Raw genomic sequence first — 144,179 nt, forward strand, 5'->3', positions numbered from 1 at the left:
AGGGAAGACTCGAGAAGGGTCTCCAATACATTTCCTCAACATAGATACATGGAATACCGAGTGGACAAATTCCAATTCGGATGGCAATTCTAACTCATAAGCAACCTGTCCAATCCGTCGAAGAATTTTATACGGCCTGATATACCTTGGACTCAGCTTACCTTTCTTCCCAAAACGCATAATACCTTTCATTGGTGAGATCCTCAGGAAAACCCAATCACCAACCTCAAACTCCAGATCATGACGTCGGACATCGGAATAAGATTTTTGCCTGCTTTGTGCCGTCCTCAATCGCTCCTGTATCACTTTCACCTTCTCAATAGCTTGGTGAATCAAGTATGGCCCATATAATTCTGTTTCACTGATTTCGAACCATCCAACTGGTGATCTACATCTTCTCCCGTATAGTGCCTCGTATGGGGCCATTTTTATACTGGAATGGTAGCTATTATTGTAGGCGAATTCTATGAGTGGAAGATGGTCATCCCAATTTCCCTTAAAATCTAGAACACATGCTCGTAGCATATCTTCCAGTGTCTGAATAGTACGTTCGGCCTGTCCGTCAGTCTGCGGATGAAATGCAGTACTGAGATTCACTTGTGTGCCTAAACCCTTCTGAAAAGACCTCCAAAAGTTAGCTGTAAATTGAGCTCCTCGGTATGATATAATAGATACTGGCACACCATGAAGCCTAACAATCTCCTTGATATACAACTTCGCATAATCTTCAGCCGTGTAAGTTGTCTTAACTGGCAGAAAATGGGCACATTTTGTAAGTCGATCAATTATCACCCAGATGGAGTCAAACTTATGATAAGAGCGAGGTAATCCAATAATGAAGTCCATATTAATCACCTCCCATTTCCAGGTCGGAATCTCTATATTCTGAAGCAATCCACCGGGTTTCTGATGTTCTATCTTTACTTGTTGACAATTGGGACACTGGGCTACAAATTCTGCAATAGACTTCTTCATGTTATCCCACCAATACTGCTCCTTGACATCATGATACATCTTTGTCGAGCCGGGATGGATGGAATATCGGGATTGATGAATCTCATTCATAATCTTCTCTCGCAACCCTGCCACATTAGGCACACATAATTGGCCCTGGTATCTCAGTGCCCCATCTGTTCCGATCTCAAAAGCCATACTTTTACCCTTCTGAATGCTCTCTCTTAATCATACTAAGATAGGATCTTCATATTGTCGTGCTTTTACCTCGGCTACCAAAGATGATTCTGATGTATTTTGTACAGTAACACCTCCATCATCAGAGTCTAACAATCTGATTCTCATATTGGCTAGCTGATGAAGCTCTTTAATCAACCCCCATCTACCTGCCTCAATATGTACTAAGCTTCCCATTGATTTACGGCTGAGAGCATCTGCCACAACATTGGCTTTACCGGGATGATACAATATCTCGACGTCGTAGTCTTTCAATAATTCAAGCCACCTACGCTGCCTCAAATTCAACTCTTTCTGCTTGAAGATGTATTGTAAACTCTTGTGATCTGTGTAGATGTCAACATGGACGCCGTATAAGTAGTGCCGCCATATCTTCAAAGCATATATTACTGCAGCCAATTCCAAATCATGGGTTGGATAATTCTTTTCATGCTTCTTCAATTGTCTTGATGCATAAGCAATCACCTTCCCACGCTGCATCAATACGCACCCCAAACCTATACCTGAGGCATCACAATATACCACATAACCTTCTATTCCTTCAGGAAGAGTGAGCACTGGTGCGGATGTCAATCGATTCTTCAGCTCCTGAAAACTACGTTCACAAGTGTCAGACCACTGGAACTTGGTAGCTTTCTGTGTTAACTTAGTCAATGGTGATGATATAGAGGAAAACCCTTCCACAAACCGCCTATAATATCCTGCTAGCCCTAGGAAGCTGCGGACTTCTGATGGTGTTGTAGGTCTCGGCCAATTCTTTACTGCATCGATCTTCTGAGTGTCGACACTAATACCCTCGTCAGATATCACATGGCCAAGGAACGCTACTGAGTTCAGCCAAAATTCACATTTGGAGAGCTTAGCATATAACTTACGATCCTGAAGCGTCTGTAATACTATCCGCAAGTGGCCCGCATGTTCCGCCTCCGAACGAGAATATACTAGAATGTCATCAATGAATACAATCACGAACACATCAAGATAGGGCCTGAATATAGTATTCATGAGATCCATAAAAGCTGCTGGGGCATTTGTTAGCCCGAACGACATCACCAAGAACTCAAAGTGCCCATATCTTGTCCGGAAGGCCGTCTTTGGAATATCCTTCTCCCTAACCCTCACCTGATGATACCCTGAACGTAAATCAATCTTGGAGAAATACTTGGCACCCTGGAGTTGGTCAAACAGGTCATCAATTCTTGGAAGTGGATACTTGTTCTTTATAGTAGACTTATTCAACTGTCGATAGTCGATACACATCCGTAACGACCCGTCTTTCTTCCGCACGAATAGGACTGGTGCACCCCAAGGTGAAGTGCTAGGCCTAATAAAGCCCTTATCCAGCAAGTCCTTCAACTGCACCTTCAACTCTCGCAACTCTGCCGGGGCCATTCTGTATGGAGGAATAGAGATCGGTTGAGTGTCAGGCAACACATCAATGCTAAACTCAATCTCCCTTTCAGGAGGAAGGCCTGGGAGTTCATCTGGGAAAACATCTGGGAATTCGTTGACCACAGGGATTGATTGTAAAGTAGGCGGTTTCGCCTCCGCATCCCTAACGCGAACGAGATGATAAATGTAACCTTTTGAGATCATTTTCCTTGCCTTAAGATAGGAAATAAACCTACCTTTCGGTGTAGCAATGTTCCCTTTCCATTCAATGACGGGTTCACCCGGAAATTGGAACCTAACCATCTTCGTACGACAGTCAACATTTGCATAGCATGAGGCCAACCAGTCCATTCCCATTATCACATCAAAATCAACCATTTCTAACTCAAATAAATTTGCCGAGGTTTGACGACTACAAATCATCACAGTGCAACCTCTATATACCCTTCTAGCAATCACAGAATCTCCTATCGGAGTAGATACCGCGAGGGGTTTACTTATCAATTCAGGTTCAATGCCAAACTTATTAGCCACAAAGGGTGTAACATATGATAATGTAGATCCCGGATCAATCAACGCATATACATCATAAGAAAACACAGATATAATACCTGTAACAACATCTGGAGACGACTCGAGATCCTGTCGACCTACTAGAGCATAGGTTCGATTTTGAGCACCACTCGAACTCGGCACTGCACCTCTACCCCTACCACGACCTGTCGACTGCTGAAAACCCCGTGCTGGAGGTCGAACTGATGAGGAAGAACCAGACACAGATCCAGTCGGCTGAGCCATACCATCACCTCCTCTATTAGGACAATCCCGCATCATATGGCCAGGCTGCCCGCACGAATAGCATGCATCAGAACCTCGACGACACAGTCCAAAGTGGGCCTTGCCGCACTGATCACAATGTGGTGTTGGGGGTCTCATCTGACTAGTATCCCTGTGATGTTGCGAGCCAGATGCCCGCGAACTCTGACCTGGACCAGAATAGGATCGATCATATCGAGGCCTCTGAAACTGTGGAGGAGCACTAGCTACAGGTGGCGCCGAACTCCTCGAAAACTGTGGCCTGATGCGGCCTCTGAAGTCATCAGAATACCCTGCAAATCTCGCCCTCTTATGCTGGCCCCTATCCTGCTCCCTAACTGCCCTCTGCTGGCGCTTACGATCCTCTAGGGTCTGGGCATAAGCTTGAATACGGGAAATATCCATGCCCTCCACCAAGGAGGCTGTCGTACACTCATTTATCAGATGTGGTCCCAACCCATTCACGAACATATGCACCCTATCACTCATCTCGGCCACCATATGGGGAGCATACCTTGCTAAAGAATCGAACTGCATACTGTACTCTCGCACACTCATATTACCTTGTCTAAGATTCAAGAACTTATCAGCTCTAGCTCGTCGTATCTCAACTGGCAAGTAGTGACGAAGAAAGGCCTCAGAAAATTCCTTCCACACAGCTGGAGGAGCGTTCGAACCCTTGGATCTCTCCCAACTATCATACTAGAGAACCGCTAAATCCCGTAGCTGATAAGAAGCCAACTCTACTGCCTTTGTATCACTAACATGCATAACCCGAAGTGTACGATGAACCTGGTCAATAACTACCAAGCTAGTCAATAACTGCAAAGCACTCCGCATATCCTGGTCTGTAGTGCTAGACGGAGGAACTGGAGGTGCTGGATGCCTCCTAATATCCTCTGGAGGAGACGGGGTAGATGAGGTATGAGATGGCATCTCACTCTGAGCCTCACTTTGGCCTGCTCTGGCTTGGGGCACCTGACTGGTACCCTCTCTCGTAGTTGTATCAAGCCGTCTACTAATTGTTTGCTTTCTAGTCGAAGGCATCGCTGAAAGAAAACAAGGTGAATATTAGAGACAAACACCTACGACTCATCTATACGCACGATCTAGATTCAGGAAGAAGGTAACAACCCTAGATGTCATGTAGCCTCCTGATTATAAATGTGGCGCGCTACACATCCATAATCAAGACTCTACTAGACACGGCTCATAGACAATCCCTAGGATAGACTTGCTCTGATACCAAGTTTGTCACGACCCAAACTGGAGGGCCATGACTAGCACCGGACCATACTTGCCGAGCACCAATGTACATTTCATCTAACCTTCTTTATTATCTTTTAGGGATGACGAGATCAATATAAATGGTAGACCTAGATTATGGACAACAAGCAATAAAATATGATGGCATGAACATACATAGCAGGGGATGACCAGACAATCAAGAAACTACATATAAGGTATGAGCTACCATGCTACCATGAAAGACTATACAACAAAAACCAGCTGACAAGGCATACCAAACTATACATGAGTCGACACTTGTCTATGAGCCTCTAAATGAACATAAGTGCTGCAACATAGCCGGAACAGGGCCCCAACATACCCATAATGTCTATAACAGAAATGCATACCAAGACCACGGCAAGTCCGGAGAAGGGATCTCGCCAATCACCGTTGAACTGGACAGCCTACTGTGGTGGGGGAGCTGCACCTGCCTGTCTATCAGGACCTGCAGCACGACATGCAGCGTCCACAAACAAAAGGACGTCAGTACGAATAAAGTACTGAGTATGTAAGGCAGGGAACCATAAATACGAACAGTAATGTAAGCAGGGATAGAGAATATACAATCTGGAAAATCTGAGTACCTCTGAGGGCTACTGACATGCAATGCATGATACATATGTATGTATACATAAACTTTTATAACATACGCCTCTGTGGGCATCATCATCATCATATCGTACCCGACCACAATAGGCTTGGAAAAAATATACCCGGCCATCATAAGGCTCAGTAGAATCATACCTGGCCACGTGGAGCTCGGTAAAACCCAATTGATTAGTGGTTGCACAATAGGTATCGTACCCGGCCGACTATAGCGCAGCTCGGTAGAGTAAAATAGATACATATATATAATGCATTCTCGACTCATGGAATCACATTCTAAACCTTTCGGAGTGACGTAAGGTCGGTATCCTCTGTACACGTTATTAGGACCAACTCTTCATTACGAACCTTATAAGAATTAGGAAGTACCAACAACATTGATAACATAAGAATAAGAGAAGCAACATTAACATCAATCGTTCCATAAGAGGGAAAGCAATGTAAGTACTGCTAGTTTCTAAGAGTAGAGTATCTTTGGAAGCACGTTCATTACATTATGTACAATCGGAGTCGTGCAAAAGAAGAAAAGGGATAGCCTTACATACCTTGTATATACTGCCCCAATCACAAGCTATGCAATTGTCACAACTCCTTAGTCTACAATAAGATAAACGATACTATCGTTATCATTTAAGCGTCATAACTATTATGTATCGACCACAACCTATTTTACGTTGAAACGGGCAGCACCTCCCCTATATATATGACTTCACACCATTCCAAACAATCACCAAACAGCCCAAACAACATCAATAATAAACATATTGAGCCTCCCAAGACAGTCCATGCACAACCTTATTACATCATACATACGACGACCACCGTAGTCGTGTCAAACGACCCGGAAATATTACGAATCACTATCGGCCCACAACCCTACATATATATGGTGTTCCTCCACACCCTTACACCTCCAAAACTCCACAAAATAGTAGTAAAACACGCAGCCCAATAGCAACACAAAACAGTCCACAAAACAGTCCGCTACAAGTGAATAACTCGAACTCACGGCTTCCGATCACCGTCCCGTGAGTTCTTACATGTATAGAACGAATTACCATGAATTCACAGCAGAGAAAAATGTATGAAAGATGGCAGTAACTTACCTTACTTGTTGGATAACTCAGCCCTTCCCTTGGTTCTTCAAACTCTAGGTTTTACCTTCAAATAGAACTTGAAAGAGAGGGAAAATCGATTAGGGTTTGTGTGGGATTTTTGGGGAGGAGTTGCAGGGGTTAACTTTGGTTTTGAGGGTCTGAAATATGGATGAAATAACTGAGTTCATAACCCCTTAAAAGTCCTCTCTTGGCCGACTTAGGTCTTTTAATTTTGTCCTATCATTTTGGCAAGTAGGTGATGCACCTACTTGTCATCTACCAATCTGCGCAGGCTTGCGAAAATATGAATATCTCTATACTCCGAGATCGTATTGACAAATGGTTTAATGCGTTGGAAACTAGACTCGTAGATATTTAATTTTGTGGGTAGATCATCCCGTAATTCCTTGTAAATTAGGAGAAAAGCTTAGAAACATTTAACCTAATGTTTAGTAAAATTATGAACCTAAGTTGCGACAACGTTTCTCGACTTTTGTTTCATAACTCGTTTGACTTCAAGACTTATGATACGGATATTATATGATTCAAACACCTTAATACATGACCTTGAGTGTATTAAGAACCTCTAGGTTTACCTGAAAATATGAGTTACCACATCCTTGATTCGTTTAACTTCTAATACTTGTTAATCACCCTTATACACCCTTGTATCACTTAAGACCAATAGGATTAACTTCTTATCATCTCAAAGGTAATTCCTTCTTGAATTTATGTTAACTAATATATGGCATGAACTAACGCATGTGGATATGGGTTGTAACAATACAATGGTTAAACGATGGTGGTGCAAACACCAAATTTTTCCACATGTCTACTTTACAGAGACGTAGACGTAATCGCATAAATGCCTTAAAAGATAGTGTAGGAAATTGGACTAGTGATCCAATAGAAATACAAGACGTCGTTTATCAATACTACACTAACCTATTCCAAACACAATACTCTTTCACTAATAGAACAACTAACGACTTCACAATGGCTAATTCCTTAACTACTCTGATCAACAACATCTGGATCAACCATTGCAATTGGTTGAAATAAAGCAAGCCCTCTTCTCCTTTCAACCTTTTAAGGCACTCGGGTCGGATGGACTTCATCCATATTTTTTCCAAAAATATTGACAACAAGTGAGCCAATCAATTATCAAATGTTGTGACATTGCTTCCAAGGAAAGCAAAATTCCAGAAGAAATTAATAAAACCTATCTGTGCCTAATTCCAAAAATAAAAAATGCAGTAGCCATCACTCAATATCGACCCATAAGTCTATGCAACACAACCTACAAATTAATTACAAAAATTATTGTAAACAGACTAAAACCTTTCTTATAAAAAATAATTGGTCCCTCACAATCCAGTTTCCAACAGGGAAAAAGAGCCTTAGATAACGCTATCATTGTACAAGAAATACTTCAACACTTAAAAAAATATGAAAAAGGGCGAACATGCCACATGTTGAAATTAGTCTTGGAAAAGGCTTTTGATAAACTTGAATGGTTATTCATACACAATACACTTCACTATTTCAACTTACCACACAATCTCATATTACTCATCATGGCTGGCATTACGACATCTTCCATTTCCATATTGATAAACGGATCACGTACAAATTTTTTCCAGCCAACTAGGGGAATAAGTCAAGGAGACTCTTTATCTCCTTATAAATTTATCATGTGCTTAGAACGCCTATCAAGGAATATATTCCAATTAGTAGATTACCTATTATGGAAACTCATACAAATTTTACAAAATGGACCACAACTATCGCATCTCATTTTCGCAGGCGACATTATCCTCCTATCTAAAGTAACTGATACTAGTTGCAACACAATCATTGATACCCTCAACACCTTTACTAAACTATCTGGACAAACCATAAACTTCAACAAATCCAGAATTTTTTCTCAACTAACTGTGACACTCAAGCAAAAACTAATATCATATCCAGCTTTAGTATGAATGAAGGGCAACAATTTAGAAAATAGTTAGATTTTCCAATGTTTCAAAATAGACCTCAGAAATCAGACTTCCAATATTTATTAGATAACTTCAAGGCTAGACTGGCAGGATGGAAAGCTAACTTTCTATCACTCCCGGGGAGAATCACCCTAATTAAGTCAACTCTATCAAGTTTAGCCACCCACATAATGCAATACATTGCAATTCCTAAATATATTATTCACAAAATAGAACAATACATGTGCAATTTCCTATGGGGAACTACTCAACAAAAAAGGAATATTCATTTGATAAATTGAAAAAAAATTACCATGCCCAAAAATGTAGGAGGTCTAGCTATACAAAGGCTTCCATTAAAAAATGAGGCACCAGTGGCAGGATTAGCATGGCGCCTATTCCACTCTCCTAATACATTATGGGCATCCATTCTTACTCACAAATATAAAGACAGATATACCCTACAAAATTTATCACATATTTGGAAAAATATTATGTTAGGTTGGGAAAAATGCCAAATTGGCATTCAATGGCAGGTAGGGAAAAATTCAAACATAAATTTCTGGATGGAGCCATGGATTGCTCCTAATACCACAATAAGGTACCTTTGGAACATACTACAAGGAATAGTAATGCTTACAGACATCATAATACTTGGAATTGGGCAGAAATACCCTTTAACGTTACAAACGATTTTAAAGCAAAATTCAATAGGAATAATAGACCCATCTACACAACCAAAGTGGACACTATCTCATGGGGACTATCCAACAATGGAAAATTTACTGTCCAATCAATGTATTCACAATTGCTCCAACATGACTTAAATTTTGCAGCAACAACCAACCACTTATAATTGGATTTGGAAACTTCAAATATGTAACGACCCGGCCGGTTGTTTCATGAGTTACCACTTAGTTTCGCACATTTCTGCTTCTTATTGCCTTGTTCAGCAGTATTATATGTTATCGGATTGGTTGGCTCGAGTTCGGAGAGGTTTTGGTAAGGTATGAGACACTTAGTTTCTTTTGAGTAAGCTTAAGTTGGAAAAGTCAACCAGATGTTGACTTATGTGATAGGGATCGAATGTGAGTTCTGATGGTTTGGATAGCTTCGGGAGGTGATTTGGGACTTAGGAGCGTGACCAAAATGTGTTTTGGAGGTCCGGAGTAGATTTAGGCTTGAATTGGCAAAATTGAAATTTTGGCATTTCCCGGTTGATAGGTGAGATTTTGATATATGGGTCGGAAAGGGATTCTGAAAGTTGAAGAAGGTCCGTGTTGTCATTTTTTATGTATGTGCAAAATTTCAGGTCATTCGGGCGTGGTTTGATAGACTTTTTGATCGAAAACAGAAGTTGGAAGTTTTTGGAATTCTTAGGCTTGAATCCGATGCAAATTTGGTGTTTTGGTGTTTTTTTGAGCGTTCCGAAGGTTGGAACAAGTTTGAATGATGTTATGGGATATGTTGGCATATTTGGTTGAGGTCTCGAGGGCCTCGGGTGAGTTTCGGGTGGTTAAACGGATCATTTTATGTTGAAAAGATTACAGAAAAATCTGCTCTTGATGTTGGAGATAGTTGTGCTTCGCGTTCGCGAGTAGACCCTTGCGTTCGTGAAGAGTTAGTATGGGAGGCTGTGAAGTTGGACTTCATGTTCTTGAAGGTGGTACCGCGATCGCGATGGGTAGAGATCAATGGTCATCGCATTCGCGAGGTTCTTGCCGCGTTCGCATAGAGGAAAGGCGAGAAACTGGGTCCAGGTCAGATTAGTCTTCACGTTCGCGAGTGGGTGGCCACGTTCGCGGTGAATTGTGAAGATAAAGGTTCACATTCGCGTGCATTTGGTCGCGTTCGTGATGAAGGGAAAATGGTCAACTTAAGTTTGTGCTTCGCGAACGCGAGGCGTTGACCGCGTCCGCGAAGAAGGATTTTGAATAGCTGGGCAGAATGATTTAAAAGGCCATATCTGTGATTTTTTGTCCAAGTTTCACCATTGTTGGGCGATTTTAGAGCTTTTTGAGGAAGATTGAAGAGGGAATCAAGGGGAAACACTTGGAGGTGAGAATTTTGGACTTAATACTCAATCTTAATGTGATTTCTACCTAATTAATCATGGAATTTGTGGAATTTAAGCCTAATAAAATGGAGGTTAGGGCTTGGAAATTAGAGACCTAAATCAAGGGATTTGAGGGGTCATTTGTAGTCGGATTTTGATGTATTTGATATGTATGAACTCGTGAGAGTGTAAGGATTCTAGTTTTGTGATTTTTATCGGAATCCAAGATGTGGGCCCGGAGGTCGGGTTTGGCCAATTTCGGGATAAGTGTTGTAATTTGATTACTTTCGAGTGGGCTTTGTTCCCTTAGCATATTTTGATGGTTATGTACTGATTTTGGTTAGATTTGGAGCATCTAGAGGCCGATTAGAGAGGCAAAGGTATCGCGGGCTAGAGTTTGGACTGGATAGAGGTGAGTAATGATTGTAAATGTTGTCCTGAGGGTATGAAACCCCGGATTTCACATCGTTGTGCTATTTTAAGGTGACGCACATGCTAGATGACAAGCGTGGGGTCGTGCACCGTTGGGGATTGTGACTTAGTCCATCCCGTATGACTGTTTAACTGCGTATTTGATTGAAAATTTTTTGCTATCATCATGTCTTGGGTTGAATGCCATATTTGGGCTTCGTGTCAACTATTTTGGGCCCTTAGGGGATTTTTACTACTATTCCTTACTGTTTTAACATTATAATTGTACTCAGTCATGCTTTATTCTATTGTTTTCATAACTCAGCTATGTTTACTCTGTTTTGACATCTTAAAAGATATTTTGAGCTGCGCATCATATTTTACTGTGCTCGATTGGCTTTTAGAGATTTTTGACTGAGTAGGGCCGAGGGCCTGTGTTGTGAGGTTATTGTGGGATTGGGTTGTGTGCCGCAGCGATATTGTGTTGATTCATGATTATGAGGTCAAGGTCCTGAGTTGTACGCCACGAGGTGGCTTGATATGAGGCCGAGAGCCTGTCTGATTATGCCACGAGATGGTTTATTATTACGCTTGGGTCGTAAGGGGCCCCTACCGGAGTCTATGCACCCCTAGTGAGCATGGGTACCCAGTGTGATATGTGATATAGCCCGAGGGGCTGATGTTGTTCCATGTTATTGCTCGAGGGGCTGATTTCTGTTGATATTTTACCTGAGGGGCTGCTTTATGTATCTATCTTTTTTCCATGTTTTCATTTACTCGTTTGAACTATTAAAAGATGTTTTAAAAGAGGTTTTTGCTGAACTAAGGTGTTTTTATAAGTTTTCACTATTTTATTTCATTGTGTTGGCTTTATACTACCTCTTTGTAGCATTTTGCTGTGTTTTATGTGTTTTCTTATCGCTCAGCTGCCTTTACTTTTATTACTCACGGAGTTGGCGTACTCACATTACTCCTTGCACCCTGTGTGTAGATTCAGGAGCCTCGGGTCCCGCTAACGAGGGTTGATTGCTTCCAGTAGGTTGTTCGGAGTTCAGTAGGTAGCTGCTCGGCGTTCGCAGCCCAGTGTTTCTCCCTCTTATCATACTTTCCTTTGTTCTAGTTTTGTGATAGACTGTGTAGTCTTTTCATACTCTTAGACAGATGTTTAAATGCTCATGACTGGTGACACCCTGATGTGGGGCTATGTTTATTCCCGTATTTGTTATATTTCACTTTATTTTGGGATTTATCACCTATTAATGACTTAAATTGAATTATTATAATTGTTTAAATGGATTGGGAGTTTGTGTCGGCTAGCCTTGTTTCATGATAGGTGTCATCACGACCGGTCCGATTTAGGGTCGTGACAAGTTGGTATCAGAGCCTAGGTTACATAGGTCTCACGAGTCATGAGCAGGTTTAGTATAGTCTCACAGATCGGTACGGAAACATCTGTATTTATCCTCGGGAGGCTGCAGAACCTTTAGGAAAAACTTCATATTCTTGAAATTCTTGTCGTGCAAATCTGTTGATCCGAGTACTAAACTTCTGTTATTCTATTCTCTCACAGATGGTGAGGACACGTGCTATCGGTCAGGATGGATGACCACCAGTACCACTAGCTGTTACCACTAGAGGCCGAGGATGCGGTCGAGGCCGTGGAAGGGGCAGGGGTGTAGCCTACACAGTAGCTAGGGCAGCACTTGCAGATCCACCAGCTGCCCCAATTCAGGATCACGTCCTTGTTGTGGATGCTCCAGTAGCACCAGCTCAGGCACCAACTGTGACCATTGTGATTTTGGGTCTTCAGGAGGCCCTAGATTAGATTATATTAGTATGCACTGGCCTAGCTTAGGCGGTCTCAGTTACTACAACCGCAACTACTTCTCAGGTCGGGAGAGGCACTCAAACTCCTACCATTTGCACACCTGAGCAGGTCGTGCAGGGACTTCAAACACCGGGGGCACCTCCAGCCTAGTTGGTTGTAGCTATTCAGGACTATGTAGCTCCTGCTATGCCAGAGGACGAGAAGCGCAGATTGGAGAGGTTTGGTAGACTTTAGCCTCCGACTTTCAGCGGTGCAGAGGGCGAGGGTGCCTAGGGTTTCTTGGAGAAGTGTTAGAGAATTCTTCGTACAGCGAGTATTCTGGAGACCAGTGGGGTTGCTTTCACTACTTTTCAGTTTTCTGGAGCTGCCTTCACTTGGTGGGAGGCTTATGAGAGGCGTAGGCATGTTGGTGCAGCACCCCTTACTTGACAGCAGTTCTTCGTTCTCTTTTGGAGAAGTATGTGCCACAGTCTCGCAGAGAGGAGCTGCGTAGGCAGTTCGAGTGGTTGCGTCAGGGAAGGATGACTGTGAAATAGTATGAGATGAGGTTCTCGAAGTTAGGTCATCATGCTTTTTGGTTGGTTCGTATAAAGAGAGAGAGGATTAGGAGGTTTTTTTATGGCCTCACGTATCAGCTTCATATTCTCATGACCAGGGAGAGGGTGTCTGGTGCTACTTTTGAGGAGGTTGTTAACATTGCTTGTGATATTGAGTCAGTTCGTCGCCAAGAGGTAGATGAGAGGGAGGCCAAGAGGCCTCGGGGATCTGGTAGCTATGGTGGTGCTCCTTCGAGAGGTTAGTTTCAGCACGGTAGAGGCCGTCCATTCAGACATGCTCAGTCAGCTCGCCCAAGTCATCGTGGGGTGTCATCGGGTCATGGTTCTCACAGTTCTCATCAGGGCCAGTCATCACTCAGTGCCCTTCCAGCCTAGAGTTTGTCCCGTGCTCCGTCAGTATAGGGCTCTGCTATGCCAGGTTCATCTACTAGTCATTCCAATGTTAGGGGTTCCCTTCAGTCCCCGTCTCCAGCACCAGAGAGTTGCTATGAGTGTGGAGAGTTGGGTCATATGTGGAGGCAGTGTCCTCATCATCTTGGGGGTTCTTCTCAGTAGAGGAGTCAGCCATTAGCTTCAGTGCCAGTCATTTCACCACTACCCACCCACCCAGCTAGGGGTGGAGGTCAATCAGCTAGGGGTCGCCCTAGAGGGGGAGGTCGATCAGGTGGCGGTCAGGCCCATTTCTATGCACTCCCAGCTAGACCCAATGTTATTTCTTCAGATGTTGTGATCACAGGTATTGTCTTAGTCTACCACAGAGATGCCTCTGTATTATTTGATCCCGGCTCCACTTATTCTTATGTGTCATCATACTTTGCTCGTTATTTGGATATGACCTGTGAGTCTATTGTTTCGTCTGTTCGTGTATCTACTCTGGTAGGCAATACTATTATTGTAGACCGTGTGTACCGGTCATGTGTGGTGACTATTGGGGGTCTGGAGACCCGAATGGATCTTTTATTATTATGTATGGTAGACTTTAATGTTATATTGGCATGGATTGGCTATCTCCGTGTCATGCTATTTTGGATTGTCATGCTAAGATAGTGACATTGGCTATGCCGGGTGTACCACGGATTGAGTGGCGAGGTTCAACTAATTATGTTCCCAGTAGGGTAATTTCATTCTTGAAGGCCTAGCGTATAGTTGGGAAGGGTTGTCTTTCTTACTTAGCCTTTGTGAGGGATGTCGGTGGAGAGACTCCTAGTATTGATTCTGTTCTTGTTGTGAGAGATTTTCCCAATGTGTTTCCTGCAGACCTGCTGGGCATGCCACCGGACAGGGATATTGATTTTGGTATTAATCTGGTGTCGGGAACTCAGCCCATTTCTATTCCACCATATCATATGGCACAAGCGGAGTTGAAGGAGTTAAAGGAGTAGCTTCAGGAGCTCCTTGATAAGGGGTTCATTCGGCCTAGTGTGTCGCCTTGGGGTGCGCCTGTTCTATTTGTGAAGAAAAAGAATGCACTATGGGGATGTGCATTGATTATAAGCAGTTGAACAATGTTACAATTAAGAACAGGTATCCTTTTCCTCGTATTAATGATTTATTTGACCAGCTTCAGGGAGCGAGGGTGTTCTCCGAGATTGATCTCCATTTAGGTTATCACTAGTTGAATATCAGGGACTTGGATATTCTTAAGACGGATTTCAGGACTCGATATGGTCATTATGAGTTCTTGGCGATGTTTTTTGGGCTGACCAATGCCCCAACAACGTTCATGCATAAATAACGTGTTTCGGCCTCGACTCATTTGTCATAGTTTTTATTGATGATATTTAGGTATACTCGCGTAGTCAGGAGGAACATGCGGAGCATTTGAGAGTTGTGTTGCAGAGATTGAGGGTGGAGAAGCTTTATGCAAAGTTCTCCAAGTGTGAGTTTTGGCTCAGTTCAGTGGCTTTCTTAGGGCATGTGGTGTCCAGTGAGTTTATTCAGGTTGATTCAAAGAAGATAGAGGCGGTTCAGAGTTGGCACATACCGTCCTCAACCATAGATATCCATAGCTTTCTTGGTTTGGCGGGTTATTACCGCCGGTTTGTTCTGTGATTTTCATCTATTACATCGCCCTTGACCAAGTTGACTCAAAAGGGTGCTCCATTCAGGTGGTCGGATGAGTGTGAGGAGAGCTTTTAGAAGCTCAAGATTGCCTTGACCACAACTCTAGTGTTAGTTTTGCCATCAGCTTCAGGTTCATATACTGTGTATTATGATGCTTCAAGAGTTGGTATTAGTTGTGTATTGATGTAAGAGGGTAGAGCTATTGCTTATGCTTCTCGTCAGTTGAAGCCCCATGAGAAGAACTATCATGTTCATGATTTGGAGTTAGCTGCCATTGTTCATGCGTTGAAGATTTGGAGGCATTATTTGTATGGTGTGTCTTGTGAGGTGTTTACTAATCATCGTAGCCTCTAGCACTTGTACAAGCAGAAGGATCTCAATTTGAGGCAGCAAAGATGGTTGGAGTTGCTAAAGGATTATGATATTACTATCTTGTACCATACGGGGAAGGCCAATATAGTGGCAGATTCTTTGAGCTAGAAGGCGGTGAGTATGGGGAGTTTGGCATATATTCCAGCTGGGGAGAGACCTCTTGCAGTCGATGTTCAGGCCTTGGCCAATTGGTTTGTGAGGTTAGATATTTTGGAGCCCAGTCAGGTATTAGCTTGTGTGATTTCTAGGACTTCCTTATTTGATCGCATCAGAGAGCGCCAGTATGATGATCCTTATTTGCTTATCCTTAAGGACAAAGTTCATCACGATGATGCCAGAGATGTGACTATTGGTGATGATGGGGTGTTGAGGATACACGCTGGATATGTGTGCCCAATGTAGATGGGCTTCGGGAGTTGATTCTGGAGGAGGCCCATAGCTTGCGGTATTCCATTCATCCAAGTGCCACGAAGATGTATCAAGATCTGAGACAGTATTATTGGTAGAGAAGAATGAAGAAGGACATTGTGGGATTTGTAGCTTAGTGTCTCAATTGTCAGCAGGTGAAATATGAGCATCAGAGACCGGGTGGCTTGCTTCAGCAAATGGATATTCCGGAGTAAAAGTGGGAGCAGATCACCATGGAATTTGTAGTTGGGCTCCCATGGACTTTGAAGAAGTTCGATGCTATTTGGGTGATTGTGGATCGGCTGACCAAGTTCGCGCACTTCATTCCTATGTGTACTACTTATTCTTCAGAGCGGTTGGCAGAGATCTATATTCGGAAGATTGTTCGTTTGCATGGTGTCCCAGTTTCTATCATTTCAGATAGGGGTACCTAGTTTACTTCATAGTTTTGGAGGTCTGTGCGGTGAGAGTTGGGTACTTAGGTTGAGTTGAGCATAGTTTTTCACCCTCAGACAGACGGGCAGTCCGAGTGCACTATTCAGATATTGGAGGACATGTTGCGCATGTGTCATTGATTTTAGAGGGTCATGGGATCAGTTCCTACCACTCGCAGAGTTTGCTTATAACAATAGTTATCAGTTGAGTATTCAAATGGCTTCATATGAGGCTATGTATGGGAGGCGGTGTAGATCTCCAGTTGGTTGGTTTGAGTCGGGTGAACTAGGCTATTGGGTACAGACTTGGTGCAGGATGCTTTAGACAATGTGAAGGTGATTCAGGAGAGGCCAGTCAAGACAAAAGTGTTATGTTGATAGGAAGGTTGGGGAGAAGTTCCTGTTGAAGGTTTCACACATGAAGGGTGTTATGAGATTTGGTAAGAGGGGTAAACTGAGTCCTCAATTCATTGGGGATTTTAATGTGCTTCGGAGGATTGGGGAGGTGGCTTATGAGCTTGCTTTTCCACCCAGCTTATCGAGTGTGCATCCGGTGTTTCATGTTTCTATGCTCCAGAAGTATATTGGCGATTCTTATGACATGGAGCCAATGGCTATTTTGGAGCGTCAAGTTTGAAAGTTGAGGTCAAAGGATATAGTTATAGTGAAAGTACAGTGGAGAGGTCGGCCAGTAGAGAAGGCTACCTGGGAGACCGAGCGGGAGATATGGAGCAGATATCCTCACCTATTTGAGGCTTTAGGTAAGTTTCTTGACTCGTTCGAGGACGAACGTTTGTTTAAGAAGGGGAGGATGTAACGACCCGGCCGGTTGTTTCATGAGTTACCGCTCCGTTTCCCCCATTTTTGCTTCTTATTTCCTTTTTCAGTGGTATTATGTGTTATCGGGTTGGTTGGCTCGGGTTCGGAGAGGTTTTGGTAAGGTTTGAGACACTTAGTCTCTTTTGAGTAAGCTTAAGTTGGAAAAGTCAACCGGATGTTGACTTATGTGATAAAGGGCTCGGATGTGAGTTTCAATGGTTCGGATAGCTTTGGGAGGTGATTTGGGACTTAGGAGCATGATCAGAATGTGTTTTGGAGGTCCAGAGTAGATTTAGGCTTGAATTGACGAAATTGGAATTTTGGCGTTTCCCGGTTGATATGTGAGATTTTGATATAGGGGTTGGAATAGAAATCTGAAAGTTGGAGTAGGTCTGTGGTGTCACTTGTGACAAATGTGCAAAATTTTAGGTCATTCGGACGAGGTTTGATAGACTTTTTGATCGAAAGCGTATTTTGAGAGTTTTTAAGTTCTTAGGCTTGGATCCGATGCTAAATTGGTGTTTTGATGTTGTTTTGAGCGTTCCGAAGGTTGGAACAAATTTTAATGATGTTATGGGATATGTTGGCATGTTTTTTTGAGGTCCCGAGGGCCTCGGGTGCGTTTCGGGTGGTTAAACAGATTATTTCAAGTTGAAACGATTGCAGAAAAATCTGTTGTTGATGTTGTAGACAGTTGTGCTTCGCGTTCGCGAGTGGACCCTCACATTCGTGAAGGGTTAGGATGGGAGGCAGTGAAGTTGATCATCGCGTTCGCGAAGGTGTTACCACAATCGCGAAGGGGCGAGATCAGTAGTCATCGCGTTCGTGAGGTTCTTGTCGTGTTCGCATAGAGGAAAGGCGAGCAGCTGGGTCCAGGTAAGATTAGTCTTCGCGTTCGCTAGTGGGTGGCCGCGTTCGCGGTGAGTTGTGAAGCTATAGGTTCACGTGCACGTGCATTTGGTCGCATTCGCGATGAAGGGAAAATGGTCAACTTAAGTTTGTGCTTCGCGAATGCGAGGCGTTGACCGCGTTCGCGAAGAAGGATTTTGAATAGCTGGGCAGAATGATTTAAAAGGCCATATCCGTGATTTTTAGTGCAAGTTTCACCATTGTTGGGCGATTTTAGAGCTTTTTGAGGAAGATTGAAGAGGGAATCAAGGGGAAACACTTGGAGGTAAGAATTTTGGACTTAATACTCAATCCTAATGTGATTTCTACCTCATTAATCATGGAATTTGTGGAATTTAAGCCTAAAAAAATTGGAGGTTAGGGCTTGAAAATTGGAGACCTAAATCTAGGATTTGAGGGGTCATTTGTGGTCGGATTTTGATGTATTTGATATATATGAACTCGTGAGAGTGTAAGGATTCTAGTTTTGTGATTTTTATCGGAATCCAAGATGTGGGCCCAGGGGTCGGGTTTGGCCAATTTCGGGATTTGTGTTGTAATTTGATTAATTTCGAGTGGGCTTTGTTCCTTTAGCATATTTTGATGGTTATGTAATGATTTTGGTTAGATTTGGAGCATTTCGAGATCGATTCAAGAGGCAAAGGCATCGCGGGCTAGAGTTTGGACCGGATAGAGGTGAGTAATGATTGTAAATGTTGTCCTGAGGGTCTGAAACCCCGAATTTTACATCGTTGTATTATTTTAAGGTGACGTACATGCTAGATGACAAGCATGGGGTCGTGCACCGTTAGGGATTGTGACTTAGTCCATCCCGTATGACTGGTTAACTACGTATTTGATTGAAAACTGTTTGCTATCATCATGTCGTGGGTTGAATGCCGTATTTGGGCTTCGTGCCAACTATTTTGGGCCCTTAGGAGATTTTTACTACTATTCCTCACTGTTTTGACTTTATAATTGTACTCAGTCATGCTATATGCTACCGTTTTCATAACTCAGCCATGTTTACTCTATTTTGACATCTTAAAAGATATTTTGAGCTGAGCATCATATTTTACTATGCTTGAGTGGCTTTTAGAGATTTCTGACTTAGTAAGGTCGAGGGCCTGCATGGGATTAGGTTGTGCACCGTAGCGATATTGTGTTGATTCATGATTATGAGGTCGAGGGCCTGAGTTGTACACCACGAGGTGGCTTGATATGAGGCCGAGAGCCTATCTAATTATGCCACGAGATGGCTTATTATTGTGCTTGGTTCGTATGGGGTCCCTCCCAGAGTTTGTACACCCCCAGTGAGTATGGCTACCCAGTGTGATATGTGATATAGCCCGAGGGGCTGATGTTGTTCCATGTTAATGCCCGAGGGGCTGATTTCTGTTGATATTTTGCCCAAGGGGCTGATTTATATATCTATCTTTTCTCCATGTTTTCATTTACTCGTTTGAACTATTAAAAGATATTTTAAAAGAGGTTTTTGCTGAACTAAGGTGTTTGTATAAGTTTTCACTGTTTTATTTTATTGTATTGGCTTTATACTAGCATTTTACTGTGTTTTACGTGTTTTCTTATCGCTCAGCTGCCTTTACTTTTATTACTCACTGAGTTGGCGAACTCTCATTACTCCCTGCACTCTGTGTGCAGATTCAGGAGCCTCGGGTCCCGCTAGCGAGGGTTGATTGCTTCTAGTAGGCTGTTCGGAGTTCACTAGGTATCTGTTCGACATTCGCAACCCAGTGTTCCTCCCTCTTATCTTACTTTCCTTTGTACTAGTTTTGTGATAAACTGTGGAGTCTCTTTCATACTCTTAGATAGATGTTTAGATGCTCATGACTGGTGACACCTCGATGTTGGGCCGTGTTTATTTCCGCGTTTGTTCTATTTCACTTTATTTTGGGATTTATCACCTATTAGTGACTTAAATTGAATTATTATAACTATTTAAATGGATTGGGAGTTTGTGTCGGCTGGCCTTGTTTCACGATAGGCGCCATCACGACCGGGTCCGATTTAGGGTCGTTACAAAATACCTCCAAAGATAAAAACTTTCCTATGGCTCATGATGCATAACAGGTTGCCAACAAAAACATATCTATATCATATAGGCATTAGACTAGACGACCAATGCCAAATTTGTCACACAGCTCCGGAAACTATCATTCATATATTTCTTGATTGTACTAACATAAAAAAATATATGGAACGCATTAGGAATAACAAACTGTATGGGCGAAATCAGATGGCTTAATTTCTTGCTATCAAGCCATTTCGGGAGAATGTCTCGAGATCCCGAGGACGTGGAGTTGCAACCGAGTCCCCTCCCTCGGGGCTCGTCGAGGCCCGACTCAAAGAAGATGAAGATCGAGGCTAGAACAAAAAGGGAAATTCCGAAGGCACGCGGCTAAGTCTGGTAGAGCCGGCCTACCAAGAGCCTGTGTCGAGGCATCACGTCTAGCCGTCCTATCTCCATGCTTTTACAATTAATGTATGTTGTACCATAATCGAATTCCCCTCCTATATAAAGGGAACCCACACTACTTTGTAAGGGGCGGCTGTGACTCCAACTATTCTACACAAGATCAATAATATCTCTCTCTCTCTTTCTTCTGTCTAACTTGTTAGCTCTCACTCACTCGAGGCTACTCTTTGCATTCATTGCTTTCATAATTGTTCTTCGTTTATTGCTTGGTATTGGCCATAAAGAGCCTTATTTGATCATATTTTAATTGTTATCCCTTTCCCTGATTACCCCCTATAGCTCGAGCCCGAGCCGGATATCGACCCCGAGGTCCTTCATCGACTAGTTTGAAGCCCGGGAAGTAAGCCCCTCGGTTTGATTATTGCCTCGTTTTGGCTTGTATCTCATCATTAAACTTCATACTCCTAGCATAAAAATAGATCACATATTTTTAGAGTCCCATTTACAAATTTAATTGTTGTTACCATTTTCACGGTAAACAGTTTTGTGCCCACCGTGCGGCTAAAAATAATAGTGATTATTTTCTTGCTAGTTTCATTGCACAAACGCAAGTTATCTTTCACACTTTTTCTTGGCCAAGATATCTTGATTTCAGGTCAAAATGTGTGGCTCGGTAAACAGGGTCGAGAACGACTACCTCAAAAATCACGGCAAAAACGATGTGGTTGTTACAGTCATTAGCGCGCCACCGCAAAACCCTAATAATGCACCTGGACCGTTTCCAGTGGATGCGGGTTCGCAAGATGCGCAGCAGGTCGACAAAACCTCAGACACCGACAGAAGCATACAGTATGGCCACCAACTAGAAGCCCAAAAGACCACGACTAGGGAAGTACAGGAAGTTAGACTTCACGATATTTTTGAAATTTTGCAGGCACAGCAGTTGGCTATCACTCAGTTGCAAAGCCACCAGAAGACTCCCAGCACAACAGCGCTGGAAATAGCTCCCCTGGCCGAACAGGTACCCGGGAGATCGAGCAATAACGGATTGGTAGTCGATTCCTCCATTGTGAAAATACTGGAGGACCTCACTAGAAGGATCGAGTCAGGTGAGAAAATAATAGCAGCTAGCTATAAGAAGGTCGAAACTTATAAGTTCAGAATCGACCAAATCCCGGGCGCGCCCCCGGTCCTGAAGGGTGTAGATTCGTGGAAGTTCATGCAGCAGTCGTTCCCCGAGGAAGCGGCCCCGAAACCCATTCCAAAGAAGTTCAGAACACCGGAACTTCCTAAGCACAACGGGACCTCAGATCCCAACGAGCACATCACTGCCTATATGTGCGCGGCAAAATGCAACGACCCAAAAGATGATAAGATCGAGTATGTCTTATTGAAGAGGTTCAGGGAAACACTCTCAAAAAGGACCATGATGGGGCATCATAACCTAGAGCCCAACCCCATAAACTCATTTACTATACCGGCAGATTCCTTCATAAAGGTACACGCCGATGCTATCAAAGCAACGACAAGAAAGCCCGACACATCCAGGGCCGAACAAAGGGAGAGTGAAATGCTGTGAGAATTTGCGTCTCATTCCCAGATGGAACGAACGGGATTACCCCCAGTCTCGGATCACTGGTCGGTATAGGCCTTCACCCAAAGCCTAAATGAACCAAAATCGACGATTTCAAGGCAGTTAACACAAAACTTAATCGGGTACCCAGCCAAGATCTGGTCGGATGTCCATATTCGGTACTGTTCGCAAACCAGGGTTGTGGATGACCATCCAGGAGCCCCCTCAGGCTTAGTATACCCAAGCAGGATTCTAGCAGAGAAACCAATGTCAAATAGAGAAAGGTATCGCTTGTACGCCGCAAATAGGAGGAACGCCCCGAGATGCAATCTACCTCGCAACGATCAGAGAATGGATCGAGGACAATATCCTCGAGGATCATTAATAGAGCCAGATTCGACAGGGACACAAGTCCAGTGAAGGCGTCTCGCTCATCAAGATACAATTTCAACATCGTTGTATCAGACATCGCGTTCACCGTCAGCGAAACCATGGACACCAGGTGGCCCAGGCCTATTCAGCAGAATCCCTCTTAGAGGAATCAAACTGTATAACACGCGCAGCCACGGGGCCAAAAATGGCCACCATCCAGGAGGAAAATAGTCGAGCTACTTAATAAAAATCACCACCGAGAACTGTTGAGCGATCAGGCTCGAGTTCAGTTCCGAGTAAGGAAGGCAGCCAAGAAGAGCGAAGCAAATGAGCCACGACGTATTGCCACCATAGCCGAGGGGCAGCGACACCTTCCAAGGACTTATAAAAAGGAGAGTAAAAGTGCTTGTCACTAGGGAAAAATAGATACGGGGATACATTCCTGAGGACGCCCTCAAATTCAGCAAAAAGGACACCGAGACCTTGTCCCGGCCTCATACTGACGCATTGGTAACCTTCTTCCTCATTTGATCCATTTCAAATAAAACATATGCTCATAAATTCAGGTGGTTCGATCAACTTTGTCGGACCGAGGTTTATAGGGCAGCTCAGACCGTCGGACCAAACCACGCCCGCGTCTCGAATCTTTGACAGATTCCACACGGCAATCGAGACAACAAGAAGAAAGACCATTCTCTTAATCAGCGTAGCTAGCGCAGACTAGAACGCCAAGTCACGTATTATCAAAGGAGGCGCAAGGCATGAACGCCTTATTCAGACGGTCGCGGACACGCCGCATGAAAACGGTACCTTCCCCTATTTGCCAAAGAATGAAACCCCCAATGAAGGACGGAATTAAAATTGTCTGCAAGGAATTACGCACAGCAAGGAAAGTGTTTGTGTTATGGAATGTGGCGTCGGCACCGATACCTCCATTCTCAAAAGACTCAAAGGATAGGCAAACCACTTCTTCAGCTAAGCCCGATTAAACACAGCGGAGGGCTGTACTAGAGTTTTCGCTCCAAAACAGCAGGGACATATCGAACCTTAGAACATCTCCTGCGCATCCCGCGATAAAGTAAAACTACCTCCCTCCTTCGTTATTTTACACTAACCTTTATGCAAATACCCGGCCAGGGCATTCGGAAGTGCTAACTCATCCCAAAGATCCAAAAGCCTTAATGTCACCCGTCACGCTTTTTCCCCTCGACCGAACTTCTGCCTCGAAGAGGATCTCGCCAGCAAGGTTCTTAGCAGAGCAACATGCCTTCTAAGGAGGATCCGACAAGCTCGCAGGACTTTTTTTGCAATCAACCCCGAACGATGGAGGGCACCCCCTTAAAGGCACCGTCCGCTCGGAAGGGCTGGGGAACGACAGACTAGGTTCCAATAAGGAATCATGTACCGGACCAAACGGTCAAAAGAGTCGTGCCCGTGCAGGTTGAGCTCACGACAACGAAACAACATGTATTTATGCCGAGCAATTGAAGAATATCTTTCAGTATCTCGTAATACTCGGAGACTTAACGTCAACAATTTGGCACCCGCACGACCCCAGGGTCGGAACTCCGGGCTCATAAGGCCTCAACGAGGAAATTCTGAGCTCACAAATAATGGCCTTCGAGCCTAAGCAAACTCGATGACTCAGAGACTGTCGTCAATAGCCATACACTAGAAAACCCGAGGCCGTAAGATCCCAAGTGAGCAGACTCGGTCTAGCCAGATCTATCTTACATAGCATGACAAAACTGTAAGACCTCAACAGGCATGACAAACTTTAAGACTTCAATAGGCATGAAAATTTTGTAAGACCTTACTATAGGCATAAAACTCAAAATCCCGAAGTTTAGGCTATACGTCGCATTTGTAAGAATCACGAAAGGGCATACCCTCGGTGTAGATGCCTAAACTATCAATCGAGATCGAAAATAGGCTACAGCCAAATGCATATGACTATGGTCAAAACGACTGATCCAGCCAAATTAATGCGACTCGGGGATGCCCGACCGTTGCTAACAAAATCATAGGCCATTACTTCGAATCTACTTCGAAAAGAACCAGTTAAAATAGGCTCCCCTCAATAGGCAAACGAGCTTTGATCATGTCAACTCCAAATCACAAGGCTTAGAGCTACTCAGCCTATGAGCTAAAAACCTTCTGAGGTGCTCAAACATCGCCGATAACGACTTGAAATCGAGGTTCTTCCCGAACTGGCGACGGGTCAGGCAAAATTATTTCGAAAAGCCCTTAACGAGAGGAAAACAAAGCCTACACATGCCCACGGGCAAAAGCGTAAGAGCCATTGTCGCCAGCCAAATGAGCCTTAGGGCCACACACTAAAAGGTCTCAATGACCAAAAGCGTAAGAGCCACTGCCGCTAGCTAAAAAAATTAAAACTTGAGGATTAAAATGAGCTCGAGTCGTAACCTGATTCGGAGACCGGATCCAAAATACTTAACTATACATGCCTAAGGGCACAGTGTAAGAGACACCATCGCCAGCTTCATGAGCCTTAGGGCCGCACACCTAGAAGGTCGCTTCGACCCAAGGCATATAAAAGCCATTTTCATCTGCCCATGCAGGCACAAAAAACTTGAGGGTCAGTTAAACTCGAGTCGCAGCACGACTCAGAGACTGAACCCAAAATAGTTAAAATACAAATGCCCAAGGGCAAGGAATAAGAATCGTTATCATCCGCCTATGCAGGCATAGGAGATTGAAGGTCAGGTAAGCTCGAGTCAAAGCTTGACTCAGAGACTAAACCCAAAACAGTTGGGCAAAGCACAAAAACTTTAACGCCAACTCGTGTTAAAAATCGCACTTGACCGAGCATGAAAGAGCCTCCAGGCCTATCTAATGAGCTTTGGATCCATAGGACTCCCGCCAAACACTGAAACTAGCCTGCCTAGTCGAAAGCAATGCGGAAAGAGATACAAAAGAGATAAATCTTCAAGTTTTCTCTTATTTACATACGCAAAAGGTGTGTTCTCCATCTACAAACATGCTCTACGAATGTCAAATACAAAATGGCAACATGGTGGAATCTATGCTCCGCTCCAGAAGGCTACGGCCTACCAGCCCCAGCTTCACTCTCCGTGACATTGGCAAGAAGTGACCGAGAATCACGCTCATCCGCCCTCGCACGAGCCAGCTCCTCCGAGAGAACAAAACCCCTGGCACCGATCTCTTCGAGTACCTCTCTTCGGGATCTGCAACAAACATATTCCCTGATCCTCTTTTCATGATCGAGGTCCTGCTTCAACTCGGCTTGGGCATCAGTAGAGTCCTTCAAATGAATCGCTATCTCCTGATCAGCCTTAGTCCGGCTCAACGCTACTACATCCCGATCATCGATTATCTCAGCCCTGACTTTCGAGAGATCGGATTTGAGCTTCGCGATCATATCCACTTTAACTGAAGCATTGCCATGAGCTAAGAGGAGTTGGGCCTCGAAGGCGGGAACTTTAGCCAAGGCACCCTTCTCCTCTAAAGCTTGAGCCTGCACCTGAGCCCTCAGTTCACCACAAGCATTCCTAACTCGGTCGGCTTTGCCCCTAAGGTACTCCAAAGCCTCCGTCTTTTTCTGCAACTAAGAGAGGCAAAAGGATTAACCTTAAGGGTCAAAAGGCTAAACACGTACTACGATAGGTTACCTACTCCATCAAATAGCTCTCGTAGTTCGAGCTCCAGAACGCCTCATATCACTAGTGCATCAACTCAACTTTCTTCTCCTTGTTGAGGAGCCTAAGGGACTCGCCCTCATCCAGAGCTTTCCGAAGCCTAGCCCTATGACGGAGCAGCTCAGACCTGAGCCTATCAAAGGCCTGCAGAATAAAAACTTGATAAGAAAAGGAAGACGTGAAATGCAGAAGGACTACGCCAAAACTCACTGCAAAGTGAAGTCGGCAGACTTCCTCGAAGATCGAGCACACTCCTGTCAGTCCAGCCCCTTCGACCCTGGAAGAGCCAACCTCGGTCGAGGCATAATCATTCAGAGAAACCACCACTCTAGAACCAAAGACTTCGGGAATAGCAGGCTCGGGCGATGCTCTCTCCTCGAAAATACGGGCCCATTTAGCCCCACTAAAAGTTCCATCGCACTACAAGTGTAAGTCCCTTTTACCTCCATCGTCCCTTGGCTCGGAGGAACACAGCCTCGTCCCAAGGAACCGCCCGATACCTGCGACGGAATAGCCAGTACAAAAGAAAGGGGAAAATGTCATCTCAAATATACGAAGACCGAGGTTAAAGCAGCGTACGTGCATACCTTGGTATTTCACTTCCCATCTACTACGGGACACAGCTTGCCACCTACGCTCGTTGTAAGTCGAATGGGTCGCCAACCTCCGGACCCAGCCGGGCAGATCGGGAACTTTGCCTGTCATCCATGAAGTTGCTGCAGAAAAGAAGGAAACATAATTACTCAACTGGTTTTCACTATGAGCAAATCTAAGAAAGCATGAGACACTCCACTCACGTGCGTAATTCCATCCCTCGGGAAATGGCATGAGCTCCATGGGGACAATGTCAGTTGTCCGAACCCGGACGAATCGACTGACCCACTCTTGATCCTCATCTTCCTCATCATCAACAATAAAGGGCATGGACGAATGGCACCGCAAGGTTAGCAGGCCTCGATGATGAAAGGGTCGGTACAGCCTGACAATGTGGCTAAGCGTGAATTCAAGCCCAGCCTTCTCCTCAAAGAACCTCATCATCAATACCACTCGCCAAAATGACGGATGTATCTGTGCCAAAGTAACCCGATACTTCAGGCAAAAATCAAGTACGACCCTATCAAGGAGGCCTAATGCAAAAGGTTATAAGTATACATTCAAGAATCCATCAACAGAGTCCGTAATACTCTTGTCCGGGGAAAGCGCCTGCAGTGCTACCCCCTCGCCACGTTCGCAGTCTCTCCTCACCATCTCCAGATGTTCCTCTCTTATCAAGGACGTAGTCTCCAGAGCAAACTCTTGCGGATCCTAAGCACTGGGAGTAGAACTCTCCCCTCCCTGCCAGACAGGCCCTGAAATAGTAGCCATAACTATGGTGGAATTGACAAACTAAAGCAGGGATGTGCACCAACACTTTTGCGCTTAAGGTAACGAAGGACTCGATGCCAAGGCGGAAGGATAGCTATCTAAATGGGATCTTCCAAAGAAGCAAGAGCCACCCCACATATATGTGGGAAACAGCAACGATTCGCCTATCCAGGGTAAGTCTCGGGAGGCTAACGACCTAGGAACGGATCCCGAAGTGGTGCCTGACCCCGGAGATCCTCCATCAACAAGAAGTTAGCTCCAAGGAGCCAACTATGTTATCTCCAATCCCGAGGTGGTGCCCGACCTCGAGGACCTCTATTAAAAAGAAATCAGGCTTCGGAAAGCCTTCAACGCCATCATATAGCTCGAGGCGGTACCCAATCTCGTGGTTTTCTTTTCTAAAAATAAAGGTAAGCACTTAAAACTCTGCCCATGGAAGCTCAAGAAGGGCTCAAGGCATCACCTAAAAATAGGCAACCCCTCAATGGAAGCCTACAACACCTCAAAAGGTTATCTACGCCAAACTCAAAGTAAAAGCTTCGAGCGCCCGAAGTCGACTTTCACTTCGATGCTCTATCTCCATGGGGCTCAAGGGCCCCGATGATCAAGGTTTATCGGACCACTCCGAGCTTGATTATGGGAACAGCGATGGGCTTGGAAAGGAGCCATTTCTGTCGACCAAAGACCAGAAAAATATTGGTAATCGTCATCAAAGGCATACATTCAAAATCTCCGCAAACGCACAAGAGTATACGAGAACACGACAAAAATCAAAAGCAGAAGTAAAGGAAACATCTTCATATTTGGTAAGTATTAGCTATAATGGCCCTCGAAGGGTCCTTACATACAATTATAAAAGCCCGCAAGGGGTTCTTACACAGAAAGGAAGAGACAAAAGGGTGCACACGCGTGATAAAAGCCTAGAAACTGGTCTACTCTCGAGGGTCCATCTCCTGCAATAAGCGCCTCCGGGCACTTATCATCAGAAGCCTCATCCCGGCCTTCCACGCTGATATCCCCAAGAGATAGGGAGAGAAGCAGGGAGGGATGAAAAAAAATGCCATAACTAGTCGAAGGTCAAGGACCCTCGCTGGCCAAGAGAACCTCAGAGAGACAATGGACCGGGTGAGCCTCGGCCTCGCTTACACGGCTACACAGAATCCACTTCTTGGAACACTTAGCCATGCAAGCTATCAACTCGGGGCAGAGTGCCACGTCGAGCCGAGGTATGAAGGTGAGCAGCGGTGTATAATCCGAGCCCCCTTTTGAGCAACGATATATAATCTGAAGCGCTTTTCGCGAAAAAGGAAATTTGACCCATGTATGTCATCATCTCGAGCAAACAAGGGCAGCGACAGTAGACATAACAGCAACCACAGCAGCAATAGGACGGCGTGATCGTGCTCAATAAGGGGAAGCTCCGGCAAGAGGCCGCAACATAACCTACGGGAGCTCCGCCAAACGGCCTTGAGGCCACAAACCCCAAACATGATGTTCAACGATAAAGGAAGATGATAAGAAGAAATGGGTGAATGAGCAGATGAAGGTACTTGGATAAGAAAAACAACACCAGAGCACCCCCATTTATAAGGGGTAATGACACGGTCGTCGAGGCTTTTGGAAGATTGACCAGCGGACGCAATTACTGCGTTCATGAAGAACCGAATCGATGGCGGTACTTTCACCTTGGAGAACGGGAGTCGACAATGCATTGAATGATGTCAAAAACACGAGCCCATGGGACATCCCATAGGTTGCATCATCGGTATGATGTCACCATAAGAAGCTCGTAGAGTCAGGTATCAGAATCATTTCCCATCGCTTCGTTCTAGGAAACGCGGAGATTATCTGTATGCGGCAAAATCAGATGGCTTAATTTCTTGCTATCAAGCCATTTCGGGAGAATTTCTCGAAACTCCGAGGACGTGGAGTTGTGATCGAGTCCCCTCCCTCGGGACTCGTCGAGGCCCGACTCAAAAAAGATGAAGATCGAGGCTGAACAAAAAGGGGAATTCCCAAGGCACGCGGCTAAGTCTGACAGAGCCGGCCTACGCAGAGCCTGTGTCGAGGCGTCACGTCTAGCCGTACCATCTCCATGTGTTTACAATTAATGTATGTTATACCATAACCGGAATCCCCTCCTATATAAAGGGAACCCACACTACTTTGTAAGGGGCGGCTGTGACTCCAACTATTCTACACAAGATCAATAATATATCTCTCTCTCTTTCTTCTCTCTAACTTGTTCGCTCTCACTCACTCGAGGCTACTCTTTGCATTCAATGCTTTCATACTTGTTCTTCGTTTATTGCTTGGTATTTGCCATAAAGAGCCTTCTTTGATCATATTTTAACTGTTATCCCTTTCCCTGACTACCCCCGATAGCTCGAGCCCGAGCCGGATATCGACCCTGAGGTCCTTCATCGTCTAGTCCGAAGCCCGGGCAGCAAGCCCCTTGGTTTGATTATTGCTCCGTTTTGACTTGTATCTCATCGTTAAACTTTATACTCCTACCATCAACTGCTCTGACAACTAGCATAAAAATAGATCGCGTATTTTTAGAGTCCCATTTACAAATTTAATTATTGTTACCATTTTCACGGTAAACACAAACTTTATCAACAACATAAATCAATACTCTCAATCATCAGTTTGTTTAATCAAACTCATTAACACTAAGTACAGCAACATGCCTTACCGTATAAATAGTAAAACTTTCATCACATACACATTATGGGACATTTGGCTTAGTCGTAACAATCACAACTTCAATAATACACTACACAGCCTTTCTTTTAAACAAGTTACTAATCATGCACTGGATTTCACCTATTTAGCTGCAAAGGTAGCAACACCAAAACTCACCATAGTGCAACCTATTAAATGGATACCCCTTAAACCAAACTACTACAAATTAAATACGGATGGGGCTGTAGCAACGTTAACTCAGAAAGAAGGAATAGGAGGAACCATACGCGACTCAAATGGAAATTGGGTTATAGGTTTTGCAGGCAACTTGGACAATGCCACCATCGTCCAGGCAGAACTAAAGGCTCTATTCTATGGACTGGAATTAGCAAACACCTACCATTTGGTTCCACTAGAAATAAACATTGATGCATCAGAGGTACTTACAATGTTAGAAAAAGACAACCTCTTTTATACTAATATACTCCATGATTGCAGGCACCTCCTAGACCAACTGCATAGTGCTACTATTGCACATACCTACATTGATAGGAACGAGGTGGCTGATGGCTTAGCAAAGGCAGGGTGCAACATGAATTATACTACAACTCTATCCATTTTTGCAGAACCACCGTATTTTGTCAGAATCTTTTTGCAACGGGATCAAGCAGGGGCAACTCGTCTAAGGAAGAAAACATGCACATAACAGCTACAAGGGGAGGACATGCATCGCAAACTATGCACATGAACGACAACTCGATGCTCCCAATAGGGACACTATGATGGATAACAATGTTAGAATAGATAGTACTAGCCCTTGTCATGATCAAACAAACAACAACTATCATATTGATGCACCAGCATCAACTTCTCTGTAGTAACTTTATTTATGTTTAATGCAATTTTATCTTTCGCACCAAAAAAAATATTATTGCTACTTCATATCCATATTTTTTTGTTAGACTTCCTTTGTTTTAAAATATTTGAAAACAAGAAATATTTGCTTACTTTTTTCTTAAATTCACTTTACAACTTTAACAAGTGAAGTGTTAATTAAGTGACAACCTTTTCAAAACATATCATATATATGAACTATCTTAAGTATTTATATTTTGTTTTATTTACATGGTTAATGCATGTCTAAAGATAAAATTTGAAATAATAATTAATTCTCTCTTGATTTGCTAGCATAGGAAAATATATTTTTTAATATATGAACTATGAGAGTAATAGACTACTAGTGATAGCAAGGGGATAGAGAGGATGCATTTATTGAGGTTATGGGGTCCATAATTCTTTGATGTGAACTTTTCTTTCCCTAGCGAAGCCTGCTTGCTTATCTTTGCTTTGGAAGTGTATGAGGAGGATGAGGGGGTATCATTTGATAGGAAGGACACTTTCTGGAGTCGGAACCAAAGTGTTGTCTTTTTGGACTCAAATCACAAAATAGGTGAAAAAATTAACTAATGACCTATTTATATATCGCATGGGTTGAATGTGCTATACCTTAATGGCACGTTTATCCGTTAAGACATGCGTTATGCTTGAATTTTACTGACACGCCAATAATTGAGTGTATAACGCATGCATTTTGTTACATATATAGCATGTATAATGAATGCACTATACCCTCAATTATTATATCCCCGCATTGGTTTTTTGCTTATTTAAGGAGTTTTATTGTTTCGTTAAAAATCCATTCAGGATCCTCCACATCTTTTGCATCCTTTTTTATTTCTTTTACTCATTCTGAAATATTTGTTTGCTTAACTTTTTTTTTTGCATTTTGTCATAATGTCTGAAGAGTAAAAAAAGTAGGGTTGCATTATATTGGGGGTGAGGGAAGGGCGGGGGGAGTTGAGGTTGTCGTAGAGAATAACTCAGCACTATAATTGTTCTCCACGGTGTATTATTAAGTTGCCACTTATAATGAAGTATGATAGATTGATTTCGTTGTTATGAAAAAAAATGAGTGTGAGGAAACGTTCGGTTAATATTAAAGTAATCGAGAAATATCCGTATTTTGTTACTCCGCAAGAGATTGCTTGTTATGCTAAGTTTAACATTGAAGATGATGAAACTTTGACATTTTTTTTGAGGACTCCAGATGAACACTGGAAACTTCTTGTGATAAAAATGTTTGAAATGTATGCCAAGTTTGAAGACATTCGCAACATCGAAGTTGTCACGACCCAAACTCAATTGTTGTGATGACGCCTATCGTGGAACTAGGACAGCCTCAACTCAACAAAACTCAACACAACAGCGATGAGTTTGAAAATATTAACGGAAGCATTTAACATTTTAAGAAAACTGTTGAAACATAAGAAAATCCCAATGTGATACAATCCATCCCAAAACTAGAATGTCACTGAGTACATGAGTGTCTAGATTAGAAAATACAGTCTACTATAGTATCTGAAGATATAATCTGAAAGTATGACAAGAATAAAGGAGGTTCAAGGCCTGCGAACGTCATGCAGCTACCTCGACAATCTCCAAACTCTAGAACCTCGATCAATAACCGCCACTACGACCGATATCACCTGTATCTGCACACGAGGTGCAGGGAGTAACGTGAGTACACCAAGTCAGTAAGTAACAAATCCAAACTTTGGACTAAAAGGTAGTGACGAACTCAACTTCAACAGGTATAACAGAAATAAATGTGCAGAAACGTAGGCATGTTTTCAAGTCAAATATACAGTTCAAAACAGTAAAGGCGATACAGATATGAACAATGTAAGGAATACAACTCAGCTATCTCTATATGCAAATGCACAGACTGTGTGAATCGCACCATATATTCTCAAGTGCTCAACCACTCAGTACTGTATATGGTCATCCGACCCAAGGAAATCCATCCTAGAACATATACAACACTGACAATAAGTCACTAGTACCAAGGAAAAAGGGCAATGCTACCTTGTGGAGAAATCCATCTCTAGGTATCAAGTACATCGGACAAATCCATGTCTAGGGAAATCCATCCCTCAATAATATCATCCACGCTCACCGAGGGTGTGTTACAGACTCTGGTGGGGCTCCTAGAGCCCAAGCGCTATCATAATCATCAATATAACTGCTGGGGCGTGCAGCCCGATCCTATATTGTCACTCATAACCAGGCTCTCGGCCTCACTCAGCCATCAACCTCTCTAGTCTCACCATGGTCTCACATTGTCATGAAAATAAGCCGGAAAAATGATATGATGAATCAATAAATAACTAAAACTGAGATATGATATAAAAATGCATGACCATGACTGAGTATGGAATATTAAACGAAATTAGTGAGATGAACGCAAGAAACAACCGCTAAGGGTCCAAACAATACCGGCACAAAGCCTAAACAGGATATCTAGCATGATTTACAGCTCAACTACTTTATCACACGATGAAAACATGGATATCAACAGGATAGAGTCACTAAATGGTGTCATGGAATCACCCAGGTCACAATCCTCACGGTGCACGCCTGCACGCCTGCCACTTGGCATGTGCGTCACCTCAATACTAATCACATAACACATAGTTCGGGCTTCGAACCCTCAGAACCAAGTTTGAAAGGGTTACTTACCTCAAACCAAGCAAAAATCCTACTCCGCGATACCCTTGCCTCTTAAATCGGCCTCCAAATGCCCCGAATCTAGCCACAAGCAATCAATACAATACGATCAATATAGGCTAAAGGAACCAATTCCACAAGAAAATACTAATTTATAGCCAAAAATCCGAAATCGGCTCAAACACGGATCCTCAGGCCCACGTCTCAAAATCTGAATCAAAATCCGACCTCATTTGGTCACTCAAATCTCCAAAATCCACTATCCAATTCTCAAGCCCTAGACTCCCAAATTTCTAGCTCAAATCCCAAATTAGATGATGAATAAAGCCATGGATTCACGAAATTTATACCATTATGGGTTAGAATTACTTACCCCAAAGTTTTCCCTTGAAATCCTTCGAAAAATCGCCTCTCTCCCGAGTTCCTCAAGTCCAAAATTGAAATTGGAGAACAAAACCTGGAGCTGGGGTTTTCTACCCAGCAAAACCGCACCTACGGTCCTGGTTCCGCACCTGCGGAACCGCATCTGCGAACAGGGCTCCGCTTCTACGGAAATTCATTAAAAGACTAAAACCTATCAAACCATGTCTGAATGACTTCAAATTTTGCATACAAGTTAGAATTGACACCGCAACCTACTCCATCTTCCGGAACTCCAATCCGACCTAGATATCAAAATTTTCATTGTCGGCTAAATCGCCTAAATTCTAACTTTTGCCAATTCAAGCCTAATTCTACCACGGGCCTTCAAATCACATTTTGGATGCTCTCCCAAGTCCAAAATCACCTAACGGAGTTAACGGAGTTAACGGAACTATCAAAATTCAAATCCGAGGTCATTTACACATAAGTCAACTTCTGGTCAACTTTTCCAACTTACTTTCAATTAAGAGACTATGTGTCTCAATTCATTCTAAACTAAGGGTGTCTAACGGGCCGGGTTGACCCATAACTGGATCGGCCCAGATAGGAAAAAATCGGAACCGGACTGGCCTGGTACATAGGGGCCGGGTGGGGCTAGGTAGGAGGGGTAGAGGAGGTTGGTTCGTTTATTTTTTTTTAATGGTTAACCGGACCGGTCAAACCCGGTCCACGTGAACAGTACCGTGTACCGGTTTAACCAACCCAGACCGGACCGGTACAACGGCTAAATCTTTTTTTTTTGTTTTTTTTATTTTTGAAATTTGTGGGGCCCACTAACCGTTGGCAACGGTCACCCCTGGCAGGGATCCGTTGCTTAACACCCTTAATTGCATTAATAGCCTCTTTTTTCTTTAAAGTTTAACCTTTTTTCAATTTACAAAATTAACCTTCTCTAAAACTATAAATACCCCCTCCTCTTCCTCATTTCTTCACTCATCTCTCAATTCTCATTTCTCAATCTCAATTCTCAAATCTCAATTCAAGTTAAATCATGCATCGTACTTCTAGAGTGCGCTCATATGCTTGGCAACACTTTGAGGTGGTAGAAGAAAATGAAGAAGGTCAGAAAGTAAAGTGCAAGAACTGTGGTCAAGTCTTAAATCTTCGTTCAGGGTCTGGCACAGGCAGTTTAAGGAGGCATATAAAGTATTGTCTTAGCGTCCTCCGGAAATTCGTATTTAAGATTTTAAGACAATTTGTATTATTTTAAAATTATTAGACGTATTTATGCTTAATGTTTTAGTTTGTTAGATTTATATGAAGTATTATTAATTTATTATGCATGAAAATTTAGTTTTACTATTTTTTTGTTAATTTTACTTTTTAAATGCAAACTTTAATTTTGTAATTTTGAAATAAATGTAGCACTTGCAATTTATAAGTGCAATTTTTTTCCATATTCCTTGTATTCTTTATGTTAATACTTTGTATTAATATAACTTACAATAGTTATACAAAATACAAAAAAATTTAAAAAATACACTAAATCCGGCCCGGCCCGGCCCGGCCCCCTCAACCCGTAACCCTTACGGTTCAATTTTTACCCGGATGAACCCGAACCCATTAAACCCGGTAAGACCCAACCCGTAACCATCCCGGACCATAACCCGTACGAGCCCAAAAAATCCCAACCCAGCCCGGCCCGGCCCACCCGTTTAACACCCTTACTCTGAACCCAAACCAAGTAACCCCAGTATATCATAATGTAGCTGAAGAACACAAAAGAAGCAGGAAATGGGGGAGAAGGGCTATAACTCTCGAAATGACTGGCCGGGTCATTACATCCTACCCCTCTTTAACAAACGTCCGTCCTCAAACGGGTCTAGAAACATACCTGGAGCCTCAAACAAGTGTAGGTATCTGCTTCGCATCTCCCGCTCGGTCTTCCAAGTAACCTCCTCCACGGGCTGACCTCTCCACTGCACCTTCACTGAAGCTATATCCTTCAACCACAACTTTCGAACCTGATGCCCCAAAATAGCCATCGGCCCCACATCATAAGTCAAATTACCATCCAACTGTACCGTGCTGAAATCTAAAACATGATATGGATCGTCGATATACTTTCAAAGAATAGAAACATGAAATATTGGATGCACACTCGATAAGATAGGTGGCAAATCAAGCTCATAGGCCATTTCCCCAATCCTCTGAAGCACCTCAAACGGCCCAATAAACCGAGGGCTCAACTTGCCCCTCTTTTCAAATCTCATAACACCTTTCATGGGTGAAATCTTCAGCAAAACCTTCTCCCCAACCATGTAAGACACATCACGAACTTTTTTATCGGCATAACTCTTTTGTCTCGACTTCGCCGTGCGAAGCCACTTCTGAATCAATTTCACCTTGTCTAACGCATTCTGAACCAAGTCTGTACCCAAAAGCCTAGCCTCACTCAACTAACCAACCCACTGGAGATCTACACCGCTTCCCATATAAAGCCTCATACGGAGCCATCTGAATACTCGACTGATAATTATTGTTGTAAGCAAACTCCACGAGTGGCAGAAACTGGTCCCATGAACCCCCAAAATCAATGACACAAGCGCATAGAATGTCCTCCAATATCAGAATAGTGCGCTCGGACTGTCCATCCGTTGAGGGTAAAATGTTGGGCTCAACTCAACCTGAGTGCCCAACTCTCGCTACACGGCCCTCCAAAACCTCAATGTAAACTGTGTGCCTCTGTCTGAAATGATGGAAACTGGCACCCCATGGAGGCAAACAATCTCTGTGATGTAAATATCAGCCAACCGCTCTGAGGAATATGTAGTACTCACAGGAATGAAGTGTGCGGACTTGGTCAGCCGATCCACAATCACCCAAATAGCATCAAACTTCCTCGAAGTCTGTGGGAGTCCAACTATGAAATTCATTGTGATCCTCTCCCACTTCCACACTGGAATCTCTATCTTCTAAAGCAAGCCACCCGGTCTCTGATGCTCATATTTCACCTGCTGACAGTTGAGACACCAAGCTACAAACCCAACTATATCTTTTTTCATCCTCCTCCACCAATAGTGTTGTCTCAAATCCTGATACATCTTCACGGCACCCGAATGGATAGAATACCGCAAACTATTGGCCTCCTCAAGAATCAACTCCCGTAGCCCATCCACATTGGGCACACATATCCGACCTTGAATCCTCAATACCCCATCATTACTAATAGTCACATTTTTTGGCATCACCATGTTGAACCCTGTCCTTGAGGACAAGCAAATGGGGATCATCATATTGGCGCTCTCTAATGCGATCAAACAAGGAAAATCGAGAAACTACACAATCTAGGACCCGACTGGGCTCCGAAATATCCAATCTCACAAATCGGTTGGCCAAGGCCTAAACATCAACTGCAAGGGGTCTCTCACCAACAGGAAGGAATGCAAGACTGCCCATACTTATTGCTTTTCCACTCAAGGCATCAACCACCACATTGGCCTTTCTCGGATGGTATAAAATGGTAATATCATAGTCTTTTAGAAACTCCAACCATCTCCGCTACCTCAAATATAGATCCTTCTGCTTGAACAAGTGTTGGAGGATACGATGATCGGTAAACACCTCACAAGACACACCATAGAGATAGTGCCTCTAAATCTTCAACACGTGAACAATGGCAGACAACTCCAAATCATGAACAAGGTAGTTCCTCTCATGGGGATTCAATTGATGCGAAGCATAAGCAATCACTCTACTCTTCTGCATCAAAACACACCTAATGTCGACCCGAGAAGGATCACAATATACGGTATAAGAACCAGAAGTTGATGGCAGAACTAACACTGGAGATGTGGTCAAGGCAGTCTTGAACTTCTAAAAGCTCGCCTTACACTCATCCGACCACCTGAAGGAGCACCTTTTTGGGTCAATTTTGTCAAGGGCAATTCAATTGATGAGAAACCCTAAATGACCCGACGGTAATAACCATCCAAACCAAGAAATCTCTAAGTCTTTGTGGTTGAGGACAGTCTGGGCCAACTCTGAACTGCCTCTATCTTCTTTGGATCAATCTGAATACCCTCACTGGACACCATGTGCCCTATGAATGCCACTGAACTAAGCCAAAACTCACACTTGGAGAACTTGTCATAAAGCCTCTCCTCCCTCAACCGCTGCAACACAATCCGCAAATGTTGGGTATGTTCCTCCTAGCTACGAGAGTACACAAGGATATCATCAATGAATACAATAACAAATGAGTCGAGATAAGGCTAAAACACATTGTTCATCAAATGCATGAACGTTGCTAGGGCATTGGTCAGCCCAAAAGACATCACAAGGAACTCATAATGACCATATGGGGTCCTGAAAGCTGTCTAAAGAATGTCTGAGTCCCTAATCTTCACCTGGTGTTACCTTGACCTCAAGTCGATCTTGGAGAACACCCTCGCTCCCTGAAGCTGGTCAAATAAATCATCAATACAATGAAAAGGATACTTGTTCTTGATGGTGACTTTGTTCAACTGCCTGTAATCAATGCACATTCTCATAGTGCCATCCTTCTTCTTCAAAAAAAGAACTGGTGCACCCCCAGGTGACACACTAGGCCGAATAAACCCCTTATCGAGGAGCTCCTGAAGCTGCTCCTTCAATTTCTTTAACTCCATCGGTGCCATACGATATGGTGGAATATTAGTGGGTTGAGTGCCCGGCACCAAATCAATATCGAAGTCAATATCCATGTCCGGCGACATGCCCGGTAGGTCTACAGGAAACACATCCAGAAAATCTCACACCACCGGAACTGAATCAATAGTAAGAGTCTTTTCACTGACATCCCTCACAAAGGCCAAATAAGAAAGAGAACCCTTCCCAACCATCTGCTGGGCCTTCAAGAATAAAATCACTCTACTGGGAACATAATCCAATGAACCTCACCACTCAATCCGTGGCAACCCCGACATAGCCAACATCACTGTCTTAGCGTGACAGTTTAGAATAGCATGACACGGAGACAACCAATCCATGCCCAATATCACATCAAAGTCAACCATACTAAGCAGCAACAGATCAAATCTAGTCTCTAATCCCCCAATAGTCATTACACATAATCGGTATACATGGTCCACAATAATAGTATCGCCCACTTGTGTAGATACACGAACAGATAAAACTAGATACTCATGGGGCTTGTCCAGATAATGAGCAAAATATGACGACACATATGAATAGGGGAACCAGGGTCAAATAATATAGAAGCATCTCGATGACATATGGAGATAATACATGCGATCATTGTGTTTGAAGGAATGGCATCTATTTTGGCAAGGAATGCATAGAAATGGGCCTGACCACCACCTGATCGGCCTCCGCCTCTAGGGCGACCCCTAGCTGACTACCCTCCACCTCGAGTTGGCTGGGCGGGTGGTGAAGTAGTTGGTGTTGAAGTTAAAGGCTGACTCCTCTATTGAGATGAATCTCCCATAAGGCGGGGACATAACCTCTTGACATGACCCAAATCTCCACACTTAAAGCAACCTCGGTACTGGACTAAAGGGAGCGCCAAGCACTGGAATACCCGCTAGAAGGCCCCAACATAGATGAACCCTGAGATGATGGTGCATGAGACGAACTTTGAGCTGGAAGGGCACTGATAGATGAGTGGCCCTGTTGAGAACCATGGCCAGATGTTGCACCACGGTGAACTGGGCGGGCCGTCTGAGCATGCATGTAAGGACAACCTCTGTCGTGATGAAATTGACCCCCAGAAGGAATACCACCAAAGCTACCTGAACTACGAGACCTTTTTGCATCCCTCTCAACCCGCTCTCGACCATGGACCGACTCTATATCCCGAGCAATGTCAACAGTCTCCCCAAAAGTAGCACCAGACATCCTCTCTCTAGTCATAAATATCCGCAGATAGTATGTGAGGCCATCAACAAACCTCCTAATCCTCTCCCTGTTTGTGGGAACCAACCAAACAGCATGGCGGGCCAACTCAGAAAATCTCATCTCGTATTGCGTCACTATTATACCATCCTAACTCAACTGCTCGAACTGTCTGTGCAGCTCCTGTCTACAAGACCGCGGCACATACTTCTCTAAGAAGAGAACAGAAAACTCATGCCATGTAAGTGGTGTTGCACCAACCAGCCTACGCCTCTCATAAGCCTCCCACCAAGTGAAGACAGCTCCAGTGAATTGAAAAGTAGTGAACGAGATCCCCTGGTCTCTAGAATACCTGTTGTATAGAGAATCCTCTAGCACTTGTCCAAGAAATCTTAGGTATCCTCACCTTCTGCACCACTAAAATTCGGAGGCTAAAGCCTCCCAAACCTCTCGAATCTACGCTGCTCATCATCCGGCGTGACTGGAACCACATAATCCTGAGCAGGTGCAACTGGTTAGGCTGGTGGTGCCCCCGATATCTAGAGTCCCTGTACAACCTGCTCTAGAGTATAGGTGGCGAGAGTTTGAATGCCTCCCCCGGCTTGGGAAGTGGCTTCTATAGTAGAAATAGAGACCGTCTGAGAAAGACTGGTGCACACAGTCAGAATCTGAGCTAAGGTCTCCTAAAGACCTGGGATCATGAAGGGCACAACTGGTGCCTGAGCTGGTCCCGCTGGTGCATCCACAACTGGGACCTGATTCTAAATTAGGGCAACAGGTGCATTTGCAGGTGCTGCCCTAGCTGCTATGGGGGCTACACCTCTGCCCCTACCACGGCCTTGACCGCGACCTCGGCCTCTCATGGCCCTGACTGGCGGCACTGATGGTTGTCTATCCTGCCTAGTAGCGCGTGTTATCACCATCTATGAGATAATAGAATAATATAAGTTTAATTACCAGTATCAATAGATTCGCATGATAAGAATTCAAGAATGTGAAATTTCCTAAGAGTTCTGCAGCCTCCCGAAGATAAGTACAGACATCTCTGTACCAATCCGAAAGACTCTACTAAACCCGCTCATGACTCATGAGACCTATGTAACCTAGGCTTTGATACCAACTTATCACGACACAAACTCAACCGTCGTGATGGAACCTATCGTGGAACTAGGCCAGCCTCAACTTAATAAACCTCAACACAACAACAATAAGTTTGAAAACATTAACGAAAGCATTTAACATTTAAAGAAAACTGTTGAAACATAAGAAAAATCCCAAAGTGATACAATCCAGCCTAAAACCAGGGTGTCACTGAATACATGAGCGTCTAGATCAGAAAATACAGTCTACTACAGTATCTAAAGATATAAACTAAAAGTACGATAGGAATAAAGAAGGAGGGTCAAGGCCCACGAATGCCATGCAGCTACCTCAACAATCTCCAAACTCTAGAACCTCGATCAGCAACCATCGCTATGACCGATATCAATTGGATCTGAACACGGGGTGCAAGGAGTAACGTGAGTACACCAATTCAGTAAGTAATAAGTCCAAACTTTGGACTGAAAGGTAGTGACGATTTCAACCTCAACAAGTATAATAGAAATAAATGCACGAAAATGTAGGCATGTTTTCAAGTCAAATATACAGTTCAAAACAGTAAAGGCGATACATATATGAACAGTGTAAGGAATACAACTAAGCTATCGCTACATGCCAATGCACAGACTATCTAAATCGCACCATATATTATCACTCTCAAGTGCTCAACCACTCGTTACTGTATATGGCCATCCGGCCCAGGGAAATCCATCCCCGAAACATATACAACATTGATAATAAGTCACCCGATACCGAGAAAAAGGGGAAATCCTACCTTGTGGAGAAATCCATCTCTAGGTATCAAGTACATCGGACAAATCCATGTCCAAGGAAATCCATCCCTCAATAATGTCATCCACACTCACTGGGAGTGTGTTACAAACTCTGGAGGGGCTCCTGCAGCCCAAGCGCTATCATAATCATCAATATAACCGTTGCGGTGTGCATCCTGATCCTATACTATCACTCATAACCAGTCTCTCGGCCTCACTTAGTCATCAACCTCTCTAGACTCACCATAGGCTCACAATGTCATGAAAACAACCCGGAATAATGATATGATGAATCAATAAATAACTGAGATCGAGATATGATATAAAAATGCATGATCATGACTGAGTATGGAATATTAAACGAAACTAGTGAGATGATAGCAATAAACGACCGCTAAGGGTCCAAACAATACTGGCACAAAGCCTAAACAGGATATCTAGAATGATTTACAGCTCAACTACTTTATCACACGATGAAAACATGATATCAACAGGATAGAGTCACTAAACGGTGCCATGGAATCACCCAGGTCACAATCCTCACGGTGGACGCCCGCACATCCCTCACTTGGTATGTGTGTCACCTCAATACTAATCACAAAACACATAGTTTGGGGTTTTAAACCCTCATAACCAAGTTTGGAAGCATTACTTACCTCAGACCAAGCAAAAAACCTACTCTGCGATGCCTTTGCCTTTCAAATCGACCTCCAAATGACCCGAATCTAGCCACAAGCAATCAATACAATACGATCAATATAAGCTAAAGGAACCAAGAAAATACTAATTTATAGCCAAAAATCCAAAATCGGCTCAAACTCAGCCCCTAGGACCAAGTCTCGAAATCCGACAATAATCACAAAACCCGAAAGCCCATTCACTCACGAATCTAACCGTACCAAATTTATCAAAATCCGACCTTATTTGGTCACTCAAATCCCCAAAATCTACTCTCCAATTCTCAAGCCCAATACTCCCAAATTTCTAGCTCAAATCCCAAATTAGATGATGAATGAAGCCATGGATTCACGAAATTTATACCATTATGTTAGAATTACATACCCCAAAGTTTTCTCTTGAAATCCTTCAAAAAATTGCCTCTCCTGAATTCCTCAAGTCCAAAATTGAAAATGGAGAACAAAACCTTGAGCTGGGGTTTTCTGCCCAGCAAAAACCACACATGTAGTCGTAATTCCGAACCTACCGAACCGTATCAACGAATAGGGCCCCGCTTCTGCAGAAATTCATTAAAAGGCTGGATCCGCTCCTGCGATCACCTGATTTCCTCTGCGTCCATTGCAGATATGGGAACCAAGCTGCACCTGCGATCCAACTATGCATCTGTGCCTCTCAAAATGCTTCTGTGACCACCGCAGATGAGGAATTTCATCGCACCTACAGTTTGAGCCCAGGCTACCACGGGCCTCCAAATCGCATTCTGGATGCGCTCCTAAGTTCAAAATCACCTAACTGAGCTAACAGAACCATCAAAATTCAAATCCAAGGTCATTTACATATAAGTCAACTTTCGGTCAACTTTTCCAACTTAAGCTTTCAATTAAGAGACTATGTGTCTAAATTCACTCCGAAACCACTCCGAACATGAACCAACTAACCCAGTATATCATAATGTAGCTGAAGAACACAAAAGAAGCACGAAATAGGGGAGCGAGGTTGTAACTCTCAAAATAATCAACTAAGTCGTTATAGAGGTTCCGCAAAATAGGGATAACCCTCAATTATCGGGTATTTTTTTGGAGCAGTTTTATCCGAACAGGTTCCGTTTGAAAGAGTTTGTCCATATCTAAACTTATCTCTACGGGTGAATGAGGAGCGATGACATAATTTCTCCCCAAGTTTACATAATTCGCATGCCGAGTGGTAAATTTTAATTTTTCTTTGTATTACTATGTTTTTTTATGTATTATATTTGTATTAACACTCACATATTCCAAAGAGGGGTACCGGCCATATATGAATTTTACAAGTTATGAACCAACGGACAGTTGGAATATACCCAGTTTTGGTATTTTAGATCATGGTGGTCTATCCAGTGGAATTGGCTATGCAGTGAAAACGAGCAACTTGAAGGTCCTGTCCAGTGGAAGAGGTAGGATTTATACTGAGGGGGTTCAAAAAAAAGTTAAAAAAGATTGTAGGTAGTGGAAATTGAACCAGTGACCTTACAAAGGTTTTGAACCCCCTTGACCACTAATCTATATTGGTTCATGTCAAGGGGATTCAAAATATAATATATAGAGATAAAAAATAGATTTTGCCTTATATATACAGTGTAACCTTTCGGCGAAGGGGGTTCGGGTGAACCCCCTTCCGCCCCCTAAATCCGCCCTGGTCCGGTCCTTACTCAATTGCCCGAAGACGATATATTTAATCAGGATCTGGCAGATACATAGGGTCAGGAAGATGATAATGATTATGACAACAATGCTAATGAGTCTGGAGATGACACACCCTTCCCTGATGAGCGTGATGATGATGAGAATGAAAATGATCAACCCGATTTGCTGAGGGAGCATGATGCCACCAACGAGAATGCTCCATATATGCAGACTCCACCTCCCGTTAGACCTAGAGTGTATGAGTCACATGTGCCCTTTCATTCAAAGGGGATTCTGTACCTTGATCAGTTTCCCAGTATGCCAGATGTGGATTCCCTCACAAGGGATCTTGATGACATTCGAACAGCAATATGGGATGAATCTAGACCAACGGTGTTGTAAAAGAATATGTTTTTTGCTGATAAAGTGTGCCTAAGCAGGGCGGTGAGAATGTACAACATAAAAGAGTGTCGTGAGATCGAGGTTCATGAGTCATCTTTGGAAGTATACAAGGTTATTTGTCGTAGATGGTTTTAAGGTTGTACATGGATGTTGCGTGCAAGCAAGTTGAAAACAAATATGTGTATTATGAGGAAATACCCACACTTGTGATATGGACACATTTAGTGGGAATCATTTTAACTTGAATGTTTACTTGATTTCTCTTGTCTTGATTCCACACATTGAATCATCCATAAGGTACAAGATCAAAGTGTGTATAACATTTGTCCACCAGGTATATGGATGTACCATTACCAAAATAATGGCATTTCTCGGGCGTAAACGTGTGTTTGAGATTGTTTATGGTAGTTGGGATAAGTCCTTTTCAGCTCTACCCAGGTACATGGCTACATTGCAACACTTTAACCCTGGGACTGTTATTGAATGGAAGCTTGAGCAGATCCGGGAATACAAGAATTCATATTCAGATATGTGTTCTGGGCATTTAAACCAGCCATTGATGGTTTAGTGCATTGTCGGTCGGTAATATCCATAGACGGCACTCATGTCTAGGGAAAGTATAATATTAAGTTGTTGATCGCCATTGCAGTAGATGCTAATGGAAGCATATTTCCCCCTCACATGTGTTATGTGTGCCAATAAAAGCCAAGAGACTTGAATATTGTTTTTGAACCACTTGAAGAAACACGTTGTCAGACAGCATTTAGGTATTTGTCTAATATCTTATCAGCATGGTGGTATTTTAAGTTTTGTACAGAATTTGCGTTCATGGCAGGAACCATATGCCTATCACCGTTACTGTGTTAGGCACTTGAAAGCCAACTTCCAGAGAGCTCATCCGAACAAGAACTTACATGATTTAATGTGAATGGATGCAACAGATCTCCAAAAGTGTAAATTCAGGAGGCGAATGAACTTGATTAGGCAGGAAGACCCAAAAACCTATCATTGGTAGATGCGACATGAGCTTGACAAGTGGAATTTGCATAAGGATGGTGGTAGAAGAGGGGGAATTTTGACTACAAACGTGTCAAAGTCTTTCAACGGGTTGTTGAACTGCACGTGGATTTTCTATCACTACCATGGGACGGATGTCATTCAAGTAGATGGTGGAGAGGTTTGTTGAAAGATCCAAAAGTGCATCGTCATTGATGGAAATGGGTGTTGAATTTATGCCACAGCCGATGAAACGATTTGAGAAATATAGGAAATGAGCACAATGGCATACATGTTTGCAATATTGCAGCGAGCAAAATATTTTTGAAGTTCGCACTAGTCTGCATCAAAACTGCGGTAATAATACCCACACTATCAATGAATCTAGAAGATTATGTTCGTGTGGGAAATGGTCGATCTATCACTTGTCATGCTTACATGCCATGAAGTGCTTTCAACATACAGGTTTTGCAGCGATGAGGTACGTTGATAAAGAATATAGTATTGTTGCATATGTAAACACCTATAGTGGCTACCTCTAATCAGTGGGTGTTGAGCATTATTGGCCGCCAGAACCATTTAAAATGGTATGTAACAAGGATTATGTTCGAAGGTCAGGTTTATGCCCCCCTCCATTGTTGTACTATTTGTTGTTATATATGAAAATCAGCCCTAGGCACAATTCCTAATGGATTTATTAAAAAAATAAGAATTATGTGCGTCAACGGAAAGTGCAAAAAAGAACGCGGATACAGAACCAAATAGATGTTGGTGATATCGTTTATGCACGTAAATGTGGCATATGTTCCCAAACAGGACACGATCGCCGTAAATGTCCTTCAGTTGGTTTGGGAAGCGGTGGTAATTCATCTCCCGGTGGTAGTTCATCAATTGTGCCCAATTATCAAGGATAAACTTAGTGTTTTGTTGCAATATTTTTGTTGTACTAAATTTCACTAAAGGTTCAGTTTGTAATATTACTGAAATAAAATTATGTCTCCAATAGGGTTAAATCTAATTGACATTTAGCATTGAAGATTCAATACAACAATTTAAGTCATTCCACAAGATATAAATAACAATTTTCATTCGCCATTATCATCACTGTCTGGCATTATTTCATTGTCATTGTCTTCATCTTCTTCGTCAACATCTTGTACGCATCTGTTGGGACCAAGGGCATCGTAATCTAGGCCCTAGTTGACACATATTTCTCGTATTTCATCGCTATCATCAATAAGACCACTTGCTTGATTTTTACAATAATATGGGACTCCTACGTCCAACGTCTATGGTAGAAACTTAGGTAGTCCCTCCCACTCGACAATTGTTGGAAAAATAGGATAATCAATGTCTCTATGCAATTTTTCATTTTTTAATAAATCTCAATACTGATCCTCCGTTCCTTATAGGTAGTTAAGATCATCCAATGCATGATGAATGGCTAGTGCCTTTTCCATCTTTAAAATCTTCTTCATCAAATGTCGAATCACTTCTAGTTCATCTTTGTATGTGTTTGTTTGGAGGGTTGCAGAAAGTGCTTGTGGTACAAATAGCCCATGCCAGTGGCATAGTACTTCATAATCACACTTTTTTGAGTAAAAGGGAACCCATTGTAGTTTTTCGCCCCAAATTCGCATACCTTCAGGCTTTGTAGAATACGTTTCACCCTCAATAATGTGCCCTACATCTTTGAGATCAGTGTGTATATTGATAGGCTTATTTTCCAAGGGATGTAGAACCCTATTCTACTTGTCATCAACCAAATCAGTATAACAACCTAGCATATTTTTTTCAAGGTAGGGATCGATTGTGTTATGACGTGTTCCATATGGATCCGTTGAACTACCTTTACCTTTTTGCCTCTTCTTAAACCACTTATTAAATGTTAGTGACATTTCTGAAAGGATGTTGTAATAGGTCTTGAAATGGTTTTTGAATACTGGAATATTGGTTCAACTTAAGAAGAACTAAACTGCACGAACTTGTATGTTAAACGTAGCACATCACCAATATGCATTATGTGTATTGTCATGTCGACCTGAAAAGTTGTACCCACATTTACCCTAAAGAATCATTAGTACGCAAAACGTAGTGCATCACCAATATGTGTTATGTGTATTATCATGTCGACCTGAAAAAGTTGTCGACCTGAAAAGTTGTACCCACGTGTACCCTAAAGAATCATTAGCACGTGAAACGTAGCACATCACCAATATGCGTTGTGTATTATCATGTCGACGTGAAAAAGTCGTCGACCTGAAAAGTTGCACCCACTTATACCCTAAAGAAGAATTAGCACACGAAAGAATCATTAGCATACGATATGTAACACATCACCCATATGCGTTATGTAACATAAAATCATTTTTAGCTGCCTATAAAACTCCACGCATTTTGCATGATTATTTGCGTTGTCACCAAATGAAGAAAACAACTTTCCATTAATTTTTTATTTTCGAGCATTGCGACATGTCTGAACACAATGACTTACCAAGGTGTTAATGTGGGAAACTGAGATTTTGAAGCCATGTTAGTCAAATTACAATCTAAGGCGCAGACGTTGGATGTGTACACAAGTTGTAAGCTATTATTATTGAAAGTTATGTTGGTTAATAGTTGTTATATAACATATTAATTAATAGTCTTTTATTATCATCCCTATAGGTAGGACAAAAATCAATGTGGTTTTGAAGAATGGTATGATGAAACTATTAACCAAGAATACTACAAATCATGTTTGCTAAATATTTGGAATCTGACCAATGAGTACGAACTCCAGATCTTGAAACTGCAAGAACAACTTACGACAGTGAAGAAGAAACTGAAAGAGGCAGAGGAAGAAAATAATCGGTTGGAAGGAAAATTTAAGAGCTTGAAGCATAGAATAATGGGCAATAGTGATTTAAAAAACATGGATGCGTTTAGTATTGTTTTTTATTTTTATGGTGTACGTGTGATGACGTCCACAACACACCTCAATAAGAGATATGATACGGTCGTATGCAATAATAATCACCCAACTATGAGTCGGGGTCGAATCCACTAGGAGTTATGAGGAGCGATAGGAGTATATATTTGAAGCAAGCAAATGGGTTATCTAAGATTGCACTTCAACAGTAAGGTTTTATTTTCTACTTCTACTGTTACCCTAATGAATGCAAGCTAAAGAAAATAGATTATAGATAAATATTTTGATGTTTTCCCAAATGGGTTAAAGGCCTAGGGATGTGATATTAACCTAGGTGTTTGCCTAATGGGATAAAGACTTTAATGCTTGTTTGTTGATTGGGGTATATTATAGCTCTCAACTCTATCTACTCAATACCTCTTGGTTAGAGAGTGATTTTGCCCAATTTGGCTTTTTCAAGTCCAAATGGGTATCAACCAAAACAGTTGATAAGAGCTCAAGTCGGGTTCTTACTATCTCTAGTTTGAACCCTTTAATTAGGTAAATCAATCTCTTAGTTAACCCAATTCCTTGTTAGCTAAGTTATCCTAGACTAGGTCCCTCTTTCTCAAGTAGAGACTAAGTCAAATAGGCATGAATCAATGTTTGCAGTCATTAATTCTAAAATTGAAGCATGAACTAAGCTAAATAATCAACACTCATAAACAAGCACTAAATTAAATACCCATAAGGTTTACACACTAGGGTTGGGTCACAATCCTAGTAAAAATCTAGCTACTCATAAGGGAAATTGCAGAAAATAAAGATGAAAGCTAATTAAACTCATAACGGAAGATCAAAATGATGAAATATAATGTTAAAATACCAAAATAATGTAAAACTTCCTAAAGCAGTAAAGAGAAATGGCTACAACAACTTTTTTTTGTTCAAACTTTACTTAAATTATGAAACTCGTCTATTTATGCAGGGCCAAAAATCGCGAACAAAAATGCCCCTCGGGAGGCTCTGCTGCTGCACAATTCCATGTGCGGTCCGCAGATTTCTTCAGTTGGCAAGAAGGAGGAGTTCTGCGGCTGCACAATTCTGGACTGCGGTCGCGAGGCAACTTATGCGGTGGCATAATTCTTGTGCGGTCCGCACTTCACAAAGGCTTCAGGACTTGGTCTTTTTGCATACTCTCTATACTTTGAATCTTTGTTAGTGAAAGCCCAGTTCTGCGGCCGTACAATTTATGTGCGGTCCGCACATTACTGAAAATCATATTGGGTTTTGCTTCTGGGTCTGTGGCCACAGATGGAATTCATCGGTCCGCAATTTCTTCTGCGGCCGCAGAACTCCTTCTGCAGATTGCACATTTTTGCTTTTGTGCCCTTTTGTTTTTTTGCTTCAGAACACTCCTTTTTTAGTCGAATTTCATCTTGAGAGACCAAACTTCTAGCATTCCTACAATTTGCACAATTTTATTAGTTTCGAGGACACAATTCAATATTTTCGGACTAAAACAAAAGCTAAAAGGTGCTAATAAGCAGTCAAAATCCCCACTTATCAACTCCCTCAAACTTAAGTCTTTGTTTGTCCTCAAGCAAATAAATTAGTTCCTACCTCCAAAAGTTAAGGATCTTTCCCGCGAGTCAAAGGTGAGCCATTCACACATCAGTTGGGACCAACAATTACCTACACTACTCATGCATTATCAACAAGGCGACACGTTAAGCATTCATGCACATATAGTTTTGTTGTGATATTTGAGCTTCAAGAATTGACTTTACTCATCATGGACTCTTGCTCAATCATGTAGGCCATGGTGAAGTCCATAATCTTCTTCCTTTACTCTCCATTTGCAAAGCTCACTTAAGAAATTTAGCACTCAATCCAAAGATTTATGAAAAGTTCACTCATCTCTCTCAAGAGAATGTCACAAGTACGGCTTCAAGTACCATAGGCTTGCTCCTCATGTAGATCGTCACTAATGTAAGCTCACTCCACTTGAAATCAAGTAGGACTTTTTTCGGGATGTAATGAAGGCTTTTGGGTTAGGGTAGGATACCGTATAGGCAAGTGGTTACGCCTTTCCTTAAGCACTCCATCTTTCATTTCCTGGCTCACACTTTGCTAATTCTTAGAGGCACTTTCTTTTCATTGGGGACTAGTGCCTATGCCTATTGTCCCACTCTCTACTGTGAGTCTCCCAGACATTAGCGAGTCTCAACAACTGGATGCAGACAGCTACTGTAAAGCTGTCTGACTTGCCCAGTACTGTTACAGCATAGTTTACTGCTCAGGCACCTCAGCTTCCCCCAACCATTAAAGAGACACTGAAGAAGCTACTGGAAAACCAGAAGACAGAACACCTTCGTACAGCACGGGGGAGAGGAAGTAAAGAAGATGAGGAAGTCCCAGGCTAGCAAGAAGTCAGTAGATAAGCTCCGGAAAGAGATGAAAAGAATTGCTACAGCCGGAGACCTTCCATTTGACTTGTTACTTGATCCGCACCATTCCGCCGCAGATCCATATGCACAGGTGGCACCAGCTGGCCAGTCTGAAGAGCCAGATTTTGCTGCCGAGGCAGTGCGTCAGATGTTCGCCAACCCAATCACACCTAGAGGCGAGGATGATGAGATCTAGTTGGCTGAGTTGGAGCGCGAGGAAATTGCTGGGGACACAGAGATGCCCAAGGAGCCATAGGGAGTTTTCTTCACTCTTCCCTCTTTTACTCTTATTTTGCCAAGCATTGGGGACAACGCTTACTTTTATTCGGGGAAGGGAGCGGGAGTTTATTTGACACATTTGATACATTCCGAGATAATTGGCCTATAATAACTTGATAATATTCTCTTTTCTTATTTGTATGTATATATTTTCTCTCTCTTATTGTGCATATTCATTCTATCTTTAGTAGTTTTGCTCATTAGCTTCTTTATCTTTGTTTTTGCTTATTAACTTTTTTTAATGTTTTAGTAGCATAGTAGTTCTTGTTTTGTTTAGCAGTTTCTTTTTATGTTTTAGTAGATAATAAACCTTTGGTTTTCTTAATGTTACGGTTCTTTCCAAAGGTAGTTTTTGTGTGAATAGGGTGACTTGTCTCAACGATGGATGGCGTGATAACCTTCTTAAGGGAATGAGCACGTTTCTGTGTTTTAGGCAATAATAATAGTAGTAATGAATAAAAAAACCTAATTAAGTCATGCTCGAAGAGTCAACCATGTTGCAATTGGCACCAACACACTTAACTACGTGCTTATGGTTAGAGACAAGGTTTTTGAAAGAAATAGCTCTAGTTAGTGACTTTGTAACTCTTGTGATGACTTTGGCAATCATCGAGTGGTTTAATTTGACCCTTGTGATCTTTAAACTTGAATGTGGTCGTTGACTCTGTCCTGTTTTACAATCGGGTTGTGTAAGGAGTGAGATGAATTGTTGCTAGTCCAAGTATCCGTGTGAAGGGTCTAGAACTTGCCCCGAATGTGTTTCAAGGCGAAATTCTAAGTTTTGCTTGGTTTGAGAAGTGATTGTACTCTCCTTGGCCCGTTTGAATTTTCTATTGCCAACCAATGTCATTATCCCTAGTCAACCCTTTTGAGCCTTTAGCCTTTTCTCATTTAATAACCATGTTACAAGTCTTTACCTATTTTATCGTTGACCCTCTCTTGGCACCCGATCTTCCATTAACATTTTCGTGAAACAAATGGCTTAAAACGTAAGTTTGAGGGAGAGATGAGAAATTTGAAAAAGGTATCAAGGCACAAAAAGAAAAAAAGATAATCTCTATGACGAGAAGGCAAGAAAAAGAAACGAACAAAAAGAAAAATGCAAAAGGTGAATAAGCAGAAGGGTTTGAATGGATCCAATAAGAGGTAATAATTCCAAGCATTGAAAATCAAAAAGGGAGAAAAAGAATGAAAAGAATAAGAAAGAGTGATGTTAAGTCTCTCTAAGCCACGAGCGCAGGAGCATACTACAAGCAAGGACCAAATAAAAAAATAAATAGGCATACAGCATACTACGACAATAGGCAATCAAGCTCCTCAAGAACAACTGTTCGACACCACAAACATCATGTGCAAATGACTTAACTGACACGAATTAAACAATTGAAATTTCATGACCCAATTTGTGCAAGACTTCAAAACAATAGCCGGATATCACACACACACATCACGGTAAAGCCAAGCCAAGGTGTGATAAATAAAAGAATTTTCAAAAGAAAAAAGATCTTGCCATTTAAGTGACAATCATGACTCCTAGCAAGTCAACCAATATCCACATCATATAGCCCGGTTTAGCGAGGAACTTCTCTAACAATAAAACATAACCCTCTTGACATTTTCCTTGAGAGCAGGAAGGGGCCTTACAGCAGCACCAGCACCTGGTGCTCGCGTGCTCCTTCCCATAGCTCCTACACCTCCTCTGTTTGAAGCAGCTGCGCTTGTGACTGATCCACTGTCAGATGTCTCTGGCTCCATGTAAAACCGAGCACGGAAAGCTGCCAAATGTGCATAATATGCTGGTGGAACTGCAAACAGCATCAATGAACTTGAGTTAGTAACATGCTACGATGAACAGGCTATACGTGGAAAAATTCCAAACAAAAAAAGGATGAGGGGGAGGGGGGTTGAGACTGAGAAATAAAAATAGATGCTGAAGAAAAGCCACTAACAAGTGCAGTGTACATACCAATGGAGACAGAACGAGTACACCTAGCATATCTGAAATTAAGGAGTAACAGTTAAGCCACCAGAATTAGAATGCTGGAAAATTTCAAGAACTATGGCAGCTCAAAAGTAAACTTACGTATAGCAGAGATTGTTAGTCAAAGACTGCAGGGCGTCAGCAGTAAAATTGTTCTCATCCCACAGAACATGATAATGAGCTGGGCGGCTAGTACCCTGCAGTATCACAAAATCCAGTAACTTGCAACAGAGTCCTTAGTACATGACTATCATATGTTTGTAGAATACCAATCTTATTACCTGTATGCCGGCATGGCTACAGAGATAGAAATCAAATTCAGTAGGGTGGCATATCTTTGAATCTACAACGGTACCTTCACAATTACATTATAAAAAGGTTTTAGAATTCATTTGCAGCTAAGCTAGTATAGAATCACTAGAGATACAGAGACTAATACTCACCAGGCAAAATGTTCCCACTCCGATCAACTGCATTTCTGTCGTGGTGGTTATTGGCAAACAACCTAGTATGATGACGTTTCTGGACCACAACAAATGTAACTGGGGGCTGATAGTTGGGTTCTAAAGATGCACATGCCTGAATTGGGTTCAAGTCAGTTCATACCTTCTAACAAATAAAAAGGGCAAGCTTGTTTTCTACCCATCTTCATGGTCCAAAAAATAGAGAGAAATCCAGAGTTTAAAGTAAGCAGGCAGAGTAAGGTATAACAGAAGAGAAAATACCTTGCGGATTGCATCAAGTTCAAAAAGAAGAACTTGATAAAATTGTCCTTCACTAACACCATCTCTGAAGGGAAAAGGATAATCCATTTCAGACAAAAAAGGAACAGAAATTTCTATAATGCAGGTATAGAAGTGTTATTAACAATACCTGTAGAATATAATTCTCTGAGGCTTCTGTCCAGTTGCTCGACGGAAGGAAATAAGCAATTCCCTGAGTTATAAGTGAGATAGACCATCAGTCAGAAGCAAAATTAAGTCCATTAGCTTGAAACTTGAAAATCAAGACATGTTCCTTGAAAATAAGGAAAGAAAAAGGCAGAATACTTTATCATGCCACCAGTCACGGGTCCTCTAACTGGATCTTGCCAAGTCTTGTACAGATCTTGTATAAGCTCTTGCCTATGCGCTTGAGCAGAAACCAAACCAGCATACTTTGTAATCTCAGGCCAATCTTGAGAAGCAACCACCTGAAAGATATGAAAAGTCAGCACTTCTTTGCTTCAGATATATAGATGAAAGGAGTGGATTCATGAAACCAAAAGAATGAAGTCTACAGCAATTACCGCAGCAATTGACGGGCTAGAATCCTCCCCAGGGTGGGGATGGGTGACATCTGCACCAAAAATGATAGTTGGGCGGTCGCTGACAAGGGGAATTCGTCTAGAGAGCGCATCAACCAGCACAGTATTTCTTCCTCCAACCTTCACATTTATCTTCAGGGATACATTGGCTAAATACTGCTTGCTCATCTTAAATACATGTTTTGTCAAGCAGCATTGCGAGACAATTCCAAGTTCAGTTTCACAAATCCGTTTTAGATCACCTAGGAAAAGAAGTAAAAATTTCAGCTGTAGCATATTCCAGGAGTTTGCAAAAGCACCATATGAATTTCACCATTCTAGGCTTGTACCATAAAGAGAGCCGTTATTGTCTGGTAATATCACAATCAAAAGATCTAGCTCTCTCCCATTTGGCTGCAACTTTGTCATAGCATCATGAAATCGAGTTTTTAAGACTCTCTCAACTTGATCAGGGCGAGCACTCACTGGTGGTAGAACGGGATTGGGATTGAAGTTCTACAAAGACAAAAGTATCTTAAACTGTTATATCTCAGGATTATCAAATAAATACAGGGAGAAAAGGGGGAAAACTGGAACTTCTGAATTACCATTCCGGATATCATGCACATTTGTGCAAGCTCGGAACAAAACCCACGTGCAACTGTGTCTTGCACATTGCGAGAAAAGTTTACACAGATCCAGTTGTTCACTGTTCCTCCATTAACCATTTTCTGTCAACAATAATAAAGCGAAGAGTAAATAATTAAAGCATCCAACACTGTCCGAAAATCCAAACAGAGTAGACAATAGACATGGCAACCCTCTGGCTGTTTCATTGATTACTACGCCATTTCAATGTCTTTGGGTGCCAAGATAGCAACATAGGTTTTTCCTTGTTTGAACACCACTATTCACTTTTAAGGCTATATCATCCTAAGGTGCAGCTAAAGTAGATGGATCGATGCCCATGATAAATCATACTCCCTCCGGTTCATAATAAGTGACAAGTTTCCTTTTAGCACGCCCATTAAGAAAATGCTAAATCCTATACAAAAATACCTAGTATGACCAAACTACCCTTATTAAATATTGGTCACATAGTTATACTGAGTGAGAAAACTTTTTAGGGATATGCACATAAGGGTAAAAGAGTAAAAACAAATTGAATTTTTTCTTGATTACCTAACTGGACACTTATTTTGAACCGAAATAAAAAAGTAAACTGGTCACTTATTGTGAACCGGAGGGAGTATGACTGAACCACTGGAATCAGAAAAAATGGAGTCTATCTCTCATCAGCTAAGGGGGCAATATTAAATGCATGGTCTTGAATTTGTCACAAAAAGTAGCCAAACTACTTTTTGACCACCAACATAATGATGAGTTGTATTGCTCTAGGATATTTACAAGATCAAAAAGGAAAGCACAAAGCAAACAAACTGGGTATTTTGTCATAAGCTACATGTAGCGTAAACAAGTACCAACAAGGCAAGACCAGCTAAACTATACTTAAGTGAAGACCTAAAGTTTAGTGTTCAGTGACAAACCAGGCAAATCTTGTAAGACCACACACTAATCCATGGCATTTATCTGCATAGAAATGACAGTCAAACTAACTACAGGAATCTGATAATGCTACTTTCAGTTACCTTATTCATCATATTCCACTGGCCCACTTGTGGCAGACAGTCTTTCTCTCGACCTGTATCATGGTATTTAAGCTGCAGAAACAATTAACATAATTTCACAATCCTATAAATAAGCTTAATTCACCAAAGTAAAGATCTGCAGCAAGAATATCTGAATCCAGAAGGATTAGTTATACCATCACCCTCAATCACATGATCACACCAAACAAACTAGAGAAAGCTTCAACTTACCCAAGGTGCAGGCAAAACGCGAGCCTCAACTTGAGCAAGCTTCTCACTGATCTTAATACCAAACTCCTTCGCATATGGGTCATCAGCATAAGCATTGTGATGAACAGTCTAATAAAAGAAAGTATTAGATTGTAAATACGGATAACATTGCAAAAAGGCCTGAATTTATCCTGAAAAACATGCAGGAAGAGTAAGATGGAAAAGTTTTGCCCGAGAAAAACACTAAAGCAATTAGTAAATACCTTGACTACCAAGGAGTATCTAGTGTACAAGACGCACAGACAACAAAAATTTATCCAGTAAGATTGTTCCCACTAAGCTTGTCACAAAAAATCTCATTGTAAACATTTTGTCCACAACTTGAAAGTGTTCTGCTATGACGCACAACTGCATGTACAATTACGAACCAGCAATTGCATCAAAATGAACACTCTACTAACTAAATTCCACCCTTTCACCAAATAAATCACACTTCGTAACACTCATAAAAACAAATATGAATCCTTGGTCACTCATTGCCATTCCCTTCGCCACAGTTCTACATTTACTAACTAAAAATCACGGGCAGGGGCAGATTTATATTGGATGAAGCAGGGTCATATGAAACCGCTTCGATGAAAAATTTAATTTTATATATATATATATATATATATATATATATATATATATGAACATTAAAAACATTCTAATATTAATGGATGACACCACTTGACAAACAAAATTTTTATGGTGCAAGGGGGGAGATGCTACGTTTTATCCAGGAGGTAACAGGATCGATTCTTCCCTGCTGTAAATTTGCCTTATTTTTTCTTTTAGCAAATGAATTTAAATACTTCTGGACGGGACACCCCTCTGCAATATACTACCAATCTTGCTAAGTAGTGTCATCTTTACTTACTTGTAACAAAGGTTTAGTTTTTTTCCTTCTTTTGCTTTCTTTTTTTAAAATTTCTTTTAATTTATATGATCTTCCTACAACATTTTTATTTATGTGTTAATTTATTTAAATGTGACACCACTTGTGAAAAATTCTGCATTCGCCAATGACCACGGGGAAAATTTTGGAAATGTATTACCATACTGTCATTGCATTCCTCCTCATCGTAGAAAAACCTTTACCGAGGCATCATTGACAAACAAATACCATAATGCGTGCATCGTTCTCAAAAAATACCATAACTGGTACATGAAACAAGGCAATAAAACTTAACAAAGAAAGATAGCTACGTCAAGGTTCACATGAAGCAATTAACAAACGAGGGACATAAATCATACAGATTACACATTTGCTACGAACCTCATTATTAGGATAAGAGTAATAGAAACAGTTTCAGAAGCAAGATCCAACCTGAAGAATATCACGTTCTCTCTCTTGAGGACGCTGGCAGGTCACTTTTAGAAGTGCTGTTATCTGCCTCTCATTCAAGCGTTTTGAGTATCTCTGTCCCTCCACAATCTTACATACCTGGACTCAAGATATGTAAGCACATAAAATACACAAGATACTTAGAAAAGACTAGTTACCAATGAGAAAGGCACCTACTTCCATTGGCAAGTAATTTGGCCTCTGCGTATTTCCAACTTGAAGACAAGGCAACTGGGTATGCCGAATGACAAAACCATAGGTTTCCCTAAAATATTCCACAACAGCTTTCATCGTACCCCTTTCATCGACAGGAAAACTGCCCAAAACAAATAAAAGACGAGGATTAGCACGATGAGAAAAACCCACATATAGACAACAGAACATTAAAAGCTCAGAAGGCACACCACCAATTACACCTATATATAATCCAAATGTAAAAGGTTTATGGTCATGACTGGATATAAACAGAGAAAAAAGTAATATGATAATTATACTAAGCCAAATACATACGTCAACTCTCTTGTTGCTTGAGACGTCAAGCCAGAAATGCGATACTTCCTCCGCATATTTCCACGATGAGTGACCTCCACCTTTACACCTCTCAGGGCCTTCTTTATCTGCAGTTCAATGAAGTTAAAACAAAAGTAGCCAAACAACCTGAAAGAAACAATGTAAATGACCCTAATATTTGAAGAATCCAAGTATCGAGTCAATCGCTGGCAACAGTAAGAAATTCGGATAGATTATGACACGATCATGAATAAGATTGTCAAATGTCAAAGCCAACCTTAACGCGGTCAGCATCAGACAGTGGTCTAGAAGAGATATCCCGATTCAGAAGCTGGCTCACAAAGTCAATAATCGGCAGTGGCTCAATGAAAGCCGTGGAAGACATATCTGTTCCACCAATATACAAAAGTGCACAATGATGAGAAATGCATACTCAGTACAGACAAGCATTATGGTAAAAGTACTGAGCTTGACTGGCAATCAGTTACTAGTTCTACTGAATCAAACTACAAAAAAAAGGATTTAACAAAGTCATGAAAATTGTGCTGACCAATATTCAGGGATAATCCCATCTGTGTAGGACGAATACTTTGATAGAAGCCACGCCAGCTCTCTAAACCTTCACCCAGTGGTTGTCTTCGTCCTAAATGAGGGGAATAGAAAGAGCGGCCCACAGGACAATACCTGCAGTCAACCATGATAAAGGGGAAAAGATAAATAAACAAATAATTTGAAAAGGAATCAATATTTGTGACAAACAGATATTATAGCAGTTCAAGAACCATACCTAGACGTTGGCAACTCGCGTAGCACAATATCCAGCACCTGAAGTGCTTCTTGCGGTGCATCAGCCTGTCTCCCTTGTAAGAACATCCCCAAGTGATGAAGATCAGCACGAGCCGCCAGCTTGATCACAACTTTAAACTCTCTTTCCCTCCTGCAACCACAAATAAGAAAAAGGATATATTAAATATTGCTAAAATTGAATCTGATTTCTCAAAACCCTAGGGACACACCTAGCACCACCAGGTCCATCATCATCATCAATTAGAGTGATTTTAAAATCCTTTTGAACAAAAGGGAGGGGCCCTGCAGTGTATAGACTTTTTCTTCCGTCATAGGCTGGAAGCCTCTTCCCAAGATGGGATTCTCTATAAAGCTTCACCAGCTGCTCCATGACAGCCCGGTTGACACCCCGAGAGGCGACCTCAGGAGTAATTGAAACCTGAAAGCCATTAGAAAAGATGACAAGCAATTATCAAGATAGACCCTCAGTAAATAATATAAAGGAAGATCATAACTAGAACACTTAGCAATGCTTGAGCACTCACATCATACTGGTGCAGATCTTTGTCAGGTAACTCAGCAAAGAAGTGATTGGCCTTAACTATGCATCTAATACCAGTACTACCCTTTCCTGGCCGGAGTGGAAACCTCATCGACTTGCTCGATGCTGGTTGTATTGCTTGGGTTGCAGCTGCTTCTGGCTGCACAACAAGTTGCTGGAATTGCTGAGTCACTTGCTGTGTCGTTGGTTCAGGTGGCTGAGACGAAGAACCAGCCTCTGAGTATGTTTCTGATGGTCTTCCATATGGTACAGGCTGATGTGGAGTCTGGGTTGCTTGGTGCAGCTCGGGTACTGGTGGCCTAGGAGGGCCACCAGAAGGTGCCCCACGGCCCCCCATGCCACCACGGCGCTGGGGTTGTCCTCCACCTCGTTGATACTGCTGAGTTCCCCTGCCCTGTTGGTAGTATTCAGGAGGTCCACCATAGGACTGTTGAGGGGCCATTCCACCACGTTGAGCTCCCCCACCACCACGGCCACCATGTCCTCCATGCTGAGGTGCCCAGCCTCTTCCTCCACCTTGCTGATGCTGATGTTGCTGCTGCTGTGATGGGCGTTGGGCACCACCTCGTCCCCCTCCAGTTTCATGGGACTCAAAACTCTCAGCACCACCAGGAACATCAGTTCTCTTCTTCCGCACCATGGTAATAACTACAACAACCCAAGGACGATTATCACTTAAAAAATGTTCAAGAGATCAACAGCATTTTCTTCCAGACACAATTAATAATACTCGTCAAAAAGCGTATCTGCTGCCTGTATCTGATACCAATCTACGAGCCCTAAGGACAACAACTTATAGGCTCCAGATCCAGAACTCCATAAATCACAAACCAAACATCTATGTGCTGAACCCTATAAATTACAAACTAAACATCCATGAGCATGTGTTCAAGCAAGCCACTTTTATTGCAAACAGCAACAAAAAGATCCACTGTATAATATTATGCAGCAACAAGCTCCTAAATAAAAGGTTTCACTAGATTCATCTATGATTCACAGAAAAACGTATCCAAGGTTTTAGACATATTCTTTGATGATCAAAGAGAACGGCATTAGCGGGCAACAAAAGGGTAAAAGCTCATATAATTTCCATTTCTCAAGACCACAAACAACACAAAATAAAACTATTCACTCCTACAAGTACAACCTTAATTGAATTCATAATTCAAACAAGACAACAAGAGAGAATAGGGTACACTATTTTCGACTGGGTTGTTTTGTGATTAAAAGGCGGATAGACTTTTCTCTGTTTATTTCAGAGAAGTATTTATAGAAACATTTTTCACTACCAAACCCAAAAGGCAATTTCTTCCCATCCAGGTTGCTCTGAAAATGGTAACAAATAGAACAAGACAATAAATCTTGATATACAAAGATAACAGGACAAATGTTGTTAAAAATATAAGTTTATAATTTAACAAAGAACAAAACCTCACTAATCAAAATATAGCAATGGGCAGTTTAGTTACCCATATAATCATTTATGCTTAAACGCAAGTATAGAAGATATAAAGGACATTCTCACAGCCTTAGCCTCCACAGGACTACAGCAACACACCTTAAGAGTGTCATATGCAGTATAACAAAGAGGAACCCGATAATGATTTAAAAACATCATATAGTTTAGAAATCACTTAATAACTAGTCATCAAACAATTAAAATAGAGCTAACAGGATGATACACGAACGGAAATCAAAACTTCACTTCCTTACAGCAGTCTATAAAATTAAGTAACATATCAAAAAGAACATACAAGTGATAAACAGCTCAACACTGCACTCATTACTTCACATTTTTGAAAGGAAAAAAACACAAAAAGAGAAGAGTTAAAATAAACCACGAAACAAACAAACTTCTGAAAACCTATATTTCGAGGCACATACAACATATATGAGAAAAACTCATAACATAAGCAAACAAAGAAACTCATACAGTCATTTAGATCTGATAATTAACTGAGCTCAACGAAAACAAGAAAAATCAAACTATCAGTGCAAGGCAAAACCCCAAGATCGAAAAAAAACACAGTAAAAAAACAGCTAGATCTAACAAAAAACCGTAAAAGCTAAACTAACACATAAACAGTAAAATCATACACCTCAAAACCGCCGCCGGGATACCAACCACCACGGTGCCCTAAAACACGAAGAGAGGCGGAGAGAGAGAAACGGCACTATATGTTTGTAGAGAGAGAAAGAGAGTAATAGGTGAGTGTGATTTGTAGAGAGAGAAAATCAAATGTGTAGATAACAAAAAGCGAATAGAGGCTGCATTAATCAGACTCGCTGTTTTAAAACCCAGGGTTGGTTGTTTCTAAAATGACGAATCTGTCCCTGCTCTGTTTCATTTCGCTGCTCTACTGTTGCAAGGGTCACTAATAGGAAACGGAATCCAATTTTTTATATTGAAGTTTGGTCAATAAATAATATCAAATTAAATTAAATGTTAAATAAGTTTATTCGGTTTCATTTTTTATTCCATCTTTTTGGAATTTTCTTGGTCGCATAGGCTGTGTATTTCAAGTTTTCTTTTTGTCCTAAATCATTGGTTCTTGTTTTTCTCATTAACAGAAAACAGTGTTTTTTATATTTCTATATATGTGGTTGGCCAATAGCTTTATTTTAATGTTTTGACTTGATAGCTGGACCGAATAAATGAACAAACCGAAATATTCCTTCGTCGATAAATGAGATCCCTTAACGAGATTCAAACAAGGCGTGAAGTTTTCTAAAGGTTACTCAACAAAATCAGATGCCAAAGATCTAACATTCACGAAAATTTTAAAAATAAATATAAGATATTACCAAAGATTTCTAGAAATAAATATACAAAATAAAATAGTATGAAATGTTATATGTTAATTATGTAAATACTGTCTCACATTGGTAATTAAAAATATATGTATGAAATATAGAGATACACTTAGCTCTCGTCTGGCAGTAGAATTTAGCTAATTTTTTCAAAATAAAATTAAAAACATTGTTTGTACATGAATTATAATCAATTTTTGAAAAAAGTTTGAATTTTTTTTCAAGTTTCCAAAAATTGGTTTAGGGCAGTTTTTGGGTGAAAAATTTTCTTTCACTCACAAACCTTTAACTTTTTTTTCAAATAAAAATGCATGTCAAAACACAACTTCAACAATGACAAAAACTAGCACTAGGCACATCGCCTAGTGGATTAAAAAAACAATGACAAAAACAAAACCAGTGAAATCCCACAAGTGGGGTTCCAAAAATTATTTTCCAACACAACTTCAAAAACCTTTTTTTTTAAGTTTCAATCAAATTTATGTCCAAATGCTAGCTTAATGCAGCGAGACCTTTTGAAAAAATCGTATAGTTTAACTTAAAATAAATAATATCTCACGCCTTATTTTTTTTATTGGCTTAACTCAATATTATAAATATTGGCAGCTTTGTTGGGTTTGATTTAATTTCTTTTGTTGTATATTCACTAAAACAAAGCATGTTGATTTTATTGTAATTTAACACCATTTCTTACCGAATCAAACCACATGTCACTGTAGACATCTAAAATTTATGGATCAATGTGATGACCTGATATGTCATTTTGAGTATTAGCTCTTTTTTCCGTATTTCAAGACCTCTGTTAGCTCTATTTGATATTTCTTGATTTGCGTGCACGGTCCCTGTTGTTTTTGAAAAGTTTTATGTGAAAATTTGAAGAAAACATGATTTTTGGCTTTAAAATAACTTAGGTTGATCACAATCAACATTTTACGAAAACGGCCTCATGTTGGTGTTTTGACGATTCCGATAGGTCTAAGTCGTGATTTTGGACTCGGGCGTATGGTCGGAATTGAAATTGGAGGTTCCTAGGTTGATTTGACTCATTTTGCCTAATCTAGTATTTTGAAAGTTTGAAAATTTTCTAAGTTTGACCGTAAGTTAATTTCATAGGTAACGGGTTCGTATTTTGATGTTAAAACTTGAAATAGGTCTATATCGCTATTTGAGACTTGTGTGCAAAATTGGTGCAATTCAGAATTTATTTGACATGATTCGGACGCTTAGATGTAATTTTAGTTGTTCTTGAGTTTACTATGAAATTTCATTCATTTTGATGTTCGATTCGTAGAATTAGATGTTATTTTAGTGATTTGATTGCGTGAACGAGTTCATATAATGTTATTACACTTGTGTGCATGTTTGGTTTGGAGCCCGAGGGGCTATGGTGAGTTTTGGACGTGTTTCGGATGAATTTGGTTAATATGAAGATTGTTGGTGCAATACTAGTTCTGGTGTCTGCTGCAGATCTCACATTTGTGAGCCTAACTTTTGCGAACAAGAGTTCGCATATGCGAGTAGGGCCTGTGATTGGGTGTCACGACCCAAATCGGAGGGCCACTAATGGCACCCGGTGCCTACTCAACCGAGCGTCACGTACTTTATCCTTCTTTACTATAAGACTCGTCACGGGCCATGATAGGCCACATCTATATACATAAGTATCAATATTAGAAATTAACTCACATAACTAATTCAAAAAGATTTATATAGTTACATAGGGGCCGACAAGGCCGTTGACATGACATACCTAAAGCTATACACAGGACACTGTCTGCAAAACCTCTAAGAAAATATGACCATAATATATAAGTCGGGACAGGATTCCCGACATCCTCATAAAACAAAATAACATATTTAGAACATGACTCGGCAATACTCCAGGAAGAATTGGAGCTCACCAACCAAAAGCTGATATCTGGAGGCAGCCTACAGTGGAGGGTCCTCACCTCGCCTATCTACACTTGCGTGTCATGAAGTACATTGCCCCAAAAAAAGGGACATCAATATGAAGTAAGGCATAAATGAAATGTAATAATAAGATACACTACAGCATTTTAGGCCTACAGCCATACTAATTATAGACCACGCTTGAAAAGTGTTGCCAAAAATATCTATAGATACACTTTATAAGTGTGGCCTTTAATTAGAGTCTTCGGCCACGGTTTTTAAGGCCACCCTTAAAAAGCGTGCTCTTAAAATATAAAGACCACACTTTTTAAATGTTGCCAATACACAACTTATGTGGCAACGCTTATTAGTCATAATGCAATATTTTTGAAGAGTTGTCATATTATTAAACTAATTAATAATATCGTAACTCTTTATAAGCGTAGTCTAAAAATATCTTATATAAATTTCGCTCCAAATATTACAATTAATGAAAATATTTTCCCCCAATACAAGAAAAGAAATCATCGCCCAAATAAGATTACTGGGAAAACTTTTCCCAATTCTTTTCAATAATCTGTCGCTGCTTCACCTTCACCTTCACTGCCTCCCTTAACCTAATTCAATCCTATACATTCATTGCTTTTGTCTTCTAGATTACTCTCACCCATAGCAAATCTTCATCCCTTTCTCTATTGGTAAGTATTTCTTTTGCTCAATTTTTTTTTTTCCAATTTTTAGTTTTGTTCTTATATTTTAAGATTCAATTTTTCTAGTTTCTTACTAATGGGGATGAAAAAATAATCTTCTATTGTGTACAGTATTTGGGTATCTTGGTACAATCTTTGTTTTATACTCAAAGTTTTGAACTTTTTCTAATTTCAGAACTATATCCTGGTTAGAAATTTCGATGAATGTTAATTGAAATTTCCTGGTACAACCATGTGCCCTAATATCATCGTCAGAACTATATCTTGGTACAACCATGTGCCCTAATATTTGGGTATATCATTGGGTATCAAAGTTTTTTATTTTTTATCGAACTCTCAGTTATTGCATAGGGGTGGGGTGGATGAAGTGGAGGTTAGCGTCGGGAGTCTTGTGTGACAAGAAAGTGCCACCGTTACTAAAAGGTAAGTTTTATAGAGCAGTGGTTAGGCCTGCCATGTTATATGGAACTGAATGTTGGCCGGTAAAGAACTCACACATCCAGAAGATGAAAGTAGCAGAGATGAGGATGTTGAGGTGGATGTGCGGGCATACAAGAATGGATAAGATTAGGAATGAAGATATTCGAGAGAAGGTGGGCGTGGCCCCCATGGAGGACAAGATGCGGGAAGCAAGACTCAGATGGTTCGGGCACATTCAGAGGAGGAGCACTGATGCACCGGTGAGGAGGTGTGAGCGACTGACTGTAGTGGGCACGCGGAGAGGTAGAGGACGACCTAAGAAGTATTGGGGAGAGGTGATCAGACAGGACATGGCGCGACTTAGGATTACTGAGGACATGGCCCTTGACAGGGAATTATGGAGGTCGAGTATTAAGGTTGTAGGTTAGGGGAGAGTTGTGAATATTTCTACAGCACAATAGAGTGAGACTAGCCAGTTAGGAGTTGGACTAAGAATGTCATTGGTCGTCTATTGATGCAGGGCTTTACCTGCTAGTTTTACTATACCAGCCATCTTTTTCGTATTTCGTATTTCGTATTCTGTATTTCATATCTATTGTATTGCTGTTATTTTATTATGCATTTTTATTATGCATTTTTATTATGCATTTTTATGGTACTAATATATCGGTTTCTGTTTCTTTTGAGTCGAGGGTCTCCTGGAAACAGCCTCTCTACCCTTCGGGGTAGGTGTAAGGTCTGCGTACATATTACCCTCCCCAGATCCCACTTGTGGGATTATACTGGGTTGTTGTTGTTGTTGTTGTTGTTGTTGGTTATTGCATGAATCTGAATCCTTGAAATGTGATTTCATTGTGCTATCGAACTCTTCTTGGGATGATTTTGTTTTCTCTGGGAAGTACTACTTTCTTATCTTGGTAGAGCTCTTTGTATTTGTTTTTTTTTTTACAAGCAACTCTCTGGGAAGTAAACAGATAAAAAAACATGGAAGAATTTATCTTGTCACGCGTAGTTGTTTGAAATCTAATAGCTTCTTGGGGCTGCTTTTATGTCATTATCACTCTAAAGCAACTCCTGAGCCGAGGGTCTATTGGAAACAACCCCTCTACCTACATTAGGTAGGGGTAAGGTCTGCGTACAGACTACCCTCACCAGACCCCACCTGTTGGGATCATACTAGATTTGTTGTTGTTGTTGTTAAAGTTTTTAATTTTTTACTAATTTCAGATTCTTGGGCTAAAATAAAAGTAACATTTTTTGTTTAATTTTTGATATTTTTGTATAGTCTTCGATCTCACAGTTAAAGCTTTAGTTTGTCTAGTTTCTTATTGTCACACCTTCTTTTTACACACCCGAGAGGGTATAAGGGAGTTTTTCCAATTTAAGTGACATTATTCGAAATGAGATTAATTATTTATTTTTATTCAGAGTCGCCACTCGGGATAGTTTATTTGGTGTCCCAAGTCATCGGTTTATTTTGAATCACAAATCGAGGAAAATTCGACTTTCCTTGTGAAGTCTGCGAACCAGAAATTCTAGATAAGGAATTCTGTTAACCCGGGGGAAGGTGTTAGGCACCCCCGAATTTTGTGGTTCTAGCACGGTCGCTTAAACTATTATAATTGGTCTATTATCTGTTTTATTACATGTTTTAGCCTATGGTACATTTTTAACTTATTAGCCGCTTTTGATTATTTTAAAAAAGATTTAACGTCGTTTAAAACATGTTTTTGGATTGCGCCACATAAAATGCACCCGCAATCCGAAACACATCTTATTCAACGTTGTTGAGATTTGGATTTGGGTCACATGAAATGCACACCCGAGTTCAGGAAGGTAGTGTTATTAAAATAACGCGCCTAAAGCAACTACGTGTCTTAAACTTTGCGAGGGCCATAGAAAATTTGCTAAATGGCGCGCCTCGAGTTCTAAAAATATTTTTTTAAAAAAATCAATCAAGCGCCACGCATTTAAGATTTTATTTAGAGCGGCGCACCTCAATTTCATTTAAAGGGGTACTCAAACTAAAGTTTGGAGGGCCATAGACTATTTGTATTATCTAATATGGCTCACCTCCAGTCTAATTAAAAAGAGCCCAATTACTTATTTAAGGAAAAATCGAAGAACTTCTACTTATTTTAACTAAACATTCTGGCCTGCTGACTAATTAACGATCATTGAATTAAAGGGCATTGGACTCGAAAATCCAATTCACAACTAATTCTGAGCTTGGGCCTAACGAACCCAACAACTGAAATGGACTGCAAATGCCACAGAAACCACTAACGACCTAAAACGAAACCCAAAGGAGAGTCTCATTTGGATATAAAACTGATGCTGGGACTCAAGATCGAGTCCCTGCAGGGGCATGGAAACACACAAATTTCCAATTGAACTTCTGATTTAACTACTCTAAACAAGGATGATCATATAAGCATTGTAAACTAAAATCTTACAACACACCAATCATGCTAAATTAAACTTCCAACAATAACACTATCCGGACTAACAATTAAATTCCCCCTTTACATGAACCCCACAAATCGCATCAACACTTTTCAATACAGCTAAATATTATACTCTTGGTCAAAACAAATGCAGAAGAGTACTAAGGGTGCATTGCTAATCATAACTAGTTCTAGATTATGATTCAACACACTTGGATAAAATCAAGTGGTTCAAGCTAACTTTTTTGGGAGATTTTCAAAAGACCAAAATCATACCAAATTTCCATTTGAAACTCAATTATTCTTAAAAAAAGAGATCTCATAATGTCTCACAAGAAAAGGACCTAAATCAAGTTTCAAGCAATATAGAGGCAAATCTTAAACATGATTACTAGGATATCAATGAAACCAAATCCAACAGACTTATGATCTACATCCACATGCTTCTAACTCATGACCATGGAATTAAAAGAAACAGAACATTTTCAACCATTTGAACACATCAATCTCAGTCCATAGTTAAGTACAAATGCAACATACTATTGCAGGTTACTTTCACGTACACCATTTTGAGAGAAAAGAGAACCTTATTAACATTTATAATTCAAAGACTAATTACAGAACATGGAAAATAGTAGAGAAACAGGGGAAAATCAGCTTTGGATGCAGTCTTCATTTAACAAAACTTCGACTCTATTACATGTTCAAACATCATTCCTCAGTCATAAGCTAAGAAGGTACATGGGAAAGCAAAAATAAGAGGAAAGGAAGGGAATCAGCAACGGAGCAGTGTCAGCAGCAGAAATAACCAGTGGAAACAGTCTTTAAACCAAACTTTGAACCAGCCAAGGTAACAAATGAAATGCAGCAACCCAAAGAACAAATCAAACTTTGAACCGAACTTTGAAAACCAACCAAACTCAGATTATTTCAGCTCAAAAAAGATCAGAAATCATCTTCAGAGATTGAAAACTTAAGAAATCACAAAAGGAACTCAATGAAACAGTAGACTTTTCAATTTTTTTTAGCTGTTTATGATTTTTTCAGAATTTCTATCTCTTTCTCCCCTTCTTTTCAGCTCTTGTTAGCAATTCCTTTATAGGCAAGCTACTAAGGCAGCAGTAATAGGCTAGGTTTTGCATTTTGAGCCCTTTGTGAATTTTCTTTTTTGTTACTTAGTCCCTAAACTATTGACTTGCTTGCCAAGCAAGTCTGTTTTTCAGCTTCTAAGAAGCTTCCTAAGCAGTTATTGCAAGATTCCTAAGTGAACTACCCCAATTACCCCTTAGTTACCCTGAATTTACCCCTGAACCTCAAATGGGTTATGGGTCAAGTTGACCCTATGGTCCAATTGCACAATTGGGCCTGCCTTTCTCTTCTAAATGGGTCAGTGATCCAAACATCCAAACTACCACTAGTCTAATTAAAATCTGAAGTACAAGAAACATGCAAACCGGGCAATCATTAAAATCTAAACTAAAACTTTAATAATTAACTAAATTAGTAGACTCAGTTAATTAACAAACTAACGATACTAAACATGCAAAACTAATAACAAAAAACAAGTGCAAGTTTTTGGAAAACTAAAGAAAAAATGAAAAAGAAAACCAGGAGAAGAACAGATGTAGAGAAAAATAAAAGCTAAATTAAACCAAAAGAAAGAGAAAAAAAGAAAATACCTACTGAAACTGAAACGAATGAAGGAAGGAGTCTGAATCTTCAATTTCTTCGGATTTTCTGGCCCACTACGATATTAATCGTGTGTTCTTAATAAGAACATACGAATAACATCGAAATGGACCCAAATCTTAAAACAAAATCGAACAGGGGACCTTTTGGAAATTAGGGGTTTGCTCTGATTTGAAATTCGAGCAGTTCTAGGGTGATTCGAAAGAAAAGAGAGACGGATTTGGGATGAGGAAGACTTGAGGGTTCTTTGGTGTTAATTTGGGGTCGATTGGTGGTGGCGCCGCCACCGGAGAAACTATGGCGACGCTAGGGTTCCGAGTTTTAATCTGATATTCGAGGAGCTCAGGCCGGATTTGAGGGAAAGTGAACGGGAATTTAGAAAGAGGGGGTGAGGAGAATATTTGGTGTTAATTTCATGGCGATTGGATGCGGCCGCCGCCGTGGGCGATTCCGACAGGCGGCAGGCGATGGTGTTACATGAGAGACTGAAGGGGTTGTGAAAAATGAGTGAGAGGGTAGGGGGGACATTTTCGGACATTAATATATTTAGGATACCCTAGTTCTCGGCCGTTGGATCTTGGAACCTTGACGGTCCTGATCAACCTTAAACAAATGGGGTCGTTTGGATGGGGGAAGTGCTGAACCGGTTTACAGGCGGGTTTGGGCTTAATTTTACCCGGGTTTAAGGCAAAATTATTTGGGCTTGGGGAATTTAATCTGAAATGGCCCAAAAATGGCTTCTTTATTAAAGGCACTTCTTCCTTCTCTCTTTTTTCATTTTCAAATTTATTAATTACAAAATTAAACAAAAATCTGATTTAAATTCTACAGCTAAATTCATAAACTAATTACTTCCCAAAAATTTAATTAAGTCCTAAATTAGGAGAAAGCTAAAAAAAATTCGAAAATTAAAAAGTTAAAAATGCAAAATGAACTATTTCTGTCATTTTCTTTCAATTTTTTATAACCTTGATTAACTAATTAGCCTAAAAATATAAAATAGGACCCTAAGTGCAGATGCAACATATTCTTGTATTTTTATGCATTAAATAAATTAATCATGCACACAAAAATGCAAACAAACACAAAAATCATGCAATAATTCCTAAAGATCAAATAATTAAAAGAAAAATCCTAATTTTGGGAATTCTGTAGGAGTAATTCATACGAGGCAAAAATCACGTGCTCACACTTATCAATGGGGTTGATAGAAGTAATATGTTTTTGTATAATTACTGGGCTTTGTATAGTCTTTATTTTATACTCAAAGTTTTACTCTTTTTCAATTTTGATTATTGGGCTTATAGTTTTTATCGTTTACATAAAAAAAACTAAAGAACATCTGAATTGAAATTTAATATAGTTACGTCTGCTTTGTATGGTGAAAGTGGGGTATCTTGAAGAGTTATAATATTCACCTTATAGCATAAGGCAAGCCTTGTTATGCTGGTAATAAGCATTATGATATCTCTCTAATTTTAATCTAGCATCGGTTCATAAACAACTAACTAATTTCTAACTAGTAAAAAATTTAATTAATTTGGTGCAAGCATTCCCAGCTATTATGGAGATAGAGTGAGAAACAATATGGTTTCTCAATGACAAACTTCTATATTTTCTCAATAACAATCTTTTATGGTTTATTGTATCCCAATAATCATGTAATTGTTTGCCCCATAATTATCTTAATTGTTATCAGCCTTCTTGTAATGTATTTAGAATAGCAGGTACGTAATTCTATCTGTCATTTACTGAGATATACTAGCTTCTCTTTAAAGTTAATTCTTGCAATCTACAGTGGATATTAGCTACCGTTTAATGGTCTTAATGTCCCCATTTTTTTGGAACTCTTTTGGCTCTCTGAGAATTGTTGTAAGTTGGTTTAAGAGGTGAATTGTTGTTAACATTTTGAGATTAAAATACTCAGGGACATCTGTAAGCTCCAGTGTTGTTTACCTTGATTTTTTGTGCGTCCTATTTATCTATCTTTGTTAAATGTGACTGGTTTTGCATTGAGATTTTCTGAGTCGCATGTGACACTTGGAAGAACATGAAAGTATATATGCTCTTGTAGATTTTATTAACACTGAGAGCAGATGCAAGTGGTGTCCTACTAGTTGGGTTATGGATATTGATTTGCACAAAATAGATGGTGTATTATTTTTTCCCATTAGAAGTATTGTCAATGTGCAAGTGAGTTTCATACATTTTGATATTTTTGAAACACATTTAAGTGATTAAGCCCAACCAGGCTGCTAAGATTTTTATCTTTCTGTGCGTTTTATTGTTTTCCAGCCAATTTGCAAGCGAGAGCTTTTTTGCGGAGGGAGAGGTTATTAAAGTGATTTTTCTTTCTCTTTTATTTTAGGTGTTTTTAACAATTTGATGTTGGTGCTAAACTAATAGCCTTCTTTTCTGAAATTGTGGAGGGGTGGGTGCTAATAAAAGTAGACTATAGTTTTATTACTTGTTGTCGTTGTTCTGTGGATCCTATTAATTTTACTCCTTTTCTCCAAGAAGATTGGTCATGCTCAGGTAGATCTGTGGTGGACTTGAAGTTGGGTTTGCTTAGCATAAGTGTCATGACTAGGTAAGAAAATCTTATTGGTTTATAATGCATTAGTTTTTAAATTCACTCTTGACGTTTCGGATTTATTTTATAGTCAATACTTAAATGATTATATATTTGAAGATCTAATAAATTTTATTTTTAAGAATTCAAATATTCCATTCAAGGAATGGATGGATTTACTAAGGTATTGCAGGTGATCGCAACGATAAAGCTGCTAAAGAGCATGCATTATTTGGAGTTAAAAGGAAGAATTATATGCCTGCAACATTAGAAGGACAAAGTAGACAGAGGTTAACTCAATCCGATGTGTCAGTTCAAAAGTTAGGAAGGAATAGATTACCGGTGTACGAATCAATCCAATCGTTTTCAAGGGAAGATCTGAACACTTCATATAATATTTCAAGTAAAGGACAAATTAAACAAAGGTCAATTCAATTAGAGGAGCCCATTCAAAAGCAAGGAATGAGTAAATTACCTGTGCCCACATCCATGATCCAATCATCTGCAAAGGTAGATCCTAACACTTTACATATGCTTAGAAGAACACAAGGTGAAGGAGAGAAACAACTTGATATTCAAGAGCTACAAAATTGCCAAAAGGTAAAGACAAACTCAGTCCTACTATCGACGAGTGTTAATCAATTTCTAAAAAAATATGGGATACAAGTCGATGGTGAAAAACATCCTGATAATCACCCAGAAAATGAAGTTAGATTTATGTCCTCTCCTATTATTGATGAGCGTGAAATAGAATTGGATAATTTTGTTGCACAAGATGAAGTTGGTGACGATGAATTTATTGGAGATGAGGATATGGACATCGATGGTGCTGCAGGTGGTATGTCTTAAACCTTATAATTATTTTACATATTTTGATTTTTTCTTCTTATGTCTTGCTTGTTATATCAATCTAGGGGCATCAGAGAAGAAAAGAGTTCGAGGAAACACAACATGCAAGAATATTCATGCAAGAAGTTTTGAAGAAAGAGATGAGGTGACATTTGATAAAGGACAAGCAGTTGGACCAACTGACAAGAGAGTATCTGATTTGACCAACTTTTTAGGAACAATTGCAAGGAATCCAACATTTATACCCTTGGTGAATACTAGTTAGCATGTTGTGTCAAAGGATATTAGGCGACGAATGTGGAATGTCAATGTAAGAATAATCAATTTTTCAATTATATATTTTTTATATTTTTCCTACTAAGAAAATATATATATATATATGTGTGTGTGTGTGTGTGTGTGTGTGTGTGTGTGTGTGTGTGTATGTGTGTGTGTGTGTTATTTTGCACAGTCCAAGTTCTTAATTTCAGCTGAAGGAGAGAAGTGGGTAATGACTGGTCTTCGTGATGCTTGGAAGCGATACAAGAGGAATATTAAGAAGAAATATTTTGATAAAAATGCTACTATTGAACAAATGCTACAAAATCGTCTCAATGAGATACCTGAAGTTCAATTCCGTCAATTGATTGAGTATTGGGATGACGAAGATGTCCAAGTAAGATTAAACCATGCATTTTTACATTTTCAACCTATTGTTGCAGTATATATTTTTCCTTTTTGATTTATTAATTAATATGCTTCCTTTGTTGTTAGGTTATGTGCCAAATGAATTCTGAAAACAGGAAAAAACAAAAGTGGAGGCATCGAATGGGACCTATTAATTTTGCAAGAGTGCGTGTGGCATTGGTAATATTTAGTTGACACTTTGTAATCTTACTTTTATTTCTTTTTGTACTTTGTTGGAGCAAAGTGATATCTTTTTTATATCTTCTTTGATGTAATTTGTAGTGTACAACCAAAGAGAACAACGAGGAACCATCAAAGTCTGAAATGTTTATTACAATTCGTATAAAGAAAGGGAAGGAAGTTCATACAGATACTCAAGTTGCAATAGTAAGTCATGCTGCAAGTTAAGTCTTGTTATTGTATTTTTATCTTTTTAATAAATGTGTTTCTTTAACTGAAGGAAGTCCATACACATATCTGTAGTTTCTTTTGGAGAGGAGTCCTTGACTCCTCCACTGGTACTACTCATCACATGTGTGGATAGAAGTGATGAAACTATTCTTACATCATTTGCTAATACTTCCTTAAAATGATCCAAGTCAAATATCTCAGAGAACTCACTGCAAACAAACACCAAAAGAAACATAAAACATACGTTAAGAAATAAAAAACGTCCCAGAATAGCATAAAAATCTAAGTTAGACCAAACATAATGTCACTCTATGGAAATAATCAGTTTTCTACCAAATAATTGAAGTTTTTTTAAAAAAATTGCCTAAGTTCAGAGAATTAGGCAGGGAAATAAACATTTTGTCAACTGAATGAATGACTGACCAAAAAAATAAAACATTTGAGCTGGAAAACAAAGAAAAATGGTTCAAAAATAGAAAAAGAACAAACTTTTCATCACCCCAAATGACATTAACTTGCAAAATAGGAACAACAAGAGCAGCACCAAGAATCCTAGCAATTACCACATAATCCACAATCTGATTTCTTTGCTGATTCATTCCACCAGAAACCACCACCATTAAATATTTTTTCCTTCCTTTTACAATATCTATACTTGTTTTCCTATACTCTGCACTGAAATCCAAACAAGGCCTATAACCTAACCCATCAGGTTGTTGCCAAAACTCACTCTTTTCATCCCCTTCATCTTCTTTTTCCCCTACATTTAAAGCTCCAATACTGAGCTGAGAAACTTGTTTTTCATTTGAGAATGAGCTCTTTTCTTGAAAAATCTCACATGGGTTTGGTGTAAAAGGAACTAAAGTTTCAAAATTAAACCACATCTTTAACATACCAACAAAACCAAAAGCAAAAAGAAACAAAACCCAGAATTTTGGATTATTGAACAAAAGCCTGAGCTTTACTGAAAAAATGGACTCTTTTTCTTGGGAGAAAGTAACAGAGACTGAAGTCCTGAAGAAGAAAGTGAATTTATTATTTGAGATGGCACTGCTATGTAACATTGTTGCTTTTTCTTGTTGCTCTTTGACACTGTCATTTTAACAATGAAAAAAAATCTCTTTCCCCATTTAAATATATGTAGATTGTTGGTGTGTTTAACTAATGTTTGTTTGAAACTTCATATTAAATTGGTTACGATCCTTGTCGCTGAAAACTCTATTGACATTCTTGGCTAAATTTTGAGGTCTGCTAAAATTTTTTTAATCTAACTTGACTTGTTGAAAGTTATTTTAGTGTTTGTTCTATCTTGACTTGTAAGTGATGTACAATAATATTTTTTCGACAGTCTGAACTTCAGAATCGTCAAAGTTCCGAAGAAACAACAGATGATTTATTTAGGGTTGTATTTGGAAAGGAGCAGCCTGGTCGGGTTAGATGCTATGATAGATCGGTGACGACAAGCTCTCTGAAAAAAGATGAAGAAATCACCAAGCTTAAACAAAAGCATGCCAATGAAATAACTTCTCTGAAGGAAGAAATGAAGGAAATGATGAGAGAAGAAATGCGATATTTTTTTAGTCAATTGGTGAAAAACAACCCTGGACTGGATTTTAATGATATACAAGGGTGTGTTGGATCTAATATTCCTTCACCAGTTGATGCAAGTAGTGCACGAGCTATAAGAGGCCAAAATCTGCCACATTCTTCTGCCTCAACTCACGCCCCAAGTCTTGAAAAGGTATTTATATTTCCCAATTCCAAAAACTACCTCAATCTTAACTTACAAAATCATGCTTTCTAACCAGTGTATACTATATATATGTTTCTTCCTAATTTTTAATTTCATTTTGAATGTGTAGGAAAATACGGGTGACGCAATTGGATATGGTGGTCACAAATCAATTTGATTCATTAAAGTGAATGGTGAAGACCTTTTGAACAATTGGGATGTTTATTTTTATTGATTCTATAAATATGAATACATTTAATTTTGTAGAGGTCTTTGCTAGTGAACTCTTGAACCAACAATGCTTTATTACTATAGACAGTACACAAAGTATGTTTCTTTGTTGAAATTTATTTTAAGTATATGCATTTGAATTATTTTTATTCTATTACTTATTATCTAATTTAATGCTTGATATATATATATATATATATATATATATATATATATATATATATATATATAGCACGTGATTTTTGCCTCACCTGAATTACTCCTACAAAATTCCAAAATTCAATTTTTTTTTCTTTTGATTATTTATTATTTTAGGAATTATTGTAGAAATTTCTAATTATTTGCATTCTTTGTGTGCATGTTTAATTATATTTTTAATTCATAAAAATACAAAAAATACATTGCATTTGCATTTAGGATTTAATTTTATATTTTTAGATTAATTAGTAAATTAGCTTGTTGTACAAAAATGAAAAAAATCACAAAATAACTCTTTTTGTATTTTTAATTTTTGAGTTCGAATTTTGGTAGTTTTTTCTTTTAATTTGTTATTTAATTATTTGTGTTAATTATTTTAGTTAATTAATTTAATTTGGTTGGATAATTTGTGTTAGGAGTTAAGTTAGGTTTTTATCTTTATTTTTGTAAAAGAAAAGGAATTAAAATAATTTTGAAATTGAAAGAAAAAGGAAAAACAAACGAGGTAAGTCTGATTTGGGCCAAGTCCTTTTAAATTCTCCAAGCCCAATTGTTTAATACCCAATACCCGTCCAAACCCAACCAGAGCCGGCCCAAAACCCGTTCTAAAAATCGGCCTGCCCCACCAGAGATCCAAACGACGCCGTTTCACACCTTTAAATCAGGACCGTCGATCTCACTTGATCGGACAGTCCAGAACTGAGTCCCCTCTGATATATAACTGTCCAAACGCCCTGTACCCCCGTCTCATCTCTCTCAACCCACCTTCTTCAGGGACCCAAAACAGAAAACCCTAGTGCCGCCTTGGTTGTCCACCGCCTTGGGCCGGTGGCGCCACCTCTAAACCACCTCAAATCCACACCCCAAAACCCTCGTGGCTTCCTCATACCAAATCCGACACCCCTTTCCTTCGAATCATCACAGGACTTGTCGAATTCTAAATCAAAGGTCGGAACTCTAAAATCCCAAAACCCAAATCAGTGAAGTTTAACGAAGGTTTAAGACCAAAATCGGCTTTATTCGTGTGTTTTCGCTTGAGAACAAATGATTAAAGCCTATTTCTTTCAAAAATCAAAGTTTCTTTTGAAGACTTTCAAGCCGTTTTCTACTTGGTTTATGTATTCTTCAGTCCTTATCCTCTCTTTCATCTTTCTTCTGTCCTTTATTTTGTTTGTTTTAAGTTCTAGTCTCCATCTCCTCTTACCTCATCTTGTCCGTTTTGTTCTCGTTTTAAATTAGTTTTAAAATCGAGTTTGTTCGTGCATGTCGTTTTAATTTCTCTGTTTCTTTGTATTATTCCATTTTTCTGGTTTTCAAAGGGAAGAGATCCGATTTTCTCTTGGGCAATTCTGCCTAGCCAATTGATTCTATATGGGTTTTGGAACCAGAAGCCCATGAACAGATTCAATCTAGTCCTGCAAGCTTAGGATTTTTGATTTAAACCATTGGGTCCATTTGACTGTTGACTCATTTAGATTTCTGGGGTAATTAACTGGACTTAAAGGGGTAGTTTAGGAATTGTAGGTGGAAGGAATCTCAGTAACTGAATTAGGAAGCTGTTAGGAAGGTGTCATTGGAACCTAAGTGAAAGTCTGATTTTTACACTAAGGGTATGTGAGTAAAAATAAAAATACAAAAGGTTTAAAATGCAAAAATGATTTCAGCATTGCTGCCCTAAAACCTTGCCTATAAAGGCATCTTTACTTTACTAGCAAGACAGATTTTAGAGATAAAAATCCTGAAAAATTGAAACGGCTGAAAACTCTGAAATATCCTGAATTCCCTGCATTTCCTTGTTGAAAACTGCTCAAATTTTGCTTGGTTTTTGGTTTCTGATCTTCATTGCTTAGTTAAAGCTACTGAAAATGACAAAGTCTTGCACCTGGGTTGAAATGGATTGAGTTTTGGATCTTTAAAAGTTTGGTTTGAGTTTTGCTGCTTGGTTTACTATTTCATTGCTGGGATCTGAACTGATTTCTCCTGCTGATGTTTCCTCCTAACCTCAAGTTTGATTTTCTAGTTTTGCTTTATTATAATCAGGTACATGTTCCTGAATCCTATTTAATATAAGGCACAGATTGAAGAATGAAATGAAAAATAGAAGTTTGAAGCATAGCATCAAATCATTTGTTCATATTTTAGCTTTACCTTCTTTCCTTTTCCCTGAATCCTTTTTGTTCTAATTTATTTTGGTGCATGGTATTTCGTTGGTTGTTGACAATACTCTTCTGAAAACTCTATTTGGTTTGTACCTTGGTGGGAGATCAATTTTCTGTCAAGAATCTTGTATCTAGATGTTGGTTTTATAACAATTGAACTCTTATTATTGTATCTGAACTTGGACTGTCATAAAAACTTGATGAAAACTTGTTAGTCGAATCAATAGTTAGATGTTGTGTTCAATCATATTAAGTAGGGTAGGTTGTATTAGATCTTTTACTGTTATGTAATCCATTTGGAGGTTATAACATAGTGCTATGTTCGTGCAATGGGCAACTGATTGTTTCATAAGTAGTAGTTAGTATAAAGTCACGTTAAAAGAAAAGGAAATGGTCTAGGTTATTTTAAAAGTAAAGGCATGCAATGATTTACTTTTGGTCTGCATATGAACATGTTTAAGTTAGAATTGGTATTTGAAATTCAGAATGTTCAGCTAGTCGATTTGTGTTTAAATAGTTAAAATGCAAAAGTAAAAATGTTAATTCAAGGGTATGTTTCATATAGTTTTGTTGTATCTGCATTCTAATTGATTTTGTACCATCGATTGGGTTCTAAAAGTTGGGCTTAAAGTTGGCCCAGATGATGAATATTCCATCTCAGACTCGTTTGTTTGTTTCGAATCCTTGGACGTCATTCCTTATTAAGAATTGGGCTCGTTCAGGCCCAAGCCTGAAGGTATTTGTAAACGGGTCCGTTCAGTTGCTGTTTGTTGAAGCCCTTTTTTTTCCTTTGAGATAATTGGTTTTTTAATATGATGCTTGTTAATTGATAAGTAGGGTCAAACCTTTAGTAAAAATAATAATAATTAGAATTACATTAAACCTTTCTTAGTTAATTAATTGGGCTCTTAAAAGTAGATTGGAGGCGTGCCATATTAGGTAAGACATAGTTTATGGCCCTCCAAAGTTTAGTTCAAGCCCCCTTTAGAAATTGGAATCGAGGCGTGCCGTGCCAAACAAAACTTCAAAAATGCATGACCCTTATTTAATTAATTTTAATCCTTAGAAAATGAGGCATGCCATTTAGTCAAATTTTCCATGGCCCTCGTAAAGTTGAAAGTACGTAGTTGCTTTAGGCGCGTAATTTAAATTAATTTCCTTAAACTCGGGTGTGCATTTCATGTGACCTAAATCCAAACCTCAACAACATTAAATAAAATGTGTCGCGGACTACGGGTGCATTTCATGTGGCGTGGTCCAAAGGCGTGTTTTAGATGACGTTGAAATTTTTCTTAAAAAATAATTAAAAGCGGCTTAATAAGTTAAAATATACCATAGGCTAAAACATGTATTAAAATCAGATAATAGGCCAATTATGATAGTTTAAGCGACCCTAGAACCACGGAATCCGGGGATACCTAACACCTTCCCCTGGGTTAACAAAATTCCTTATTCAGAATTTCTGGTTCGCAGACTTCAAAAGGAAAGTCGAAATTTTCCTCGATTTGGGATTCAAAATAAACCGGTGACTTGGGACACCAAATAAACTATCCCAAGTGGCGACTCTGAATAAAAATGAATAATTAATCCCTTTTCGAATAATGTCACTTAAAGTGAAAAAACTCCCTTATACTACCTTCGGGTGTGTAAAAAAGGAGGTGTGACAGCTTTGGCGACTCCGCTGGGGATCATCTGGAACCCAGAACTCTGGTTCAGGGTTTAAGAATTCGAGCTTAGAATAGCTATTGTAGTCGGCTTTATCTATTATCTGGTTTTTGTACATGTTTGAGCCTAATGTGCTAAATGCTTTTACAGCTTTGATATTTTGTGAATTGTATATACACTGCTACGAAACCCTTCCTCTCTCCGTTTCTTCTAAATCATGGAGAAGGATGCACTTCGTGTGACTTCTCTTATATCTAGAGTCTTATCCCATTTTAGAACGAGGTTCGGACAAGTTGCAAAGCCGGTGAAGCTTCTGTATTCCCGATATGCTGCCCTCCCTCGGCTCGAGTTGTCCACTCGGGTAAGCCAGGTCTAGAACAATACACCTAGGTTTTAAACCTAGTATAACAAAACCTCATGCCGGATCCCTAGTAGGAACGTTTATTTGCATCACGTGCATTTGACTTTGGAGACTTAACACAGGGGTTGGGTTTGTCTAGGACAGGTGTACCTGAAATGAAAAGACCAATCTGATACATCTTACTTGCTACTTGTGCATTTATTTGCTTCGTATTTGCATGTTGACCGGCTTATGGATAATATGAGAAAAGTTGGAAAAAGAAAAAGTCAATGTGAGGGCTAAGAGAGATAATTGTTTGTTTTTTGAAAAAACCAATGTCCAAAAAATATACTGAAACTCTGCCGAAATTCTGGAAAAAAGAAGAAGAGAATTTTGTTTTTCAAAATAGTTGGCTTTGTTTCATTTTTTCAAATCTGCCCGAACTACGCCAATTTGATTCTCACCGGATGTGGGATACGTAGGCAACCCTCATCGGGTCCAACTTCCCCTTTTGCAAAAATAGCCCAAAAAGAACAAAAATATTATTATTTTTACTCTGAATAAGTAAGGTGATGTCATTCTTGTCTAAAATAGCCGAATGTCCCCAAAAGGGCGCCTGAAAACTGTTTTTGCAAGAACAACTGCCTGTGGTCTCCTTTTCAAATTTTTGACCGGTTGTCGAGTACAACTTTAAAGTCTTCTTCCCCGAAGTGCTGAAAGGCCGTATTTGCAAAACCGAATTTTTGTTTTTGGAATGAAAACTTTTGAAAAAGAAGAAGAAGTGTGTTAATCTTTTCTTGAGTAAAAATGAGTTATTAAATCACCCTAATAAATGTGCAGGATGAGCACAAACGAAAATGAACCCTTCGCAGCTCTTGAGGAAATCCCCTTACAACTTCATATGTGGTGGAATGATTTGGAAAAATGCAGTAGAGGAACTGTGATTAAAGTATTGGGTGGTCTTGTCGGACTGTTGAACAACAAGCCAAGATTAGACATAATTGAAGCCTTGATACCTTTTTGGGATCCGACTCGAAATGTGTTCCGCTTTTCTGATTTCGAGCTCACACCCACACTAAAAGAAATTGCGGGTGGCCTTAATGGAAATCTTAGACGTCGGTATCCGGTGTCACCAAGGCCGGTATCTCCCCACAAGTTTCTGGATATGTTGAGTATTACCTGGGATATCCAGGATAAGAATTTATCTGAAGGGTCATGCACTTTCCAGTTCTTGTACCAACATTATGGTAACCCCCAAGGCTTTGAAGCACCGAATACTAGTTTGACTCATGCTGGAAATAAAGATAAATGGGAGTCAAGGCGAGGCTTGGTCTTTATAGTAGTCTTCTTGGGAGTTATAATCTGTCCGCGAAAAGATCACAACATAGAACTGGGCCTAGTGGGAATGGTTGACGTCGCAATCAAGAAAGCTAATGGCACTCTGGTTCCCTTGATTTTGTCTGAAATTTACCGAGCTTTGACCATCTGTCGAGAAGGCAGAAAGTTCTTCCAAGGTTGCAACTTATTACTATAGTTGTGGATACAGGAACATCTCTGCCATCGGGCCGGGTATGTGAATTATGGCATGACCGGTTTGAACTGCATCGAAGAATTTGAAAGCCGAGTGGTGGATGTTGGATTTCCCGAGGGTACCGAGGCTTGGTTGGCACGTTTGAGCTCTTTGACTTCTGATAAAATTGAATGGGCGTTCGGATGGCTCCTTGTCACCGAGGTTGTGTACATGTCAACCGAAGTATGTTATCTTCTCCGGATGGGCATCCAGAGCATCCAACCATATGCTCCTCATAGGGTTTTGCGTCAATTGGGCAGATTTCAAACCGTCCCCCATGATGAAGATTTGAGTAAACATGTCATTGAATTTGGCCCAAAAGCCGTATTTTCGGAAGGAAGAGTTCGCCAAGTGTGGAATGAATGTAGATTTCTTGAACCTAAGACTATGGTGCGAGATCTAGCTAGAGGTGAAGTAGACCCCAAGTACATTATTTGGTTCGGTAAAAGGTTCCAGATTCCTGAGAGACCTACTAAGAGAGCTCATGTTCAACAATTCACCAACGACTCGCAAGAGCAGTGGGTCTGGGTGGCAAAAGAAGAAAGTTATAGGGCCAAAATAAGTAAATTAGAGGGACAAATAAGGGACCTCAAGTTTGGCAACAGTATCCAGGATGCCGCAGATGAAGGGGAAAAGAAAAAACTAACTTAGGAAAACGAAGCCCTCAAAGCTCAAATCCAGAAAATGAGAATAGTTGCTAGAAACCCGGAAAGAAGCTGAGCGGACAAAAGGCTTATAAGCAGTTTGAGAAAGAAAGCACTTGAGTGTCAAGATGACCTAGAAAAGTCTGAAGCCAGTCTAGCAAAAGTCCGGGCCCAATTGCAAAAAATGCAGAAGGGCGGGCACAGTTTGTGCATCAAATGAAAAGAAAATATGAAAGGATAATCACCAATCTGAAGAGAAAGTTAACTACCCTTGAGAATGAGGCGGCCAAGCAGGCCAAGGACTTTAAAGCTGATAGGGAACATTGTTATGCTTTGATGGCTCAGATGGAGGAAGAAATGCAACAATTAAAAAATCAAAACCATCACGACACTCAGGTATTAGAAGCCAGGAATCAGCAGGTCGGGCGTCTGCTTCAGGAAAAGGGTAGAATTCGAGAGAGGGTTAGAGCCATTGCCGACTACATTGTCATGAAATGCCAAGCATGTGAGGACATGACTCGAACCACTTTCTTTGCTGCAGTGATGATATTTGTCCGCCAGATAATGAGTGATTTGGAGCGGCTTCAAGGGGATCTCGCATATAGGCCCGTGGCGAGACCGAATGATGTCCCACGGGCCCAGGAGTCGAAGCCTTAATGTATTCCTGATTTTTCACTTATCGAGTCTGTATTTTGGTTTATTTTGAGTCTGTTTGTAGTTTTTCCAAGAAAATGAGTAGTTTGAAGTCTTTTGTAATAGAAAGTTTAGGAGTTTTTATTAATGAAAATCGAAAATTCCCAAAATATAATAATTTTTGTTTTTTTATTTTTCGCATTTATTTTCTTGAACTACGTAATGATCTGATTCATGCGGCATCGTGATACGTAGGCAATACTTATCAGATCCTGTCATGATTTTGTAAATAACCCCAATAAGAGAGGGATATGAAAAGAAAGACCCAGAAGAAAAACCCAAAAAGGAAGAAAAGAGAGCCGAAGGAAAATCAAAGGAAAAATGAGAAAAGAGAGCGAGAAAAAAAAGAAAATTGGGAAGTGGAAAAAAGAGAAAATCGGGGAAAATAAGTAAAGCCGGGATGAAACATGCAACCGTTGCGAAACACGTAGAAACACATTTGACTGTATAGGTGCATCACACCCCAACGTGCGATTACCTATGTGTTATTTGCTTCAAACTGACCGGTTTGTTGTCTACTGTTAAGCTCAGGTTTTATAGAATGGTGGTTGATTTTGTGGTAGTCTAGCTTCACATCCATACTTCACGAGGTCGAAGGGAAGCATTGAAATGTCTTCAGAAATGACTCTGCCAACAGTTCCTATTGCGGATGAGAGTCCGATCTCGGGCATCCCAACTTCAGAATCGGCAGTTGTCAAGGAAAACAGGTTACTGCGTCTCCGCATGATGGAAATGTGGGATGCTTGGGCAAATGGAAGAGAACCACCAAGTGCAATCCCTGGATTTCCCGAGCTTTTTCCCAGGTCAAGTGGGACCTCCAATAGCCCCATAAACTATCCAAATACCCCACTAGGATACCCTACTATTTCGGCCAACTTTGTGGGAACACCTTCTGAGGCTTGCCCCCAGGTGTTAGCTTCAGGTGCAACTTAGAATATCTTCACTGCTCCGCCTTGCTCAGCTACGGCACAACCTACACTGCTCAGGTCCAGCTTTGACCCATCATCCTTCACCTTCAAAACACCATCTTTCCCACTGGAACCTACATAGTTTACCACCTATACTTACTCCCAACCACCTCGGTATGAGTTCACCGTAGGGCAAGATAAAGCCACCAAAACCCCTGAGCAAGAGGAGATAGCGAGAAAGATGAGAAGCATGGAGTAGAGTCTCAAAAACACACAGGGTTTGAGTGGACAAAAAAGTGTATCCTATGCCGACTTATGTATGTTCCCTCACGTGCATCTACCATTGGGATTTAAAACCCTGAAATTTGAGAAATATGACGGGCATAGAGATCCCATTGCCCACCTCAAAAGATATTGCAACCAGTTGCGAGGAACGGGCGGAAAAGAGGAGCTCCTCATGGCCTACTTTGGAGAGAGCTTGGTCGGAATCGCGTTTGAATGATATATGGATCAAGATATATCCCATTGGCATATTTGGGTTGACCTTGCTCGGGACTTCGTCAGGCAGTTTCAGTACAACATTGATATTGCCCCTAATAGGAACTCACTGACAAATCTAAAGAAGAAATCCTCGGAAAGCTTCCGAGAGTACACTGTCAAATGGCGTGAGTAAGCCTCTAGGGTAAAGCCTCCAATGGACGAGATTGAAATGGTCACAGTCTTCCTCCAAGCCCAAGAGGCTGATTATTTTCAAAACATGATGTCCACAATGGGTAAGCCATTCGCCGAAGCCATCAAAATTGGAGAAATGGTTGGGTTGAAAACAGGGCAAATCTTGAGCCAATCCGCCATCAGAGCTACCTCCCAAGCCATTCAGGGTGGGTCTGGAGGAGTAGTAAAGGGCAAGAAAAAGGAAGAAACATTCCTGGCAGCGTCGGGTGCAAGAAAACAACATATTCCATGATCCCTTTTCTCAGAAAGGACCCCGCAATACTATTACCCCTACCAAGATGTAGCCTATGCTCCTCAGCCATATACGGTCATGAATGCTCAACCTTATGTCTGGCCACAACAACAAGCCAGCCGGAACCAAGCTCCGTTTTCTAGAAACCAGCCTCCTTACCAAAACCACTACAACCCCCGGCCTCCACAAAACAATTTTCACCCTCGTGAACCACCCCAAGAGGCCAAATTTTACACCAATTGGCGAACCCTACTCCAGCCTATTACCAAAGCTTGTTCAAATGGGTCTGCTACAGCCTGTTCCTCAAACCAGGCAAAACCCAGCATCACTCGCTTACAGAGCCGGTAACCGATGCGCCTATCTCGCAGGGGAAGAAGGGCAGGACACGGATGATTGCTGGACTCTGAAGAGAGCCGTGGAGAACTTGATAGAACAAAGGAAGATAGTGCTAAGAGATGAAGATATTCCCAATGTGACTAACAACCCACTGCCGGCACACAACAACGGGCCGATAATTGGAATGATTTGTGAGTACAAGGAATTTGACCCAGCGTTGAAGGCCATCATTGCCATCGTTGATGTAGAAAAGAAACCAAAGGCTGCCCTGAAGCAAGACAAAGGGGAGAAAAAGAACAAAACCACCCCTCCAAAGTTAGAGAAGAAAGTTGAAATTGAAACTAGGGCAGCGCCTCCCAAAGATGCTATCCTCTATGTCCCTCGAGGCCGCAAAGAAAAGTAGATGACTTTGAGTCCTCCCAGGCGATTCGAGCTGAATAAGACAACCCAAATGTATGTGCCCAAGGGAGCTTATGTGACGCGGGGGCCAATTAATCCACCAAGGCTGAGTGAGCCCGTGGTTATTGGCTGCGCACCACAAAAGCCCATGACGGATCCTACCGATGTACCCTGGAACTACAACAAATCAGTGGTGACTTACAAAGGCAAAGAAATCTCAGGAGAAGTTCAAGAAACTAACCCGACTGAAAAGTATTTCAATTTGGAAGAGGTGAACAATGCTAGAAAGCGCTTCCCATCTAAGAAGCTCGTGAGTTCCAAGGAAGCGGAGGCCTTCTTTCAAAAGATGAAAATGGTGGATTATGAGGTGATCAACCAACTTTGAAAATTTCTTGCATAAGTTTCCTTGTTATCTTTGTTGATGAACTCCACCGAACATCAAAAGGTATTGATCAAGAACCTTAACGAAGCATATGTGCCTGTTGAGACTTCTGTAGAGCAGTTGGAGAGAATGGCCGAAAGATTTTTCGCAATCAACCAGATATCCTTCAGCAAAAATGACTTGCCCCCAGAAGGGGCCGCACATAATAAAGCCCTACACCTGACAGTCAAATGCAAAGGGTACTACGTGAAAAGGGTTATGTTGGACGAAGGCTTTGGGGTAGATATTTGCCCACTCTCAACTCTGCAACATATGGAAATCGATACCGAAAGAAACCGACCCAACAACGTCTGTGTACGTGCCTTCGATGGTATCAAAAGGGACACAATTGGAGAGATTGATCTGATTCTGACTATCGGCCCAGTAGACTTTGAAATAACCTTCCAGGTTCTAGACATGGACACATCCTACAACTTTCTTTTGGGGAGGCTGTGGATCCATGCAGCAGGGGCTGTACCCTCTACTCTTCACCAGATGGTGAAGTTCGAGCACAAGGATCAAGAGATTGTGGTTCACGGGGAAGATGAGCAATCAATTTATCGGGACCCATCAATCCCGTGTCTTAAAGCAAGGGAGGGGAGTGAACACATAGTCTATTAGGCCTTTGAAATCGTGGTCGCTAATCAGTGCGAAGAAGGAAAACCTTGCCCTCAACCCTTCCTTTATAATGCATCAATCATAGCAGCCAAAGAAATGATCAAGCACGGCTACAAACCTGGGAAAGGGCTTGGGAAATCGTTGCAAGGAATAGCTGAACCTATCACCCTGACCGCCAGTGAAAAGTTCTTTGGGGTAGGCTTCTGACCTACTCCAACTGATGTAAGATGGGCAGATGATAGAAAGAGTGATGGTTGGGTCTTGCCTCAGCCGGTGCCGCATCTATACAAAACATTTGTCAAGCCGAAATACAATGAGAAAGAGGAAGATAAGGCCTTTACGACCGAAGAAATCGAAGAAATCTGTGGGGCCATGAGGAAGATACTATATGAAGCCCACATGGTTCAACCAGGGGAAGACTCAAGCACTGCTGAGGTGTTGTATATGGGACCTAATGCCAAACTGCAGAATAGGAAGGCTACGCCATTCCCAATCAGGCGGGAGTCCCGTTCTAATAATGCAGCTTTAAATAACATGACATGCTTGCGGACTTCATGCCCAGATCCAAACACGCTGTCTAACTGTGAAATAATGAACCAAGAACCGAAATACGATAAAGAAGAGGCTTTTAGGGAAATCAATCGAGAATTGGAGCAGTTTGAGAATAAACCTAAGTCGAACTTAAATGATACCGAGCCGGTTAATTTGGGTAGTTCTAAAGAAATCAAGGAAACTAAGATAAGCATTCACACAGATGGAAAAACCCAGGATGCATTAATCCAACTCCTGTTTGAGTTCAAAGATGTGTTTGCTTGGTCATATGACGATATGCCAGGACTAAGTGTTGATTTGGTGGTTCATAAGTTGTCGACTTACCCTGACTACCCCCCTTTCCAGCAAAAGCAAAGAAAGTTTAAAACTAACATCAGTGATAAGATCAAAGAAGAAGTCATGAAACAGCTGAAAGTGGGGGTGATCCGAGTAGTTCGGTATACCACATGGCTAGCTAATGTAGTTCCAGTGCCAAAGAAAGATGGGAAGACTCGGGTGTGTGTGGATTACAGAGATTTAAACAAAGCAAGTCCCAAGGACAATTTCCCTTTGCCGAACATTCACATCCTTGTTGATAACTACGCCAAATATGAGATACAATCCTTTGTGGATTGTTACGCAGGATATCACCAGGTGTTGATGGATGAAGAAGATGCAGAAAAGACAGCTTTCACCACACCCTGGGGCACATACTGTTACAGGGTCATGACGTTTGGTCTGAAGAACGCCGGGGAAACCTATATGAGGGCCATGACTGCCATTTTTCATGATATAATGCACCAAGAGATAGAGGTGTATGTGGATGATGTGATCATCAAGTCCAAAACTCAGGATGACCATGTTCGGGACTTGAGAAAATTCTTTGAGCGGCTACGCAAATATGATTTGAAGCTAAACCCTGCCAAGTGCGCATTTGGAGTCCCATCTGGCAAACTCTTGGGTTTCGTAGTCAGCCAAAGGGGCATTGAGTTATACCCAACAAAGATAAAGTCCATTCAGGATTTGCCTCCTCCGAAAACCAAGAAGTATGTTATGAGTTTGTTGGGTAGATTGAACTACATCAGCCGGTTCATTGCCCAGTTGACCTCCACGTGTGAACCCATATTCAAGTTGTTAAAGAAAGATGCGGCGATCAAATGGACAAATGAGTGCCAAGAAGCTTTCGATAAAATCAAGGAATATCTGTCGAATCCGCCAGTGTTGGTCCCACCTGAGCCAGGGAGGCCTCTGTTCTTGTATCTGACAGTCTTGGAAAATTATTTCGGTTATGTCCTCGGGCAACATGATGTGACCGGAAAGAAAGAGCAGGCCATTTACTATATGAGTAAGAAGTTTACCAGTTATGAAGCCAAGTACACTTTATTGGAAAGAACTTGCTGCGCTTTAACATGGGTCGCTCAGAAGCTGAGGCATTATTTGCAAGGTTACACCACTCACCTCATAACCAGGTTGGATCCTTTAAAATACATATTTCAGAAACCAATGCCCACTGGGAGATTAGCAAAGTGGCAGATCTTGTCACGGAGTTTGACATAGTGTACGTCACTCGCACGGCAATGAAAGCCCAGGTGTTAGCAGATCATTTGGCTGAGAACCCGGTTGATGATGAATACCAACCTTTGAGCACTTACTTCCCAGATGAAGAGGTAAATTCAGTTGAGGCAATATCTAAAGACACCCATGCTTGGAAAATGTTCTTTGATGGGGTGGTAAACGCAAAAGGCGTTGGAACTGGGGAAATCTTGATCTCACCCACCGGCCAACATTATCTAGCCACAGCCCGACTTCAGTTTTTTTGCACAAATAACACCGCCAAGTATGAAGCCTGCATTATGAGTATGAACATGGCAATCGACCAAGATGTCGAAGAATTGATAATCATGGGAGACTCAGATTTAATTATTCGACAAGCTCAAGGAGAATGGGAAACCTGAGATGCCAAGCTTATTCCTTATAGGCAACATATGGAAGATCTTGGCAAGCGATTTAAGTCAATAGAGTTCAGGTACATCCCTCTCTGTCACAATGAATTAGCTGATGCACTTGCTACTTTGGCCTCGATGCTGCCATACCCAGGCAATGCCCACATTGATCCTTTGGAAATACAAATCAGGGAAAGGCACAAATACTGTAATACGGTTGAGGCGGAACCAAATGTTTAGCCCTGGTATCATGACATCAAAAGATTTTTGAAATCCAAAGAATACCCCGAGCAAGCCAGTGGAGACCAAAAGAGAACCATTAGACGACACGCAAGTGGTTTCTTCTTGAGCTGCGATGTCTTGTACAAAAGGACTCCGGATCTCAACTTGCTAAGATGTGTTGATGCCGAAGAGGCTGGAAGAATCATGTATGAAGTGCACGCAGGAGTGTGCGAACCCCACATGAACAAGTATGTTTTGGCAAAGAAAATCCTTCGAGCGGGTTATTACTGGATGACCATGGAAAAAGACTGCTTCAGTTTTGTTCGAAAATATCATCAGTGTCAAGTGCACGGTGATTTTATTCATGCACCTCCAACAGAACTGCATCCCATGTTAGTGCCTTGGCCATTTGTTGCTTGGGGCATGGACGTCATTGGGCCAATCGAGCCAAAAACCTCAAATGGGCACAGATTCATATTGGTCGCCATCGACTATTTCACGAAATGGGTTGAATCAATCACTCTCAAATCTGTCACCAAGAAAGCTGTGGTAGATTTCGTGCACTCCAATCTTATCTGCCGTTTTGGCATTCCTGCAACTATTATCATAGACAATTCTGCAAACTTGAATAGTCATTTGATGGGGGAGATATGCGAACAATTCAAGATAACGCATCAAAACTCTACGCCTTATCGGCCTAAAGCCAATGGTGCCGTCGAAGCAGCAAACAAGAACATCAAAAAGATTTTGAGAAAGATGACTCAAAGTTCCAGGCAATGGCATGAAAAGTTGCCTTTTGCATTGTTGGGGTATCGCACTACTGTGCGCACGTCGGTCAGAGCAATCCCATACCTTTTGGTTTATGGCACTGAAGCCATAATATCTGCGGAAGTTGAAATCCCTTCTCTTCGAATCATTGTTGAAGCTGAAATTGAAGACAGTGAGTGGGTCAAAGCCCGTCTGGAATAGTTAACCCTGATTGATGAAAAGCAAATGGCCGTAGTCTGCCATGGGCAGTTGTACCAACAAAGAATGGCCATGCTTACAACAAGAAAGTACGTCCTAGAAATTTTGAAGTGGGATAACTTGTTTTAAGGTGTATTCTTCCTCATCATCAGGAAGCAAAAGGGAAATTTGCTCCTAACTGGAAAGGCCCATACATTATCCGAAAGATATTACCAAGAGGAGCGTTATATCTAGGAGATACCGAAGTAAATGACCTCGAGGCAGCTGTGAACACAGATGCGGTCAAAAGGTACTATGTCTTTTCCTTTTGCAGCAATAACACTATCTGATTGGGATGATGAAGGCTTTCATTCTCGCTACCCCAAACACTCCAATCCTTTTGCTAACTCTTTGAGCCGGTTACTTTTCTTTCATTACCCTCTTTGGAACTTGGAAAAATAAAAAAAAAACAAAGAAAAACAAAACAAAGTTCCCTGAACTACGTTTGACTTGATTCCGAAAGGATACGTAGGCAGCCTCTCTCTGGGGTTCAGTCACACCAAAATAAAAATCCAATTTCCCCCAAAAGTGAAACTGGGGCAGATATTATAATGGTTTGGTAATGAGCCCACCAGAACGGTTCCAAAGTTGTAATTCCGTCCAGATTCTCTTTACCCAAACCTTGTTCAAAGTCCTTCCAATCAATCGGTGAAAGGTTTTCAAAAAAACAAAGAACGCAGTTATTTGGATTCGATGCAATAAAGATGAGAAAAATAAAATGAGAGAGTCTTATTGGTGAAAACCTATGGGCACCGTAAGGCGATGGTAAACAGAGAAATTAAAAATGAGAGAGTATTGTTAGTGAAAACTCATAAAAGAGCACTATAAGGCAATGGTAAGAAGAGAAATGAGAGAGGTCAATTGGTGAAAACCCGCAAAGGGCGCTGTTGATCGAAAAGAAGAAACCCCTCACCACCATTGGTATTGAAAGAGTCCTGGCAAGGTTCCTCAGTTTTGAAACACGGGTCGCAGTGGGTTTATGAGAAGTAGGGATAGTTGTGCGGATCGGGCATCCAGTCCAAGAAGCATGTCATGTCTATTGAAGTCTACATGCACCCCCGATAAGTCCATCCTTCCTCCCCGAAAGGGACACTTCTCCTTAAACTCATTTTCTTGTCCTTTGTTTACTTTTCCTTGAATCCCTTTTGGTCTAACTCTAATATAAAGAAAAGGTGGCAAGATTGGCTTTACAGGGTTCTGCCTAACAAAAGCTAAAGAAATGTACCCAGCCTCAGCGGGTGCATCAAGTCAGTCCCGACTGGCCATGATGGATGATGCTCTGAAATCAAAGTTATTGAAAGGAAAGGAAAGCCAAAGGCAAAAGCCCTAAAGATGGAATAAAGTGAAAGTGTCGAACCCCCTCGCGGGCAAGCCGCCACAAAATCTTAAAAGTTGAGTCCCTCGGTTTGAAAGATAGATCAATATTCAGAAAACCACCAAGCAGCAGAGGTTCTCAACAAAGGTTCAGGCCGAGATCGAGTGATCGAGACAATCAAGGCCACAAAACCAACCACCGTTTCAAACTAATAATTGTTCTTTGTTTAAAATTGAAATAGGTGCAGCCCAAGGCAACCGTGCAAAAGCAGGTGCAACCAAAAGAAAAGCTGCGCAAAAGCTAGAAACAGCTTCGCAGTAACAATCAATCCAAAAGGGAAGTTTTCCTCCAAAATTCTTTCCTGCATTTTATTGAAATAAAATGAAATGAAAAGGAAAATGAAAAAAAAAGAGAAGAAAAGAAGAAAATCCGAACAAAATGATAGTTCAGAATCCCCAATCTCAATCTTTTACACCTCTTTACCAATATAGGGCTCCAATCCTTAGTTGAGATTTTAGACACATGGCCTCCATTCCCTAGTTGCCTTTTTGCCAATATTAGGGCTCCAATCCCTGAGTTGATATTTTAGACATAGGGCCTCCATTCCCTAGCCGCCTTTCTTTACCAACATTAGGGCTCCAATCCCTAAGTTGAGATTTTAGACATAGGGCCTCCATTCCCTAGTCGCCTTTCTTTACCAACATTAGGGCTCCAATCCCTGAGTTGAAATTTCAGACATAGGGCCTCCATTCCCTAGTCGCCTTTTTCCAACATTAGGGCTCCAATCCCTGAGTTGAGATTTTAGACATAGGGCCTCCATTCCCTATTCGCCTTTTTGCCAACATTAGGGCTCCAATCCCCAAGTTGAAATTTTAGACATAGGATCTCCATTCCCTAGTCGCCTTTTTGCCAACATTAGGGCTCCAATCCCTAAGCTGAAATTTTAGACATAGGGCATCCATTCCCTAGTCGCCTTTTTTGCCAACATTAGGGCTCCAATCCCTGAGTTGAGATTTTAGACATAGGGCCTCCATTCCCTAGTCGCCTTCTTTTGCCAACATTAGGAATCCAATCCCTGAGTTGAGATTTTAGACATAGGGCCTCCATTCCCTAGTTGCCTTTTTGCCAACATTAGGGCTCCAATCCCTAAGTTGAAATTTTAGACATAGGGCCTCCATTCCCTAGTCGCCTTTTTGCCAACATTAGGGCTCCAATCCCTGAGTTGAGATTTTTAGACATAGGGCCTCCATTTCCTAGTCGCCTTGTTTGCCAACATTAGGGCTCCAATCCCTGAGTTGAGAGTTTTAGTCATAAGGCCTCCATTCCCTAGTCGCCTTTTTGCCAACATTAGGGCTCAAATCCCTAAGTTGAGATTTTAGACATAGGGCATTCATTCCCTAGTCGCCTTTTTGCCAACATTAGGGCTCCAATCCCTAAGTTGAGATTTTAGACATAGGGCCTCCATTCCCTAGTCGCCTTTTGCTAACATTAGGGTTCTAACTCCTAAGTTGAGATTTTAGACATAGGGCTTCCATTCCCTAGTCGGCTTTTGCCAACATTACAGCTCCAATCCTTAAGTTGAGATTTTTAGGCATAGAGCCTCCATTCCCTCGTCACATTTTTTTCTAGTCGCCTTTTTGCCAACATAGGGCCTCCATTCCCTAGTTGAGAATTTTAGATATAGGGCTCCATTCCCTAATCTTTCCTCCTAAAGATACACAATCCTTATTTTATCGCTTTCAAAAAAAAAAGGGAAAAAGTTTTAGATCTTAGCTACAAATAACTCACAAAATTTTCCTAGTGAAAACTGGGGCAGAAAAATTTCGTTCGTTTGTTTGTTTTAGTGTATGAGCAGGTTTGACCTCAAGGCACAGGGTCCGAGACGACCAAAAGAATGAGTCTCAATCCAAAATAAAGAAAAGAAGAAAAGTAACAAAAAGAAGTGAACTCAAAGTGCTGAAGTGGAGAAGGATGCAAACTGCTCAAAATTTGATTGAGGTCACAAGCTTCGCATGTCCCGCCTTGATCCAAAAGCTGAAGAATGAACCAGCGGTTGCAGCTAACGAGCATCAAGATTCAGATCGGAGTCCACAGCAAGAACCAGCTGAGACCCAAGATCAAGCTTCAAGAGATTTATAGATAGGAATCTTGTAACTCGTAGTTGATAGGTTTAGCTAGATTAGCTTCTTATTTTTCATGTTGGTGTAATAAGGAGTTCAACAAGCAGTAGCAGCATCAACAACAGTGAAATCACAACTTTCCGATAGTCCCAGCTACCAAACTTTCAGAACTACACCGACCTGATTTCTTTATAGCCAAGGATATGTAGGTAACCTTTGAAGCAAAGTTCGGTCAAACTCTTTTCAAAAATGCTTCTCATGGAGTTTCAAACGGGCAAAAATACCTCATAATTGCTCATTTTATCTTTGCCTGAAAACCCTTCGTCTCTCCGAGCAAAGAGGGGCAGCTGTGAGCACGTGATTTTTGCCTCACCTGAATTACTCCTACAGAATTCCAAAATTCAATTTTTTTCTTTTGATTATTTGTTATTTTAGGAATTATTATAGAAATTTCTAAGTATTTGCATTCTTTGCGTGCATGTTTAATTTTATTTTTAATTCATAAAAATACAAAAAAATATATTGCATTTGCATTTAGGATTTAATTTTACATTTTTAGATTAATTAGTAAATTAGCTTGTTGTACAAAAATGGAAAAATCACAAAAATAACTTTTTTTTGCATTTTTAATTTTTGAGTTAGAATTTTGGTAGTTTTTTCTTTTAATTTGTTATTTAATTATTTGTGTTAATTATTTTAGTTAATTAATTTAATTTGGTTGGATAATTTGGGTTAGGAGTTAAGTTAGGTTTTTATCTTTATTTTTGTAAAAGAAAAAGGAATTAAAATAATTTTGAAATTGAAAGAAAAAGGAAAAACAAAAGAGGGAAGTCTGATTTGGGCCAAGTCCTTTTAAATTCTCCAAGCCCAATTGTTTAATACCCAATACCCATCCAAACCCAACCAGAGCCGGCCCAAAACCCGTTCTAAAAACCGGCCTGCCTCACCAGAGATCCAAACGACGCCGTTTCACGCCTTTAAATCAGGACCGTCGATCTCACTTGATCGGATGGTCCGGAACTGAGTCCCCTCTGATATATAACTGTCAAAATGCCCTGCACCCCCGTCTCATCTCTCTCAACCCACCTTCTTCAGGAACCCAAAACAGAAAACCCTAGCGCCGCCTTGGTTCACCACCGCCTTGGGCCAACGGCGCCACCTCCAAACAACCTCAAATCCACACCCCAAAACCCTCGTGGCTTCCTCATACCAAATCCGACACCCCTTTCCTTTGAATCATCACAGAACTTGTCGAATTCTAAATCAAAGGCTGGAATCCTAAAATCCCAAAACCCAAATCAATGAAGTTTAACGAAGTTTTAAGGTCGAAATCGGCTTTATTCATGTGTTTTCGCTTGAGAACACATGATTAAAGCCTATTTCGTTCAAAAATCAGAGTTTCTTTTGAAGACTTTCAAGCTGTTTTCCACTTGATTTAGGTATTCCTCAGTCCTTATCCTCTCTTTCATCTTTCTTCTGTTCTTTATTTTGTTTGTTTTAAGTTCTAGTCTCCATCTCCTCTTACCTCGTCTTTTCCGTTTTGTTCTCGTTTTAAATTAGTTTTAAAATCGAGTTTGTTCATGTATGTCGTTTTAATTTCTCTGTTTCTTTGTATTATTCCATTTTTCTGGTTTCCAAAGGGAAGAGATCCGATTTTTCTCTTGGGCAATTCTGCCTTGCCAATTGATTCTACATGGGTTTTGGAACCAGAAGCCCATGAAGAGATTCAATCTAGTCCTGCAAGCTTAGGATTTTTGATTAAACCATTGGGTCCATTTGACTGTTGACCCATTTAGATTTCTGGGGTAATTAACAGGACTTAAAGGGGTAGTTTAGGAATTGTAGGTGGAAGGAATCTCAGTAACTGAATTAGGAAGCTACTAGGAAGGTGTCATTAAAACCTAAGTGACAGTCTGATTTTTACACTAAGGGTATGTGAGCAAAAATAAAAATACAAAAGGTTTAAATTGCAAAAATGATTTCAGCATTGCTGCCCTAAAACTCTGAAATATCCTGAATTCCCTACATTTCCTCGTTGAAAACTGCTCAAATTTTGCTTGGTTTTTGGTTTCTGATCTTCATTGCTTAGTTAAAGCTATTGAAAATGATAAAGTCTTGCACCTGGGTTGAAATGGATTGAGTTTTGGATCTTTAAAAGTTTAGTTTGAGTTTTGTTGCTTGGTTTACTATTTCATTGCTGGGATCTGAACTGATTTCTCCTGCTGCTGTTTCCTCCTAACCTCAAGTTTGATTTTCTGGTTTTGCTTTATTATAATCAGGTACATGTTCCTGAATCCTATTTAATATGAGGCACGAATTGAAGAATGAAATGAAAAATAGAAGTTTGAAGAATAGCATCAAACCATTTGTTCATATTTTAGCTTTACCTTCTTTCCTTTTCCCTAAATCCCTTTTGTTCTGATTTGTTTTGGTGCATGGTATTTCGTTGGTTGTTGACAATACTCTTCTGAAAACTGTATTTGGTTTGTACCTTGGTGGGAGATCAATTTTCTGTCAAGAATCTTGTATCTAGATGTTGGTTTTATGACAATTGAACTCTTATTATTGTATCTGAACTTGGAATGTCATAAAAACTTGATGAAAACCTGTTAGTCGAATCAATAGTTAGATATTGTGTTCAATCATGTTAAGTAGGGTAGGTTGTATTAGATCTTTTACTACTATGTAATCCTTTTTGGAGGTTATAATATAGTGCTATCTTCGTGCAATGGGCAACTGATTGTTTCATAAGTAGTAGTTAGTATAAAGTCACGTTAAAAGAAAATGAAATGGTCTAGGTTATTTTAAAAGTTAAGTCATGCACTGATTTACTTTGGTCTGCATATGAACATGTTCAAGTTAGAATTGGTATTTGAAATTCAAAATGTTCAGCGAGTCGATTTGTATTTAAATAGTTAAAATGCAGAAGTAAAAATGTTAATTCAAGGGCATGTTTCATATTGTTTTGTTGGATTTGCATTCTAATTGATTTTGTACCATCGATTGGGTTCTGAAAGTTACGCTTAAAGTTGGCCCAGATAATGAATATTCCATCTCAGACTCGTTTGTTTGTTTCGAATCCTTGGACGTCATTCCTTATTAAGAATTGGGCTCGTTCAGGCCTAAGCCTGAAGGTATTTGTAAACGGGTCCGTTCAGTTGCTGTTTGTTGAAGCCCTTTTTTTCCTTGAGATAATTGGTCTTTTAATATGATGCTTGTTAATTGATAAGTAGGGTCAAACCTTTAGTAAACCATAGGCTAAAACATGTATTAAAATCAGATAATAGGCCAATTATGATAGTTTAAGCAACCGTGCTAGAACCACGGAATCCGGGGATGCCTAACACCTTCCCCCGGGTTAACAAAATTCCTTATTCAGAATTTCTGGTTCGCAGACTTCAAAAGGAAAGTCGAAATTTTCCTCGATTTGGGATTCAAAATAAACCGGTGACTTGGGACACCAAATAAATTATCCCAAGTGACGACTCTGAATAAAAATGAATAATTAATCCTATTTCGAATAATGTCACTTAAAGTGAAAAAACTCCCTTATACTACCTTCGGGTGTGTAAAAATGGAGGTGTGACATATGTGAGTGTGTGTGTGAGAACAGAATTTGATGCAAACAAATATAGTTTTTAACCACATAATTGTGGCTAATATAAGTATTTGAAAATAACTTTGTAGTGTAGACAAAATCGCCACGCTTAAAAAGTATGGCCATATGGATTGTCAATATGGCATTGTTAATGATAAATATTGCTCTAGAAGCCACACTTTGTAAGCGTAGCTTATAACGTGACAAAGATCACGCTTCATAAGTGTAGCCTTATGTCATAAAAGCGTGACTATATAAGAAAATATAAGTGTGGCCTTTGTACCGTATCAGTCACACTTTTAAAGCGTGGCATCTAAGGCAATGTGGCCAATAGTCAAAGGTTACGGTACTTTAGGCCACCCCCAAGAAGCGTTGTCTAAAGTCGTAAAGTGTTGCCTTTGACCAAATGTTACACTTCTTGGCATCTTAGGCCACACTTCTCAAAGGTAGTTGTAGGCCTAAAATGCTGTAGTGATACTATCACAGGGAGGGATAAGAGTCAACTTATAACCTCTGACTTGCCGCTAAGGGCAATAACATAAAGAATAAGACTCATCTCATATATATAAATAAAACTACAATATAATAGTTCTGATTACATCATTCTCGTGACATTAACTGCCCAACTGATCATTGGTAATTGCCCGATCAGCCGTAGTACGATGGTAAATGTGTAACTGCCCAATCGGCCGTAGCTCGGTGGTAAATGCATGACTGCCCAACCGGCCGTAGTCCGGTGGTAAATGATGATGCATATAATACCATTATGAACATTAATATCTTTATTCAATGCCTTGATAGAGAGTTAGGAACATACTTAGGCTTCCTTTGAATATCATTTTACAGGAATGAATAAAGTAAACCTTCTTTGTTACTAAGAGTAGAACCATTTGTGAAATAACATTACGTTTACGTATCGTTACTTGGATCATGCCAAAAGGAAAGAAGGGATAGCCTTAACATACCTTAACCGATTCTCTTGACAATCCCTCTAACACGCGCTAATTGCGATAAAACACGTGACGACGGATCGAAGTAGGAAAAATCCGTATGATATTCTTGAGAAAGATTGCACCGTATTTCCTTAGAATCGCAAATATCACGTTGCTACAGTATTAAATAGTCACATATGAATTTTTTCCAAGAAAATCACGTTGCTATGTAGATTATATACAAGCATTTCTCAAGCAAATCATGTTGCTATGTAGACTAAGCATCATTCTTTATGTTTTTGAGAAGCCTTTACCTTAGTGGGGGTGGGCCCCACTTAGGTGATGACTTAGTCAAGAGCTCCTCTAAATGTGACACCTTGTTTTGTGGGTAAGAGTCACTTAATTAGCTTGCTGCCACGTTAGGGATGGTGTCCCCCTTAAACATTATCCACAAATTCAATTACATGTTAATCTCCCACTTAAAAATTCATAATTAACCAATTATCCACATAATTAAGAATTATCTCATATTACTTAAAATACTACTTACTCTTAACATACTTTATACACCTTACTATCATGGTCATGTGGTATCTTGTATGACACTAATCCATAAATATCGGGTATTATAGCTCGGATCATATTTTATTCCAAATTGACAACCTTCAACAAAACTCATTTTTTTTATTCGTTTACCCTTTAACCTTCACGTCACTTACTTATCGCCTGTTATAAATAGTATAAATGCTTATTACCTCAAAATAATCTCATTTCCGAGTCTACGTCGATTAACTTATGACAAAACTTTAACGTATGAAATGTGGGATGTAATATTGGGTAACCTCGCATTTACGAGGAAATGGTTCGCAATTGCGAACAACTATGTATTGCTTTTTCAATCACTTGGTCGCATTTGCGATGCCTTGCAACAGTAGAGCATCTTTGCATTTGTGAAGATTTTGGCCGTAGTTGCGAAGGGGGGATCTTCGCATTTGCGATCTTTTTGTCGCAATTGCGATTTCTGAACTTTTGTGACAGGGTTCACATTTGCGACCCTTGTCTCGCATTTGCGATGCTCGCAATTACGAACAAGGCATCGCAATTGCGACATCTGCAGCCAGCTAAAAGAGGGGGAAACAACACTTAGCTCATTTTACACCATTTCTCAACCCTAAACACGCTGGAGGCGATTTTTCAAGAGACTTTTCTTCCAAATTCATTGGTAAGTGACTCTAATCCATTTCTTTTCAATTACCCATTATTTTTCATGAGATTTCAACATCACATTTAGGATTTTCACGATAGAAATTAGGGATTTTAGTAGAATTGGGGATTTTATAAAATTGAGGTTAGATTTCGAAACAAATCACATAATCGTGCTCGGGGGTGAATGGGTAATCGGATTTTGGTTCTAACCTCAGGTTTTGACCAAGTAGGCTCGTGCTTGACTTTTGTTGACTTTTTAAAAAATGATCAAAATTGAACCTCTTTATGGGTAGTTTCTAAAGCTTATTTTGAATCATTTGATCGATAATTTGCTAGATTTGGTTGGTTTGGAGGCTTGTTCGAATGGAAATGCCTTAGTTGGTTGATTGCTTTTATTCGCAAAGTGAGGTAAGTGTTGGGTCTAACCTTGACTTGAGGTAATTAGGGATCCTTGAACTATGTGTTTTGTGAAATATGTGGGAAATTGGCGTATATGCAAGGTGACGAGTGTATATACGTCATCATGATATTTGTTTCCATGTTTTCATTTATTTCATGCTATATCTTGCTCCATGCCTTAATTTTTACATGCTTTATTTGACTTTGCCATAATTGTTACTTGTCATTTAATTGTTCTTGTATTATATTGTCCGTCCCTTCCATGACTCCATGCTTATTTGCCTCTACTTGCTTTAATTGCATATCTAATTGTTACATGCTTTACTTGCCTTATTGTTTTGTAATATTTGTTGCATTCTATAAATGTGATTTCCCTCACATGATTTGTTTGATTGATAGATACCGGCGAATTGGTAAAGTTGAGACTTCGAGTTATTTAAGATTCTTGATTTATTATGTGGTTCTTTATTGCGTTGTACATTTACCCTCTTGATGTAGAAATACTCGTAAATTTGATTATTAAATTGTTTATGTCGATTGAAATTATTTGGGGAGCGGGTTGCACGTCACAACGGAAATTGAAAAGTAATAAATTGAAATAGTAGAATAAGAACGAATTACGATATTGACAGATGATGGTATGGTGGGATCGGGTTGTGCACCACAACAAATTGTATATGTGTTACTTGTTTGTGATTGTTGGATTTGCCTCGGTATTGTGATATGAGACTATGAGACTTGTTATTCTGGGCTCTTTGGTAGTTGAGTTTCGAGTTTGCTTCAAGAGTTAACAGCTTTACTTCTATTTTCTATTTCATGTTATTATTATTACTGCATACAAGTTATTGTAAGTGGCCCGCCTTAGCTTCGTCACTACTTCGTCGAAGTTAGGCCCGACACTTACAGAGTATATGAGATCGGTTGTACTCATACTATACTACGCACTTCTTGTGCAAATACGGGAGTGGGTCCCAGCAGCGCTGAGTGAGATTGCCCGGATCCAGCTACATGTGGAGACTTGAGGTATTGCCGCTCAATGTCTACATCCCTGATGTCCCCTTCTTTGTCATTATTTCTGTTTATTTTGATTCAAACAGTTGTGTTTATTTCAGACTACCATTTGTAGTACTATAGACGCTCATGCTTTCGTTACTCCAGTTTCTAGGATTGTATTTGGATTACATCGTTTAGTTGTTTATCACCTTATTTCAGACTATTCGATTGTTATTGTCATCATATGATTTAAATTGCTAAAACTGGTTAATAAATATAGCTAATGTGTGGCTTGCCTAGCAAGTCAAATGTTAGGCGCAATCACGGTCCCGAGGATGGAAATTCCGGATCATGACAATCAAGTCCATTAAGTTGGCCGTTACAAGACAAGCCCAATTCATAGTTTTCAGGCTCAAAAGTTCATTAGAATTGCTTGGAGGTTACTCTACTCTAACCCTAAGTTATACCTATAAAAGGAATACATATTCCTTTGAAAAGAGAACTCGAAAATGGAGATGATCTCAGCAATTCCATAAACTCTCGGAATATGCATAAAAAGATCAAATGTACGATCTCCTATAAAACTCTTAGAATATTCATTAAAAGATCAAAGACATGTCAAATATGTTCTTGCTCAAAGTTCTAGCAACATTCAAGATTCAAATGGAGTGCTGCTACATGCTTATTGATCGTCAAATATATCAAGGAGATGTATATCATCTTACGTTCGAGAAATACGCCGCTAAAGCCCTCGAATTATGGATAACAAATCAGAAGAAAGAATCAAGGGACAAAAAGAGCTGTAACCCACAATGTTTATCAATAAAAATCCCTTTTTTCTTTATGGTTGTTTGTGGTTGCAATTTTATTTTTTTGCACAAATTTATTGTCTACAAATTGACCAGTTCTGCCCTTCATCTCTTTCTTCTGCAAAATTAAAAAATACAAGTTCCAAAATTAACTGTTTCGATGTCTTTCAGAAAGAGCAATGGTGTTCCCTATATGCAAGGATATTACCGCTGCTACATCTGGCTCAACTCACTCATGTTGGTCCAATCATTCGACGTATGTTCAAGGCTAGCAGCTTGGATGGACGTGAATATTTCACCTCCTTATAGATGGTGAAGAACAACAAATCTCGAATGATGACTGTAATCTCTGAGGGCAACATCTCTTGTTCTCAATCCAAGTGGCTCCTCATCAAAGCTGCAAAGGGGCGAGGCACTCCAAATAGTCTTTCGCCAAAGTCACCAAAAGATCTGAGTGGTTCCTCGCAAAAGTTGTAAAACCGCAAGGATGAACGCAAAAAAAGGTATTCTTCACCGATGCCACAAAACTGCAAGGGGAGCTGAATTTATGGCCTCAAAGATGGGAATAAGAGTATTCCTTTGCAACTTGGGATATGGCAGAGAGTTAGTTTTGTGCCGACCTAAATTTCAAGAAATTGAGGAAGTGTAAAAGTCCTAATTTTTCTGGTCTATACACTAATTCATTTCCAACTCGACTTCACTCGTGAGTTCTACGTGACTTTGGTATGTTGGCTCTAAGAGTTATCCAAATTCCTAGTCCAAGTGGAGTAGCCTTGGCTATATGGATAATATCTAACATAGTTACAATTGATTGCCTCCTTGCTTGGAGTTCAAACAAAAGTTGAAATGTTGGTCCTGAATACATATCAAAGCAACTTCTTCGAGTTAGGGAATTAATCTGGTGGAGAAATTAAAGTTTATTCAGCACAAGCTTAAACCTTTAAAGTTAAAAATGTTGATATTCAAGTGCTTCTCCATGTCATAACAAGGTGCAAAAAATAGGAGACTTTGTTGTACGTGGATAAGTTTGCAACTACCAAAAAGAAGCATCATTATTGATGGTACATAAAAATTCGCCTTCGATATTGGACAAGCCTTGAAGTATGGGCATTTATAGACATCTAAAATTCATGGATCAAGTCCATTAATTTGGCCGTTACAAGACAAGCTCATCCATAGTTTTCATGTCCAAAAGTTCATTAGGGTTACTTGGAGGTTGCTCTACTCTAACCCTAAGTTACACCTATAAAATGGAATACATATTCCCTTAAAAAGAGAGGGCTCGAAAATAGAGATGATCTCAACAATTTTATAAATCTTGGAATATGCACAAAGAGATCAAATATACAATCTCCGAAATTCTATAAAACTTCTGGAATATTCATTAAAAGATCAAAGACAAGTCAATGTCTTGCTCAAAGTTCTAGCAATATTCAAGATCCAAATGGCGTGCTGCTACATACTTCTTAATCGTCAAATACATCAAGGTGATGCATATCATCCTACGTTCAAAAAATATAAGCTGCTAAGGTCCTCAAATTACGGATAACAAATCAGAGGGAAGAATCAAGGGCGGAATTGTAACCTGCAATGTTTATCAATAAAATTCTTTTTCCTTTATAGTCGTTTGTGATTGTAACTTTATGTTTCTGCACAATTTTATTATCAATAGTCACTCTTTTAACTATTTTCCTTTGGTGATATTAATCGAAAGTCAATGATGTGAGTGCTCCGAATTGGTTCTAAGAATATCCAATTATGAAGGGCATAAATGCTCCTTCCTTAAAGAAATTTTATTCTCATAGTTCGATTGCAAATATCCAATTAAAAAGAAAAAATATTTATCATCTCATAACACTTTTTAATATTAATCCCTTAAGTTCCAATTGAATATTCTTTTTGATTTTGTATTAGCTTCCTTTTTGGAAAAAAAATTAGCTTTCCTTCTTCGAACTCAAACTTTTATGAATACTGAATTTTAGAGGAAGAAGATAGTAATGTCACGTTCCCGGTTCGCCCTCTGTGAACCATCGTGACGACACCTAGTCTCTACGACTAGGTAAGCCTAACAATGCGGAATATAAACAACAATTGCGGAAGAAAATAATTTAAAACTAAAATAACAACTAAAATAGCGTTTAAGATGCCGCCTGGCACATAAAAGTACAAGAATCTCGACCTAATACTTCACAAAATTCGAAACCCCATGAATCACAAGCAAAGAGATACATAAGAGGCTCTAACTCCAGAAATGTCTAACAAAAAGGAAAATATAGAAGGGCTATACTATTACAGAAGATAGAAAGGGACTCCTCGGTCTGCGGATGCAGCAGATATACCTCGAAGTCTCTACAGAAGTGTCTCGCCTCAAGGATGGTAAGACTGAGTGGAAGTACCTGGATTTGCACATGAAAAATATGCGCAGAAAGGGCATGAGTACACCACAACGGTACTCAGTATGTGCCAAGCCTAACCTCGGTCGGATAGTGACGAGGAAGGTTAGGGCCCTACTGAGGTTAAATAAAATATAAGGTTTAACAGTATAGAACAAAATCAATATAAATAAGTACAATAGTAAAAGCAACACAGGATATAAAGGACAATAACAACTACCATAGAGGCCAAGTAAACACAGAAGGAAATACAGCTCAGTACAAGGATAACAACTGGGGATCTCCCAAGATACCGTCCTATAGTTCCAAATATAAATATCCAGTGGATCTCCCGGGATACCGTCTCGTAGTCCAACTCATGATGCGAGGGGATCTCCCGAAATACCGATCCGTAGTCCCAAATATAAATACTCAGTACATGGGGGAATCTACCAGGTGCAGTCCCGTAGTTCCAATGTAAATGTGCAGGAGGATCTCCCGGAATACCATTCCGTAGTACCAAAGTAAACACACAGCAACAATAAGAAGAGTACACAGTTCAATTCAAGTTTCGTACCCAGGTAATGCTACATGTAATCCAATTAAGGCATTTTGAGCAAGTAAAGCAGTTAAGTCAATTAGACATGCTTTCCTAAGCTAACAACATGCTTAAATTACCAGTAGTATGAACATGAAAAGAAACATACTAGTAATTACTTAATGAAAATCGGATTTCTAACAATTAACACAAGTACGTACTCGTCACCTCACGTATAAGGCATTTCAATTATCAATAATATCAAATCCTAAGGGAAGGTCCCCCACACAAGGTTAGGCAAGCCACTTACCTCGAACCGGCTCAAAGTCAACCCGAAACCATGTTCTTGCCACGAGTACTCGACTCCAAATGGCCCAAATCTATTCAATTCAATTGCATAATGTAAATAACACTTCAAATAACTGATTCTACAAACAAATTCTAAGCTAATACGCAAAATTAGGTAAAATGACCAAAACACCCCTCTGGCCCATATCTCGTAATCGGGTAAAAATTATATTTTCAGAATTCTCATACTCTCATGAGTCTATACATATCAAGAACACTGAAATCAGAGTTCAATTGACCCCTCAAATACCCATTTTAAGGTCTCTTAATCTCTAGCTCTAATTACCCATTTTGCACAGATTTTTCCCTAATTTTCACCACTAATTAGGCCTTTAATCACATATTAATGAGTTATGAAGTCAAGAATATTACCTCCAAGTGATTACCCTTTGGTTTCCTAAAAATATCTCCCTCAAGAGCTTCAATCCCGTTAAAAAATGGTGGAAAAATGAAGAAGGATCGCGGATTGGCTATTTAAATACTGCCCAGATTTAACCCTATGCGATCGCAGAAACACCTATGCGATCGCATAAGATAATTTCCTCAAAGAAATGCGATCACGACCAGCTCTATGCGATCGCATAGAGCAATTTCATCACCCCACTACCACTCCAAGTCCTTCTACGCGAACGCAAAGGTCTCTATGCGAATGCAGTGACCAACACTGCTCACCCTATGCGATCGCACCCCTACCTTCGCGATCGTGATTCACAAAAATCCGCCTGGCCTCAACTTACTCTATGCGATCGCGGATGAACTCATCCGATCGCAATGAACAAATCACTGCTGCAAAAATACCAGAAACTAGCAATCTCCCAAAGACCAAAAGTGCCTGTTTGAGCATCCAAAATACATCGAGGCCCCCGGGACCTCAACCAATCCTACCAACATATCCCATAACATCATTCAAACTTGTTCAAACCTTCAGAACGCTCAAAACAACATTAAAACACCAATTTAGCATCGGATCCAAGCCTAAGAACTTCAAAAACTCTCAAAATACGCTTTCGATCAAAAAGTCTATCAAACCTCGTCCGAATGACCTAAAATTTTGCACACTTGTCACATTCAATACTATAGAGCTATTCCAACTTCCGGAATTCCATTCCAACCCTTGGGTCAAAAACTCACTATTGAACCGGAAACTTAAAAAATTTAACTTTCGGCATTTCAAGCCTAAATTAGCTACGAACCTCCAAAACACAATCCGAACACGCTCCTAAATCCGAAATCACCCAACAGAGCTAACAGAGCCATCAGAATTCCATTTCGAGGCCGTCTTCACATTGCTCTGACTACGATCAAAATTCCAAAACTTAAGCTCTCATTTAGGGACTAAGTGTCCCAAAACTCTCCGAAACTCCATATAAACCCTCACGACAACTCACAATAGCAGAAACAAACATGGAGAAAGCAGTTAATAGAGGATCGGGGCATAAATTCTTAAAAAGATCAGCCGGGTTGTTGCATCCTCCCACACTTAAACATTCGTTCGTCCTCGAACGAGCATAGAGACATATCTGAAATAGTGAAAAAATGAGGGTAACGGCTGCGCATATCCTGCTCGATCTCCCAAGTGGCCTCCTCGACCGACTGACCCCGCCACTGAACCTTTACTGATGCAATGTTCTTTGACCTCAGCTTTCTAACCTGCCTATCCAATATTGCCACTGACTCCTCAACATAAGATAGATCCTTGTCCAACTGAACTGAACTGAAATCCAACATGTGCGAAGGATCACCGTGATACCTACGGAGCATCGAAACATGAAATACTGGATGAACTCCTGCCAAGCTGGGAGGTAAGGCAAGCTCATAAGCAACCTCCCCAACATGCCGCAATATCTCAAAAGGGCCAATAAACCTCGGACTCAACACGCCGCTCTCCAATCATATAAGAAATATGACGAACCTTCCGGTCCGCGTAACTCTTCTGTCTAGACTGGGCTATATGGAGTCTATCCTGAATGACCTTAACCTTCTCCAAAGCATCCTGAACCAAGTCTGTGCCCAATAATCTAGCCTCACCCGACTCAAACCAACCCACTGGGGATCTACACCGCCTACCATATAAAGCCTCATATGGTGCTATCTGAATGCTGGACTGATAGCTATTGTTGTAGGCAAACTCCGACAATAGAAAGAACTGATCCCAAGTCCCTCCAAACTCAATCACACATGCACAGAGCATGTCCTCAAGAATCTAAATAGTGTGCTCGGATTATCCGTCCATCTGAGGGTGAAATGCTGTACTCAACTCCACCCAAGTACCCAACTCATGCTGAACGGCCCTTCATAACCGTGATGTGAACTGAGTACCTCTATCTGAAATGATGGAAACTGGAATACCATGCAGACGAACAATCTCCCGGATATAAATCTCTGCCAGACGCTCCGAAGAATAGGTAGTACACACAAGAATGAAATGCGCGGACTTGATCAGCCGATCCACAATCACCCAAATGGCATAGAACTTCCTCAAAGTCCGTGGGAGCTCAACTACAAAGTCCATGGTGATCCGCTCCCACTTCCACTCCGGAATCTCTATCTGCTGAAGTAGCCCACCCGGTCTCTAATGCTCATACTTCACCTGCTGACAATTGAGGCACTGAGCTACAAATCCAACTATATATTTCTTCATCCGCCTCCACCAATAGTGCTGCCTCAAATCCTGGTACATCTTCGCGTCATCCAGATGGATGGACTACCGCAAATTGTGGGCCTCCTCTAGAATCAACTTTCTAAGCCCATCAACATTGGGTATACAAACCCGACCCTGCATCCTCAATACCCCATCATCACCAATTTTCACATTTCTGGCATCACCACGCTAAACCTTGTCCTTGAGGACAAGCAAATGAGGGTCGTCATACTGGCGCTCCCTGATACGATCAAATAATGAAGACCGAGAAACCACGTAAGCTAGAACCCGACTGGGCTCCAAAAGATCCAATCTCACAAACTGGCTGGCTAAGGCATGAATATCCATTGCCATGGGCCTCTCCGCTGCTGGTAAATAAGCCAAACTCTCCAAACTCTCTACCCGGCGACTCAAGGCATCGGCCACCATATTGGCCTTACCCGGGTGATACAAAATAGTGATATCATAGTCCTTCAGCAGCTCTAGCCATCTCCTCTGACGCAAATTAAGGTCCTTCTACTTGAACAGATGCTAGAAACTCCGGTGATCAGTATAAATCTCACAAGGCACACCGTACAAATAATGACGCTAGATCTTCAAGGCGTGAACAATGGCAGCTAACTCAAAGTCATGAACATGATAATTCTTCTCGTGTACTTTCAACTATCTGGACGCGCATGCAATCACCCTACCATCCTGCATCAATACCACTCCAAGACCAATCCTCAAAGCATCACAATAGACAGTATAAGTCCCCGAACCTGTAGGCAATATCAAAACTAGGGTTGTAGTCAAACTGTCTTGAGCTTCTAAAAGCTTGCCTCACACTCTCCCGTCCACTAGAATGGAGCACCCTTCTGGGTCAACCTGGTCATCGGGGCTGCAATTGATGAAAACCCCTCAACAAAATGATGATAATAACCAGCCAAGAAAACTACGAATCTTTGTAGCTGAGGATGGGCTGAGCCAACTCTGCACTGCCTCTACTTTCTTTGGATCCACCTGAATACCTTCACTCGACACCACGTGGCCTAAGAATGCCACAGAATCCAACCAAAGCTCACATTTCGAGAACTTAGCATATAACTTCTTTTCTCTCAAGGTCTGAAGCACTGTCCTCAAGTGCTGCTCATGATCTTTCCGACTCCGAGAATACACCAGGATATCATCAATAAAGACAATGACGAACGAGTCAAGATATTGCCGGAACACACTGTGCATCAAATGTATGAAGGCTGCTGGGGCATTGGTCAGCCTAAATGACATAACAATGAACTCGTAATGACCATACCTAGTCCTGATAGCAGTTTTCGGGATATCTGGCTCCCGAATCGTCAACTGATGGTAGCCTGAGCGCAAGTCGATCTTAGAAAACACTCGTGCACCCTGAACCTGGTCAAACATATCATCAATATGAGGCAAAGGATAACGGTTTCACTGTAACTTTGTTCAACTGGCGATAATCAATGCACCTACGCATAGAACTATCCTTTTTCTTCACAAACAAGACAGGAGCACCCCAAGGTGATACACTAGGCCTAATAAAACCCTTATCAAGCAATTCCTGTAACTGATCCTTCAACTCCTTAAAATGAGGAAGAGCCATATAATACGGAGGAATAGAAATGGGCTAAGTACCCGGCAACAGATCAATGCCAAAATCAATATCTCTATCGAGCGGCATGCCCGGAAGATCAGCTGGAAATACATCAGAAAAATCCCATACTACTGGAACTGAATCAACTGAAGGGGTATCAATACTGACATCTCTCACATAAGCTAGATACGCATCATACCCCTTCTCAACCATACGCTGAGCCTTAAAGAAAGAAATAACTCTACTAGGAGTATGATCTAAAGTACCCCTCCACTCAACACGTGGTACACCTAGCATAGCCATCGTCACGGTTTGGTGTGACAATCAAGAATAGCATAATGGGCGACAACCAGTCCATGCCCAAGATAATATCAAAATCTACCATGCTGAGCAACAATAAATCGACTCTGGTCTCAAAACCACTAAGAGCAACCAAACACGGCCGATAAATGCGGTCCATAACAAGAGAATCTCCCACAGGAGTAGAAACATAAACATGGGAACTCAAAGAATCCCGAGGTACACCCAAATGCGGAGCAAAATAAGAAGACACATAAGAGTAAGTGGAGCTTGGATCGAATAAGACCGATGCATCTCTCTGACAAACCAGTATAATACCTGTGATGACAGAATCGGAGGTAGTAGCCTCGGTACGGGCAGGAAAGGCATAGTATCTGGACTGGCCTCCCCCTTTAGGGTGGCCTATACCTCCCCGACCTCCACCTCTAGATGGCTGAGAAGGTGGGGTAGCAATTGGAGCTATAACCATAGCTTGAGAACTCTGCGGGGCACGCTATGGCTGAGAAGTCTGTAGAGGTGCACCCCTCCTAAGTCTGGGGAAATCACTCACCATATGGCATGTATCGCCATACTCAAAACAAGCTCTGGGAGGATATGGCAGCTGTGACTGGCTCGAGCCAGGTCTACTGGATTGACCACTGAAAGCACCCCGCACAGGAGGCGCACTAGATACTAGAGGTGCATAATAAGGCTCCTAGGGCCTAGGAGGAGCTGGAATACCACTAGCTACTGGAAGAGCTGAATGAACGGGGAGACTCATATAACCCCTACCATGACGACCTGCTGCTAGGGCACGGGCACATGAATAATGGCCCGACTCTCGAGACCTCTTAGCCTCCCTTTCCTCTCTCTCCCTAGCATGACTACCCTCAATCCTCCTAGCAATGCTCACCACCTGCTGATAGGAAATATCCATCTCCAACTTACGAGCCATGCTAGACCTGATGCTGGGAATAAGCCCTTCAATAAATCGGTGAACCCTCTCGCGAACAGTAAAAATCGAGCCTGGTGCATGTCTAGCCAAGCTAGTGTAACTGACAACATACTCTGAGACAGTCATAGCACCCCTGGCGCAAATGCTCAAACTCTGCGCGCCATGCATCCCTGAGGCTTTGAGGAACAAACTCTCTCAGGAACATATCTGAAAACCGAGTCCAAGTCAGTGAAGCAGCCTCGTCCGAGCTGTCTAACTCATAGGTGCACCACCACTCATAGGTGGCTCCTCGAAGCTGGAAGGCAGTGAAAGAAACCCTACTGGATCCTGATATACCCATAGTGCGGAGGATACGGTGACACTCCTCCAGAAATCCTAGGGCATCATCTGATGCTAACATACTGAATAACGGAGGATCATACTTCTTGAACCTCTCAAGTCTCCGTTGCTCATCCTCTGAAGCCGCTGCCCTATCCTCGGGCTGACCTGGAATTACAGGTTGTACATGAATAGTCTCTAGGGCCTGATCAATATGCACTCGCTGCTCAGGAGTGCAGGCAGTGGGAGTCTGTGCTCCTCCCCCGGCCTGAGATGTGGCTGCAGCAAGTGGAAACAACCCTTCCTGAGCCAAAGTGGTATACATGCTCATGAACTGCGCAAGAGTCTCCTGAAGAGCTGGAGTAGTAGTAGAAGTAGGCATATCAGGTGTCTGGACTCCGGTTGGAACTGCTGGTGGTACCTTAGCGGCAGCTCGCGCGGGTTCTCTGGTTGCACCACGTGCGCGTCCTCGGACTCTACCACGACCCCGGCCTCTGACAGCTGCAATAGGGGGCGCGGGTGCCTGATCATCTCGGGTAGCGCGTGTCCTCACCATCTGTGAGAGAATAGAAGACAGAAGTTTAGAATTGTGATAACAAAACCTCGCACGATAAGGAAATCAAATGAAGTGGAGTTTTCCTAATAGTTACATAGCCTCTCGTAGATAAGTACAGACGTCTCCGTACCGATCAACGAGACTCTAATAAACCGGCTTGTAATTCATGACTCCTATGAACCTAAAGCTCTAATACCAACTTATCACGACCCCGGTTCGCTCTCCGTGAACCATCATGATGGCACCTAGTCTCTACGACTAGGTAAGCCTAACAATGCGGAATATAAACAACAATTGCGGAAGAAAATAATATAAAATTGAAATAACAATTGAAATAGTGTTTAAGATGCCGCATGGCACATAACAGTACAAGAATCTCGACCTAATACTTCCCAAAATTTGGAACCCCATGAATCACAAGCTAAGAGATACATAAGAAGCTCTAACTCACCCCATGAATCACAAGCTAAGAGATACATAAAAAGCTCTAACTCTAGAAATGTCTAACAAAAAGGAAAATACAGAAGGGCTATACTATCACAGAAGATAGAAAGGGACTCTTCGGTCTGTGGACGTGGCAGATATACCTCGAAGTCTCTATAGAAGTGCCTCACCTCAAGGATGGTAAGACTGAGTGGAAGTACCTGGATCTGCACATGAAAATATGCGCAAAAAAGCATGAGTACACCACAGCTATACTCAGTAAGTGCCAAGCCTAACCTCGGTCGGGTAGTGACGAGGAAGGTTAGGGCCCTACTGAGGTTAAATAAAATATAAGGTTTAATAGTATAGAACAAAAACAGTATAAATAAGTACAACAGTAAAAGCAACACAAGATATAAAGGACAACAACAACTACCATAGAGGCCAAGTAAACACGAAAGGAAATATAGCTCAGTACAAGGATAACAACCGGGGATCTCCCAAGATACCGTCCTATAGTTCCAAATATAAATATCCAGTGGATCTCCCGAGATACCGTCACGTAGTTCAACTCATAATGCGAGGGGATCTCCCGGAATACCGATCCGTAGTCACAAATATAAATACTCAGTACAGGGGGAATCTACCGGGTGTAGTCCAGTAGTTCCAATGTAAATGTGCAGGGGAATCTCCCAGAATACCGTTCCGTAGTCCCAAAGTAAACACACATCAACAACACGAAGAGTACACAGTTCAATTCAAGTTCCGTACCCAGGTAAAACAGGCATTTCTAACCTAGCATGCTGTACGTAATCCAATTAAGGCATTTTGAGCAAATATGACAGTTAAGTCAATTAGACATGCTTTCCTAAGCTAACAATAGGCTTAAATTACAAGTAGTATGAACAGAAAAAGAAATATACTAGTAATTACTTAATGAAAACCGGATTTCCAACAATTAGCACAAGTACGCACTCGTCACCTCACGTATAAGGCATTTCAATTATCAATAATATCAAATCTTAAGGGGAAGGTCCCCCACACAAGGTTAGACAAGCCACTTACCTCGAACCAGCTCAAAGTCAACCCGAAACCACGTTCTTGCCACGAGTACTCGACTCCAAATGGTCCAAATCTATTCAATTCAATTGCATAATATAAATAACACTTCAAATAACTGATTCTACAAAAAAATTCTAAGCTAATACGCGAAATTAGGTAAAATGACCAAAACGTCCCTCGGGCCCACGTCTCGGAATCAGGTAAAACATACATTTTCAGAATCCTCATACTCTCACGGGTCTATACATATCAAGAACACTAAAATCGGAGTTCAATTGACCCCTCAAATACCCATTTTAAAGTCTCTTAATCTCAAGCCCTAATTACCCATTTTGCACTGATTTTTCCCTAATTTTCACCACTAATTAGACCTTTAATAACATATTAACGAGTTATGAAGTCAATAATATTACCTCCAAGTGATTCCCCTTTGGTTTCCTCAAAAATCGCCCTCAAAAGCTTCAATCTCGTTCAAAAATGGTGGAAAAATGAAGAAGGATCGCGGATTGGCTATTTAAATACTGCCCTGATCTAACCCTATGCGATCGCAGAAACACCTATGCGATCGCATAGAGCAATTCCATCACCCCACTGCCACTTCAAGTCTTTCTACGCGAACGCAAATGTCTCTATGAGAACGCAGTGACCAACACTGCTCACCCTATGCGATCGCACCCCTACCTTCGCGATCGCGATTCATAAAAATCCGTCTGGTATCAACTTACTCTATGCGATCGCGGATGAACTCATGCGATCGCAATGAACAAATCACTGCTGCAAAAGCACTAGAAAACCAGCAATCTTTAAAAGAACAAAAGTGCCCGTTTGAGCATCCAAAATACACCCGAGGCCCCCGAGACCTCAACCAAACCTACCAACATATCCCATAATATCATTCAAACTTTTTCCAACCTTCGGAACGCTCAAAAGAACATCAAAACACCAATTTAGCATCGGATCCAAGCCTAAGAACTTCAAAAACTCTTAAAATACGCTTTCCATCAAAAAGTCTATCAAACCTCATCCGAATGACCTGAAATTTAGCACAAACGTCACATTCGACACTACGGAGCTACTCCAACTTCTGAAATTCCATTCCGACTCTCAGGTCAAAATCTCACCATCGAACCAGAAACTTCAAAAATTCAACTTTCGGCATTTCAAGCCTAAATTAGCTACGGACCTCCAAAACACAATCCGAATGCGCTCCTAAATCCGAAATTACCCAACGGAGCTAATGGACCCATCAGAATTCCATTCTGAGGTCGTCTTCACACTGCTCCAACTACGGTCAAAATTCCAAAATTTAAGCTCTCATTTAGGGACTAAGTGTCCAAAAACTCTCCGAAACTCCAAATAAACCCTTCCGCAACTCACAATAGCAGAAACAAACACGGGGAAAACAGTTAATAGGGGATAGAGGCGTAAATTCTTAAAACGACCGGCCGGGTCGTTACAACTAACTAGGGCTAAGCTAAAGCTAAGAAAAGAAGAAACTAATGCAAATAGGATAAATGTTTTTCATTCATATCTTCAAAATGAGCTACTACTCAGTATGTATAGCTCAAAATATGAGCAAAGGCCTAAGGACTTAAAAGAAATAAGTAAAACATACAAGGGGTAATTAAATAATAACGTAAACTAACTAAATGAACTTAAATTCAAGAAGCAAAACTTGTTAACTAATCGGATGACCCCTCTCACTAACTTCGTTGTGAAACCTTGCAAGCTCATTGTACAATCTCCACCAATAGCGTCAACCTCTTCCATTTTATATCATATTTGTTCTCCCCCGTTAAGAACTTCCTTGTCCTCAAGGAAGGGGAGATGGAAAGACATACTCTCAGAGAGGAATAACCTGTATAAGCACCACATATAGCTCCCATACTGTGCCAGCTTTTGCTATAAGTAATTCAGCAGCAACAAGGCCAAGCTTAAAGATAGCTCTTGCCTTTAAGGCACCAATCAATACACATAAACAAACTACTTTGTCAACAATCACCAATATATGCACAAGACCAAGTATATAAAAATGTCCACCTTTCTGATCATAAAATCCTTTAATGTCCACTCCACCTTTAGTTTTGTTACAAAAGAGCATTTCAAGTAAATCAATCTTCTTTCAGTCGAATCCATGAGTTAACATTTGAAATTTTATTACAAAGGGCTGGTTAATTGCAACAACAAGAATGTTGGAGCCTGCTTGTTCTCTAAATATGCCAAAGAAGCTTTTCAAGAAGATTTTCCCACCAACTGGCTTGGTCTCTTTGAGTAAAAAAAATCATCCATAATAGTACTTCTATCATATTTGATGTCATTCTCAATACCAGAAACACATTCTTGGGCAAAGCATGAGCTCAAAGTAACCACACCATTAGCCCTAAGCTCCAGTAATACACTCAACTTCAAATTGTCCTCCCTTTTGATGTACTTCACTACGAACTTTCTTTTTTTCTTCAGGTAAACTTGAATCAAGAATCTTAACAACAATGTTGGCACACTTGAAACAAAAGACATTGTCAAATGATAAAGTGGTTTAGGATGAAGAAATATAAGCAGATTATTCTTTGCGACTCGAAGAATAGCAGTTTTTATGGCTATTATAAGCCAAATTGGAATACCAAAGTTACTAGACTTGACACTAGTAAAACCATGATTGAGACATGCATTATAGATCTTCAAAGAAGTGGCAACCAACTCACAATAATTTTGTGTTAACTTAGCGCCCGAGATGCCCAATATAACAACAATATCACCTGGTAGTAGAGTATTCGTCTCTCCCACTATCATGAGAGCAATTCTAAGGAGATTCTTCATAATATTAGGAAACTGAATTTCCAGCTTGAGCGCATTATCAGACCACCCAAACCCAAATACTTGCTCAATTACATGGGAAGCCTTAGCCTTATTATTTGCACGGACACAACTAGTAATGATATCATTGTGACCACTGATTTATTTGGTTGCAGGATGCCAAGCAATATTGGTCTTTGTTCCACCCTTCAAGAACCTTGTTCTTGATCCTGAAACTGCTCCAGCAAGACTTCCATACGATCAGAGAGAATTTAGGATTGAAAGGAGTTCAAACTAGGAAATAAAAGATAAAATAACTTTTTGATTTCAACCGTTGATACTATCACTGCATCCAAGCTGCTGTAATTGCATGCACCTGATTTTACATAAATCATTATCATATCTCCTTAATCAAATAAATCATATTTATTCCCCCAGCAGAATTGAGTGAAAGATTTGATCATAACAGTTACTACATCAGCGATGAAAATGGTCCTCCAAGGTAGAGCATTTTGCCACCATGAGACTTCTTCAAGAGCAAAAAGAAAACCAATGGGGGCATGAAATGCAACCGCAAAACTAACAACACCACCACAAGCTATCACTCCAAAATGTGGGACTAATAAGCCAGTATGCCATTCATCAAAAGATCTATGAAGGATCCACAAGAAAAGAATGCTCAAACTCTTTACGAATATAATCCGTAGCATCTACCTTCACCCATATATGTGAGCAGGCATCTACTATAAAATAATTCACCTTCCCAGTAGAACTTAGAACCGGCGATTTCCATAAGATTAATGGTGCAGTATTCTCATACATCCTTGTTGTAGCAAAGATCTGATGTAAAGGACAAGGAAGCCTTGAGATTGTGATCCACCATCAAAGATTCCCTCCATTGTTTAACAATAGTTTTCTTTATCTTCTCCATAGAAAAATAGGTGTGGTCATCCAAGTTCTTCTTAGTTTCCCCTGGATTAGCATAGGGAGAAAATGATTCGTCAAAAGGCTCCCTTCTTTTATTAGCTGGCATTCCATTGAACATATTATGCTCTTGGAAGGCTCACTTTGCTATATATTGCTGAAATTAAGGGACACGTGGACAACTCAATCTCTTCCTTGTCTCCATTTTCCTTTAGCTCAAACACATTTAGCCTCCTCCATTCCCCTGATGATCCTGTGTTAGAGAGCATTCCAATGTTGTTATATTATTCTCTCGAATAGAAAGGTTGTCATTTACTAGGATCTGCTCTGCTCCTCTCCCACCATTCCACGCCATGGGTTGTTCTTCCTCTTTCGGATGAGAACTAACACTCGAATCCAGATTAGTAGGTCTAATCTTGTCATAGTTTCCAACTATGACATCGAGAAACAGATTTTCAGGAGGGTGAACATTATGTTTTGCTGAAGTTGCCTCAATCGAAGAGAAAGAGGATATGAAAATCTTAGATTCATAAGTTGATGAATTGTCATCAAACATAGAAACGTCGTCACTGGAAAAATACCCAAAATCAATTGCAATGAGCTTTTCTGTACACCACAAGGTGGCATCTGGCCTACAACAACTTTGTGAAACTTTAGATACTTGAGAAGGCATATCTTTATCAATATCAATTGCTATGTCTGTGATAAAATTACTTCCTTATTCATCACTTGATGCTCACAAGAAGGAAGTGTAGCAGCCTTAGGAATATAGTTGGTCGAATTAGAAACACTAGAAACCTCTTCGGGTGCACTTGGTTTTCCAAGTACTGGTTCTGGCTTTGCAGTCTTGCACTCCTCTTCTATACCAATGGGCTAATATTTTTCAGTCTTATCTTGCTCCTTTGTAGAGTCCGTTAGAGGCTTAGACTGGTAAAATTTAGTGACAAACTCTTTTCCCACACTGTTGATAGAAAAAGCGTTTGGATCCTCAACAATGAAGGTGTGTGATAGTTGATTCAGGTTCATAGATGGCTTTGACAAGAGAGGAAGGGAATCAATGTGATGACCCAAAAGGTCATCACTTGTGTTGCAAGTGAATTCAGTGTTCCGAGGCCTAAAAATCTCCTTTTTACCTCATCTTGATTTACGTGCGTGGTCCGGACCTATATCTGGAAAGCCTTCTATGTGAAATAGAAATTTTAGAGTTAAAAATTTGATTATGGTTGACTTTGGTCAATATTTTGAGCAACGGACCTGGATCCGTGTTCCGACGATCCCGGGAGGTCCGCAATAAAATATGTGACTTGGGGGTATGCCCGAAAATGAATTCCGAGGTCCCAAGCCTTAGAAATCAAATTTTGAAAGAAATTATTTTACTGAATTATCTAAGAAATAAAGAAAAGAATTAATATTTGAAACCGTTGTTATCGGACCCGTATTTTGGTTCCGGAGTCCGGTACAAACTTGTTATAGTATTTGAAAGATAACTGTGAAATTTGGTGAAAAACAGAGCTTATTTGACGTGAGTTGGACTTCCGGTTGAAGAGTTATGAACTTTGAGAGTTCTTGATGAAAATGTTGAGTTTTGAAGTTTAATTCATGATTTTACATGTTATTTTGATGATGTGATCGTACGAGTAGGTCCATATGATGTCTTTGAGTTAGTATGCACACTTGGTTTGGAGTTCCGAGGGCTCGGGTGAGTTTCGGGTAGGTTCCGGGATGTCTTAGGCTTAAAACATATCTGTTGCAGGTTCAGAGAAGTGGAAGGCCTCTAAACAAACCAGTGCGGTCCGCACAAAATGGAGTGCTACCGCGGAGGGGCCTGTGCGGCCGCACTGGATTTTGTGCGGTCCGCGGTGAAGAAAAGTTTCACTAGTCCAACTTCGGAAGCCTATATCTTTTGATTTACAAGGAATTTTGAGATGATTCAAAAATGAAAGTTGTAGCCCTTCGTGTCTAGTTTCCAGAAAGCTAAAGAAATTACAATTTGGACATATATAGAGAATGTTATGGCCAAAATAATAAAGCACGTCACTGCAGTCCACATGAGACTCGATTTTGTGTGGTCCGCACAGGGGGTCTGAGAGGGGTATATTAAAACGGGATTTTAAGTTATTCTTAATTTTTGAAAACCCCAAAAATATAAGAGGCGATTTTTCAAACAATCTTTCTTCTCCAAAATATTAGTAAGTGATTTCTAACTCGTTTTCTTCAATCATTAACATCTTTTCACATGATTTCAACTCAAAATCAATGATTTTTCATGGGGAAAAATGAGTGTTTTGGGTAGGACCTAGGTTTTTCAAAAATTGGAGATTTGGACCTCGATTTAAGGTCCGATTTCAAAACAAATTATATATTTGGGTTCATAAGGGAATGGGTAATCGGGTTTTGGTTCGAACCTCGGGTTTTGACCATGTGGGCTTGGGGCGATTTTTGACTTTTTGGGTAAAACTTTGAAAAACTCATTTTCATGCATTGGAGTTGATTCATTTAGCGTTTATTAATGTAATTAAGTAAATTGTGGAGATACAAGCGAGTTGGAAGTGGAACCAAGGGGTAAAGTGGTAGTTGAAGCTTGATTGTGCTTGTGGCTTTGAGGTAAGTGTTTGGTCTAACCTTAGCTTGAGGGATTAGGAGTCGAGTCCTATTTGCTATGTGGTAATTGTTGAGTATGACGTATAGGCATGGTGACAAGAATCTATACGTTGGTGTCTAGCATGCCTGTGAGTCTTATAGTGTAATTATCATGACTTCGTTGTATCTTTCATGCCTTGGTAATGGTTTCTACTTGTTGTGTAAAGTTTGTGAAATGAATTGTGACCTATGAACATTGAGGGCGTTGGCTCAAGTTGTATAACGAATTGTGAACGTATAAGTGATAATTGAACCTCTAGAGCAATGGCTCGAGTTGTGAAGTGAATTGTGAAGTAAAAGTGAGAAAGATAAGAGATCATTATGTTGCCACCCTTGCCGGGCTATTGTTGCTTTATTTGTTATCTCCCTTGTTGGGATGTTGATATTATTGATGTTGTTCCCTTGCCGGGATTCTTCTTATAATCTCATTTATTCCCTTGCCCTATTATTTGTGATTGTTGTTTGGGTGAGGAAGAGAGCTAAAACATGAAGGGTGATGCCGTGCATTATTTTTTTGTGAGGAAAGAGTGTAAAGCACGAAGGGTGATGCTGTGTATGATTGTGATGAAATAGTGTAAATCACGAAGGGTGATGTTGTGCCGCACGATGTACCATTCTGTGCCGATTATATTGATTATATGGTGAGGAAAGAGAGTAAAACGCACGAAGGGTGATGCCGTACATATTTTTATTATATGATTGCTTTGGTGAGGACGAGAGTAAAAGCACAAAGAGTGATGCCGTGCATTTATCGATTTCTGACTCTTTGATGATGTCCGAGTTATATTATTTCTTTCATTTACTTGTTGTCGTTCTATTTGGAATCGATATCTCCCCCGCAGCGTGCTCCCCCTCCCATACTTGACTGTTTATTTCTGTATTTCTTTTCCGCTGTATATATTTGAATTACACAAGTTTATTTGGTAGTCTGGTCCTAGCCTCGTCACTACTTTGCCGAGGTTAGGCTAGACACTTACCAGCACATGAGGTCGGTTGTGCTGATACTACACTCTGCACTATGTGCAGATCCCGGAGCAGCTCTTCGACCGTAGTTTGGAGGTTACCTCCAGTCCACGCGGAGATCCAAGGTAGACCTGCAGGCGTCCGCAGGCTCTGGCGTCTCCCTCTATAACTATTTCCTGTTCATTTTCCTTTCATTCAGAAATAGTATATTATTATTTTTTTCAGACTTTGTATGTAGTAAATCTTAGACCGTCTATGACACTGTGACACCAGGTTTTGGGTACTTAAGGCCTTAACAGTTGTAATAGATGCAGATTTCAGATATTTTATTATTTTCTTCCGCTTAAATTCTAATTTCCGCTGTTCATACATTATCGCTTTATGTTTGTTAAAAAGAAATAAATGGATAATAACGTTTTAGTTTAAATGACCGGCTTGCCTAGATCACATCAGTAGGCGCCATCACGACTCTCGAGGGTGAAAAATCCGGATCGTGACAAATCAGTGCTTTTATCAACTCTCAGGGAACTTTCATCAAACACTTTCCCCACACTCTTTTCTAAACCTTCCCCTATTCTTGTCTTCTCTAATAAAAGCCCAAACACTGTAGTATTGGCGAAATTGCATGTACTATTATCAATGACAGTTGAAATCCTCTCAACCATTGAAAATCTGATTGGAATAGATTCATCATCCGTAGTGTTATTAGAAAATTATTTCTGTGGAAACGACAAAGACAACTGCCAATTCTCAGACCTATGGTTGTTTCACATTATTTCGGTGCTTGAAATTAACCCCATGTTACCAGATTGGTAACCCATCTCGTTAACTCTGTTTGGAACCACCTTGATGGTGCAAAATTGAGAGAACTCCATTTGACGATACAGATAATGATAATATTAGGAACTAGCGATTTGCGGGGGATGATTGTGAGTGAAATTGGAAATAGGTGGTAAAAAATTGTGGAGCGGCGTGGGCGTGTAAAGGATTTCTCGGGTTCTAGTGTCCATCCAAAATATGACTCTCTTCTCTGGTCAAGGACATGCTGAGAAGCTAAATTTTCAGCATCTCTGTTCGCCAATTTCATCTCTTCGACAAATCTCATTAAACCATTGTCCCTTAATCTATTCTCATTCTATCATAGCTGCTATTTATATTGGATACTTGGAAACTCAATTTTTCCAGCAACTCTTTTACCTTCTCCATATCCGATGTCATCTCTCTGAGAGTACCTACAGAGCAGGTTCGATGCTATGATACCACTATTACGAATACTGAATTTCATAGGAAAAAAATGCTAACTAGGGCTAAGATAAAAGAAAAAAAAATGCAAATAAGATAAAGGTTTTTCATTCATACCTTCAAAATGAGCTACTATTCAGTACATATAGCTCAAAATATGAGCAAAGATATAAGGACTTAAAACAAATACATAAAATATACAAGGGATAATTAAATAATAACGTAAACTAGCTAAATGGACTTAAATGCAAGAAGCAAAACTTGTTAACTAATCGACAAACTCCTCCCACTAACTTTGTTATGCAACCTTGCAAGCTCATTATACTAAGCTACACCTATAGCGCCAACCTCTTCCATTTTATATTGTATCACAAACATCCAATTAAAAGATGAGAAACCTTGCCATTTTATCACACTTTTGTTAATGCTTGATCATCCAATTGGGAGGGAGTGGTTAAATAATTATATGTAACTTATTAAATAAACATGATAATAGGTTCGAGCTTAGGGAATAGAAAAATATTGATTGAACTCGAATAAGGATTCATCATACTAGTAAATACTCCTTTCGTTCCAATTAAACCTGTTTGACTGGGCACGAAGTTTAAGAAAAAAATGGAGACTTTTGGAATTTGTGGTTCTAAACAAGTTCAAATGTGGACCAGAGTATTTATGTGATTATAAAAGCTTCTCATTAAGGGTAGAGTTGTAGCTTTAAGCTAAATTGTTACCAAATTTAGAAAGAATTCATTCTTTTTGGAACGGATCAAAAAGGAAATAGGTTCACGTAAACTGGAACAGAGGGAGTACAAAATATCAAATAATTATTAAAAAACTAAATAAACCAAAAAAGGGCCAAGTCACTCATTTAAAATGATAATTCATTCCCTGCTAAGCAGAAGAAGCCAAGACACATGATTGGCCACGACTTGTCTCGATTGTTCTGCTGACGAGAAAAACCGTGCATATCCATCAATGATCAATCCCACACGCGACATGTTCCAACTCTTTGCCAACTCGCTTGAAGCCCATACCCATTAGACGATTTCTCAATGGTTTTAGTACAATTTTGACCAATTACAAGAACGCCATAATATTCAACTAGAGGTGAATAATTTGTCACATTGGGTGAGAGTGTACGGAATTAACTTAAATAATTACTAGGAGTAGTACTCCTTCCGTTCCAATTTATGTAAATATATTTGATTGGACACAGAGATTAAGAAAAAATAATATTTTTTGGAATTTGTGATCCTAAACAAGTTAAAAAGGGTCCAAAGTATTTGTATGGTTATAAAAGTTTCTCATTAATAGTAAAATTGTAAGTTTAATCTAAATTATTTCTAAATTTAGAATGTTGTCATTTTTTTGGAATGAACCAAAAAGGAAATACGTAACAGAAGGAGTATATATTATGCACACACTTCAAGGAATTAATTATATCGTCAAATAGTTTTTTTGGGTCAAATAGTTATCTATTTCGGTTTTGAAATTTAGTCTTTATGGATTTCATTTGATTAAGGAGGAACTTGACTAGTAGTTGAAATGCATTCTTTTTTTAAATTTTGAAATACAATATGTAATTTATAATTTTTTGTATTTTTTTAAATATTTAAATTTAATCAAGAAACAAATTAATCAAATTTAGTTTAGTTCTAAGAATTGGTTAAACTGTCGTGATACGATAAAACAAGAATAATAATACATCTCAATAACTAACTAGTTGGTTGAATATATGAATAATATTAGTAAATTAATTCAATAAATCATAAATTTCTCATTGCATTGTCATACTCACTTATTCAAAAACATTTAATTTAATTTTATATATTCCAATAATACAATTTATTTCGATGTAATTTTTGGTCTAATTCGTCTATCAACAAACACATTTAATCATCTTGCACATTGGTGCCTATGGAAGATGCATGATCAGCATAATCATTATCACTTTTTATAACGACATAATATTGTATGGTCATTTGTAAGGGCGGACTTAGGTGAGAGGAAGGGGGTTCAATCGAATTTTATTCATCCGAAAATTATAATGCGTATATAAATTTAATTTTTTTTTTAATGTACATATATTAGATGTTGAATCCCCTTAACTTCTTCACGTGTTTATTCTTTTTATTTTTGAATCCCCTTGGAGAAAATTCTACTTTCGCCACTAGTTGACTACTTTAGCGACAAAATCTGGTTGTCACTATTTTCGATTTTTTTGCGCAGTGGTCAATTGTCCATTTAGAATTTGCATTTCTCTAATACTTATTTTAATGACCCGATCGGTCGTTTTGAGCATTGCACTCAGTTTGGTGGCTTGAGGTCATGAGTAGCTTCGTATGATGTATTATGACTTGTGTGTATCATTGGTTTTGATTTTCGGGTGATTCGAAATTTATTCGGAAGAATAATTTTTTTTATTTTAGAAGCTTTAAGTTTGAATAGTTGACCAAATTTAATTTTTGTATATTTGATCCCGTGTCAGATTTTTGATGGTTCTGTTAGATCCGGATGGTGATTTTGGACTTGAGCATATGCCCAAATTTGTGTTTGGATGTTTCTAGAAAATTTCGGCACTATTTAGTGAAAGTTGGCAACTTGAAGGTCTGGAATGTCCATAAGTTTAATTGGGAGTTGACTTTGATGATATCGGGTTCAGATTATTATTTTGGGAATTGGAATAGTTTTGTTATGTCATTTGAAACTTGTGTACAAAATTGAGGTCATTCCGAGTTGATTTGATGTGGTTTGCCACAAGTTTTGGAAGTTAAAAGTTCACTAAGTTTGAATTGAGGTACAATTCATGATTTGATATTTTTATGTGTAATTTGAGACCTTAAGTAGGTTCATGGTATGTTTTGGAACTTTTTGGTTTGTTCGGACGGGGTCCCAAGCTCGGGTGAGATTCAGACGGGTTTTAGACCATTTGAGTCATGTTGGTTAATGCTTGGTTTTGGCTGAGATCTGGTGTGACCACACTGCAGAACTTTAGGCACCTATGCAGAGACGCAGATGCGACACTTGAAGCATGGAAGCTCAAACTGGAGCTGGGGTTAGGAGTCCGCAGATGCGGAGATTCCAGCGCATCTACGATAGCACAGAAGGGGTCTTTTGGGCGCAGAAGCGAGTTGGCCGCAGATGTGGCCCCATTCCTCGCACTTGTGATGTCGCAAAACTGGTATATTTTCTATAGGTCTGTGAGGATGGGGCTTCAGTTATTTTTGGAGAAGCGACATCGCAGAAGCGGCTATTCGCACATGCAAAAATCCCCGAGCAGAATCTTATATACTGAGGTTTGGGTTCATTTTATCACAAATTGAGATTTGGAGCTTGATTTTAGGCGATATTGGAGAGAATTTTCACCACATGGATTGGAAAATTATTTTTGACTCTATTTTGATTACATTCTATGATTCCATTTTCGATTTTGGCATTTGATTAATGAATTTAAAAGAGGAATTAGTTTTTTTTTCTAAATTTTTCTAAAGTGAATATTTGAGATTTGAACATCAATTCGGAGCCAAATTTGAGTGAAATTAGTATGGTTGTAATCGTAATTTGTTGAAATTTATGAGTTTTTCAGGTTCTGAAATGCGGACCTGGGTTGATTTTTTGGTTGGCTTTGAGTATTGGATTAAGGATTCGACCTTTATCGTTTGAGTTAGTTTCCTTTGGCGTTATTTGATATTCTTGAATTGCTTTTGGCTAGTTTCAAGCCGTTTGGAGATCGATTAGCACGATATGGCATTTTCGAGTGTTTCTTGGCTTGCTATGACTTGTTCGAGGTAAATAAAATATCTAAACTTGAAATTCAGGGTAATTATCCCTGAGAACTATGATATTTGAGATGGGACAGGGGTGACACATATTCTAAGTGATAGGCGTATGTGCGTGCACTGGGGTATTCATGATCTGGATAGCTCTTAGGACATTATATGTCTTGTTTTTCTATTACGCTTCTTGGTATCAGGTTTTCTCCATTTGTATGACTACCTGAGTTGTTGTTCATGCTAGAAATCATGTCTAGGCTATATGATTTAATGTTTGAGACGGGATAGGGATCTTTTGCCATATTGAGCTATTTGCCTTTGCCGTGGTCATACGATTTTAGTCATGATAGTTATATCCGCATGTTATATCCCTGCCTTTGTGCATTCTTCATATGCTATCTCACCTGTTATTGGTGTCTTTGTACATGACACAAGTTTGCACTGTAGTTGAGACATGTTGTGGTATTCTGTGTCATATGATTGGGTAATGTTTCTATGATGTATTGTCATATGGCAACTTGAGCGGATTGATGACTGATGTAGGTCGTAGAGCGATTTTATGTGTTATGTTGGATTGGATGCACGCCGCAACGGCTAACTGAAGCCAGTGCAGATAATTCCTTTTCCGAATGAAAGGCGATAGGGGGCGTACCCTAAGGAAGCAAGAAGGGAGGATTTTCTTTACTTTACCGCTAGAACCTTCCTTTGCCAGGCCCCACATTGGGCTAAGTGTTATTGATTTTGAGGCTACACGTGCACTAGGCCCCACGATTAGGCTATGTGATTATTATTAGCGCTTGGGTAAGATTCGCCCCTCCGAAGCCTGACATACTAGCAGAGGGCGCATGCTCATTGTTATTTACACGTGCTTGATGATGGACAGTTATGCCAGGTACCTGTAAAGTGCTAAGTGTGACCATTTTTGATGGATCCACTATGATATTGTTGATTTGACATGAATATATTGTGTGTGATGAAGTGGGGCATTTGAGCCAAGCACCTGGAGTGTGCTAAGATTGTGTGTACTTTATGATTCCACTGTGAAACTGGTTACTTGAAATGTATATTGACATGTAAGCATAGAGATATACCCTCCTCACGCTAGACAATGATATGACATTTGATTACTTGACATGTATATTTGACATACATGTACAAAGATGTATCTTTCTCATGCTAGATGGTATATAACATTTGATGACTTGACATGTATATTAACATATATGCATATAGATGTATATTCCTCATGCTAGACGGTATATGATAATTGATGACTTGACATGTATACTAATATATAGGCATAGAGATGTACTCTCCTCATGCTGATTGGTAAACAGAAATTCTTAATTGATGTTTTGAATTGGAAAAATGCAGTTCTTTTGATAAACTCATGTTTAGTTAATTTTAGTGGTACAATTTGGACTTTGACTGTCATACTTGAAAAGCATGTCTATTTTCCTGTAACTGCGACTGAGTTGAGCATAATATTGTTCTGAGTTGTTTACTGTTTCCGACATTATTATATCTCATGTTATTATCGATTATTGATGTTGGACTACGATTGTCTTCCGAGCTCGTCACTACTTTCAATTGAAGTTAGGTTTGTTACTTAATTAGTACATGGTGTCGGTTGTACTCATATTACACTTTTGCACTTTGCATGCGGATCTTGGAGTTGATGTTGCCGTTTATAGTGGGAGCTGGCATTGAAAATGTACCTGCATTTCGGTTATAGCTGCCATTTTGTCCTTCATAGCTTTAGATTTTCAAATCTGTTTATGTATATTTCGAATAGATGATGTATTTATTTTGTACCAGCTTTGTAAATTTTAAGTTTTAGAAGCTCATGATTTGTACTACCAATCCTTGAATTATTGTATATAGATCCAGTTATTTCACTTATTGACTCATAATATCTTCACTTGAAATGTCTTTATTGCTATTTAGCTTACCTAGCATGTTGAGTTAGTTAACATCACGACTGGTAGGATTTTGGGTCGTGACAAGTTGGTATCAAAGCTCTAGGTTCATAGGTTCTACGAGTCATGAGCAAGTGTCTATTTGAGTCTTGCGGATCGGTATGATGAAGTCCATGCCTATCTTCGAGAGGCTACATGGCATCTACGATAAACTTCCCATCTTTCTTTCCTTATCAGGCGTCATTGAATCAGCTTGAAGCATATCTTCTTGAATTCCCTCCATTCACTCGTACGTGATATGAGCACCGGTGTTAGTTGTACATCGACGACTTGTGATTCCATGGATAATGTACGTGATATGTTTGTTGTGTTTCGGTGATGGGCCAGTTTGAAGGACTTGAGGCCATGTTTAGACTGCAGCTTGGGCTCGGTGGTTTCAGTTGTGTAAGTATGTACTTATAGACTCATATGTCCGATAGTGTCCCTAGGAGTGGGATTGATGGCTCATTAAGTGGATATATAGCTATATAATGGGTAATATGTGGCTGAGAAATAAGAACTATGCTTAGATGCTTTGGATGTGATGATGAGAGTTTGCTTTGGGTGTGAAAAGGACTATGGTCGCTTGATTTCTATCTTGATGTATTGTACAGTCTCGAATTGTGGGTATGTTGAGGGATCTTTCATGTTGTTCATTTTTTAAGATGAAGTAGATTCTTATGTCTTGTTGATGAGTTTAGACTCGGTAGGATTAAGTGATTGCATTGTGGTTGTGGCCAGGATATGGAGTAATTAAATGTCAGTTTGAGGCTAAGTAGGTGGATAATCTCCTGTGGGATGTTCTAAGGTTGTGTGATCCCCATGATGTTTTTGTGAAGAGTTTCCTTTATGCCGCGGAGTGTGTATTTGTTGCAATTTGAGTTTGGATCACTTGAAGGAGTTTGCACGACTGTCACGAGGATAGATATGCACTTAGCTGGTGATTTGAGGCATTTTATGATTGGTACTACATGAGTTGGTGAAGGATTCAGTTGAATTATAGTTTGAGATTATGGTAGTTATGGAGTAAGGGTATTGTGGGTTATCAGGTGATGTGTTCTATGGCTTTGAGCCAAGTTGGTGATCTGCTATCGATGATCACGTGGCATGGTTATGTGATACATTAGTTACGACCTGAGGCATACTTGCGGATCATGCATGACTTCAAGAGGTTGGTTTTGAGGATGGGTTGAGCAAGGAAACTTCTGGATGCGTGATGTATTACACTTTATGGATATATGAAAATCTTGGAATGATTCAGGTTTGTTATTCGTCATGGAGGTAATGTTCTAAGAGAAGGGAGTCGCTCGGTTACGTTAAGGTGTGGTTACTTCTTTAGGTGTTGGTGTTCTAATGGAGCACATATTGCTCAGCTGGTTTGGTAGATGGATTTGAGATTAGAATAGGGTGGAAGACTCTCGAAGAGGTTCTAATGAGTTCAAGATTCACATGTGGTATTTGAGGAATTTTTGGATTTGTAAAAGGCTAAGATCTAAGATTTGCATTGGATTGTGTCGGGACTTGTGACATTTTTGTATCATTATGTATTAGAGAGGTTAAAGAAATAACTTTAGATTCACAGAAGGTCTCTTTAGAGTGGGCATTTTGGTTGCGATATTTTTGGGTGCTTAAGAGGGAATACAATAGTTTATGGGCTTCAAGGTGACATGGTTTCATGCTAGGATCTCTAGTGGTGAGCCTTGCTTAAGGATCATGTTGTCCTGGAAAGGAGAAGTGTTAACTTGAAGGCGATTCGGAAGGAACATTGAGAAATATGACAGCTTGGTAGTATGTTGATTCAACATGGTAATGGATATGATCGATTCTTTTGGGTTCTTATGATGTGGTAAGGCTTTACCAGTGTATTGGGGGCAATACTCTTGGGTTGGCGACCTGCTTGACTTGGTTGAGTTAGATGGATTCAGTTATGATGGCTTGATCTTGTTTTAATGGGTTTCGAAAAGTTCTCGATGATTTTTACCACGTCACGAGATGGATATTTTATACCGGCATAAGGAGTATGTTGTGTATTATGATTTTCTCTTGGATAAGATCAAATGGAAGGTTTTCTTGCTGATGGGTTATGTAACCTGCTGGTAATTAAGAGTTGATAATGAGGTTTTTGTGTTTTCATATGATGGAATGGTAGATACGGTGCGACGTGTGGGATTGAGGTTTGCATGTACGAGGTTGTGGTTCCGTTCGAAAGGAAGATCATGAGTTTTAGACAGCTTGGAAAATTTCTTATGTTTAGAAGAATGCTGGCACTATTCTGATATCACTTAAGAAGTGTGTGTATTTCAGAAAGGCATACTGTGTTTTGACTTACGAATGCTTGATTGGTAATACGGTAATCGCATAGTAGATCTATTGATATTCAGATTTTGCTATGTGGCACGGAAGAGTTGAGAAAGTATTTCTCGTGGGATGATTGTGTATGAGGGATATGTTAGTCATTCGAGTGGTGGAATTGGGATCAGATAAGGTGATTCATGTATTATAGGGATTTGGAGGCTAGGAGGATTCTCAAAGGCAAATTGATCCTTGCTTCCGGACTGTGAAGGTATGTCCAAAGTTAAAAACTAATGTTATGTGTTATGGTTATGTTATTATGGACTTTTGGAGGGTTATTTATCTATTTATGAATGATCGGAGTCGATATGAGGACCTATTAATAGGCCTAATGAGGATGAGTATTCTACACCGGGTCGGATTTGTTGACTCGACACTGCTATTTTTGAGGGATGTGTCATTCAGTTAGAGTTGAGCTTGTTCATGTTCTGATATGCTCTATGTATTACCCTTCTATGCTACGATGGGTTGTGATCTGTTAGTTGTTTTCACATATGATGCGTTTCTATTTGGGCCTCGTGGCGAAATTCGAGCGAGATGATTCATGGGGTGTTGAATGGTTGATTGCGCCTTCATTATGGTCTTTCCTGTTTGTGGTATATTGTGCTATCCGTTTCTTAATGGTAATGATCATGCACTTCGTGCGGTTGTTGAGTTGTGTATGGTTGTTGATTTTCAGCATTATGGCTCGAGGTATTTCATGTGGACCAATGTTTGGATTGGGTCATGCACTACATCGGAGTTATGTTAGGATATGATCCTTTGGATTGATTTCGTGTGTCTTGGTTCTCCTTTGTGTGATGGGTTTATAGCGTTGCGCTTGTGGTGGTACCCGTTGTGCTTGCGGGACGGTTCTGTTACACCTCGTAGTATTGTACGTTGAATTTGTCGTAAGATGATTGACATCAGTTCAAGGACAAGATTGTTTTTGAGGTTATAAGTATTATGCTATTTCAAACAAGTGGTAAGTAAATTTGTGAAGATGAGAGGGTAAGGAAATCAAAGAAAATTAGTTTCGTCGAAGTTTGACATTTTGAGATAAAATAGGGTCCAAGCTATAATACCCCGTATTTATAGACTAGTGCCATAAAAGGTACCACATGACCATGATAGTAAGATGTATAAAGTGTGTTAAAAGTGAGTAGTATTTTAAGTAATTTGAGATAATTCTTAATTATGTGGGTAATTGGTTAATGGAAGATTAACAAGTTAATTAAGAAATTGGTGGATAATTAATTTAGATCTCGGATAAACCTAAGGAACCTTAACGTGGCAGCAAAGGCCTTAGGCAATTATGACTCTTATTTCATTATTGGCAAAGTCATATTACAAAGTGGGGCCCCACCTATAATAAGAAATATCCCTAAATTCATTAAGGGGGATGGAGGAAGGCTTCAACAAAATAAAGGATGAAATCTTCAACAAAAGTAACAGATGGAGCTCAACAATACTGCAACAGCGTGAAATCGCGATTATAAGGGAGTACGGTACAATCTTTCTTAAGAATATCATACGGATTTTCCTACTTCGATCCGCCATTACGTGATTTGCCACAATTGACATGTGTTAGAGGGATTGTCAAGATAATCGGCTTAGGTATGTTAAGGCTATCCATTCTTTCCTTTTGGCATGGTCCATACTATACAAACAAAACAAGCAAATACACAATATTCATAAATGACTCTATTCACAGAAACACTAGAGGTGCCTATATTCTTGATTCCCCATGTGTCCTATTGTTCTATCATCTGTTCATGGGTCTCAAAAAATATGTAAGTTGATAAAGTTTATTTCTTGATATTAATCAAAGGCATATTGATTTTATGACATATCGAAAGATCTTCAGGACGTAGTTCTTATGCATTCCATTCATTTATACATGTACATTGACCTATGACTCTATGATGTTATATACGCGTATATTATATGTATATGGGATATGAGAAAAGGTTACGATGTTATATACGCACCATCACCTGATCAGTTGGTATACGTTGATGATTTTGCCCACAATGGCCGATGATATGATGGGATGCTCTCATAGGCTTGATGATATTAAGTACACATATACCTATGCATGGTATGACATTTATACGCATATGCATGACATTTTAAATATTAAATAATTCATAGAGCTATTCAAACTTACATGTCGAGTCTTTTACTCTATGTTTCTCTCATGACTTTCATTTATTGATGTTCATTCCTTACATACTCGGTACTTTATTTGTACTGACGTCCCTTTTGCCTAGGGATGCTGCATTTCATGCCCGAAGGTCCCGATAGACAAGTTGAAAGTTCTCCAAGTAGGCTATCAGCTCAACGGAAGGTATTGGTGCGCTCTATTTGCTCCGGAGTTGCTTATTTGGTCAGTATGGTTTGGACATGTATTGATTGGTATGGCGGAGCTCTGTCCCGACCTTTATGGTGTTTATCTACTCTTAGAGGTTTGTATACATATGTTATGTATATGAAAGATTGTATGGCCTTGTCAGCCTATGTTTAGTGAACGAGTGATCATTTTGGCCTTATAAGCCCGTACGTCATATGTATAAGTCAGTATATCATGATTGGTCATCCTATTTGAAGTATTCCCTTATGCTTTATTCTATTCATCTCATGACAACCTTTTTAGTTCATTTACCTATGATAATATTATACGAAAGATACGTTAACTTGGTACTAGGTTGAGTAAGCCACCAGGTGCCCGTTGTGGCCCATTGGTTTGGGTCGTGACAGAAATGGTATCAAAGCATTTCTTTCCTAGGGAGTCAATAAGTCGTGTCTAGTAGAGTCTTATTTATTGGTGTGTTGTGCACCACACTTATAAGTAGGAGGCTACAAGGCATTTAGGAATCTCACTCTTTCTTCTTACATTAGATCGTGTGGTAGAGCTCACTTATAAGAATTCATACTCTTAACTTCTATTTTATTCGTATAAAATGATACCTACATCCAAAAGACAGTTGGTAAGAGATTGCATATGGTTGTGGAAGATTTGGGTTACAGGAACTCGATTTCGCATCATTCTTATGATGGATAAATGTGAAGTTTTCAGCAGAACATGTGTGTCCTAAGACGTGTAAGCTTCTTGATAAGGAGCCTTAAGGGAGGAATATCTATCCACCCATATGGTGAAAAGCAACGAGAGATTCAGAAGGTAGATACAAGTTTCAACAAGTAAAAGAAGCAAGGTGAAGAAAGGTACGAGGTGCCCAGTTAATGAAGATTATTAGTATTTACAATTCATACAGAGAAATATAAGCATTTTGAGTTACCTTCAACAGTAATAGATGTATGTACAATTGGCCACACACATCTCATTTATGCCCTATAGGAGTTAACAGATATGGTTTAAAAGAAGGACGAGATATCAGGATCTGGCTGGGGTTAGAGTAACCCAAAATGATGGATGGATTATTTGCGTTAGTTGACATTTCCGAAGGATATTGCAAATGTGCTAATAAATCTCCTTGTGAGACACCGAGATGGTGCACTCTAGAATAGTACACCTAGATAAGAATACTAGAATGTTCAATTTTTTTTTACAAAGATAGGCACTGGAAGCCTGGAAAGGATAAATATTACCTTAGTATGGCTCCCGTCCCTGGTAGAGAGAGAATGTTAAGTAACCCGAAGAGCAAGGGGAGCTAAAAGCAAAAGAATGTCTTGTTGGAGTTTCCAGAATAAAGTGATAAGCATAAATGTTAGCAGGGAAATACGAAGAGAATTAATGAAACATTATGAGTAAGATGTGATACATGGATGACAATGGTAGAAAGAAAAATGACAGTATTACAGAGTCTATAGTCAAGGGAAGGAAAAGATGAGAGGTGACAGACCTTGAGACAACAAAAGATTATAGGCCATAAAGTCATATCCTCATTTTGAGAAATACGTTCGTGACTCTAACGTACTAGAAGGAAAAGTTAGACCCTAGAGTAATAGAAATCAGTATGGACCGATGAACAAAATAAACTAAACATGAATGAGGTACTGAGTGATTTGATAATGGTCGGCATCATCCGAATTTTAGATTGCTTTCCGGCAATAATAGAATAGACAACAAAATAAAATTCATGAGAAATTCAGAGAACGGTCATCAAGGAAGATGCTTCCCTAAATCAAGCAATGTGAGCAAAGTTAAGCTTAAGGGACTGTATGTGCCAGTCATACTAAAGTGTCACCCTCGCGAGTAAGGAATTTTGTTATCTTTGGTACAGAAGAATTACCGCAAGGCGAGTAACGGTCATCAATGATGTAAAAAGATGCCAAAGATGAAGATGTAAAATATCTATAGGTAGATCGTCATAACTCTAAATCTTAGTACTCCCCAAAAGGGGAGAATATGGAGTGATGTGGCATTAAGTCAGAATTAAGTGGTTCTAGTAGCTATGGAATGGTAAAGGAAGAATGCAATAAAAATAAGAAAGGGATGATATTTCACTTATTCAAATCCTACAGATATGCTACAATTCCAGAACATTACGCAAACATGATGCCAAAGAAAGGAAGTAAGGGTTCCTGCCCGGGATGTTATTGATAAGTAAGGAGCCAGTGCGAGAGGTAAGTTAAGACAAAGGAAATAACCCTTGAAAGATTACGTGGAATATTGATATGAGAATGGGCCAACGAGTATGTGATGACCCGGTCAGTCATCTCATGAGTTACCACTCAGTTTTCCCCATTTCTTCTTCTAATTGCATTGTATAATGGTTCTATATGTGATCGGGTTGATTGGTTAGGGTTCGGAAAGGGATTTGATAAGGTTTGAGACACTTAGTCTCTTTTAAGGAAGGTAAAGTTATAAAAGTCAACCAGATGTTGACTTATATGTTAGAGGACTCGGATGTGAATTCCGATGATTCATTTAGCTTCGGGAGGTGATTTGGGACTTAGGAGCGTGATCAGAATGAGTTTTGGAGGTCCGGAGTAGATTTAGGCTTGAATTGGCGAAGTTGGTATTTTGGCGATTTCCGATTGGTAGGTGAGATTTTGATATAGGGGTCAGAATAGAATTCCGAGAGTTGTATAGTTCCATTCTGTCATTTGGAATGTGTGTGTAAAATTTCAGGTCATTCGGACGTGGTTTGGTCGGGTTTTTGATCAAAAGCGGAATTTAGAAATTTTTGGAATTCTTAGGCTTGAATCCAATGTAATTGTGGTATTTTGATGTTGTTTTGGGAGTTACGAGGGTTGGAACAAGTTTGAATGAGGTTTTGGGGTATGTTGGTGCCTTTGGTTGAGGTCCCAGGGGCCTTGGGTGAGTTTCGGAGTGTTGCACGGATCATTTGAAGTTGAAAGTTGCAGATTTTGGTCTTCAGCAGTTGCAGGTATTTTACTCTTCGCGTTCGCGAGTGGACCCTCGCGTTCGCGAAGAGTCAGTGAAGGAAGGTGGAAATTTAGCCTTCGCATTCGCGAGGCAGGCTATGCGTTCGTGAAAGGCTACGAGATTGTGCATCGCATTCGCAGTTGTGGTGTCGCGTTCGCATAGAAGGATAAAGCAGCTGAGCTTCGGGGGAATTAACTCATCGCGTTCGCGATGGATGGAACCCGTTCGCGAAGGTTCGTTTGGGTAAAGCATCACGTTCGTGAGGATCTGGTCGCGATCACGTAAGAGGAAATTTGGTCAAAGTTAAATTGTGCTTCGGGAACGCGAGGCGTTGACCGCGTTCGCGAAGAAGGATTTTTAGGCCTAGGCAGAAAGTTTAAAAGGTCGTCTTGTCCGCGAATGTGGGGTTATTGCCTCCATAGTTGGTCGTTTTTGGAGCTTTTTGAAGGAGATTGAAGAGGGATTCAAGGGAAAACATTTGGAGGTAAGAATTTTGGACTTAAAACTCGATTCTATTGTGAAATCTACCTAATAAATCATGGAATCTAAGCCTAAAATTGAGAAATTAGGGCTTGAGATTAAGAGATTTTAAATGAGGATTTGAGGGGTCATTTGGACTCCAATTTTAGTGTTCTTGATATGTATAGACTCGTGGGAGGATAAGGATTCCGGTGATGTGATTTTTATCGAGTTTTGAGACGTGAGCCCGGGGATCGAGCTTGGCCAATTTCGAGATTTTTGGTATTATTTGATTGTTTTTGCTTGGACTTCGTTCCCTTAGCATATTTTGAAGTCGTGATTCTGATTTTGGATAGATTCGATGTGAGTGGAGGCTGATTCGAGGGGCAAAGGCGTTGCGTGCTAGAGATTTGACCGATTCGAGGTGAGTAATAATTGTAAATGATGTTCTGAGGGTTTGAAACCCCGGATTGTACATCGTAGTGCTATATTGAGTTAAGGAACACGCTTGATCCTTGATGACGAGCGTGGGATCGTGCACTATTGGGGATTGTGACTTGGTCCGTCCCGATTGATGATTTTACCGTGTATTTGACTGAAATCTATTTGCTATCATCATTATTTGGGCTGAATACCATATTTAGGCTTCGTTCCAACTATTTGAACCTTTCGGGGATTTTTACTGATATTTCCTCACTGTTTTGACTTTATACTTGAACTCAGTCATGTTATTTTCCACTGTTTTCATATTCAGCCTTGTTTACTTAGTTTTTAATACTTAAATGATATTTTACATGATGTTTGGGCTGAGAAACACTGTTTTACTATTGCCCAAGAGGCTTGTGAGATTTTTGACTGAGTAAGGCCGAGGGTCTATGTTGTGAGGAAACACTGATATCAATTTGAGGCCACGGGCCCGAGATATGTACGCCACGAGGTGGATTGATTGATATGAGGCTGAGGGCCTAGTGATGACGCCACGAGATTGCTTGATATTGCGCTTGGGCCGTAAGGGGCCTCTCCAAGAGTCTGCACACCCCTAGTGAGCGCGGGTACCCATTGTGATGTGAGATTGAGCCCGAGGGGCTGGTATTGTTCTATGTGATTGCCCAAGGGGCTGGTACTGTTTTGAGATGTTGCCCGAGGGGCGGATTTGTTGATACTGTGCCTGAGGGGCGAGTCTTTATGTGTTTCCTTTTCATAATTGACTGTCAATTACCTGCTTAATCATTCAAAAAGGCTTTTCATGAAACTACATTTGAGTTAAAGAATTTTACCTATCTTTCACTGATTTGTTGTTTTTAAATGGTTTTACTGCTTCATTACAGAATGATTTGTGCCTTACGTGATTTCTTGCTTTCAGTTTTTATTTACATTTGTTACTCACTGAGTTGGAGTACTCACTTTACTCCCTGCACTCCTGTGTGCAGATTCAGGCGTTGTGGATCCTGTCAGTGCGAGTTGAGAGCTCCCGGCAGATATCGGAGTCCACGAGGTAGCTGCTTGACGTCCGTAGTCCCGTATCTCTCCCTCTTTATCATTTCTATCTCATATAAAACATTTGTAATAGTTTGTAGACTTTTCAGACTTGTATTAGGTTTTATAGATGCTCATGACTAGTGACACCTTGGTTTCGGGCTGTGTTGGGTATTTTCCGCGAATTATGCTATCGTTTGCTTAAATTTTGATTTATTTATCCATGTTCAAACTATTTCTAAATGCTTAACTGTTGATAATTGGAAATGGGAAGTGTCGGCTGGCCTTGTCTTTACGAGAGGCGCCATCACGACTGGGTTTGGGGTTTAAGGTCGTGACAGAGTAGGTAGTAGTTAATTTAGGAAGAGCCGAGTTATGGCTAGACAAGAGGTTACATACAAATAAGCAGATCGTGCAAGATAAATTTAGTAAAACCTAATATGGTGAATTCAACCTCGTAGTGACATTGTAATACTTAGGATATATTCAGAAGCAGTAGTTAAGGGTACCATATGAGTGTTACGGAAATAAAAGAGAGTGACACTGTAAAGACGGTTAAAATATTAATTCAGAAGCAACCCTACAAGCACAAGGGCATGGAGGTAAGTAACTACGGATAATTATAGGCGAGGAAGGACATCGGAAATTCCGTCGAGTATGCGATGTAATAAGCTCACAGCTTTACAAGAGTCATAGGGCCTCCCTAAGTACTACAATGAAAGACTAGATGAGGAAATAAGGAAGAAGGCTTCAACCTAAACATGGTAACTTGAAGAAGAAATGGTCACGTAAAAAACAATCTCACTACAACATTATATGCACTCCATAAGAAAGTTGCACCTACCGTGGCTGATGAACGGGAAGTAAAACCAAAAGTAATATTCGATATCATATGAGTTGCACGAAAATTCTGGCATGTGTGGGAACTAAGATAAGCTAAGTATGTACGCAACAAGTGGCAGGGCGACCAGGAAAAGTAATAGCTTACGTTTAAAGAAATCTAAGAAGGAACAGAATGAATTATTCGATCATTGATCTAGAGTTAGTTACATTATGAATGCACTCAAGATTTCGGAGAATTATCCATGCAACATATATATTAACAATCATACACCCGTAGAAGACTCCGGCATAAGTTCAAAGAAAGAATTGAGTCCAGGTCATCGACAAAGGATTAAATTGTTAGAAGATTGATCATGGATATTCCATAGCATCCACGGAAGGCTAAAGTAATAACTAATACCAGGAGCCGCATATCGGAAGATAGTTTAAGCCTATATAAAAGCTGATCAGAAGGAAGAGGAAACTAAAGAGTTACATCAACCAAGTAAATCAGAAGTCTAATTATTGGACCCAGAAAATTATAGAAATCGTGATTGAGAACATTGCAGAATCACTCTTAATATCAGAGTTACAAGAGAGATAGTACAACAACCATATTTTATAAAGGCTCTACGATAAAGCCAGTTAGAAAAGTACCAGCCTCATAAGAAGTCAGTATGAATCTCCCACCGGATTGTATATGCACCATAGGTGCAAGTATTATAATAGATCTTCAAGTTATGGATGTGAATTATACCTATGTGGAAGGGAAGTCATGAAAGAGATAAGAGATGTGATGCGAGATTTTAGGGTAAGTAAGGTAAAGGTGAACAACATACGAGATACTCAAATGTAGAAGGTTGTGAATAGTCCATACTGTAGTTAGAAGGCTAGAAGCATAGGGATTCGATATCTAGGAATGATAGCGGCGTCATCAGTGGCATATCTTCTAGCCTATGGTTTCTAGGTATCGAGAGGCCTAGTCAATAGAGTAAAGAAGAGTTAGTGACGATGTTATGTCTCGCTTGATGTTATAGAATAACATAAGGAAATCTATGGTGCAAACAAGTTGAAGGAAGGTTGTAAGTAGTATAAATAGATATGTGTAGGTCACAAACTAAAGTATGGTAGAGCGACAAGGTTTTAGGAAGACAGGAGTAAGGATAAGAAAAGGTGAGTGAGAAGGTGACGAGAATGGATAGGTCCTCGCGATTAAGCCCATGAAAACAAGAGAGCTGATGGTTTCTCTAAGTTATAGAAAGCTTAGTATAGCCTGAATAAACTCAAATGGGTCTAAGACTAGTGGCATTTAGAGGAGATGGATTGCTGCCCTGGTAGTAGAATAAGAGTGTAATTGTGGTAGATAAAGGATGACGTTTGGGCCTTCGACTGAGTAATGATTTGAAGAAAAAAAAAGAAGGATTTCACGGACGGCACGGGATTAGAATAACCCCATAAGATGAATCACATTAGGATGCTATGAAATACGTTGGAAGCATGGTATCGCCCCTAGGTGGATCACTCTAATCATTTTAGATATTCCCCGATGAGATGTGAGCCTTAACAGTAGTATTACATAAGAGGTCAAGTTATTGGTATTAAGGTGAATCAACAATGGATGGATAAAAGTTAAAATGTATGAGATGAGATTAGGCCATCAACCTTAAGATGAACAGTAATGATGAAGCATTAAAGGACATAGACTTATACATATAGGATAAGCAACAAGAGTAACCAGGAGTTTGGTAGTAAACCTCAATAACGATAAATCGAAGTAAGAGTTATGGTATGGTATGACCTACCTAGATGCAGTAAAGTCATACAGATGGATAAATGGATCTATGAAATAAGGTATATCACTATTCGTTAGTTCAACAAAGTACCGAGCAAAGACTTCAGTATACCCATAGATTCCCAGAGGGACATCTTATAAAGCTCTATATATGTTTACAAAGTGAGGCCTAGAGATTGGCTAAAAGCTGGAGGAAAAGGAAAGAAGAGTCGCATAGGCGCACTTACAAGGTAAGAGTCGTACAGGCTGTATGACAGAAGGTCGCAACAATTATGAGATTGGAAGGATTTCGACCACAAGTCATGGTGAGAGAAAGAGGCCTAAAGGTGGGAATGCCTTGGCCTTTGGATTTATTCACAGAACAGTTGCCTAGATGGCAAGGACAACTTTAAAACCATTCGTAAGAGCTATCCGATTATGACACCGATAAGTGCATTAACCAACATTCAAGGGCAAGTGTTTTAAAATGGGGAATGATGTTACACCCCATAGTATTGTACGTTGAATTTGTCGTAAGATAATTGACATCAGTTTAAGGACAAGATTATTTTTGAGGTTATAAGCATTATGTTATTTCAAACAAGTGATAAGTAAATTCATGAAGGTGAGAGGGTAAACAAATCGAAGAAAATGAGTTTCGTCGAAGTTTGACATTTTGAGATAAAATACAGTCCAAGCTATAATACCCCATATTTTTGGACTAGTTCCATACAAGATACCACGTGACTATGATAGTAATATGTATAAAGTGTGTTAAAAGTGAGTAGTATTTAAGTAATTTGAGATAATTCTTAATTATATGGGTAATTGGTTAATTATTGGTTAATGGGAGATTAACAAGTTAATTAAGAAATTGATGGATAATTAATTAAGATCTTGGATAAGCTTAAGGAACCTTAACGTGGCAGCAAAGGCCTTGGGCAATTATAATTCTTATTTCATGTAAGTAGGTGGCATGTTTAGAGGATATTGTTGTCAAAGTCATCTTACAAAGTGGGGCCCACACTTATAATAATAAATATCCCTAAATTCATCAAGGGGGATGGAGGAAGGCTTCAACAAAATAAAGGATGAAATCTTCAACAAAAGTAACAGATGGATCTCAACAATTCGTATGAAGCTGCAGCAGCGTGAAATCGCGATTCTAAGGGAGTATAGTATAATCTTTCTAAAGAATATCATATGGATTTTTCCCTACTTTGATCCGCCGTTACGTGATTGCCACAATTGACATGTGTTAGAGGGATTGTTAAGAGAATCGACTCATGTATGTTAAGGCTATCCATTCTTTCTTGTTGTCATGGTCCATACGATACAAACAAAACAAACAAATACACAACTTTCATAAATCTCTCTATTCATAGAAACACTAGAGATGCCTATATTCTTGATTTCCCATGTGTCCTATTGTTCTATCATCTGTTCATGGATCTCTGAAAATACGTATGTTAATAAAGTTATTTCATGATATTAATCGAAGGCATATTGATTTTATGACATACCGAAAGATCTTACGGACGTACTTCTTATGCATTTCAGTCATTTATACATGTACATTGACCCACGACTAGATGGAATTAAATATGTGTATATTATATGTATATGGGATATGGGAAAAAGTTACGGTGTTATATACGTACCACCACCTGATCAGCTGATATACGTTGATGATTTTACCCACAGTGGCCTAGATGATATGATGGAATGCCCTCAAAGGCTTGATGATGTTAAGTACACATATACCTATGCATGGTATGACATTTATATGCATATGCATGATATTTTAAATATTTACTAATTCACAAAGCTATTCAAACTTACATGTCGATTCTTTTACTCCATATTTCTCTCATGACTTTCATTTACTGTTGTTCATTCATTGCATACTCGATACTTTATTTGCACTGGCGTCCCTTTTGCTCGGGGATGCTGCATTTCATGCCCGCAGGTTCCGATATATAGGTTGAGAGTCCTCCAAGTAGGCTATCAGCTTAGTGGAAAGTGTTGGTGCGCTCCATTTGCTCCGGAGTTGCTTATTTGGTCATATTATTTGGACATGTATTGATTGGTATGGCGGGGCCCTGTCCCGACCTTTATAGTGTTTATCTACTCTTAGAGGCTTGTAGACATATGCCATGTATATGAAAGATTGTATGGTTTTATCGGCCTATATTCAGTGTACGAGTGATTATTTTGGCCTTATAGGCCCGCGCGTCATATATATAAGTCGGTATATCATGTTGGGTCATCCTATATCGAGTATTCTCTCATGATTTATTCTAGTCATCTCATGACAACCTCTCTGTTTCATTTACCTATGATAATATGATACAAAATATACATTACATTGGTACTCGGTTGAGTAAGGCACCGGGTGCCTGTTGCGGCCCATAGGTTTGGGTTGTAATAGGTTCTCTCATCTGAGTCATTTTCCATTTTTGGGTACATTTGAGTTGTTGCTTATTGGTGCACGGATTGCACGAGTTATGGCTTTAGGTTGTATTATTATGGCATGTCCATAGAGCAACTTGCCTTTGATTAGATGAGGTCATTAGACCTAGAGTAGGTGGTATCGGATTTAATTACAGTATGTTTGGAAGAATAATGTCACTAATGAGCTTAAAATTTGCTATGGTTCTTTTTGGATGAGAGGACGCCATGACTCATTGATCTAATGGGTGATTATGAGATTCTACGTGTTTCCTTCATCATTGGCAGTTTATGACATTTTAGAATAATGTTTTATTTGATATGAGGTTTGTTACTGTTGCCGAGTTTGTTAATGGGCATCTAATGTGGTCAGAAGTATTTGTTACGAGTTTACTGTTGCCGAGATTTGATTCCAAGGCTTATGGACTAAGGTTAAAGTAAGGGTCTTCAATTAGGTGGTGATGTCAGGCTTATATGGATTAGGGTGATGAGGTATCACCATGAGTATGTGTATAGTGAATTTCGACTGTGATTTGACGGCTTGGGAACGACTCTTGGCACATTCGAGGGCAAACATATGTTTAAGTGGGAGGGAATGTAACGACCCGACCGGTTGTTTTGAGTATTGCACTCAGTTCGGTGGCTTAAGATCATGAGTAGCTTCTTGTGATATTTTATGACTTGTGTGTATTATCGGTTTTGGTTTTTGGGTGATTCAGGATTTATTTGGAAGAGTGATTTTTTATTTTAGAAGCTTTAAGTTGGAAGAGTTGGCTAAATTTTACTTTTGTGTATTTGACCTCGGATAAGAGTTTTGATGGTTCTGTTAGATCCGGATGGCGATTTTGGACTTGGTCATATGCTTAGATTTTCTTTTGGATATTTCTAGAAGGTTTCAGCACTATTTGGCGAAAGTTGGCAATTTAAAAGTTTGAAATGTCCATAAGTTTGTCCGGGAGTTAACTTTGATGATATTGGGTTCAGATTATTGTTCCGGGAGTTGTAATAGGTTCTTTATGTCATTTGAAACTTGTATGTAAAATTCGAGGTCATTACGAGTTGATTTGATATGGTTCAGCATGGGTTTTGTAAGTTGAAAGTTCAAAAGTTCACTAAGTTTGAATTGAGATGCGATTCGTGGTTTTGATGTTGTTATGTGTAGTTTGAGGCCTTGTCACGATCCCAATTTCCATCTGTAGGATGTCGTGATAACACCTAATCTTCAAGAATAGGTAAGCCTAACACTTACTGAATTAATGGCAAAATACAACCAACAACTATTAAATATGAAACAGAAATTTCTATACAAAGCCAACAATCCCAAAACCGGTAGTACAAGTCACAAGCTCTAATGTGTTCACTAAAGAAAATCTCTACATACAACTATTTCAGAATAGAATTAAATTGTACAAAAATAACTTTCGAAGGTGACTCCGAGGCCTGCGAACCCGACGACAGGTATATCTTGAGTCTCCACAGCAATATTTGATCCGCTATTTGACAATCAACAAACTCCGAAGTACCTGGTTCTGCACAATAATATGCAGAACTGTAGTATGAGTACACGATAGTCAGTACCCAGTAAGTATCAAGACTAATCTTAGTGGAGTAGTGACGAGGTACAAGTCAAGACACTCACTAGACAAAAAAACCTATATAGTATAGAAGTATAAAGAAAATATTGGACAACAGAAATCAGTAAATGGCTGCACAATCAACATGTGACATGAACAGTAAAAGCAATAAGAACACCTTGAAGTATTATTGAAACCAATTAAAATTACACATAGGACAACCAATTAATCAACCGTTCTACACTAATTCCACTACAAAATCACTCCATGATATTTCATCTCATAGTCACAAGTCACAGGTCTTAACCCATCATCATATACTCACGACACATTGTGCGCACACTTCAAATCACAACCGCATGGACAACTCACATGCCAATATCTCAATCCGCCCGA

The 144,179-nt window shown here is 40.1% G+C and overlaps 3 protein-coding genes across 3 annotated transcripts; 1 reads left to right on the plus strand and 2 right to left on the minus strand.

Moving 5' to 3' along the window:
- Positions 1–52,724: 52,724 nt before the first annotated feature.
- Positions 52,725–62,011, minus strand: LOC104240350 (protein argonaute 1-like). Its single transcript, XM_009795185.2, has 22 exons — positions 61,848–62,011; positions 59,732–60,396; positions 59,417–59,625; positions 59,188–59,337; positions 58,951–59,084; positions 58,678–58,787; positions 58,401–58,507; positions 58,068–58,206; positions 57,873–57,989; positions 56,525–56,632; positions 56,294–56,365; positions 55,253–55,375; positions 54,995–55,160; positions 54,648–54,907; positions 54,409–54,551; positions 54,233–54,295; positions 54,085–54,148; positions 53,803–53,938; positions 53,641–53,714; positions 53,462–53,556; positions 53,345–53,376; positions 52,725–53,183 (listed from the first exon to the last, which is right to left on the minus strand). Exons 2-22 carry the CDS (start codon positions 60,386–60,388, stop codon positions 52,966–52,968), a joined length of 3,177 nt encoding a protein of 1,058 aa, XP_009793487.1. The 5' UTR covers positions 60,389–60,396; positions 61,848–62,011; the 3' UTR covers positions 52,725–52,965.
- A 12,224-nt stretch (positions 62,012–74,235) lies between these two features.
- Positions 74,236–75,097, minus strand: LOC104240351 (O-fucosyltransferase 20-like). The gene is made up of 2 exons (XM_009795188.2): positions 74,703–75,097; positions 74,236–74,422 (listed from the first exon to the last, which is right to left on the minus strand). The coding sequence occupies exons 1-2, from the start codon at positions 75,095–75,097 to the stop codon at positions 74,236–74,238; spliced, it is 582 nt and encodes a 193-aa protein (XP_009793490.2).
- Positions 75,098–86,200: 11,103 nt separating this feature from the next.
- On the plus strand, positions 86,201–89,577 carry LOC138870829 (uncharacterized). The gene is made up of 6 exons (XM_070148669.1): positions 86,201–86,419; positions 86,498–87,004; positions 87,122–87,276; positions 87,319–88,276; positions 88,535–89,066; positions 89,282–89,577. The coding sequence occupies exons 1-6, from the start codon at positions 86,201–86,203 to the stop codon at positions 89,575–89,577; spliced, it is 2,667 nt and encodes an 888-aa protein (XP_070004770.1).
- Positions 89,578–144,179: the final 54,602 nt, after the last annotated feature.

The sequence above is a fragment of the Nicotiana sylvestris genome, chromosome 6, assembly GCF_000393655.2.
Source record: "Nicotiana sylvestris chromosome 6, ASM39365v2, whole genome shotgun sequence".
Classification (NCBI taxonomy): domain Eukaryota; kingdom Viridiplantae; phylum Streptophyta; class Magnoliopsida; order Solanales; family Solanaceae; genus Nicotiana; species Nicotiana sylvestris.

Coding starts and splice junctions, on each gene's coding strand:
- LOC138870829 (XM_070148669.1), top strand. CDS start 86,201: ATGACGGATCCTACCGATGTACCCTGGAACTACAACAAATCAGTGGTG. Junction 87,277..87,318: donor ACCCTGACCGCCAGTGAAAA/GTTCTTTGGGGT, acceptor AACTGATGTAAG/ATGGGCAGATGATAGAAAGA. Junction 89,067..89,281: donor GCTGAGGCATTATTTGCAAG/GTTACACCACTC, acceptor CTTACTTCCCAG/ATGAAGAGGTAAATTCAGTT.
- LOC104240350 (XM_009795185.2), bottom strand. CDS start 60,388: ATGGTGCGGAAGAAGAGAACTGATGTTCCTGGTGGTGCTGAGAGTTTT. Junction 59,338..59,416: donor GATGGACCTGGTGGTGCTAG/GTGTGTCCCTAG, acceptor TTGTGGTTGCAG/GAGGGAAAGAGAGTTTAAAG. Junction 55,161..55,252: donor TGTGCATGATATCCGGAATG/GTAATTCAGAAG, acceptor TTGTCTTTGTAG/AACTTCAATCCCAATCCCGT.
- LOC104240351 (XM_009795188.2), bottom strand. CDS start 75,097: ATGTGGTTTAATTTTGAAACTTTAGTTCCTTTTACACCAAACCCATGT. Junction 74,423..74,702: donor GTCATTTGGGGTGATGAAAA/GTTTGTTCTTTT, acceptor GTTTGTTTGCAG/TGAGTTCTCTGAGATATTTG.